Source organism: Eubalaena glacialis, chromosome 19, assembly GCF_028564815.1.
Source record: "Eubalaena glacialis isolate mEubGla1 chromosome 19, mEubGla1.1.hap2.+ XY, whole genome shotgun sequence".
NCBI lineage: Eukaryota > Metazoa > Chordata > Mammalia > Artiodactyla > Balaenidae > Eubalaena > Eubalaena glacialis.
In genome coordinates this window covers 10,278,213-10,413,525 of record NC_083734.1, presented here as the reverse complement: position 1 = coordinate 10,413,525, position 135,313 = coordinate 10,278,213, and the positions used below count along the sequence as shown (strand labels likewise).

The window sequence follows — 135,313 nt, the reverse complement described above, 5'->3', positions numbered from 1 at the left end:
TTTAATATTAATGAGTCAAAATAGACTCTCCGGGGGGGAAAATGCACCTGACACCAAGTAATAATCTAATAATACTAGGTTGACATTTATTGAGAGCTTATTAAGTGCCAGGCTTTGTATGACGTGCTCTACATCCACCATCTCAGTTAAGCCCAATGACAGCCTATGGCAAAGGTACTGCTATGATCCCCATTTTACAGATGAGCAAACTAAGGCTTAGAGAAGTTAAATAACATCCCTAACGTCAGTCACAAACAAGTGGCTGAGCCAGGAGGCACACCCAGGTCCGTCTGACTCCAGAGCCAATGCTCTTGCTATCGTGCACCCCCGGGTGCATCCCTTGCGTCACAGACTTGCATCAGTTTGAGAAGCACAAGTTAAGAAAGGTCCAAGCTCCTTGCCCCCGCCCTCACACATGCTCATCTCCAGTCTCCCACACGCTGACCTCTTAGAAGCTGCAGGAAACTACTTGGAGCCACCAGAACATGACAAGCTGTTCTGTCTCTTTGTTCCTTTTCACAGGCTTCTCGCTTTCCTGGAATCCCAGCCCAGGCATCCATCTGGTGATCTCCCATTCATCCTCCAGGATATGACTTAAGAATCCTCTCTTCCAGGAGGCCTTCCCTGATTCACGGAACGGAGCTCACCACGCCCTCCTCAGCGCCACCTCCACACTGGGCAGATTCCCCTGTCATGGCTCTGGAGCACCATCTGTCTCCCCTGCTGCACCCTGACACCCTCCAGGCAGGAACCCTGGCTTTTCCACCTCTGTGTCCCTAACACCCTGCACAGAACCTGGCACACAGCTCGCCTGGATTCCCCTCCTCCATTTTGCTGTTTAAGATAGAGGAAGGCTAGCATTTTAGTACAAACATTGGGAGAGACTGAGGAAAGAGTTTATCAAAAAGTATGGGAACAGGGGACTTCCCTAGTGGTCCAGTGGGTAAGACTCCATGCTCCCAATGCGGGGGACGCGGGTTTGATCCCTGATTGGGGAACTAGATCCCGCATGCATGCCGCAACTAAGAGTCCGCATACCACAACTAAGAAGTCTGCATGCCGCAGCTAAGATCCCTCATGCCACAACTAAGACCCAGTACAGCCAAAATAAAAACAAATAAATAATTTTTTTTTAAGATGTAGGGGAACAATGGGATTTTGTCTACCAGCTTTACAATCATTTGCATCTTATAACTCACTGGACCTTGCTGGTACTAAGTAGAAGTTGCTGGTGGAGAAGAGGAGGCAGAATTTCAGCCAGAGACCCCCAAGAGCCTCACCTCCCCTGCCTCTCTCTTGCCCTCAGCATCTGCCAAATACGTTCTGTTTACTGGATGACCCCGTAGGGTCCTTGAGATCCCAGGCTACAGGCAAGTCAACCTTTGACAACCTTGCTCAATGCTGTGTCCCCACCACTTAGAAGAGCACTTGGCACATAGTTGGCACTCAAGAAATGTTGATTTAATTGGGCATTACAATGGGCATTTAAATGTTGACTTTCTAATTGGGTTATCATTAACAAAGAATATTATATTCGTTTCAGGTGTACAACTTAGTGATTCGATATTTTTATACATTATGAAATGATCACTGCAGTAAGTAGCTATCATCCATCATCACATAAAGTTGTTACAATATTATTGACTATATTCCCTATGTGTAACCCAGTGACTTATCTATCTCATAGCTGGAAGTTTGTATCTCTTAAACCCCTTCATCTATTGGGATTTAATGACTTTTTTGGACAAAATAACATTTTAAAATTATTGTGGTAGGAAAAATGTTGATGAGGATGTGGAGCAACTGGAACTCACATACACCACTGGTGGGAGCTTAAAATGATGTGATCACTTTGGAAATCTGTTCGGCAGCATGTACTAAATCTGGACACATGACCCAGGAATGCCAGTCTTAGGGGTATACCCAACAGAAGTACACCCATATTTCACTAACACAGCCCCAAGACCGTGCCACAATCCGGATGAATCTCACAATTAATAAGTGAAAGAAGCCAGACCCAAAATAGTGCATAGGGCCTGGTTCCATTTACTTAAGTACAAAAACAAGCATAACTAACCTGTGCTATTAGAAGTCAGAGAGGCAGCCAGGACTGGAAGTGGACACAGGGGCTCTGGGGCGCTGATAATGTTCTTTCGAAATCTGGTTTCTGGTAGCATATGTGTGTTCAATTTGTGAGATCTGACCTATGCATGTTTCTGGAAAACTTCTTTAAATTACTGTAATAGGGGCTTCCCTGGTGGCGCAGTGGTTGAGAATCTGCCTGCCAATGCAGGGGACACGGGTTCGAGCCCTGGTCTGGGAAGATCCCACATGCCGTGGAGCAGCTGGGCCCGTGAGCCACAATTACTGAGCTTGCGCATCTGGAGCCTGTGCTCCGCAACAAGAGAGGCCGCGATAGTGAGAGGCCCGCGCACCGCGATGAAGAGTGGCCCCCGCTTGCCACAACTAGAGAAAACCCTCGCACAGAAACGAAGACCCAACACAGCCATAAATAAATAAATAAATAAATAAAAAATTTTTTAAAAAAAGCAAAAAGAAAACCCATTCATTTAAAAAAAAAATTACTGTAATAGGCATTCAAAGTCATTCCATGTTTTGGGGGGTTTACTCTTTCACCATTTAAGAAGCTGGGTTTTTCTTTCCTTTTTCGCTTACCCTCCCAACATCCAGGATGGCAGCGCCACCGCGTGGTCACACCTGCATGATGCGCCAGTCTGCGAGGACCTAGGCTCTCCCGCTCACCCGCCCCCTAACATTTTAACTTCTTGCCTCTCTCCGAATAGCTGAAGCGAAACATTAAATAGCAAAGGGATCATTCTGATAGCTAAAAGTTTTCCACAAATCAACTCCTGGGGGCAATTTGGCAACTTTTTCCTCTGATCATTTCTCTTTTATTAACTTTTATTACCTTATTCCAGCTTAAATCCTATACACTTACTGGTTACTCTGACTTCTTAGAGTCAGTAAAGTCTTGCAAAGACCCTGAAGGTGTCACGGTGGCATCAGAAGGTGGTAGTTTCTCTGTGTAATGCCCAGGTTTCAAGTTCAGAAACCAGGATGACTGAGTTTATAAGCCCCAGGTTTATAAGAGCTGGGGCGGGGCGGGGAGGCGGGGGAGGGCCTCTTGAATTTTACTTTCCACGAAAGTGCTTAACTGAAAGAAAGTGCACTCTCCTATCAGATCTTTGCTTCCCTTCTCTCTCTTAGTCAACTTGGGAGAGGGGGTGGGGGGATCTACACAGAGCAATGCCATTCTCACCCTATCTGGTTCTTCCCCCAAGAAGGAGAGAGCGTCCCCTTGGCTCCCTCGGAAGAAAGACAGCCCCTCCCGCCAGGCAGGATCACCACCCCCCCCCCACCACGGCCAAGGCGCCTCTGCCAGCATCACCCTGCCGATGTCTCGGCAGCCCGCCTGCTTGACAACCGGCCTCAACGAACCCTCAAACTCTTGCCTTCAAGGTTAGGTGCAAGCATATCTTCACCGATCATGCTTTTAGCATCCCCTTTAGCAAGTTTCTGACACGGAAGTTCCAGCTGGTTTTGCGGTGTGCAAATGGTCCTCAGAGCGCCGGGGAGCCGAGGCCGGGGAGGCCCCAGAGCTGGGAGGCCAGCGGGACCCAGCGGCCTCCGCACACGTCGGGCTCTCCGGCGCTTTCCCAGAGTCTGTGCTTGGCGGGAGATGCCCTTCTCGCCAGCTCCGCCCGGAAAGTGTGATGAACGGCATCTGCCAGGCCGCCGGGGGACCTGCGGCCCACTCCCTCCCCCACTGCCCTCGGCCTCCGCTGGGGACCCTCTGTCACCCCCACCCCCGAGTAAGCCCCGCCCTCTCCAGACTCAGGCTCAGTCCTGGACCTCCGGTCAGGCCCGAGTGAGTCTTCCTCCCGGGCCGGTTCTAAAGGTAATCCGCACCCTGGGTCTTAAACTGTTCGGTCTGCAGTTGACGGCAGGTGAGTTCTACCTCCTGGTTCCGTCTTGGATTCATCCCCCAGGTTGTTCCCACCCCCTCACACCTCACATACCTCTGGTCTCCAACTCCTGACACCCCCAGCCCAGCCTCCTGCCTCCGGACCGGCTCAGGGCCACCTGGCTGCCTGTGACCCATCCAGGCAATAGCTTTTCTTCTAATTAACTTTTAATGATGAAACACTGTGCCTGGTTAAAGGAACATAAGCTTGTTTTGTTTTCCCAAGCTGACAGGTAAAACCTGCTAACAAATTCTCTGTCTGCAAGTGACCTTGCAAGAGAGGATTGCTCTGCTAGAAGCCCTGCAGCCTCTCCTCAGCTGTTTAAGTCGGGAGCCCAGCTGCCCACAGCGGGGGGGGGGGGGGGGGGGCGGGACACACAGGTCCTGTCCCCTGGCTTGGACAAGACTGCTCTTCTCCATAGGTCTTGGTGGGAACTTATCACAGGGGCCAGAGAACTTCTCATTTCACTCATCCCTACTTATACACCACCTCTGGCAACCACCATTCTGTTCTCTGTATTTATGATTTTGGTTTTTTGTTTGGGGAATTTTTCTTTTTTCTTTTTTTGGTAAGATTCCACATATAAGTGAGATCATACAATATTTGTCTTTCTCGGTCTTATTTCACTCAGCAAAATGCCCTCCACGTTGTCAAAAATGGCAAGATCGGGCTTCCCTGGTGGTGCATTGGTTAAGAATCCGCCTGACAACGCAGGAGACACGGGTTGAGCCCTGGTCTGGGAAGATCCCACATGCCGGGGAGCAACTAAGCCCGTGCGCCACAACTACCGAGCCTGCGCTCTAGAGCCCACGTGCCACAACTACTAAAGCCCGCGCGCCTAGAGCCCGTGCTCCGCAACAAGAGAAGCCACTGCAATAAGAAGCCCGTGCACCGCAGCGAAGAGTAGCCCTTGCTCGCGGCAACTAGAGAAAGCCCGCGCGCAGCAACGAAGACCCAAACGCAGCCAAAAATAAATAATTTTTTTTTAAAAAAAGAGAGAGGTTTAATAAAAAAAAAAAGGCAAGATCAAAAGTCTTGCTTTATTTGAGGAAATGACTTTTTTTCTTAAACACACAGCTAAATTACTGAACAAAAAATACAAATTTCTGCATTGGAAACCACAGTAGATTTGTTTTTAATGTCTGTTTGTGTAGGTTGTACCTCCGGTGTGGAATTCATGTTTTAAGTGTTTCTAACAGGTTAACTTACTTTTTAAACGGGCTCCCCACATCCCCAAGCCCAGAAAGGGCTGATAACAAAAGAGTTCATTTGTTCCTAAAACAAACCTAAGTTTTTATTTCCCCAGTGGGAACATGACCCTCTGTTTTTGGAGGTCCTTAAATGTTTGCAATAAAAATACAATTCGTCAGGGTACCTAAATGACACGTTTAAGGATTGAGCCCCTCCCTTGAACCACAAACCTTATTGTTTGAGAACCGTCCTCTTGTTAAGGGAGGTTGGAATGTCTTTATTATGTTTCTAAACAGTATCCAAGACAAAGAACAACAGTTGGACTGTTGTTGTTGAACTGTAGTTGTTAGATCAAAAAATGTTATTATACATTGGATTGAACTTGAAAGAACTAATTTTGTATTTTAGGTTTGTGAGTTGTTCTCTTTTCCTCCCTAAGAGCCGAAAACACAGCCCTGCTGTGGGAGCTGGTGGGAGGGCAGAATGGTCTCCCTAGGTGATAAAGCCGCCAACCTCAGGGGGGGACAAGGAACTGGGAGAGAAGAACTACAAAATCCAAACCAAATTTAAAAGCTTCCTGTTGAACTTTTGCTCCTTTCACCCCAGGAATTTCTCCACAGCAAAACAAACTACTAAAACTACAAGGCAGGCTTGTTTGATAGCAAAGCCCCTCCTCTGCCTTCTGGATGATGGAATGCAGGTCGCTAGGATGATGGGGGTTTAGATTGGAGGAAAGAAGGCATTTCCTCTGCTGTGTGGCCTAGAAACTGCAGGGGTGGCCAGAGGGGTCCCTAAAAGGACACAGGGGGCCAACCTCATTGTCAACGCTCCCAGCGGGTATCTCTGTTCAAAGCAGTGCTATCCTTTTACACCGGCCTTCTTTGCCCACACTGACATCATGCAAAGGAGGAATTTTGGGATTCCAAAACAGGAATTCATTAGTACAAATCTTGCTGGATGCCTTCCTCACTTGTAGGGTTTAATTTCTTAATAATCCTAACTGCTCTGGAGAGAGATTTTTATTGGTGGATTTGGCTCTTTTGTAGCATCACAGATTTTCAGAGGTGGCTCTGAATTTTACATGCATCCACGCAGGAAGGGAGCTGTCTTCGTTTGCTAGGGCTGCTGTGACAAAGTACCGCAGACTGGAGGGCTTAAACAAAAGAAATTCATTTTCTTGTAGTCCTGGAGTTTGGAAGTCGGAGATCAAGGTGTGGGCAGGTTTGGTTCCTTCTGAGGGTCGTGAGGGAAGGATCTGTTCAGGGCCTCTCTCCCTGGTTTGTAGACAGCCGTCTTCTCCTTGTGTCTTCACTATATGTGTTTGTGTCCAAATTTCCCCTTCCCAGTCATATGGATTAGTGCCCACTCTAATTACCTCTCTTTAACTTAATTATCTATTTAAAGTCCCTGTCTCCCAATACAGTCACATTGTGAGGTACCGGAGGTTAGGACTTCAACGTATGAATATTGGGGGGACACAGTGCAGCCCTTAACAAGAGTATAATACAAAGTTTATGCACCTAGGCTCTTATGGCCAACTTGAAGATATGCTTTTTGGACAAAGCCTGCATTTGGGGACTGCTTCTGTATTTGTACACAGGTATAGGCTGCCCTCTCTGAATATATGTCCTTTCTGTGGCTTTACCCCCCACCAAAGAAATTTCCCCCCACAAAAAAAACAGTTGCACTCTCACTGATTGTTGTAACATTGGCATTTGGTCTCTTGGGTTCAGGGAGGCCAGTCCTAATGTCTCTGGTCATAAATGTCCAAAGTGAGACAGGAGAACTCTGCAGTCCACATCTCTTCCTGAGAGATGCATGCCTGCCTTTCCCCTACCCGTCCAGGTCTCTCTTGGTATCCATGCTCTACTCCTCCCACTGTGGACGTCTGCCTGTGACCATCTTGAGGCACCCTGGGGTGACCCACAGCCAGTGCAGGTCTGACTAGGAAGCAGGACCTGGTCTGATCAAGCTTGAGCTTCCATGGTCATGATCTGGCTAGGCTGACCTTGGCAACGCACTTGAGACTTTAACCATTGCCCATTTTGAGCCGTAGGATTAAAGAGACAGGTCTGTGTGACACCTAGTTATTTTATTAATAGGAATGCACTTCCGAGAGATTCTGGATTCACTGAGTTAGTCAAAGGAGCTGAGAGCAGCTCTAACAATTTGGTTGATCGATTGAAATCTGCTCTGTACTGGTAGAGATTGAGATGATACCAAAATGTCCCTGGTATCATGCAGACAAAAGAATACAAAAGCTGGACCTCATGATGGGGGCGAGGGAGGGGAGGTTGGAGACCAGCCAGTCACCCAGCTAGTAGCACTTTATTGGTTAATGGTATTAGACATCATGGAGGTGGCAGCATATATATCTAGTCATTATTCAGCCTATAGATTTGCCTTCACTGCCTGCAGTGCTTCTGCCAGCACCACCACTCATGCCTGGACTTTCAGAAAGCCTTACTCACTGTTGCGGTGTACACAACGTACTCCTGAGCCAGCAACTCATTTTACAACGAAGGAAGTACAGCACTGGGCTCAAGCCCATGGGATTCACCGGTCCTTCCTTGTACCTTGTCGCCCAGAAGCAGCTTATCTGACTTCTGGTGGGATGATTTAGTCAACACTCCATAACTGTGCCAGCTGGGCGACAACACCCTGTAAGACTGGGGTGCTGTCCTACAGGATGCTCTATACACTTTGAATGGTTCCTCCCATAGCCTGGATTCACAGGTCCAGAAATCAAAGGGTTCTTCTCCCTATTCCACTTAATAACTAACTCATATTTAACTTCTGTTCTACCAACTTTAGAGGCATTAATTCCCAAGGGTGAAATGCTTCCATGAGGAAACATGATTGGCTGAACTGAACTGGAAATGGTATCGTCCCCATGACCATTTTGGGCCCCTCCTGCCACTGAACCCCAGAGAGGTTACTATACTGTCTGGAATGATCGATCATGGTTATCAAGATGGAATGGGGTTGCTGCTACACAACAGGGACAGGGAGGAGTATATCTAGAATTCGGGGGATTCACGGGCAGCCCTTGGTCCACCCATGCCTTATAGTAAAACTTAATGTAAGGGCTTCCCTGGTGGTGCAACAGTTAAGAATCTGCCTGCCAATGCAGGGGACACGGGTTCGTGCCCTGGTCTGGGAAGATCCCATATGCCGCGGAGCAACTAAGCCCGTGTGCCACAACTACTGAGCCTGCGTTCTAGAGCCCACGAGCCACAACTACTGAAGCCCTCGTGCCACAACTACTGAAGCTCGTGCGCCTACAGCCCATGCTCCGCAACAAGAAAAGCCACCACAATGAGAAGCCCATGCACCGCAACGAAGAGTAGCGCCCACTCACTGCAACTAGAGAGAGCCCGCACTCAGCAAAGAAGACCCAAAGCAGCCAAAAATAAAAATAAATAAATAGATAAAAAAATAAATTAAAAAAAAAAACTTAATGGAAGACTACAACAACCTAATAAAGGCAGAAAAACCAGCGACTCTTCAGGAATGAAGGTTTGTGTTTCCCACCAGGAAAAGGCACCCTGTCTGCCTACTTTCGTGCATGCTGAGGGCAGAGGGAACAGGGGATGGGTAGTGGAAGAATGACATCATAAAGATGAACTACAGCTCTGTACCCATAACAGAAAGAAGGACTGTAGCAGATATGTATTTCTTCTTCCTTGCTTGTTACAGATTTGAATCCATTAACCAGTTATTTCCTTTTTCCCCTTTTCCTTTCTCCTCCCATATCATATAAAGAGTGGTGGTGGTGGTTAACTTTAAATTTTATTTTTCAGGTCACATAATATCCAGGAGTGGTTGTGACAGAGCTAGAGGAGAAATTAACATCACGCAGAGATGGATAAGGGGAATGATAGGACTTTCTGTCTCCCCTTTTTTGGGCGTCTTTACTGGAATGAATAACAGTTGCCCCATGTTGGGTAGAAGTGTGATATTGTTATTATTATATGAAAATTAAGCATGGGTAGAAGGGTGATAATATTGAACCATCCTTGCATTTCCTAAATAAAGTCCATTTTGTCATAATGGTACCAATTCTTTTTTTAAAACAATTTTTTAAATTGAAGTATAGCTAATTTACAATGTTGTGTTAGTTTCAGGTATACCGCAAAGTGATTCAGTTATATATATATTCTTTTTCAGGTTCTTTTCCATTATAGGTTACTATAAAATAATGAATATAGTTTCCTGTGCTATACAGTAGGTCCTTGTAGTTTATCTATTTTGTATATAGATATTGGGTCCCAATTCTTTTAATGTGTTGCTGGATTCCATTTGCTAATATATTATTTAGTATTTTTGTATCAATATTTATAACTAAAATAGGTAAATTATTTTTTGTGTAATTTTTATTAAGCTTTGGAATTAATGATGTATTGCCTTAATTAAAATAATTTGGAGATTTCTTTCCCTCTTTTTCTGTGCCCTAGAACAGTATCCACATAATCTCTAAAGGTTTGTTAGAATTTTTTGCAAAGCCATCTGAGTCTGATCCTTTAGGGGAAGCTATTGGCTCTTTGAAAACTACTTCTTTTATTAGAAATGTCTGTTTATATTTTCTCTCTTCTGGGATATTTTTGATGAATAATATTTTTTTAGAAAATGATGCAGCTTTTCAAATTTGTTTTTTATGAACAACAAATGAATTAACGTGTATTTTCATCTTCCCTCCTTCCTTCCCTCAACTCTACCACCAAACTTCTGTTTTAGTCTTATTTCTACGCTAAATATATTCAACATTCACTACCTTCCTCTCACTAAAATTTACTCAGTTATCCCTTGGTTGACTCAAGTTCATCCTCTAGTAATTTCTTTAAGAAGAGCTCATGATGGGAATTCCCTGGTGGTCCAGTGGTTAGGACTCTACACTCTCACTACTGAGGGCCCGGGTTCAATCCCTGGTCGGGGAACTGGAATCCCACAAAAAAAAAAAAAAAAAAAAAACCACAAAAGAGCTCGTGAGAACAATATTTCCTGAGATCATACACGTTCAAAACTGTTTTTGGTTTAGAGACTAAAAAGACAAGCCACAGTCTGGGAAAAAAATATTTGCAAAACATATATCTGATAAAGGACTTGTGTCCAAAATTTACAAAGAACTCTTAAAACTCAACAATAAGGGACTTCCCTGGCAGTCCAGTGTTTAAGACTCTGTGATTCCACTGCAGGTCGGGGAACTGAGATTCCACATGCCACACGGTGTGGCAAAAAAAAAAAACACCTCAACAATTAGAAAACAAACAACCCAACTGAAAAATGGAGAAAAGATTTGAACAGCCACCTCACCAAAGAAGACACACGGATGGCAAAGAAGTATCTGCAAAGATGCTCAACATTATTTGTCATTAGGGAATTTTACATTGAAACAACAGTGGGTACCACTACACACTTATTAGATGGCTAAAATCCAAAACACTGGCAACAAATGCTGGCAAAAATGTGGAGCAACAGGAACTCTCCTCATTGCTGGCGAGAATGCAAAATAGCACAGCTACTTTGGAAGACACTTTGGCAGTTTCTTACAAAGCTAAACATAGGCTTACCTTACAATCCAGTAATCACGCACCTAGGTGTTTACCTAAATCAAGAGAAAACTTATGTCCACACAAAAACCTGTACACGAGTGCCCACGGTAGCTTTATTCATAATTGCCAAAAATTGGAAGCAACCAGAATGTCCTTCAATAGGTGAATGGATAAGCAAACTGTGGCACTTCCATGCAATGGAATATTATTCAGTGCTAAGAAGAAATGAGCTATCAAACCAAACAGGAAATTTAAATGCATATTACTAGGTGAAAGAAGCCAGTCTATAAAGGCTACATAGTATATGATTCCAACTCTGTCAAATTCCAGGGAAAGAGAAACTATTGAGACACTAAAAAGATCAATGGTTGACACTAAAAAGATCAATTCCCTAATGACAATGGAGTTGGGGGTGGAGGAGAGAAAACTGTCAGTGACCTTTTTATAAAATCCTAACCCATGTTTTCTTTCCCTGACTATCTTGTGCCATCTCTTCTGGCATTCGATATGGGTCTGCAGACATCCAAGGCTAGCCTGATTTTTATCCCCTTATAAGTGACTTGACTTTTTCCCTGGCTGTTCAAAAAATTCTGTATTTTTTAAAATTCAATAACTTGATCAGTTTTCCCTGGCATAGAGCTTTTTCTTTCCCTGTATAGATTCGTCTCTTTTATCTCAGAAAAACTGTCTTGAAATCATATATTTAAATGTGTGTTCCCCCAATTTCATTTTCATTTCTCTAATGTTTGTGATGTTTTTCTTCCATTGCTTCTTGAAATTCAGCCAGCTCTCATTCCATCTGCCCCTGTTGTCCCGTAATCTCTTTTCTGAGCTCTTGCACCTCTGCCTTCGTATCTTCCTTCATCAGGATGATTGCTTAATTAATTTTTTTTAATCCCTAGGGAAATGTTCAGTGTCTTCAGCTGATCCCTGGCAAAATTTTTTCTGGTGGGTACTCTTCCTCTACTTGTGAATTTTATGGCTGTCTCCCACATTTTTTTCTCTTTGGTATATCTTCTCAGTGCTGTGTTAGTGACTGTCTTGGACTCGTCATTGAATGAGCTGGATTTTCCTCGGTCAATATTTGCACAGTGTCCTTCCCAGCATCACAGCCCAAAGGCTCTCTCCTCAGCTGCTTCCTCTAAATAAGGCCCAACTGTGGGATTCTTTGTGGAGCCCCAACTCCTCTGCTTCACTGAACAGACAGTGAACAGAATAACCTCACTCCCTCCAGTTCTTGCTTCTTGCTCTACCCCGAGGATACACCAGAATGGTCCTCTCACCTTCCCGGAACCATATTTTTGCTCAGACTTTCAGAAAGCTGCAGCCCCTCCATCCTCTTGCCGTGTTCCCACCTTCCCTTTCTCCTAATCACAATCTCTGCCTACTCACAGCTGGAATTTTGCTGTCTGTGGATAGGTCTATTTTCTCATTTTATTGAAAATGGAATTTTCCATTCTCTTTATTGCTTTTATGTGATTTTCAAGCAAAGCATTTAAAGTTGACTTTTCTGCAGACGTGTTTGAATTGGAAGTCCCTTTTGGAGATTTGAGGATGTTAGAACGGCTAACAGCAATGGTTATGGCCTCATGGAGAAGCAGATCTGGGAGAAAGATGCCAACATGCAGAAAAAGACAGAGCATCCTAACAGCATTTGGGTTCCTTCCAGGAGCCTCAAAGATCAGCTCCACCCCTGTCCTTCACAAGGTTGGTTTTATGAGTCAATAAATTCTTCTTTTGGTTTCTGCCACTTCCAAAAAGGGAGTTCTGACTAATACAGGATGTAGCCACACTCCCTGGTAATCTTTTCCTTGTTTGCTTGGTTTCTCCAGGTCCCGCTGCCCCAGCCTGACACATAACACAAGGTGACTCTTGTCCCCCAGGAGGAGCATAAAATAGGTCACCACTATAAACCAGCATCACACATGCCAGGATGCAAGAAATGGTCAACCGTTGGAAGCCTTACATCCTTTTACCTCATCCAGAGGCATACCAAGTCCATCCTCCATGCCACGTTCCCTTTTTCCTCACCATGTTGTCTCTGCCCTGCGTTCCCGTTCCACCTTGGACATCATTTCCAGGCTTGGCTGGTGATCCCAAGGCTGCATCCAAGCTCTCAGAGGGATGTATTGGCTAGTGGTCCTGGACCCACAGAAAAGGCATTTCAGAGATAGAGGGCTTACTATAAAATGATAAAAGATTCAAAGATTCTTTAAAGATATAACAACTGTAGAATTATATGAACTTAATGAAATAACCTCAACAAATATAAAGGGAAAACTTGATAGAACTACAGAGAGAAACTGACAAATCCACCATCATGGTGGAAGATTTCAGCACGCTTCTTGCAATTACTAATAGATCAATGCCTCCCCTCCCAAAATAGCAAAGATATGGAAGATCTGAAAAACCCAATTTTAAAACTTGATTTAATGACACATATAAAACCCTGCTCCAAAGAATTAAAAATTACAGTCTACTCAAGCACACCTGGAATCTATACTAAATTGGCTGAGTAACAGGATGGAGGCAAGTCTCAACAAGTCTCAGGGAAGGAATATCATATAGATCTCTCACCAAACCTCAGTGAGTAAGAAGCCATTAACAAGTAGAGAAATTTAAACATTCTTGTACAGTTGGAAATTTAAAAACCCACTTCGAATGTCTTATAAATAAAAAAAAAGCCAACAAATTTTAAATATTTAGAATTGAGCAATATTACAAATATTACACATCAAAACTTGTAGGATGCAGCAAAAGCAGAACGTAGGAGAAAACTTATATTCTCATGTCTTTTTATTAGAAAGCACAGACTGGACTTCCCTGGTGGTCCAGTGGCTAAGACTCCGCGCTCCCAATGCAGGGGGCCTGGGTTCGATCCCTGGTCAGGGAACAGCTCCAGCCTCATTCCCTTCAGTTTCTGCTTCTTGCTCTACCCTGAGGATACACCAGAATGGTCCTCTCACTTTCCGGAACCATATTTTTGCATGCCGCAACTAAAATCCGGCGCAGCCAAAATAAATAAATAAGAAAAGCATAGACTAAATAGCCTTCTTTAGAAGTTAGGAGTGGGGGCTTCCCTGGTGGCGCAGTGGTTAAGAATCCACCTGCCAATGCAGGGGACACGGGTTCGAGCCCTGGTCCGCGAAGATCCCACATGCCGCAGAGCAACTAAGCCCATGCGCCACAACTACTGAGCCTGCGCTCTAGAGCCCGTGAGCCACAACTACTGAGCCCGTGCGCCTAGAGCCTGTGCTCCGCAACAGGAGAAGCCACCGCAATGAGAAGCCCGCGCACCTCAACGAAAAGTGCCCCCGCTTGCCGCAACTAGAGAAAGCCCGCGCACAGCAATACAAGACCCAATGCAGCCAAAAATAAATAAAAATAAAATAAAATAAATAAATTTATAAAAGTTAGGAAAAGAACAGAATAACTCCAAGAAAGCTGAGAACCAAGATTAATTAAATAGGAAACAGAGACTCACCAGAGATTATCAGCAAGGCCAAAAGGTTGCTTCTTTGAAATTGACTGAGAACACCAATCACGAAAAAAATGGAATTCAAAAGGAAATATAACTCCAGATATAGCAGAGATTAAAAAGAAATAGAATCCTATAAACAATATTGGGACATTTGAAAATAAAAATAGAATGGACAAATTACTAGAATAAGTATAACTTTCCAAAAGTTACTCAAGAAGAAATAGAAATCTGAAAATTTTGTAATAGCAAAGCCTTGAAAACAACCCAACTGTGCATCAAAAGGAAAATTAAAATGGGAGAGAGGGAGATTGCAGTAGTCAAAAAATGGAACCCTTTTGCGGTTTTATATGGACATAAAAATATTTCTACATACACTGACATGGATACATCTCACAAACAAAATGTTGGATGAATAAAAGCAATTTGTAGAATGATTTATAAGTAAGATATTATGTATGTAAAGTCTAGAAACACACAAAATAATGCTTGCCTTTGGTAATGGGCACATACTATGTAAAAAAATTAAAACACAAAAACTTAAGAACCACACTCGTTAACTTCAGGGCGGTTTGTTTACCTAGGAAGAGAAAGGGACAGGATGGGCTTGGAAACAGATATGCTGGTGGCTTTAAATGAGTAGGTATCTCTTTTAAAATATATCAGAAATACATGTGGCCAAATATTAAGAGCTATGAAAGCTAGATGCTGGGTATATGGATTATTTTTCTTCTGTTTTTTTGTAGGTTTGAAATATCTCTTAATATTAATTTTTTTATTAAAAAGAGACTAGGAGGTGAGGAAGTGAAGACAATGAAAAAGCAACTCAAGGAGTTTTGCTCTAAAGAGAAGCAAAGAAGCTGGGAATTCGCTGAAGTGGTCCGTGTTCCAGAGAGTGGGCATCTGAGGTGGGAGTGGGAAGAGCTTGTTTGTAACTTGTGGGAATGGTTCAGCAGGGAGAGAAAACTCATGGGTGCAGAGGGGAGGGAAGCCCTGGAATCAGTGAGGAGGTGTGTCTTTGATAGGAGCAGAGAGGCTCCACTGCTGCTAACAAAAGGGAAGGAGAGGTGTGTGGGTAGAGATGCAGGCGTGGGAGTTGGTACCTGGAGGTGGGAAAGTGAGTGTCTCCTTAGCTGCTGTAACACCGATCTTGGTGGTTTAGCATCATAAGCATGCTTCTCACTCACATCACAGGACAAAGGAGGACAGGTTTCCTCAGTGGGGTGGCTTAGGGGTCCAGGCCCCTCCCATCGTTAGGGCCTCCTTAGGATCCCTTCCATCTGGCCAGCTGAGAAGTAAAGAGACAGAATGAGAAGGACCAAGTAGGACGCATTATGGCCAGGCCTGGACACACACTACAGAAGTAGCACTGGCCAGAAGCCAGTCACATTGACCCAACCTACCTCCAGTGGAGGCTGGGGTGTGAATTCCCCCACGATTGGTGAGAGGAGATGAGATCAGTGCCGATCCAGGTGGTCTCCACCACGGAGTATGGGTCGGTGGGGTGGCGTGGGCTTCTCATCAGACCAGACATTTTCTCAGTGAAGTAAGAAGCAAGGTCATTGACTGAAAGTGAGGAAGGATCAAGAGAGGAAAAATTATGAAACAACGATCTTGGAGAAATGGAGAGCAGATCAATGAATAGAACCTGCAGGAATGCTGGGCAGTGATGAAGAGTCACTTGAAGTTGGTCACAATTTTAAAGTCAGACAGGTCATCATGTGCTGGTGTTTTTGTTGTTATTGGAACTGCTTCATACAGCCACATCCACCTGCCTGGGTGCAGGACCAGAGCAAGAGGAAAAGAATTTAACTGGGGTTGGAGTTTTGCCTGGTGAGAAAGACAGAGGGAAAGAGGAGCAAGGGAATTCAGGGTATGAAAGGATTATAATTATAATTTTAATTATAGTTGCTTCAAGCTCGCAGAGAAGGGCAGTGAACATGACAAGGGAAAGATAATTTGAAGGAGCCACAAGAAGCCCCTGCAGTGTCCTCAGGAGACAAGCTTGCCTACATGGCTGTGTCCAGGCAAGGAAACTCTGAGGAAGGTTTTGAACCACTGGACCTTGCACGATTTGCTTAAGAGCAGTCATGTCCAGGCAGGAGTCTGGGCCCCGTGCAGAAGAGGCTAGTGTGACCACCCCACTGTTGATGGGAGGCATCCTTGGATGGCACATGGGGTTCATTTTCCAAGAGGTTAGAAAGTTGGCTGCAACATCTGTGAGAGGTAGATTCTCTCTTCTCCTTCAATTTGCAAACCATACTGGGTGCATCAAAGTGTAGTGGCAGCTTACTTGAATAAGTAGTTTTCATGTTTTCAATATGCAGTTTTGAAAAATGAAGATTCTCCTACATTTTTTTAGATTTACAACTAGGAAACCTTCCTCATATTAACAATCCATTTATATGTATTTTCCTTAAAGTATTCTAATGCCTATTTTCCAAGCACAGTTCTGCCCTGATTGGCTTTTTATTCTGAGAGGTTATGCAACATTTGCTTCATGATAGAACTTTGAGGTCAGTTCCTATTAAATGAGTCCTTCTGCAGACAGCACATTCAGTAGCCTTATCCTTTCGATGGAATACTGTACCATATGCTCAACTCTGAAAACCTTGAACACGGCCAAAATCCATAAAGATTATAAAAGCAAACTAAGCTGTGAACCTATAGTACATGTAGGCATTTAGCTAAGGATAGCAATTCAAACTGACCGGCATCCATTCAAAACAAGTTCCTCCTTCAACCTTATTTTTACTTGAAAGCTGCTAGAAGAAACAGCAAACTGAAATTTGTTTTATGGACAAGTTAATACCACTGGCTCAGCAAATACAAGTTAGTTTGCTTTGGGCAGGAGACTTTTTTTGTAATGGAAAAAACGCACTACCAAGTAAGAGGACAGATTTTTGCTTAGAGCAGGAGGCCCTTCATTATTGCTGCAGAAAACAAAAGCCTGGCTGCGTTGATGTTTGACACTCACCTTTACTGAAATCTACATGACGCTTCTTGCTGGGTTTTTGTACACGTGAATATTGTCAAGCTGTGAAAGAAAATGGCTGGAGGTGTGTTTTGTGTGAAAGATGAGCAATAAAGTATTTGTACTTTCAAAAAAAAAAAAGTTTACTGGCATCGAGTAGGGAAGGATATGAAGAAAGCCCAGAAATTGCTGAAGATCCCTAAGAGCAACCAGATACCTATTGACCTCAAAAGCAAAACCTAGAAGATGGCATCATTTGTGAGGAAGAATGTTCCAGTGACAGGGGGATTTTTCAGAGGCTTTTGGCTTGGTATGGCATCCTTAGGAGGACAATTCCACTTCCATTGTCCCTGGATGGGTTTTTTCCCCTTCCATCATTCATCAAAATGTGTCAGTTGTGTTTCCCAACCAGCAGCCTCTACACTCCATCAAGAGACACTGAGTAGGAAATGGGGGAGCAGACATATAAAAAAAAGAGAGAGAGAGAGAGAGACACTGTCTCCTCCTCCTCTTCTCCTGGGTCCTCCTCCCTGCCATGGCAAATCCGAATGGCTTTCTACAGACGTCTGTTGGTACAGACTAACTAATATGGCCCTAACATGAACTTGATGACCATGGAAGAGACCCTTCTCCAGCACATGCCTCACTTGGCTAATCTCTAGGTCAGCAAGAATGTTTCTTCTCCCCCCCACACCCCGTAAGATACTTACCAGAATTGTTCCAAGATGTGTCATTTTCCAAGATGTGTCACCTTGGAGGTTGAGTGGATCCTCAAATGCTATTCCAAACTGTTGATTTGGAAAAGAAGTAGCAAGTGCATAGACCTGGTTATTATGTGCTGCGTGGAAATTAACTGAAAGCATTTGCCTTTAAGTATGAAATATTTTGGCATCTAGGTTTCTACTTTCCTTTTTAGTTGGTTTTAGATTACAGAAACAGAACTGTTGGTACCTGCTATTATTATCCTGACAAAAATGGCAACATAAGCACTATAATTGAAAAATCTGAATATGGGCAAATTTATGCTAAATGTATGTGCTGAAGGTATGGTGTTTGGTGGAAGGTCCTTAGGGAAATCAGTTGATTTCCAGACGGTGAGTCATTTAGGGGCATTAAGATATTATCCACAGGAGGACTTCCCTGGTGGCACAGTGGTTAAGAATCCACCTGCCAATGCAGGGGACACGGGTTCGAGCCCTGGTCCGGGAAGATCCCACTTGCCGCGGAGCAACTAAGCCCGTGCGCCACAGCTACTGAGCCTGTGTGCCACAACTACTGAAGCCCGCGTGCCTAGAGCCCGTGCTTCTCAACAAGAGAAGCCACCGCAGTGAGAAGTGCACGCGCCGCAATGAAGAGTATCCCCTGCTCGCCGCAACTAGAGAAAGCCCGCGTGCAGCAACGAAGACCCAACACAGCCAAAAATAAAAATAAATAAATTTATTAAAAAAAAAAACTTGCCTTATGGCCCAGTATTTGCTCAATTTTTTGAAATGTACCAGTACACTTGAAAAGAATGAGTATTCTGTAGCTGTTGAGTGCACTATACTAAATGTGTCCATTGGACCATTATACTTCAACCTGGCATTCAAAACATCTGTATACTTAGTGATTTTTCGGTCTGCTTGATATATCAATTACCAACAGAGGTGCATTACAATCTCCTACTATGAATATAGATTTGTCCATTCTTTTTGTACTTCCAGATTTTTTATTTCATGTATTTTGTGGCCATGTTATTCTGTGGACATATATTTAACACTGGTGTATCTTCCTGTTGAACTAAACCTTTTATCATTAGGAACCGACCCTCTTTATCTCGAATAATAATTTTTGTTATAAAGTGTACTTTATAAGAAAATTATTTGGGGACTTCCCTGGTGGTCCAGTGGTTAAGATTCCACGCTCCCAATGCAGGTGTCCTGGGTTCGATCCCTGGTCAGGGAACTAGATCCCACATGCATGCTGCAACTAGGACCCGGCACAACCAAATTAATTAATTAATTTTTAAAAATAAGATAATTATTTGGTTAGAATTTTCCTAATATATCTTTTTCATACTTTCGCTTTCACACTCTCTCATTAGATGTGTCTCTTGGGCATGTGGTTGGACTTTACCTTTTATTCTGTCTGTAAGTTCATGTCTTTTAAAAACATAATTTAGGGAATTCCCTGGCAGTCCAGTGGTTAGGACTTGGTGCTTTCACTGTAGTGACCCGAGGTTCAATCCCTGGTCAGGGAACTAAGATTCCCGCAAGCCGCACGGTGCAGCCAAAATAAATAAATAAAGAGATAGATAGATAGATAGATAGATGATAGATTATTTAGTCTTTTGTATTTAATATAATCATCAACATATTTGGATTCATAACTCTTTGATTTTTCTTATCTACCTGTTCTGTTTTTCTCTCCTTTCCTGCCACCCTTTAGATTGTTTTTTCTTCATTTTTCCCCTTTATAAATTTGGAAGTTAAAAGCTCTGTTTCTAAGGGATTAACCTAAAAATTACAACAATGGTAGGAGAAACTGTCTGTATTCTGCTGTTTCAGACAGTGTTACATAATTATATCCTCTATATCTGTTCTTCTGTAACCTTTTTCCTTTCTAAAATCATGTACCTGTGTTTCCTTTATTCTCCTTCATATTTGTTTGTTATTTACCTTTTCTAAGAATCAGATTTTGTTTTTACTGATGATATCTACATTTTTATTTTCTAGTGCATTAAGTTTTGCTTTTTTCAAGTGTCTTATGTTAAAAATAAGCTTATTTCCATTCAGCTTTCCCTATTTTTTTAAAAAATTAATTTATTTTTGGTTGTGTCGGGTCTTTGTTGCTGCGCGTGGGCTTTCTCTAGTTGCAGCTAGCGGGGGCTACTCTTCGTTGCGGTGCGCGGGCGTCTCATTGCGGCAGCTTCTCTTGTTTTGGAGCACCAGTTCTAGGCGCGCAGGCTTCAGTAGTTGTGGCACGCGGGCTCAGTAGTTGTGGCTCACGGGCTCTAGAGCGCAGGCTCAGTAGTTGTGGCACACGGGCTTAGTTGCTCCGCGGCATGTGGGATCTTCCAGGACCAGGCATCGAACCCGTGTCCCCTGCATTGGCAGGCGGATTCTTAACCACTGTGCCACCAGGGAAGTCCCTTCCTATTTTTTTAAATAAATGTGCTTAAGGCTATATACTTTTCCTCTGGGGAATTGCTTTATACCATCCCACAATCTCAGTATGTAGTGTTCTTCTTGTTCACTTCTAAACCACTTGACTGTTTGATTTTTATTTTTTTTTAAACCCAAGTTATCTAGAAAGATGGTGAGTCATGTATATGTTGATAGATCTTTTTTGGCTATACTTTTGTGTTTATTTCTAACTTTATTTTGTTGTGGTCAGAGCATTGCTCCTTTTTAGAATTAGTGGAGGTCTTACCTGTGGGTTAATTTGTCCATTTTGGTTGATAAACCCATAAGTGTCCATAAAGTCTTCATCTGTTTGTCCTGTTAACTCCCATCTGGGTTGTGGATTCTATCTGCTGTGGTTTTCTCTTGCATGGTATTGGTTTTCCTCCCATGTTGGTGATTCTGGGTTGTGGGTTCACCTTTGCATTTGTTGTATTTGTTACCTAACTGTGGATGCTGCTTCTGTTCACATTGGGGTGGTTCTGTTCCTGGGGGCATTGCTGGAGGTAGGATGATCCCAGTGAAACCAAGCAGGACCCTGCAGGGACCTCCCAGATACAAAAGCCCCTCCATGTCCCTTGTCTCTTGTTTGTAAAAAAAAAAAAAAAAAAAAAGCTGTACTCTCCCAAGCCTCCCCTGAGTCACAAAAAAACAAGCTTAAGAAGTTAATGATTAGGACAATAGAGTCACAGAATCTTTAGTTCCTCCCTGAAGGACATAGACAATAGTGTCTGCGGCACACTCCTGAGTTGTTTTGCAGATACTAAAACCACCACCAAATGGAAAAAGTTAACTGCACGATGACCAGGCTGTAGTCATGACATAAGCTGCTCCATCTTGTACAATTCAAGAACTGGTCTCAAGGAAATGGGAACAAACCGACCCTGGAACTGAAGATTAACTATACTTGAAACAATCAAGATGATGCTGATCAGACCTCCGCATGACCAATTTCAAGGTGATTATCAGAGCTAACTGTGCTGTTCTGCATGTAGCCCCCTGCCCTGCCTATGTACCCATGAAACTCCCCTTTAAAACCTCGTGCGCCCTGATCAGCAAGGGGAAGTTACTTCTTTGGGACATGAATCCACCTTCTCCCCAGGATTGCCAGCTTCCTCAGTAAAGCTATATTTCCTTTTACCCAGCACTTGTCTCTCAGTATTGGATTCTTGAGAGACAAGCAGCCGAAACTGAGTTCAGTAACACCAGTAACAATGCCGCTTTACAGCTGAGACTCAGGGAGCAGAATAACTTGCCCTAACTCACATACCTGTAAATAAGGAATCCAGGCCACCTGGCCCAAAGCCCAGACAGTTCTCAGGATGACCCGCTGCCTGCCCAAGGCTATCTAGTGCCAACCAGCCCAATCCCAATTCCTAATCCCCAACAACAAGACAACTCAGAATGTTTCATATATTTCTCCTCTTTTTACTCTAAAAAACAAGTTGACAATAATAACCTGCAAACCACAGAAAGTGGCATGGGTTTCAATCTCTTCGCCCCTCCAAACATCAGTCTACATTCCTCAGACACCACCCTTCCCCCTTCCCTCCAAATCTTAGATGAAAATCCAGAAGCCCCCAGATAGGAGGGTCCCCAAACCAGGAGCCCTACGGCAGGTAAAGGCATTGAGGAAATAAATTAGGGGGAGAGGAGGCTGCTAGCTTTCACTGTCCCTGTCCCGCTGTGTCTCGCAGACCCACCGGTAGGGCCTCTGACAGACGTCATCGTTCCAGCGGCCGTCGCCCGTGAAGTGGGCACAGTCTTCACCTCCTCCGAGCCCGTGCCCATACCAGTCGTCCGGCTGCTCTGGTCTCCAGTTCCTAAAGAGACCAGATGGATGCAGGCCCGAGGGGCCCAGACCCTCAGCCAAGCCGAGCAGCCCCCGGCGCGCTGGGACCCGCCAGGCTGGGACGGTGGGGTGCAGGTGGAGGGCAGAGCCGCGGGGCGCACACACTCACTTGAAGCCCGACTCATAGTCTGTCCCGTCTACCCATTTCCAGGGCCCGTTTTGGTCAGTGAGACCCATCCAGGTGTTCACAGGGCCCATGTGATGCTGGATAAATTTCTGGGGAGAGAGGAGGGGCTGGTGATCTCTCCTTAGACCTGCCAGCCTCCCAGCCGAGCCCTGCCAGGCCCTCACCTGCTCCTCCCAGGAGCCCACCACCACCAGGTGGGCGTCCTCCAGCTGGCAGTACTTCTCAGCCTCGGGCCAGGGCTTCCCCGAGCGAGAGAACCAGTAGCAGCTGCCTTCATGCTCCACCCAGTTCACGGGGCAGCACGTCCTTTCAGAGCCTTGGGGGGGGGGGGCGGGGGCAGGCAGAGGGAGGGTGAGGGGCTGAGCGGAAGTGGGCAGGAAAGCGGGGCCGGGCAGCACCCACCCCCTCACCGTTGCCCTGGAGGACGGCCACCTGACAGCTCAGGCTTCGCAGGTCAGACACAAACTGCTGCACGTGGAGCAGCAAGCTGGAGTGATCTGGGGAGACAGAGGGCAGAGGGGGAGGGGAATCAGTGGGGGAGGGCAAGGAAGCCAGGACGAAGACTGGGGCTGGGAAGGCTCTGTCATCTGCGTGCTGGGGCGTGAAGATGGATCACAGATGCTCCTGCCGTAAGGCCCCTTGGTTTGGCCTGAGAGACCCCTGTATCCTGCACGCGGAAGCCTGCGCGCACACAGGCTCCCTCGCTGACCTTCACTCAGGTCCTGCTGCTGTTTCTCCAGTTGGGACTCCAGAGACTTCATCTTTCTGCCCACATTTCCTCCTAGAGGAGAGACTTGCTCAGTGTCCCAGTGTCCCTACGTTCCCAGCCCCCCCAGCCCCAGTCCCAGCCCTCCTCACCCTGGACGCTCAGGGCCTTGACCTTGGCCTCCGTGCTCACTGTGAGGTTGCTGAACGTTTCTCTCAGGGCCCGCAGCTCCTCCTGCAGCTTGGAGTCTGGGCAGAAGTGGGTGTGCATAGGACAAAATTAGGAGGTTGTGTCCACCATCACAGCAGCCAGCACGTCCCCTACCCACCCACCCTCAACATTGCTCCCTTCCCAGCCCACCCCCGGGGAACCCACTCTGGGATCCGATCACACAGACAACCACCAGCAGCAGGAGGCTAAGGCCGATGGAGATCAGGATGAGGCTGGGTCCGGAGCAGAGACGCCGAAAGAGTGAGTGGGGAGGAGGCGGCCCTGCAAGAGGAGAGGGCATCAGGAGCCTGGGGCAGCTCTGGGTTCCTAGAAGGAGAGCAGCCTGAGCCTCCTCTAGCCGACTAGGAGGAACGTTATCGATGAAGAAATTCGGGCGGTGGGTGGCCCGGAGAAGCCAGAGGCAACTGGAGGTGGGGAGGGGCGCGAAGCTTTGACCCGCCGGAGCCCTACCCAGGCCTTGGGCCTTTGCTGACACCTGCTGGCCGGGCTGAGTCACTGCAGCCTCAGAACTCAGCCTGGAGGATGGATGGAGTTTGCGAGCTGGAGGAGACTGGGTGGGGGGGGCCGCCTTGCAGGTGGGGCAAGAGGAGTGGATTTCTTGGTTTCCCCTCGAATCCCACTCCTCTTTGGCTGCGCGCAGGGAAAGAGGCGGAGTAACCAGACTTCAGGTCCCTCAAGTTGCTCCCACCCGGGAGCCCTGTCCCTGTGAGCTGGAATATGGGGGCTTCCCCTCCATTTTTGCCGGCAGTCCCTTCCCCCATCGAAGGTCGCTGCCCACTCCCATCCACCAAGAACTTCATCCTGGCTCAGCCGAAGCAACATCCCTGCTCGCAGGAGAAAGAAAGGGGGCTTGCTTTTTGATGTAAGAGAGCCTCATCCTCCCCCAACCAGAGATCCCTCAGAGCCGTCGCAGAAATCTTCCCCTTGACCAAACTGATCCCTGGCACCAATGCACTCACGCACACTCACACACTCACGCACACTCACACACACTCACACTCACTCACACACACGCACTCACACACACACACAGCACACTCACACACTAACACGCACTCACACACGCACACTTACACGCACACACTCACACACACTCACACAGTTGGCCAAGGCTCACAGGGTGTTGAAAGAGGAAAGAAGAAGGAGGCCTAACTTCTTCCAGTTAGTCCCACGCCCCTGGGCGCCCCCCTCCCCAGGGTCCTGAGAAGTCGGTGACAAGGTGAGGGACAGGAGGGTCACGCAGAAGCCTGGGGGCAGCCGTCACCAAGAAAGGAAATCCAGCCCTACACCCTGCACCTCCCCTAAGAGGGGCAGCTCAGACGCGGTGTCCCTGTGAGTGGGGCAGACCCAGGGAGAGTCGGGGTTACAGAAAGAAGCAGGAGCTGAGTGGAGGGAGCGACAGCCACCTAGTGCTCGCCTTTCAGAAATGGGGGGAGGCCTCCCCTCACTTTTTCTGTGCTGATGGTCATTCTCCTCGTTGTCCAGATGCTGAAGATCTTGATACTCCTTTGTCATGGTAGGGCTGGCTGGACCTGGGACCAGGTCAAGGCTGGGGTTAGGGCTGAGGCTATGGCAGAACAGAGTTGGGGTGTGTGGTCCAGTCCCTTTCTAGGTGATCAGCAGCTGCACGGAGACCTTTCTTCTTGCTCCCATTCCCTCCCAGGCCTGGCATCCAAAATCCATCTTCTACAGTTTTCCCACTCCATCCCCAGCCCTCCTGACATGGGTCCCCTTCATCCCCTCCCCCACCCCACCCCACCCCCCAGTTAGTCCCCTCCCACAGCCTTTCTTCCCCTTTTACTTGCTGAAGGTCTCAAGGTTGACTCCTGGGTCCCTCGATGCTGCGCAGATCCCAGGCTAAGAAACGGGCTGAAGCCTGGCGGATTAGGGTGCGCAGACAGCCCTGGATGGTGGGAGAGGAGGGGGCAGGGTCCATATGAGGGCCCTGAGCCCTGTGCGTCTGCCTGTCTGTGCGTCTGCGTGTCTATGTGTCCAAACACACCAAACTTGGCATCTCCAGTGCCCAGGACTTTGGACGTAAACAGAGGTAGAACTGGATTTGGAACTCTGGGGGTGTGGGGCTGGGAGCGGGGGATGGGTTGCCTCTTCTTTTCTTCCCAGGGATGGGGAGTCTCCCCGGTCTGTCCCCATTCCTTGTATGTAGTCACCTCACTCATGGCACCGTTTGGGAGGGGGCCAGGCCAGGAGGGGCCAGGGTGCAGTTTGCCGTTTCCCCTCTGCCCCTCCCCCATTTCACTTCCTGCCTTTGAATTTCCCAGAATTGGTGGTGTCTCCAAATATCCCTGACCGGGATCAGAGGGGCCGATCTCTGCTCTTGCCCAATCCAGGCCTGTGACCCTGGCATCTGAGCCTGGGCCCGGCTTCCTTGGGGCTCAGCCTCCAGACTCCCCAGCCTGGGGCTGAATGGCTTTGCTCTCCGGGGGAGTAAAGCCCTCCCAGCTGCGTAGGGGGCAGTGCGGGGAGAGGCCGGAGGACAGGCTTTTCCCACTCAGCCGGGATTGGTGCCAACAAACCTCCAGTGACTCCTGTGTGCTTTTCCGTCATTACCTCCTCTCATTAGCCCCCCGAGCACATCCCTATTCGATTCGCAGATGAGGAAACCGAGACCCTGAATGGTAAGAGCTTACCCAGGGTCACACTGCAAGGAACAGCAGAGGGAGGACGGGATGTGGGCAGCTGGACTCCAGGACCTGTGTGCTGCCCCCAGAACCAGGGTCCCATCCCGTCACCATAGCTGGGCCCCGGGGTCCCAGAAATGCTGAAAGTGGTCCCTTACAGCCCCATGGAGAGTTCAGGGAGTGTTGTGTTCAGAGAGGAGTGTCTGGATTGGAATTATGCTAAATTAGAAATTGGGCGATGTTAAAGATGTTAATAAGTCTCGCTTTAGGACCAAATGTGAAGTCACGGGAATCCTAGGTTACAGTTATTTCAGTGAGAAAACTAGACCTGAGTTAGGAGAGTTTACATTACATGAGATATTCAGGAACACATCCCTTGCATAAAATAAGAAGCCCTGGCTGCATGCTCCTTTGTCTGTGTCTTGAAAAGCCCCATGTTGTTTGCATGCACTGGGACTGTGGCCAGTAATTTTGGTGACTGTTGGGCTGTTAATTTGGCTTTCTCTGATATTATCGCTTACGATCTGGTTTATTCAGGCAAACAAACCTACGATGTTTCGGTCAGAATAATGGTCACCCTTACAGGAGTGGTGATTGGAAGGGAGCTCCTGGGCGATGGAAATGTTCTACTTCTTGAACTGGATGCCAGTTGCAAGGCTGTGTTCAGTTTGTAAAACTGCTGAAAGCTGTACACTTAAGATCTGTGCATTCTTCTGTTTGCATCTTATACAGGAATAAGATGTTCCTGCAAGCTGGTTCTACCCTATAACCATATTCCCAACCCATTGCTTAGGGAGCAGTACTTGGACCAGTGCCGAAAAATACGCCAAAGCCAACAACTTTAGGGTAAGAGTCAGAGGTGATAAAACACTGTGAAGAAAGCCAGACAAACAACATGATACACCCAGTGGCTGACTTACAAGCCACCTGTACAATACCAGAGATAATCCTGAGAAACTAAAAAGTAGCTAAAAACAAAACAACGCCACATGGCGGTAGATATATGCACCCTGAGAACTCTTTACATTTATCCCTTTAAGAATGTATACCTTGGGGGTCTTCCCTGGTGGCGCAGTGGTTGAGAATCTGCCTGCCAATGCAGGGGACACGGGTTCGAGCCCTGGTCTGGGAAGATCCCACATGCCGCGGAGCAACTAGGCCCGTGAGCCACAACTACTGAGCCTGCGCGTCTGGAGCCTGTGCTCCGCAACAAGAGAGGCCGCGATAGTGAGAGGCCCGCGCACCGCGATGAAGAGTGGCCCCCGCTTGCCACAACTAGAGAAAGCCCTCGCACAGAAACGAAGACCCGACACAGCCAAAAATAAAAAAAATTAAAAAAGAAGATATACCTTGGGATTTCCCTGGCGGTCCAGTGGTTAGGACTCTGCACTTCCACAGCAGGGGTCCTGGGTTCGATCCCTGGTCAGGGAACCCACAAGCTGCGCAGCGAGGCCAAAAAAACAAAAAAGAATATATACCTTGAATTATGCAAGGTCTTCAGGGACATAGCCTCGTGTATTCATTTTCTATTGCAGAGTAACAATGCACCCCAAACTTAGTGGCTTGAAATGACACCCATTTATTAGCTCATAGCTCCGTAGGGCAGAAGTCCAAGCTGGCTTCTCTGCTCAGGGTCTGACAAAGCTGAGATTAAGGTGCTGGCAGGACTGTATTCATTTTTGGAGGCAAAGGAGAAGAATCTGCTCCCAAGCTCCTTCAGGTTGTTGACAGAATCCAGTTCCTTGCAGCCGTAGGACTGAGACCCCCATCTCCTTGCTGGCTGTCGTCTGGGGGCCACCCTCTCTTCCTCGAGGCCACCTGCCTTCCTCATCGCATGGCCCCTCCATCTGCAAAGTCAGCAACAGTGCCTGGAATCTTCCTCGAGATGCAGATCTCTCTGACTCCCCCTGTGCTTTCAAAGGGGCTCCTGGGATTAGATTAGGCCCACCTGGAGAATCTTCCTGTCCTAAGGTCAGCTGTGTACATGACATACACAACAACTTAAGAACAGGAGTCAGAGGTGATAAGGCACTATGAAGAAAGCCAGACAAACAACACGATACACTGGGTGCTGATTTACAAGCCAGCCGCCGGTACAATGTGTACGGCCATAGGTAATGGTCACTCCCTATAACATAACAATTGTGAGAGAGATATCTCAGCATGTTCTCAGGTGCTGGGGAGGACAGTATGGAATCTTGGGGGCCACTTTTAGAACTCTGCCTCTTCATGCAAGGCGACGCTGTCCCCTCTGAGTACACTTCACCTTGGGATATGGAGCACGTGCAGAGAGCAATTCAGAGAGGCCGGGCTCCAAACCTGGGAATCCCACCACCAGGCTCCCTAGGGGAGGTCTGTGACGGTGGCCTGAAAGAACAGGAAGGATTTTTATCAGTTGTAATAAGCAAGTGACCCTGGAAAGAGTGGGAGAAATGTCCAGAGTTGTAGCTTGGGCCACCCTGAGGAGGGCCTTGAATCTCGGGGTGAGGCATCTTGAATGTCATTCAGAAGCACAGAGGTCTCCAAACTGGGGGGACATGTGCCCCAGGGGGATCACAAGATCATCCATTAAGAGGGTGGCAAGAGGCGGACTCTGGGAGGGCTCACGCCAAGGAGTGCTTCCCAGAACTTCTGCTGCCAGTGTCCTTGTCCCCACGGTGAGCCACGGCCATCCCCCGCCTCTGCAGGAAACCCTCCAACACTAGCAGGTCTCGAGATTCTGCCCTCCAAGAAAATCTTGCCATGATTGGATAGGACCCCCAGATAAACATTCAAACCTTCAACCTGTTCACTTTTACATCCCTGAAAATGAATCACCATTGGAACAAAAGTTAAGAGAATTAAGACAAGAAACACAAGAACGGAACCAACAGTTCTGGGCAAACCAGAATTTGACTTTTCTAAAGGCTTTGAGATGGGCCACTTCTCAGGAAATCCACATCCAGACTTCTCCAGAGCACTGAGAGCTGTGTCCTAGCCAAGGAAAAACAAAAAGACGAAGAAAGGGAGTTCTGATAGCTGTCTTCTTTTAGGAAAAAGAAGAATTTATTGACTCAAGACTAAAAGCCAAAGGCCTGGAACTGAGAGCTGAATCAGGTCAAAAAGCAACACTGAATGCAGAAGAAATGGCTGACTTTTACAAGGAATTTTTAAGTAAAAATTTTCGGAAGCACAGGTATTGTAACAGGGACTGGTATAAGCGTAATTTGGCCATCACCTTCTTCATGGGAAAAGTGGCCCTGGAGAGGATTTGGAACAAGCTTAGACTGAAACAAAAGACCAGCAATTAGGAGCCCATCCTGACCCGCCCACCCTGACCCACCCACCGGCGTCTGAGTTTCCACGAGAAGCAGCTGCTTATAGGAGCTCATTTTAGCAGCTGCTTATAGGAGCTCTACAACCTGTGAGTGCAGGGCAGGCTGGGAGGACGTGGGTCCTGGTGCACTGTGGCCCATGTGGCTCTGTCCTGACTGTGGATTCCAAGCTGGCTCTTGGTCACGGAAGTGATGTTAAATAAAACCCAAGCACTGTGGGGGGAAAAAAAAAAAAAGAGGGTGTGGCAAGAAAACATTAGAACTTTATTTAGGGAATCCCCTGGCGGTCCAGTGGTTAGGACTCTGGGCTTTCACTGCTTAGGGCCCGGGTTCAATCCCTGGTGGGGAACTAAAGTCCCTCAAGCTGTGTGGCGTGGCAAAAAAAAACAAAACCAAAAAACAAAACAAAACACTTTATATATATTTTTATTCCTTTTCTTTAGCTTTCTACTTGGGGATGTGTTTTATCATGTATATAATAGACTTGTACGGTGGTAAATGTGTGTTAGTGATCTATTGCTGTAAAATGATCACTCCAAAACTGAGCAATTTAAAACAAGGAATATTTATCATCTCACTCAGTTTCTGAGGGTCAGGAATCTGGGTGCAGCTTAGCGGGTTTGTTCTGGCTCAGAGTCTCTCATGAGAGTGCAGTCAGGATGTATGTCCATGCTACAGTCATTTGAAGACCTGACTGAGACTGGAGGATCAGCTTCCAAGGTGACTCACTCACAAGACTGGCAAGTTAGTGCTGGCTGTTGGCAGGAGGTCTCAGCTCCTCACCACATGGGCTCCTCCACAGGGCTGCTTGAGTGTCCTTGCAACATGGCAGCTGGCTTCCCCCAGAGCAAATGATCGGAGAGCACAAGTTGAAGGCTGCAATTTCTTTTATGACCTAGCCTCAGAAGTAACACTCCATCATCTCCACAGCATCCTAGTGGCTCGCCAGTGTGGAAAGGAACCACACGAGAGTGTGAATACCAGGGGGTGAGAATAATCAGGGGCCATCTTGAAGGCTGGCTGCCACAAGATGTATAGAATTATTAGATGAGTGAATATGCACTGGGGACACACAACCAAAAACACTGTACTGATGCTGGCACCTGAACAGCCAAGTTAAAGACTGACTACAGGGGCCCATGAAGAGTTGCAGGCAGGGCAGTGGTGAGGTCAGAGCTGTAAGGTGAACAATGGCCTGGCCTCGGGGTGGGTGCTGGGTCAAAGGTGGGTCCCTGAGAGACAGGGAGCTCTGTCAGGAGGTTGCTGAGTTGGTCTCAGTAAGAAAGTGTGAGGCTTGAGGCCAGAGAGGGAAGGTCACAGGGGCAGAACTTTGCAGAAGAATGGAGCTGACCTGGTGGCTGCTGAACACAGAGCGAAGGGGGGATGGGGGCAAGGACAGCAGTGCACCTGACCAGGGTCCAGAAGGCTCCTGGAGACCACAGAGATTTCTGGTTACACTGAAGGCAGGGTCTTGGGTGCTACCCTGTGATGAGGCCACAGTGGAAAGAAAGCAGCCCAGGACGGAGTTCCCCCCTGTGGGGGAAGCAGAAGAGAGAGCCCCAGGAAGGTGGGGTGACCTTCAGGGACAGCTCTGGGGACCCCAAGTGCCAGATTAAAGATGGTCAAGGAGAAAGGGGTCTGGGCCTCCTATCGGGGTGAGTCAGGAAGAGGGAAGTGCTTGTCTGGCAGGTGGAGGCGGGGCCTGGGCAGTTGGGGGATGGAGAAGGGGCTGGTGGGGAAAGGGGGCATGTGGACGCTGAGAAGGAAGGATGCCGACGGCCAGAGGTCCCCAAGAAGGATGTTAAGGGGGTGGAAAACTAGTGAAGCAGAAAGAACCTAAAGGCTGCTATCAGACAGACCTGAGTTCACCTTATCTAGAAAGTGGGTTTAATGCCCATCTCAGAGTTATGTCAAGGTTAAATAAGATAATGAGTGGAAAGCCCTTAGCACAGTGCCTGGCACGTACCAAGTGCTCTGTGCATACTACCTATTTTTATTCTTATTATTATCACTAGCAGCACAGCCAAGAGTTGAGTTACCTCCAGGGCCTCTGCATGAGGGGACAGGGGGAAGGCTGGGTCAGGATAGCAGAGGAGGTCTCTCCCCAGATCCCAGAGGGTGGTGAGCAACTTCCCCGGGGGCAGAACTGGGGCCCTGGGGTGTTGTCTGAGTTAAGACAGCCCCCTCCCCTTCCATGGAGGAGACCTGCGTCCTGAGCCCACACCTGCTCACACCTCTCTCTCAGAGCGCCTTTGACCTCGTGTTTGGAGTGGGCCCCAGACCCAGAGGGTTGGGATTCCACCTCGTGCCTCTCAGCACCCTGTGGGCTGCAGAATCATGTACCCAGCAGACCCAGCAGAAGAGGTGACAACAAATGGGCAGAGGGGCGCAGAAAAGGCTCTGTGCTGACTTTCCAAAGAGGGTGACCTGTGGTTCCCCAAATCTAGCCGAGGCTGACTTGGGCTTGGGTGGAGATGAGACAGGGGAGGTTAGGGAGCTGCACTAGGGCTGGAGGGCTCAGAGCCAGGAACAGCGGCAGAGAAAGAGGGGGCTCTGAGCAGGAAGGGGGAGACAGCCACTGCACGCAAGTTTCAGATGTGAACTGATAAACCCACCCAGGGGCTTCAACATCCCCTCCCTGGGGCTGGGCGAGAACTCGCCTGTGTGGAGGGGCCGCAGCGCCCCGTCTCCCATAGGCGCACCCCGTCCTGGCTCCGTCCTCCCCAACCCCACTGTCTTTTGTGCTGGGACAGCCAGGATCCTGTGACCCAGGACCTTCTCTCCTCCTCTCTCCTACTTTTAGAGGGTGAAAATTTTAGAAAATTGTAAAACTCCAAAGGTTTCCAAGTTTTATTTAACTTTCAAGTTTACCCAGTAACAGAGAACAGATCAAGAGGCCAAAAGCAATAACCATTACCACATCCTAACGTGTGCCAGGCAGTGTGCCAATGGCTTTACGTGTTTTTTCCCTTTATTCCTCACAAGAATCCAACAAAATAGTTACTATTCCCATTTAACAGCCAGGGAAACAGGGTCAGAGGAGTTAAGCTCTTTGGCCAGTTGCAGTGACGCCGCGCCTCTCACCCTGACCTCACGACCACCTCCTCCCTGGCTCTCTACTGCCCCCGACCATACCTTCTTCACCAGGACCCACGGCAGCCAGCCGCGCCCCTCTTACAGCCCTCCCGCAGGACTCTTCCTGGCGTTTATAAAATCCACGTGAAGGCCTCAGGCCTTGCTGACTCCTCTGACCCATATCCTACTTACCTCCCTCCCCTGACCCTGCTCCACTCTGTGACCTCTTTCTGTCCACCAACATTACAAGCTTCTTCCTACTTTGCATCCTCTCTCTACCTGACACACTCCCCCACCCCATGCTTCATCACAGTTCAGGTCTCAACTCAAATGTCGCTCCAAGAAGAAGCCTCCCTGACCACCCTGTCTAAACTAGCAAGGACACACACCCAGTGGTCACTTTCTTTCCTCATTAGCACCATCATTACGTTAAATTCCCTGCATTCCTTTACTTGCTACTCTCTTTCCCCACTGGGTAGACCCCCCAAGTTCCCTGAGGGCAGGGACACTGTGTTCCCAGCATTTCAAACACTGCCTGGCACCAAGGAAGATCCAAATTAGTATTTGCTGAAAAAAATAGAGGGGGGTGAAGAGGAGCCAGGCTTTTTAAAAATAATAATAAATTTAAAAATAAATAAAAGCGGGGACAAAAAAAAAAAAGAGGGTCAGGCTTTGAACTCCAGTCTGTGTGGGAACCCAGCGTGCCTACCACTCAAGCACATGTGGTCTCCCTAAAGGGCCAGGAAACAGCTCTTTATAGATTTGGAAGAATACATCCCAAACTGCTAACATGCTTCCCTCTGAGGAGTACGTGGAATGAGATGGGGAAGGAACTTTTTTTTAACCACGTGTATTTCTATATTTATTTGCAGTTTTGTAAGGTACGTGTATTAGTGTTGTAACCTAAAACATAACGCATGCAGAACTAGGGGATTTTACCCCTTCTCAGTGAACTCTCCTTAACCCCTTAGATGCAGACGGGTTACCTGCACACACCTTCCTCAGCTCACAGCTTTCTCCCTTCAGCCGATGGCAGAGAATGTGAGCACAGCCTCAAACCATTTGCTCCTACGCAGAATCAAGCTAAAAGAAGGGTTATTGGAAAAGGCGGTGCTTCTCCATCCAGCAAGACATCAGAATCACCTGGGACGTTTCCTGAAAGGCAGACCACCCCTCCCCCCGCCGCGCCCCACCCCCAGGACTGGCCTCTGCTGGATAGAGTGCTGCTCAAAAACCAGCAGGGCGATCCAGAGAGGACCCCTGCTTTAAGGGCCACACCTCTGGGGATCTCCGCCTCTAGCCTTGGATCTGGTCAGGCCAGGGCAGCACCCCTCAACGCTGCCCCTGGGGGTTGGTCTTTTCCATCCAACTCTCAACTTTGGCAGGGGTGGCTACAAAATTGCCCTTTTGCACAGTTCAGGACTTAACCACCCCACCTCAGCCTTCCTCCCTGGGGTCCCTGAATGAGAGAGAGAAAGGGGTAGGTGGGATCCCCCAGCTGGTGCCAGCAATGGCTCATCTATGCTGCAGTTGAGGCTGGTGTGAGGGGAGCCTATCAAGCATATGAACAGTGGCAGAAGGGAAGCTGAGAACGAGTATCTACAGAGCAGCATCTGAGAAACTTCAGTTAGGATTTAGGGCCCAGGAAAACCTGACTCCCTAAAAGAGCCAGAAGTTTTTCTCCTTCATAACATACACAACATACATGTATATGTATGTATGTATGTATGTAATGGACCATTTCCCTTTTTGCCCTGTCTACCAGGAAGCTCAGAAATCATATTTACCCTCATAGCTAATACATCTGTTTCTCCTATTTTTACCTTTGGTATCACGTTCTATTTTCCTACCCTTATTATTTGCAAAACTGCTTCAAATATTTCCTATAGAGATGGGGCAGACATAAAGAAATCCAATGAATATTCATTCACACAGCATTTCTTATCGGCAAACCTCTCTGAAGGTCACTGCCAGAGCCCAGTTCTGTCCACAGCTCCATGAACATGAATGAAGTGTCCTCACTATTTTCTTTAGAGACTATTGTGCTGCCCGACAGGACTGAGACAGCCCAGGGGAGTGGTCAGGGCTGGGCTACATTTGCAAGTCCTCTTTCTGGGTCTGTCAGTGACCTTGGACGGAGCTCCAGCCCCGCCCCACCCCACCCCCAGGCCCATTCTTCACTAACGACTCTGGAGCCTTGATTTGAAGGTTCCTCCAAGGCCCCTTTCAGGCCCCTCTATCCTGTGGGGTGGGGGATGCAGGGCGGGGAAGAAGGATCTGACCTTACCAGACCCATCCCTATGCTCCCACCCGGTCTCCCTCCTCACCCGGGTCCCAAATAACCAGGCCACACACCAGGTTTCAAGTATCTGTCTCTTCCTTTCACTCTCTCAAAAGAAAAAATAAATAAATTGCAGAAGGCGGCAGCATTTCCAGTCTTCCCCTGGCTCCCGGACACCCTACCCCCAACCCTGTCCCCCCCTCCCACATTCCCACTCCCTAGACCCATCCCTCCCCATTCCCCCAAAAAAAAATCCCAGAAAAAAAAAAAAAAAAAAAAAGCCACAGTTAGACCTTCCACTCATGCAAACCGGCAAAGAAAAAAGGTGGGGGGCATGTAGAAAGCAGGGGGCTCACAGTGGAGTCCCCCTACTTATCCCCCCAAAAACCACCTTTGAGAAGAAAAAAAATGGAAAAAAATAAATGAGAAATCAAGGGACAGGGGGAGTTATGATGGGGGCAGGGATGACCCCAGACCCTGCCTCGGGAGAGCGCGGAGGCCTGTAGCCCTGCATCCCTGCAGCGGGGTGCTCCTTGAGGGGGGTCCTGACTTCCGGAATGTGTGTGGGAGAAGATGGGGGAAGGCAGGTGGCCCCTGGTGGGTCTGTGTGTGCGTTGGGGGCGGGCAGGGGTGAGGGGTCCTAAGGAGCTAGGGCTCGGGATCAGGAGCCCAGGGCTCCCCCCCCAGACCCCAGGTTCCTGGGGTTCAGGAGTCCAGTTCTGGGGTGTGGGAATACATGCAGAGGAGTGTCCCCCCTCCAATGGGCTGGATCCAGTTAGAAAGGAAATAAATAAGAAGGGGTGGGAGGGAGGCTGGAGGTGCGAAGGGCGTGGGCAATTCAGTCCAGACCAAGGGCCTGGGCGATGGAGGCGGGGCGAGTCCAGGCCAAGCCAGGGCAGGAATCAGAGTCTCTCTCGGGCTGGGACCCAGATGTAGGGGCCTGAGAGGTCCTCGATGACGCGCTTCACCTTGTGGTAGATCTCCTCAAAGCTGTCTCCCTCCACGATGGCTGGGGGTAGGGGGGAGCAGGGAGTCAGGCCCAGAGGGGCACCTTTTTCTAATTCTCCTATCCACGTGCCACGGGGCTGCACCCACCCAAAGGGGACACCTCTCTCTAAACCACCCACCCAGTGGGGGCCCCCTCTTTGAATCTGAGCCAAGGGTGCCTCGTGTGCACCTCACCTGAGAAGCACTCTGTGAATTCCTGCTCCAGCTTGGTGGCTCTGTCGAAGGCTTTGCGGGCTTGCTCCTCTGTGATCCGCTTATTAATCTCTCTGTGGAGGAGAGTGAGAGACACACAGACCTGAGGGTGGGTCCTGCCCCACCTTTTATCTCCTCCATCCAGGGCTGTGAAGTCGCAACCAGTATTTTCTTATCTGGAGCACGAAGCAAAAAATACAATTCCCAATATCCTCTGGGGCCACAGACGGGCCCCCTCCCCATGACCCACCCCAGCCGGGTGTGGCCACTCCAGGGACCTCTCCAGAGCCTCATCCTTCCAGCCGGCAGCCCCAGTGAAGGACTTCAGACCCTAACTCCCGACAGCCCCCAGGCCCTGGTTCGGCCTAGCAGGTGTGTACCCCAGGGGTTGCTGGGAGTTGTAGTCCTGCCTAACCCGGGGCAGGAGAAAAGGAAAGAGGCCTGGGATTCCCTGTATCCTCTGGGTTCCAGCTCTAGGTGCAGATTTCCCTCAAGGGCTGCCGGAGCTGCTGTCCAGGGTTCTGAGGGGACAGTTCAACACAGAGGCCTTCTGAGGCCCAGAGCCACAGGTGTGGGCGAGCAGAGGGGAAGCCCCCTGGGACCATACTCACAGCACATTCTCCAGGGAGCGGGGGCGGATGAAGATGGCGATAGGGTGCAGGTGGGCCGCCTGCAGCCGCCGCACGGCATTGGCCGAGACATCGAGGATGCAGTGCTTCCCCTGGGGGCGGGCAGGGTGGGCGGAGGCGGACCAGCAGGTGGCGGGAAAGGACAGACACAGGTGCCAGGACAGGACACAGTGCATGGAAAGGTGGGGAACGGGGGATTGGCCGAAAGGGGAGTGACATGGATGTCGAAAGACACGTGGACAGAGAGAGTTGAGGCAGGAAGGGTATGGATAGACAGAATGAAAGACAGAAAAAGGCGAGGGGCAGACGGAGAGCAAGGGAAGGGCCAGCACAGGAGGGAGGGAGTGGGGGGAAGGAGGGAGGTGTGAGGAACCAAAAGATGGGGCACAGCAAGAGGCGAGGCGGGGGGAGGTGGGGAGTGGCGAGAAGCAAAGAAAAAGGAGAAAGGAAGTAGGATAGAGGGAGGAGGGAGGGGAGGACGGACAGAGGACAGACAGATGGAAGGAACAAGGAGAGACAGATGGGAGGGAGGAGATGCAGATGGAGAAAGGAGCCATGGAGGGAGAGGGCAGGGTGGGGGCAGCAGGGAGAAGGTGGTGGCAGAGGAGTGGGAGGGGAGAGGGGAGAGGGCCAAAGGGGAGCCGGCAGAAGGCAGGGACCGAGCGGGGGGGAGGCCGAGCCACCAAGGGCAAGGCCACAGGAAGAGAGGTGAAATGGGGCAAGGAGGAGGGCAGGGGAGGAGAGGGGACAGATGGCAGAGCAGAGTTTGGGGTCAGGGACCGAGGGAGGGAGGGAGGCAGGGGGAGCGGGGCACCAGAGAGCAGGCAGTCAGACAGAGTTGCCCAAGAGGAGAAGGAGGCGGAGGAGCGGAGTGGAGACCCAGCAGGGAAGAGACAGAGAGAGAGAGAGTTAGAGAGAGCTGAAGGAAGGCCACGGGGGGGCGGGGAGGAAGAGGACGGTGCCGTGGCTCCTACCTGCTCGGCCACCTCGCGCACGGACTGGACGCTGGTTCCATACAGGTGGCTGTTGTACTGGCCGGCCTCAATGAACTTGTGCGCCTGGATGTCCTTCTCCATTTTCTCCCGGGACGACACAAAGTGGTAATCCCGGCCATCTATCTCATACTCCCGCTTGGGCCGTGTCGTATCTGCCAGGAAGTCACCCCACCACCCAAAGATCTAACCACCATCCCTCTAGCTTAAACCCTGCCTACAGTGACCCCCCCCCCAGAGTGCCCAGCCAGTCCTTCAGGGAAGGGGGCAGCTGGGGAGGCTGAGACCCAGGAGGGGCAGAGCCACCTTCCTCAGCAACCCCGGGTCCTCCGAGTCCCCGGCCTGGAAAGGTCACGTGGAACATGAGGGTGGCTGAGAAGCACCCTTCTCTGAGAACCTCTGTGTCCGGCTGCATCCCAATGCCCGGAAGCAGCTCTGCCTGTGTGACCCCTTGGGCCCCCCCACCCATTCCAAGGCCCCGGCACTCACGGGGAACACAGGATCCAAACTTGTCGGGGAACTCGGAGAGGAGATCATCATTGGCACGGTCCTTGGTGGGCCCGAGGATGATGATGGGGCGAGCGTAGTGCACTGAGGAGAGAGGGCGGGATCAGGCGGGGAGCAGAGCAGGAGCAGGAGTGGCTGGGCCAGGTCGCACAGCCAGACCTCACCTTCCATCTGTGTCACCGTCTCGTAGCTCAGAACCGAGTCTTCTCGACCTAGTGGGAGGCAGGGCGTCGGCAAGGGGCCTCTGAGGCAGAGGACCCGGGGCCCTGTGCTGCCGTCCCGAGGACTCAAGCGAGGCTCAGGGCCCCTCTCGCCTCAGGTCTTCCCAAACTGACCCTACGTACCCTGTGATCCAGAGCTGGAGCCCCAATCCTAGGAAGAAAGAGCAGGCCATGCCATTGGTCAAGAGTCCAGCCCCACGAGCCCCCCACTCTTCCACCCAAGCTCACAGCCTCCTCTACCTACCTTGGCCTTTAACCTTGACCACTCCCGTCGCTCAACCCTGTGGGATACATGGAGGGATGGTGGAAGGGGCGTGTAGGGAAACGCCCAGTGAGGAGCCCGATGGCCCCACCCCGGGCCAGCTGAGAACCCCATCTCTCAGCAGCCCCTGGGCCCCGTGCTCCTAAATGAGGCGTTTGCCAGAAGTGCTCATGTGAGTCAAGGTGCCCGGGAAGGTCCAGCAGACAGATTCCCAAGAAGTCAGTGGGCAGACCCATGTCCTCCCTACTGGCTGCCCACCCTGGGGACCTTGGGAGCGTCAGTGCCTGGGGCAGGAAGGCTCACCGCCGTTTGCTGGGGATAAAGCCGATGTCATCAGTCTCGCTGTCAGAGTGGACCCGCCGCGCCTGCCACCACTCCTCATCACTGGCGTCGATGACATGCAGCACATCCCCAAAGCGGAAGCTCAGGGCCTGGCTCAGGAAGCCACAGTCCTTGGTCTTGTCGTAGTCAAACAGGGCCCTGGAGGGCAGGCGGCCTTTGGTCAGAGCCTGGTGAGGACTCCGTCCCCCAAGACCCAACCTGGAGGTTCTGCCCCGGGGTCTACAGACAAGCACGGCCGCTGATGGCTCTCCCACAGGTGCCGTGGATTCTGAGAAACCCAAGAACTGTGTGGGGACCAAAAGCTCTACCAAAACTCATAATCACCACAACTATGAACTGTCATTCAGTCCACACTGTGTCAAGGATCAGACAGGCTATGGATTCAGTGCAATTTCTAGAGTAAGATCTAGAATGGCACCCTCCCAAGAAAGCAGTTGCAGTATGCACACACGTCACAGTCACAGGGGTAACGGGGGCTCGAACTCGTAGGGAAAGAAAAAAAGATCACTCTTTGCAAACTCTGGTTACGCTCAGCAGTATGAAACTCCTGTAAGTCACAACCCCTGAGGTCAGGACAAGGGAAGGAATGACCGCAGAGATGGCAGAGATGTTGAGCAGAGCACTGGGGCTAGAAAGATGGGAAGGGACCCCAGGATTGCCCGGCATCACCTGGGAGTCAGAACTGACCAGCCCTGGGAGCCAGCTGAACCCTGCAGGGAGGAAAGGGCCAAACGAGGTTCTAGTTTGAGCCGGGCATCTGGGCAGATGGAGGTGCCATTCAGGGAGAGAGAACACTGACTGGGTGGGACAGAGAGCACGAGTGCATGGGAGAAAGAGGTGAGCTCACAGTTTGGGACATGTTGAGTGTGAATGCCTGTGGGACATCCCCATGGACGTGTCCAGAAAGCAGATGGCCAGAACTGCAGGTCTAGACCTCGAGGAAGAGGTCAGGCCAGAGCTGACAGCTCTGAGAGACATCTGCAGAGCGAGTGGCAGGTGAGGCCATGGGAGTGGATGGGTCCCCAAAGGGAGAGAAGGGAAAAAGCATCAGACACAGCGCCTATGCCTGCGGAGAATGAGAAAGAGGAGCCAATGGGAGAAGGAGCCCTAAGAAGGTAGCAAAATGCCACCGGAGAGATGGGGACAGACTGGAGAGAGCGGTGGTCCACCTCCCCTAGACTGCGTTATCCCACGGGGCTGGGCAGCCTGCGGCAATGTATTCCAAAAGCCGAGAGGCCCCCTGCTCTGCCAGGCATTAACCTTTGAGTTACCTGATTGTGGGACAGCTGGGGATCCCAGGGGAGGTGCCAGGGTGACTGGGGCTAGTGGCAGTAGGGATCATGGGGAGTACTTCACAATGCTAACCTGTGCGGAACGCCAGCTGAGTGTCGGGCCGGCAGGGGTGGGGGGAGGGGGGGGCCAGCAGGGTTGAGGGGGAAAGCTGGCTGGGGGACGAGGGGCACAGGGGGACGAGGAGCCCAGCCCGGGAAGCGTCCGACCTGATGTAGAAACCCCTTTTGGGATTGCTTCGCAGGGAGGCAGTCCCTGAGCCCAGGCTGCTGTTCATGAGCTGTTCCCGAAGGTCGTGGATCTTGGCCTCGAACCGGCTGTACTCTGAGGAAGGACAAGAAGGTTCCCGAGCTCGGGCCCCATACTACTGCCACCCCCCTCTCCCCCTGCTGAAGCCAGGAGCCGAGGAGACAGAGACTGAGCCCACGAGAAGGCACGCTTCAGGCCCGATACCTTCCGGTTTATACTGAGCGATGATCGTGACTGTCTGACCCGCGTTCTTCAGGGCAATGGCAGCCTGCTCATGGCTGGCGTTGCGGAGGTCAACACCATTGACCTAGAGAGCAGGAGAGGCTGAGTCACTGGAGATGCGGGCCAGGCTCCAGCCTACAGGACTCTGCCCTCAGGGGAGGGGGTGGTCTGGGCGGGGGCTGGCCTTCCCTCACCGAGAGGATCTGGTCCCCCTTCCGCAGCTCCCCACTGAGGTCCGCAGGGCCCCCGGCCAGGATGAAGGAGATGAAGATGCCTTCACCGTCCTCGCCACCCACGATGTTGAAGCCCAGGCCCGTGGATCCCCGGTGGATCACGATCCGCCTCGGTTCTCGGGGGATGTCTTCCTCCCCGAGCAGGTCCTTGGCCACCGGGGAGTAGCGCCGAGGGGAGGTGGGGGTCATGGCTGTGGGGTAGTCAGTGCCCAGGTAGCTGCTATGACTGATCTCGTTGTCCAGGTGCTGGGAATAGGCTGGGGGAAGACGTGGGCGAAAGGATGAGATGGAAGTGCATGGAAGAGGACAGCGCCCACCACCCCACCTCCTCCCTAGGGAATCAGCAGAGCCAGACTCAGGGGAAGGGGAAGCTACTGTGCCAGAGAAACAAGGCTGGGGTGGTAAAGGGGGCGTCAGGTCACAGCAATGTCAGGGGCAGGAATTCACAGGTGACGTAGGGGTTGGTGCTCCTGGGGGACAGTGGATCTGAAGGGCACGTGACCTCAGTATGGCAGGGATCACGGAGCCAAGGAGAATATTAATACCAGGCTTTGGGGTTTTTCGTTTGGTTGTAGCATCTCTCAAATCCCTTCATCTATGAAATTCCTCTCCCTTTTTTTTTCCCCCTCTTGGCCATTCATTTGTTGAAAAAACTAGGGCACTTGTCTAGCAGAATTTCCCACATTCTACTAGGGAAATTCTAATAGGTAAATCACTGCTTGCATCCTTGTCCCTGGGGTGTTAACCTGCGCCTCTGCCCTGTATCTCCTGTACACGGGTCATCCGAAAAGAGACTCAAGTTCAGTTTTGGCAAGAATATTTCATAGGTGGTGCTGAGTACTTTCTGCATCATGACAGGATGCAATAATGTCCGGTTGCCTTTTCTTAGGTAAGACAAATCTGTAGGTTCAGGTATTGTCAGCCTGATCCATCCATTATAAAGCTCCCCATCAGGCTTTCACCTAAGAGTTTTAGCAGCCACTGATGATCACTGCCTGGTCCTCAGAGTTCACTGGGGACAGCAAAATAGCGTCGATATTCTACGTTTTTTTTTTTTTTTTTGAGGCAGGAACATTTATTAGTGAGAATTCGTCTGTAAAAAAGAACGTTCCCGGGCTTCCCTGGTGGTGCAGTGGTTAAGAATCCGCCTGCCAATGCAGGGGACACAGGTTCGAGCCCTGGTCCGGGAAGATCCCACATGCCACGGAGCAACTAAGCCTGTGCGCCATAACTACTGAGCCTGCGCTCTAGAGCCCGCGAGCCACAACTACGGAGCCCGCATGCCACAACTACTGAAGCCCGTGTGCCTAGAGCCTGTGCTCCGCAACAAAGAGAAGCCACCACAATGAGAAGCCCGCGCACCACAAAGAGTAGCCCCTGCTCGTTGCAACTAGAGAAAGCCCGCGCGCAGCAACGAAGACCCAACGCAGCCAATAAATAAATAAATAAAGAGATAAGATTAAAAAAAAAAAAAGAACGTTCCCATATCAACCATTTGGTTACTCTAAGGTGCAGTTTGTACAGGAAGGGAGAATAAATGCTTGACTCTTTCCCTTTATTCGCCAGTTTTCAGAATGGATGAGTTCCCTAGCATCCTCTAAAGGTACCCAATTGTTTTGAAGTATCATTATAATCCCGTAGATTTTAACATATTTAATGAGTTTTGGTTGAATGGCCAGTTTCAACTTGACTTCTGTGTCTTTGACACGACCCTTTCATATCTTCCTTGCTTTCTAGTATGAAAGATGTTACAAGCTCATCTTGCACATTTCTTGCTCAAGATTTGGAACTGGCCCTTTCTCCAAGGAGCCAAGGTTCCTTTTGGTAGGTTATGGTGTTTAGAAACAAGACCATGTGATTTTTAATATGGTCTTACAGTATGATTTCAGATTTGGTTGGAGCAGTCACATCTCGTTATTCTTTTCCAAAAATTTCTTAGCTATTCTCCCAAATGTATTTTTCCAGTTGGGGGTAGGGGGGACATTAAAATTCTGATGAGGACTGCATAAAATGTAGAGATTTACTTGGAGACGATTGAGATCTTTAGCATATTATGCTTTTTGTGTCAGGAAGCATGATGTGACTCTCCAATTCTTCAGTCTTCTTTTATGTCCTTCAGTAAAGTTTCATCATTTTCTTCATGTAAATCTTAACACACTTCTTGTCAAGCTTATTTTTCTAAGAATTTTATAGAGCTTTTCTCCTATGGCAAAAGGGATCTTTTTACCCATTACATTTTATGGCCACTTTCTTAACCCTACATATTATTTCTAAGTTCTTCGGTTAATTCACTTAGATTTTAATCTAGATGGACAAAAGCATAATTTACAAATAAGGATAAGTTTGTTTCTCCCTTTTCAAATGTAACATCTATTTATTCTTTTTCTCTTGCTACACTGCCTGAAAGCTCTAAAGCAGTGATTCTCAAGCAGGGGAATTTCGCCTCCCAGGGGACATTTGGCAGTGTCTCAAGACATTCTTGGTTGTTCTCACTGGTGGGGAGGGGTACCATTGTCATCTGATAGACAGAGGCCAGGGCTGCTGTTAAACATCCTACAGGGCACAGAACAACCCCCTACAACAAAGAATGTCAACAGTCCCAACATTGAGAAACCCTGCTCTAAAGCAATGTGGAATAACAGCAGCAGGAAGAGGCATCCTTGCCTAGTTCCTAACTTAATGTACACACTGCTAGTATTTTATCATTGCAATGTGTTCATTGTTAGTTTTTGATAACTATTCTTCAATCACGTTAAGGAAAATTCTTCTGTTCCTAGTATACTAAGTTTCCCTCCAAAAATAGGATGATGAATTTCATCAAATGCCTTTTCCACATCTATTTGAAATGAACTTACCCTTTTTCTCCCTTAACTTTTTAATACAATAAATCATACTAAGAGGTTTCATAATATGGAACCATCTTTAATTCCCTGAAACAAACCCTACTTTGTGACAATGTTATTCCCTTAATATGCTGCTGTGTTTGTTGTGCAACTATGTTATTAGATACTTTTACATCTCTGTTCAGAAGCAAAATTGGCCTATACTTTCCTTCTTCTTCTTCTTTTTTTTTTTTTTTTTTGGCCACACCGCGCGGCTTGCAGGATCTTAGTTCTGCGACCAGGCATTGAAGCCAGGCCACGGCAGTGAAAGCCCAGAATCCTAACCATTAGGTCACCAGGGAACTCCCTACTTTCCTTCTTTTATATAATCTTTGTGACCATTTTCAAATGCCCTCATAAAATGAAATGTGAGATTTTATCTTTTCTTATATTCAAAAAGAGCATAAGAATTATCTATTCCATGAGGATTTGATAAAATTAGCCATAAAACCATCTGGGCCTTGTGCCTTCTGGGGGAGGAACTATTGACAATCTTTTCTAGTTCTTTGAGGGTGACCGATTTTCCATCTATTCTCCAACCACAGGAAGTGACAGAGGTTGTGGCCAGTTCAGGGGAAATATCTGAAGAGGAATGGTCACCAGGGATGTCATGGGGTGACTGAGATGGGGCATGGGCAGCTCTGGGGTTTGGAGGGCTCTCACAGGTTGTGATGTCTGGGGGAGCATAGCTGTCACTCAGGTAGGCATTGCTGGGCTTGGCCACCTTTAGGTAGACAACATCATACGTGTTCTTCAGGGCTGCCACGGCATCCTCATGCATGACGTCCTCCAGCCCCACACTGTTGACCTACGGTCAAGGGAAGCAGAGCTCAGACAGAACCAGAAACATCCTCAAGACGGATGCACTGAGGGTGAGCCGATAAAGAAGCCTGGGCCTGCTCAGGACCAGTAGGCAAGACCTAAGTGTGGGCTAGAAAAGTGATGGGGGTCCTCACCGCCAGGATCTTGTCTCCAATCTGCAACCTCCCATCCTTGTGGGCAGCACCCCCTTCGATAATCTTGGTTACATAGATGCTATTATCTCCGGGGATGTGCTGGTTCCCTACACCTCCAGCGATGCTGAAGCCAAGACCTAGATGGAGGCGAAGGCAGAGGTGGGTGCCCAGGTACCTGGGGAGCAGGCCTTGGGGCAGCAGACAGTGGGATGGGGGTGGAGACATAACGGGTTACTACCTTTAGGCCCCTTGATGAGCTTGATCTCCATGAGCTTCTCAGCCGGGGGCTTCCGGCGCATGACGTAGAGGCGGACGATGGAGCCTGCCTCTTTGAGGGCCTCCACCGCGGCTGAGTGGGTCACCTCCCGCACGTCCACTTCATTTACAAACAAGATGCTATCGTTGACCCTGAGGGCAGCAAAGTGGGCCTGAGCCAGGAGCTTCCTGCTGCCCTGGCCCTCCCTTTCAAGGGAACCAGCATCCTAACCCCTGTCTCTTCTCCCCACCTGAGACGGCCATCCTGGGCAGCAGCCCCACCAGGAATGATCTTGGTGATGAAAATGGATGGGTCGTCACCGATGTGTGGGTTATCAGTGCCACCTGCGATGCTGAAGCCCAGACCTGAGTTACCCTGGGCAGAAGGAGGGGAAGAGGGTCAGCTCCCCTCACCGCCCACTCTAGACAGGGCAAGAGGGTAGGGGAGTGGGTCAGGGAGTTGTGACCAGAGCAGGAAGGGGCAGGGTTAAGAGGCTGGCCACACAGAAAACATGGGCACAGAGAGAAGCGAGGCACAGACAGGGAGCGAGGGGGGAGGACCTCGGATGGAGAAGCCTGCTCACCCTTTCCAATGTGATCTCCTCGTATTCCATTTCCCCCTCCGTCCCGTTCACCTGCAACTCCAGCACGGGCCAGAAACACAAGAGCAGTGAGACAGACTTCCTACCTGAGAACCTGGCCCTACCCTGGCTGCTGGGACCCAGGCCCTCCCTGTCTCCCTCCTCTCTTCTGTAATGGCCACAAAATCTAAACAACTCACATATCCCGGGGCTTCTAGGGTATCTGTGTTGACAATCACAGGGGGAGAATTGGCCTGTGAGGGGAAAAAGGAGACGAAAAGCTGCCTGAACCTTGGCTCAAGAGGGAGCCAGTAACCAAGAGTCCCACCGGCCTGGCTACCTTCTCAGCCTCTTAACCCAGCCCGCTCTGCTACCCTTGGCTCCCTGAAGGACCCAGCCTCAGTCCATGTTACATACACACACACATACACATGCTGGACCCAATTCTGCCCAGCCCAGGCCCCCTGCATGTGGAAGGAGGTGTCTGAGAAGGAGGAAGGGAGAGACAGCCAGATGGGGGAGCAGCAGATGGTAAAGGGTTGGGGGGGGGCCGCCTTGAGGGGAGGAAGCGTCTCACCGGATGTAACACCACAGAGTGTTACATGCCTTATGTGCTACACACAGACACCACAGGGCTTATGTCCCCTGGGTCCTGCTCCCCCTTCCTGCCCCCATCCCTGTCCCTATCAGCCCACATACACCCAGATACCTTCATAACCCTCCCTCAGATTTGCCCCTCATTTTCACACACATTTGCCCTAAACCCTGGGCCCCGGGAATCCGGGGTTCCCCCAGATGCAGGCCGCACCCCCCCTCTCGCCCACCCACCATTCAATCTACTCCTTCCTCTAGGGACCCTGTTGCCTAGCAACGGTATCTAAGCCCAGCCAAGGCCTGGGGAGACCCACCTCCTGGAGGCCCCGTCGCCAGGACAACAGGAGGGGGAGATGGGGCGTGGCCTAAGGGCAACCAGATTCCCAAAGGCAGAAGGGATCCTCTAGCCCCGCCTTTCCTGACCTGGGCCCCGCCTCCCCTCCTCCCCCCCCCCCACCGCCCCGTTAGCCCGGCAGAAATAAGTCCAGGCTGAGGAGGATTGAGGGCGCAGCGCACCCTGAATAACTTCCCTTCCTCCCTCCCGCACGCCCCTCACCCTATGCAGTGCAAAGAACATCAGGAAAGGGGAGTGGTGAAAGACATCCGGGTCCTATCCTCTCATCTACTCTCCGCCCGCCCACCACTTCATCCGGGAAAGGGTTAAAGTGGGGTGTGCCCAGGTCCCTGACGTCAGTCGCCTCGACGCAGCAGGGTCTCTAGACTCCAGGGCGGAGCCCGCTTTAGGCCGGTCCTAGGGGCTTCCCCAATTGCCTGGGCAACCGAAGCCACGTTTCCATGGCAATGGGGGAAGGCGGCCAAAAGCCTCCTTCCGGGGTCCCCAACCTGTCTCCTCCTTAAACAAGTACTTATTTGGAGCCTACCAGGCGCGAGGCACTCATCACAGATTCCCCAGACTCCTCGCTCTCTCCTTCCAAAGGGGTCCCTCCTCTCTCCTACTGCTATTTGTCCATACTACACATTTTCAAGCTCTATAGTTGATTTCATATCCATAAATCTATTAACACCATCCTCCGACCCTTCAAATCTCAGCAGATGCTAACTGTCCAACCAATAGGCACTGACTGCCGAACTCTCATCCACACGTCCATCCTCTATCCCACAGCCTATCCTCAATCGCCATCCCCATCCTTATCCTAGAATTTCCTTTCCCAGGCCCCATCTTGTATCCGCAACTACCTTCATCTGTGTCCCCTCCCTCTCTCTACCCCACCCGATATCCTCCATCTACAGCTCTGCCCCACCCTTCAATTCCCATCTTCCATTCTCCATCTGCTTGCTTCCCTGTCCACTTCCCTGTCCGCATCCTCCCATCCGGGTCCATCCCTTATCCGTCTCCTGCTCTCATCCTCCACCTTAATTTCTGATTCCCCAGAGAAATCAGCACCACTCTCCCTTAGTTCATCCTCAAACCCTCAAGATTCTATGACCAAATCACAATCCTTCATTCTCAACCCATTTCCCTTCTCCTCTGAAAATTGAGGCTTCTCCTGTCCCCCAGCTCAGGCCTTGTCGTGGGACCTCCCTCCCACACTCATGGCCTCCAGCACTCTCTCCTTCCACTTCCCTCTGCTTCCTGGGCTCAGATTCCAAATCTCCCTAGTTCTGTACTAACTACCACCTTCTCTCCTCTTCCCCTTCCCCAGGGACTTAATGGCCCCATCTTGGGGGAGAAAAAGCATCTCTAGTCTTCTTCGCTCCTTGCAGCCCCCAGAGTTTCACAGGAATCCTCTGCACCATCTCCTCATCTCCAGAGCCTTCCTTTCCTTCCTCTCAATCAGCTCGACCTGCTGCCCTGATTTCACAGTCTCATCCTTGTCTGTCTCCTGGCCCAGGACCTCTTACCCTTCTGTTGCCTCTCCACTTTGCTACTGCCTGAGAACAGTCTTTTTCTCCCTCTCCAATTCCTCTCCTACCACATCCTTCTCACCCCAGAACCTACTGCTGCCCCCTCTCTGCCTCCTCATCTCCAGGCTCAGAAACCTCCTCACCATCTTCTTGGTGAAATGTCAACAACCCCCCCCTTCCCAGAGCATCCCACAAGATCCTAGAATCTCACCTCTGACCCCACAATGTTCCCCTGAATCTCCCTGCTAGCCTGGTACACTCCATCCTCCCCAGCCTGTGCCCCCAGGAGAGGAGATTGAGGGGGAAGAAGTTGGGAAGTGGCCTGGAGAATGGAAGGTCTCAGAAACAAGGCTTACCCAAGACTGGAGAAGGGAAAACATACTGTGAGCACAGAAGAGAAGGGGAAACAGGTGGTGGTGAATAATAATGGGGGGACACGGGGCGGGGTGGGGGGGCAGAAAGAAATCCGGGTGGAGGTGAGAGCCCAAGAGGAGGGGAGAGGGGAGGCATAGGAGGAAAGGAGAGAAGTGATGAGTAGGGAAGGGGGTAGCTAGGAGAGGGGGAGCCGGCTGCCGAGGCAGAGGACTGATCAGGCCGCAGAGGGCCTGAGATGGGGATCAGGGAGAGGGAGAAAGAGAGTGCGTGGGAGGAAGAGAAAGACAGCATCTAGAACCAGCCTGCCAGCCAACAGGGAGGGAAAGGCAGCGAGGGGGGTGGCGCACAGGAGGGGTGCAAAGGCCGGAGCAGGGGATGGAGGCAGAAAGGCCCGGGCGACTAGTCTCAGGCCAGACAGATGGAAAGGGCTGGAGAGCCAGGCCCAGAGGCCGGAAGTGGTGGGGGGAGGAGGCAGCGAAGGGACAAGAGCAAATGAGGGCAGCGCTCTGGCCGCAGAAAATGGAAATGGAGGTGGAGGGTGTGAAGGAATGAAGAGGGCTGGGGCGCAGAGAGCATCCTGGGGGATGCACACATCTCAACACACGTGCGCACAGACACGCAGACACACACACACACACACACACACACACACTCCTGGCTGTAAGCCCTACACCCACTCCCAATTGCCTGGCCTCCGTTTCTCCTCTTTGGTAACCAGGTGTTTCCAACGCCCCAAATGCCCCCTCCCTCCCCCGGCCCCAGGAGCCCAAGCCCAGCTCCCCAGCCCCGGCCTCCCCCCACCTACGGCTCACGCCCTACCGGGCCTTGGGGGATGTTGTAGCTCCGAGGCTCCGAGGGCCGCACTGGGGAGGGGGCCGCCTGAGTCTCCTACCTTGAGGGGGGAGAAGTGGGCGTGGCCCACGACCCCTTGGACGGCCTCGAGGTGGGACAAGTTCCTCTCCGCCACGTGCACCAGCTCGGGGGCGTTTACCTGGTTGGGGAGGTGGGCCGGGCTGTGCTCCAGAGGGGGCGTGTCTTCATCTTGGTAGCGGTATTTCTGGGGATGGGGACGGAGGCGTCACAGGGGCCGGCCCAGCGCCTCGGGCTCCAGGCTGCCCGCCCCGGCGCGCCTCCTCTTCCCCCCGCCAGTGCAGTGCGGAAGGCCCTGGGGCCTGACCAGCTCCTCCCCCTCCCTGTCCTCCAGCCCATTGGCTCCCCTCTCTCCACCTCCCCACATCCCCCTCTCCCGCCAGGGCCTCGGCACCTCTCCTCTCTTCCCAAAGCCCTGCCCCATCCCCCAACTCCTTCAACTCCCAGCCTAGGACCCCCGCCTTCTACCCAGCACACTCCCTCCTCTGGCGTCCGTTTCCTCACCCCTCTCCCAGAGCTCCAGCCCCTCTGACACGTGCACCCCCGTTCTCTACATCCATCCCCAGCGTCCTTGCTTTCCTCATCAGCTTCCCCCCATTTCCTCTTTACCTCAATCCCACTGCCTCCTTCCAGTTGCTTCTCCCACTCTGTACCCCACCCCACCCCCCTTGCCTCAGTCTCCCCACTGCAGCCTCTACCCCTGGAGTGAGTGGCTCTCCAGCACCTTGCAGGCCCCAGGCAGGGACAGCAGTCAAGCCCTTCAACTAGCCGGTACTTGGAGTCAGCCCCCCCGGCAGGACAAAGCTAAACCCGTCCAGCTGGCCTCGCTGGTTCCCAGGTCATCGGCAAAGGGGCCCCAGGAGTCTACCCCCCCTCTACAAACGCCCACAGCTCAGGCAGCTAATCGGATATACTAGAAGGAGAAGGGGGAGAAAGGGGGAGGAACAGAGACAGTAGGGCTCAGAAGGGGGGCAGGAATGGGTGTCAGCTTCCAGGTTTGCTGACTGCGGAAGGGGGTAGAGCCTCAGAATGAATTCCTGGTCTCCCTCTGGCCTCTTGGAGTGAAAGATCCAACCTGACCCCTGACTCCCTTCCTAACTAACCACGTGCCATCTCAAGGGCCTCCCATACTACCTTAATAGGGACACCAGTAAATGAGATTAACTGGGGACCAGAAAGAGGAAAAGGGCAGCTGGAGATACTGAAGGGCAGCGCCCCTGCCTGGGTCCTCCCACATCTGCCGCTGCTCCCATAGGAGCAAATCCTCCCCAACACCAGGCTCCATGGCGGAGGGGGAGGCTACCATATGCAGGGCTCCCTCAGAGACTGGAGAAGACAGAATACACTCCCCAGTACACGTGGGTGAAAAGAGAAGGCAAGATTTCCCTCTCAAAAAAAGTATCTGAGAAACTGAGAGGACCCCAACATTTGGAGACCAACAGTTACAAGGTGAAACTGGAGGAAACTTATCAAGGTCAATGCCTGATGCTACAGTATGATTCTGAAAGTTCTGAGGATGAGGAACCAAGGCTGAGGATGTAATCCAACTTTGGCCGTGGTTAAGGATGAAGGAAGAGAATAGGAAGAGGAAGATGGTACATGGAGACTCTCAAACCCAGGACACAGAGACAGCTGGGATCAGGAGCACCTGGATACATTTGAAGAGCCTTAAAGAAAGAAAACAGGGGCTCATCAAGGTACACTCTGTTTTCTGGCCTTGGAGAGAGACTTGACTTGGAGACAGAATCCCAGGCTCCCTCCAGGTTTTGATATCATGAACACCAAAAGTGGAGAAGAAGGGAAGCTAGGGGAAGTATAAGCTAAATAATCCTCCTCAAAGCTGGGCCCTCCTGGATAACAGAATTCGATGAAATGAAAGAGGTTGTCATTCCACACCCTGAAAAGGTGGTCTTCAGCCTGGACAGTGCGAGAGCTGAGGGACAGAGCCCTAGAACTGGAGGGGCCAGGGAGAAAGGGAGGAGGCAGCTGTGCCCCCACTTCACAAGGCCCCCAGTTCCCTGCATGATACATGAGGCAGGGCCAAGGGTTGCAGCTTCAAGTTTTGGAGTCAGGGGAAGGGTTTGAGCCCAATGCCCCTCCATCTTCACCCCACCTCACACAGAAAATTCCTGAATCTCGATGAACTGTCAGGGTGCACATAACGAAAATGGAAGTTTGCAAAGGGACATTTCATTGTTTATTCTAGATAGGAGATGAAAGTAAATTTGTAGCACAGTGAGACTGCAGACACCTCTCCCTGCCCCATCCCCATGGGGGGCGGGGGTGTCTAGGACTGAGGAAAAGGCTCCTCCTGATTGGAAGACAAGGTGAGGGAGATGGGGAACAAGGAAAGGGTACCAAAGTTCCCAGAATGTGGCTGGAGGAGGTTAGGGCCTGTGCTCAGTCCCTGGACATTTTCTAAGTAAATGTAGTAAGGAAAAACCTCTGGAGAGGTGGGGTTGGGAGAGAGTCATTCGGAAACTGCAAACTGGTAGGTGGGGGTCAGGGTCAGCACCTCTCATCCCAGATGACAGGACAACTAAAGCAGGACAGGCAAGAAAGGAGGATCCCCTCTTTTACCCTACAGGGACTCAGGGCCGCCGCGGGGCGACAGCTCCAGTGCTATTGGGATCAAGTCTGAACCCCCAATATATTAAGGCACAGGATAAATCAAAAGGCTGGGGGTCACTGTTGTTCTTTCCCCCTTGGCTCCCTCCTCACCGGAGCCCCAGTTACAAGAATGACCTGGAACCCAGCCTTGTACCCCCAGAATAAAGGGGTGTGAGTGAAAGTGGATGATCATAGGAGGGGCGACCCACTGCGCCTGTCCGCGAGACACTGCAACCCAGAGACCCCCGCCAAGCAGAAGGAAGAGCGGAAGCACTTGAAGCTTGCACCCTGAGATTTGGGGGGTCCGGGAAGAGGGGAGCGGGGCCGGAGCCCGTACCGCGGCACGTACCACGCAGAGACACATGGAGGCGAATCTGTTCCGAGCCGACATGGAGAAGGGGAGGGGGACTGAGGGGAAGGGGTGGGTGGGAAAGCAAGGGTCCCGGGGTTGGGGGAGGGGGAGGGGCAGAGGGGCGGGGGCTGCGGCGGCCGAGGCAACTGGAGGCTGCAGCCTGGGGGGTGGGGGGGGGGGAACGGCGCCTGCGCAGTGCGGAAGAGCGTCACGATGGGAGAGAAGGGGTGAGGGGAGACCCTCTTAGCCATCAACTTCCCTGGTTCCAGCTGTTTCTCTGTGCACTTCACCTTCCACAGTATATTCCTATTCCTTTACAAATAGACTCACTCCTAAAATTTACCAATTTATCGCTCTGGTTCTCTGGGACCCCTTATTCTATCTAATCTCCCACCCCTAAAATCACCAGGCCCTAACTATTACAAAACCTCACTGGACTCTTAGGGTGCAGGGAAGGAAGCAGCACTTCTCCCTCACTTCAGAAGGACCCCCAAGGGATCTAAACTGCCTCCCACAATCCCCTCCCCCCAACCTCCCCAAAGATTGTTAATGTAGACAACATCCCCACAGATGCCAAGACACCTCCTATTCTAACCAGCGGGAAAGCCCCACATGATAGCCAGACAACGCTTTCCAAGAGTTGAAGGACCACAGATCCTGTTGTGCCCTCAAATTAATCTACCCTTTAAATCATCCCTATTAAAATTATATCTATTCCCCCAATCCACTGACAGAGACCTTGAAATTAGTGCAACTATTACCCTTGCTCTAATGTAAACACCCAAATAAGCAGTCCTCAAATTTGTTTGGTGTCCCCTGTCCAAATCCTTGAACCTAATGAGATACTCATGAGTTTCTAATATACCATTCCCCAATACCACCAAATCCCATTTCAGGGAATACTTAATGTAATTTAAAGCTGACCTTCTAAATTCAATTGAAACCTCTTCAATTTATTACCAAACCTTTAAATTAAGAGATGTTTCCCTATTCCTTTTCTTTCCCCCTTAAATGCATACATTACTCCCTTTTCTGGCTGCCCTCCCCTACATCTCAACATTCCCCCCACCATGATTCTGAATTTTAACTTTGTTGGAGGATTACTCCCAAATATATCTATCTCCCCCACACCCAAGTCTCAAAAAATTTTTACCAAATTAAGATCTGGCCTGCAACTTGCAGTGACCCACAAATCTCCCATAACACCCCAAAATGACTGCCTCAGATGTCTTGCATTTTGTCCCAAACTGAACCTGAAAGCATCTCTTCCAAATATTCTCCCATTGAACGCCCACCTTTCCAACTCTTAAAGCCCAGTGAGCAGTCTCCTAAAATCTGCTTCTCTGGCTTTTCTAAAATGCCTACATATGGTAGAGAGGACAGACTTCCCTAGAACCTGACCCATGCCCCCTCTCTCCCCGTTGGTTGGAATCTGTTAGATGCGCCCCCGAGATGACCCCCAAGGTCCTAGTTTCATATCTGGATAGAATGCTTGGATCCGGGAGCCAGTGCGGAATGGGCTGAACTCGAAATTCCTTCTACAAAAGAAAATGCACAGGCCCCAGTTCTCCACCAGTGGGCGCTGTGGCCCATTAAGACCCTCCCCCATCCCCCATTTCCTTTTTCCCTCCATTTTCCGTTTCCCCGTTGCCTGGCAACGCAGCAATCCAGGACTTTGCTGTCGCCTAGCAACCGTCTCCCTGGAACATAGAGCTGAGGTAGGAGGTTTTGCTCTGATGAAATCCGAACAGGCCTCCATCTTAGGAAAACTGAGACGTCAGATCGCCCAACCCCCGGATTCTCCTTTCCAAAGACCCCCGCGCCCCGCAGTTTCTTAGACAACAAGCCCCTCAAACCCTGTCTCCTTTCGGCACATGGGACCACGCCACGCCCCTGCCGGGTCAGCCCCGCCCTCATTTCGGGCCGGTTACCCAGGCCTAAGGCCCCGCCCCTTTCGTTGCCCGCCACCCTTGGTAGAGTAAGCCAGACCCCGCCCACCTGCCTCCAGGAGACCGCGCCTCCGTCCACTTCCCGCCCATTCGCTCCCCCGGCCTCGCCCACACTGCCCCTCCGCCACGCCCCAGTCGGCCAATGAATGAGGCCGTTGGCCACACTGCCCCGCCCCCGGCATCTTAGCTTTGCCCAATAAGGACCACCCGGAGGGTTTAACCGCTTCGCCTCCGGGACTCTGGCCAAATACCCCCGGTCTTTCCCCACTTTCCCCCCTCCCCCACTTGTTCTGCTCCGCCCCCCGCCCCCCTCGCCCGGCCCTCAAGTCCGCCACGCAACTTCAGTCGTCGCCGGTTACCATGGCAACGGCGGCAGCAGCGCGGGGAGAAGGGGGAGGGACGGGGGCGGAGTGGGAGAAAGAGATGCTCAGAGACAAGTGATACAGGCAGAGAGCTAGGCACAGAGTAAGACTAAGTGATAGCTATAAAGGCAGAGTTAGCACAAAGCACAGGACCTGGCACATTGTAGGCATTCAATAAATGATCCTTAAATTACTGCGGCAGAAGTCTAAATATAGGCAATGAAAGATGGAGGACTCAGACGGAGCTGGGAAGCTCAACGACCGCAAAGCATGAGCACCCTCTACCCCACCCAGCATTTTGGGGGGGAACAAGTGCCATGTGCCCCCTGCTGGCTCCTCCTAAGCTAACCCTCCGCTGCCCTGGATAGAGATGAACCACAACTCCCAACAGCCCCAGGGGCAGCAACTCGCCAACACTGACGGATCTTGCGCCTCAAGGCCTTATGGGACTTCGAGTCCCCGCCATACCGAGACTGACAAGTTTTCCGGCCAAGGAACGTGGCAAGCCTGGGTCTCCACACCTCTGTAAAACCACAAAATGCATGATCCTCTCTGCGCAAGACTCCTTCCTTTGGGGATGCTCAACCCTGGGCTCCATCGAAGAACCAGGATTCTTGAAGGGAGATGAATAAACCCATCCTCCCAGAATAGCTGCCATTGCAGGCAAGCCCCTCACCCTTGCTCGCGTATGTGTGTTCACATGTTGGAAGCAGAGCCCACACATTCCAACTGGCTTTCTGTGTACACCTGCACATAAGGGACCATAGCCAGGGAGCCTAAGGCTAAGAGGCAGGCTAAGGGCAGGAGACAGGAGGAACTGAGAATCAGACAGACATTAAAGGAGAGCAGGCCAGAGAAACTGAGGCACAAAAATCCACTGAAACTACAGGGATGGGAAGAAGAAGCAGTATGGGAGAAAGCCCAAAGCCCACAAAATGGGGGATAAGCAAGTAGCCCTGGAGAGGCGGTGGGGGCTTGGACTTAAAGGTCCCCAGCCCCCAGTCTCCTCCATCCATGCTCACACATGCATGACGCATGTGTAGATGCATGTGTATACACATATGTCAGTTTGTGGCAGGGAACATGTGTGTCCTCAGCTCCCTCCCCTGAGAATCTGCAGTTCCCACTAAATATAACCCCCTCCCCAGCCTGTGACTCACCCAGACCCCGCCTCCCCGGCCCCCACTTCCTGTCCCACCTCCCAACCCCCAGCTGCCTGCCACCCGCCCAAGCCTCCCTCCACACACCAGGCATCCAGCTTTCCAGTCCCAGAGTCTTACAGCCAGGACCTAGGTATTCTGCATCCCACCAGAAGCTTGCTAGTGCTCCCCATCCAAGATCTCCTGCACTTGTCAGGCTCCAACCACAGGGACACCCTTGTACAGATCTTCACTGCTGCCAGCCCGGCCTTTCTCCTACACCTTCTCACCCCAGTAACCTTAAATCCAGGTGTCTTCCCCCACCTTGATCCCAAGCGTCAGGGGTGACAGGAACATTCCCCTCCATCTGCTCTTCTCCCTCTTTCTCAACCAGGCGTAGATTCAGTGTGGGAGGAAATGGGGATGTTGGGCACCTGCCTGGGCCACCCCCAAATTTTGCACCACGCACCTGGTGCCCCTTCTCAAATCCCCTCTCCCCAAACCTCTCATCCTCCTCCTCAGGAGCTGGCAACCTCAGCTGCTGCAACCTTCTACCTCCCAAGGGAGTACCCCAAATCCTAACCTCACCTGGTCCATTCTCTCAGGTGATCCTATGTCAGGCCCCAGCTCTCTGACAACTCCCAAGTATCCCCATTCCACATGATCGAACCCTAAATTGACAGTTCCCTCCAATTGAGAGCACCCCCAAATGTATCAGCCATGAGACGCTTCTTTTATAGCCTGAAGGCCCACCCCTTCCCTGCCAGCTGACACCCCCAGACCAGTCAGGTACTCACAACCAGTAACCTTCTACCCTCAAGCCAGGAGCCCCGTGAAATTGGGCAAGGCACCTGGAAGCCAGCTTGTCCCCCAAGAGGGAAGAGGTCCCCCCCGTCCACCTTCTAACATACAGCAAGCAGGACTCCCATGTGAGCCAGGCTTCTCCTCAAATAAGTCTCCCTCAAACATCATTGGTGAACCTCAAAATCCACCAGATCCCCCAAGTCACAGAATACCCCCAATTTTCCATTACCCTCAAAGGGCTCACTCCAGGGGGCACCTGTGGCCAAACCCAGCATTTTCTCAGATGTGAACCCCCAAACTAAATTATGACCCCCGCAGATACATCTTCTGATGCTCTCACCCCAGGGCCCCCAGCCGCGGATCAGGCCTGACTAAACCCTCCCCACAAACTCATACCCTCCCCCCAGTTTATAGGTCCCCCCTCATGCTTACCTTGGTTGTCACTATACAGAGACAGTCCATGTTGGGGGGCCTGGCCGCGGCGGCGGGTAAGGGGCTCTGACTTCATCGGAGTTTCGTTCCTCCCCTCCGTGGGTTCTCACCCCTCCCCCCTCCGCACCCCACTTTTGCAGGGGGGGCCAGGATGGGGGGAGGGGTGAGAGGGGAAAGAGGGGATTGGAGAAGGGAAGGGTAGGGGAGCGTGGGAGGGAGGGGAAGGGGGCCCTAAAAAGGGGTCCCCAATGGAGGGGAGGGGGCTTAGGGAGCACACCCCGATTCTCAGGAGGGGCGGGGGCACCGGGGGCTGGCAGCCCCGGAGTTCGGGGGCTGGGGCATGAGCTTAGGTGGGGGAGGGGAACTGGATTTCGGGGAGCCCCGGGGTAGGGGGGGGTCTTGCCTAACGGCCAGGGGCTAGGGGCCGTGGCGGGGGAGTGGGGTGGGGGGGGGTCGGAGGCGGCAGCGGCCGAGGGAGCCGTGGAGCCGAGGAGGGAAGGGGAGAGAGGAGGAGAGAGGAAGCAGGGGGAGGGAGGGAGGGAGCGAGGAGCGAGAATGGGGGGGGGGTGCCTTGGCAGAGTTAACTGCTTCCGCGCTGGCAGGAACCCGGATAATGGGAAAGGAGAAGGAAGCAGGAGCCCAGAGGCCCTGAGACAAACATGGAGTCTCGGCCAGCCACCAGCGATGACAGCAGAGGCAGTGAGGAGGGAGTTCATTTCTCAGACGACGAGGCACACACAGATGGGCTGGGAGCACCCGGGGTTGTTGAGATACTGGAGAAAGGCCATGGTAGGGGGTAGGGAGTGAGGGAGGGGCTGGCAGGAGGGAATCCCTGGGGGCATAGTGCTCCCTCAGGATTCACAGGAGGAAGCCTGAAAAGTGACTGCGTCCTAGACTCTTTAGTGCCTGAAACTGGGGCAGGTAAACAAGAGCGGGAAGCAAGAGGGCGAAGGGGCTACAGGACCGGAAAGAGTGCATTCTCCTTGCCCCTGACTCAGGATGTTGTCCCCAGGGCCCCCAAGTCTCAGGTTCATATTAGCAGTACTTTGGTCCCCCTCCAGCCCTGCCTGCTCCCTCGGGAAGTCAGGCCCCCACCCCTCACCCCTTTACCTGACTCTCTGAGATGGAAGCCTCATAATAGTCCAGGATGTCTGTCACAGGAACAGAGCTGAGTTAGCTCTCCCACCACCCCCCCCCACCCCATCCCCCCCGCCTCCCTGGCTGCCCCTGCCATCACCTCCCCTCCGCCTGCCTGGTAAGGACAGAGGAACTCCTCTAGCCAAGGCTGGTGACCTGCATGCTGATGGATAACCCCTGCCCGGGGCTCCTGCTTGTACCAAATGATCTCCAGGCTCCGAACCAGCCCCCAAGTTCAGTAATTGCCCTCACAGGCACAGGCCAGCCCTTTCCACCACCGCCCCCCAGAAAACTGGGGCTACTCACCCAGCAAGGCCTGGAAGAGGTCACTGTGCAGCACCGTGAGGAGAGGGGGTGCCCATCGCAATAGTGGGGGGGCCAGGAGCCAGAGGGCTGACCTGGGAGCTGGTGAAATGCACGTGAGGGGGGGATTGGGACAAGGAAGAGATAGAGGGACCAACACACTCACCTCCTCTTCCCCAGCCTTTGCCCTCTCACCCCAGACTCTCTGCAAAGGTCCAGGGAGAAGGATCCCTGGGTCCCAGCCCCCCGCCGGCCCCCAGGCCTCTCCTTCACAAGGACTCCTGTTTTTCACCTCTTGGTCCTGGTCCCTCAGACATCTCTGTCTTCTCTCACTTTAATCTCTCTAATCCACCGGGGTCGGAGCTGAGCTGTCTTCTCCCCACCCAGCCTGAGCTGTCAGGTAAAGTAGGCAGGCTTGACCCGCCCACCATCCCATTCTTCCCAGGTCCCCAGGCACCACCGCCACCACCACCTTCCCCCTCACACGCTGGCCCCTCTCCCCAAAGCCAGGCATGACCGCAACATTTTCCTGAGGACCGGGGAAGAGGGTCACCCCCAAGGGGCTCTGCTCTCACAGCTCAAAAGGAAAGGAAGCTGTCACTCTTTCCTCCTGGGCCTGTCCCCAGTGAGAATGGCAAAAAGAGGGGCATAAATTACCTGGGACTTCTTGACCCAGAGCTAGACGCGCGCGCGCGCGTGTGTGTGTGTGTGTGTGTGTGTGTGTGTGTGTGAAGGGGACAGGACATGAGAATTCCTACAGTTCCTCTCGGGAATGGGAAGAATCCATCTGCCCAGAGGTCCAGAGGTCTGCCCTGAGCACATGGTCTCAGGAAAGAACAAGAGGGTGCAGAGAGATGTTCAGGAAGGTCTCAGAGGTCCTAAGGGGGAGGCAGCAAACCTCGGGGTCCTTCCTACTGTGAAAATTTTAGTGTTTCCAGAGTTAGTGACAACTCCGACATCTCAGGATAATATGCCTGAGCCATTCACACCCACCTTGAGTCACCCACCCCACTATTATTTTTTAAATTAAATTAAATTAATTTATTTTTTATACAGCAGGTTCTCATTAGTTATCTATTTTATACACAACAGTGTATACATGTCAATCCCAATCTCCCAATTCATCCCACCACCACCACCCCCGCCCCCCACCCCTTTCCCCCCTTGGTGTCCATACATTTGTTCTCTACATCTGTGTCTCTATTTCTGCCTTGCAAACGGTTCATCTGTACCATTTTTCTAGATTCCACATACATGCGTTAATATACGAAATTTGTTTTTCTCTTTCTGACTTACTTCACTCTGTAAAACAGTCTCTAGATCCATCCATGTCTCTACAAATGACCCAATTTTGTTCCTTTTTATGGCTGAGTAATATTCCATTGTATATATGTACCACATCTTCTTTATCCATTTGTCTGTTGATGGGCATTTAGGTTGTTTCCATGACCTGGCTATTGTAAATAGTGCTGCAATGAACATGGGGGTGCATGTGTCTTTTTCAATTATGGTTTTCTTAGGGTATATGCCCAGTAGTGGGATTGCTGGGTCATAGGGTAATTCTATTTTTAGTTTTTTAAGGAACCTCCATACTGTTCTCCATAGTGGCTGTATCAATTTACATTCTCACCAACAGTGCAAGAGGGTTCCCTTTTCTCCACACCCTCTCCAGCATTTGTTGTTTGTAGATTTTCTGATGATGCCCATTCTAACCCCACCACACTATTTCCCTCTGTTTTGTGTTAGTGGAGATGGATTTCACGAGGGACCCCCAGAGTCCTCTTTCCATGTCTCTGCCTCTGGCATCTACCTTACGCTCCCACCTCTCCCTTCTAATTCCACCTGGGAAGTCCTCCCTTCAGTCTACCCTCCATCCCTCTGGCTGCAGCCGCCTAAGTTCCTCAGTCTTCCGTCTCAGCCTATCTCATCACCCCTTCTGGGGGCTACACTCCAGTTCGGACAGGCGAGATGAAGGAGTTTGGGGGAGACAAGGGACGTTGGGAAATGACCCTAGGTCAACCAGAATGCAGGGGTTCGGTGGCGCTCCGGAACTACAGCCCCCAGCATGCCCCAGCGGCCGGAAGCCCCGCCCACGGCCTCCCGGTGCATTGTGGAGGATGAGGCAAGGCTGGAGGACCAGACTTTGGCTAACCCGGCGAGAGCGCTAAGTCAACGCTCAGGGTAGCAGCGGTCGAAGCGGTTCGGTGATGCAGGCGGCGAGGATGGCGCCGAGCATGGGGCGGCAGCTGCTGAGGTTGGGGAGCGGGAGGTGTGTGTATGACGGGGGGTAAGGGGGCAGTGGGCCCGGACACCGGGCCAGGACTGAACCCCTACTCCCCACAGCTCGCGGCCCAGTGCGCTCCTTGGGCAGTCCCGGCCCGGCCTCGCCTGGCGACCCTATGCCAGTGGGGCCGCCCAGGTAAGTGACGGCCACCTTCGAGGGTGTGAGAGCGGGAAGCCGCCTCGGCTCCCACTTCCCCGCCGCCGGCAGGGGTCTCCCTCTTGGTCCCAGTCACCTGCCGATCGCCCTGGCGCCGAAAGTAGGGGAAAGGGCAGACCAGGGTGCCCTGAAGATGAAACTAGGGGAAAGGTGGCGGATGCGCCCTCCCCTGGCACCCAGCTCTTCCCCTTTGCTTTCCTTGGTACTTTGGAATCCCCTTCCCCGGCCTCACTAACCATCCCTTTCCCCAGGCGGCTGTGGAGAAGTCCGATTCTCTCTCTTCTGAGGCTTCGACCAGGGAAAAACGGGCCAAGCCGGTATGTGACTCGAGCCCGGGAGGAGCTAATCTAGGGACAGACCCACCCCACACTGCTCCCTGAAACTCCCTTTTCCCTGTGCAGGAATCTAAGTCCTTTGCTGTGGGGATGTTCAAAGGCCAGCTCACCACTGATCAGGTGTTCCCGTACCCCTCTGGTAAGGAAACGGATAGGCGGAGCTGGATAGGGATGGGGCGTCTTCCCCTGACCGCCTCGCCTGGCCTGACCTGCTCGTCCCTCTTGTCACTCCAACCCCTGCAGTGCTCAACGAGGACCAGACACAGTTTCTTAAAGAGTTGGTGGGGCCTGTGTCCCGATTCTTTGAGGTGAGCAATGCCAGCCTGAGGAATAGAGCTTGGTCCCTGATGGGGTGGGAAAGAGGATAAGGAGCTTAACAGGAGCCTGGATATGAGATCCTGTGCCTTCCCCAGGAGGTGAACGATCCTGCCAAGAATGACATGCTGGAGCAAGTGGAGGAGACCACTATGCAGGGTCTCAAGGAGCTGGGGGCCTTTGGTCTGCAAGTGCCCAGTGAACTGGGTGGTGTGGGTCTCTGCAACACCCAGGTGAGGGAGCTCCCTCGGTCACCTCCAGTGTCCCAGTCTACTCCTCACTCCTGGAGCTAAGGTCTCTGCCAAGAGCTGCCCTGGGGGCCTGTGGGATGTTGACTCTTAGCACCAAACTACTTGCAGTTCCCAAGGGCCATGGACCTCACCCAGGGTCCCAAGTCCTAATGAATCGCTAAGGTGGGGACTGCCTGAGGATAGTGTAGGGAACCAACCTCCCACCGAGACCTGGAACAGACCTGCCAGTGTCCTCCTCTGCCGTGGCCCTACTTGCTCTGCCCACTCTCTCTGCAGGGATGCCCAGGTCAGCCTCTGCCCTGCTGCCCACACTTTCCTGCTAAGGGCAGGTCCCCACGTAGCCAGTTACAGCCCCAGATGCCTGTTTCCCCTCCAGTATGCCCGCTTGGTGGAGATCGTGGGCATGCATGACCTCGGCCTGGCCATCGTCCTGGGGGCCCATCAGAGCATCGGTTTCAAAGGCATCCTGCTCTTCGGCACAAAGGCCCAGAAAGAAAAATACCTCCCCAAACTGGCATCTGGTGAGGCAGCCCTAGGAGACCCAGAGATCGGGAGTGTCCTGGGCCTGGCACAAATTAGGCTGCGTGGTACTTAGATCACCGCACAGCTGGGTGTGCTGGCTGGGGGAGATTCTGGGTAGACATCAGTGTGCTAGTGGGGAAATACAAAGACACTGAATATCGCCAGAAGCGTTAAGGGGGAATGCCTGTGTGTGTGTGTGGGGGGGCACTAAAGGGCCTTTCATGTCCATCAGAACTCAGTGTAAAGGAGCTCTCTCTCCAACAGGGGAGACTATTGCTGCTTTCTGTCTAACTGAGCCCTCAAGTGGATCAGATGCAGCCTCTATCCGAACCTCAGCTGTGCCTAGCCCCTGTGGAAAATACTATACCCTCAATGGAAGCAAGATTTGGATCAGGCACTCTTCTCCCATTTTTCCCTCCTCTCCACCTCTGCCCATGTCCAGGCCCCACAGCTCCATCCTGACTGCCTCTCATTTTTCCACAGTAATGGAGGCCTAGCGGATATCTTCACGGTCTTTGCCAAGACACCAGTTAAAGACACAGCCACGGGGGCCGTGAAGGAGAAGATCACAGCTTTTGTGGTGGAGAGGAGCTTTGGAGGTGTCACCAAGTGAGTGGGCTTGGGAGAAAGAGGTGGAGCCAGGGAGGGGGCAGTACTGAGTTCCAGGGCAGATGGCTGTCACAGGTCACTCTGGGGATGGGTGCAAAAGCCAGAGCATCTGGACAGCATGTTCCTTTTAGGCCTAGTATGCATGCAACTGACCTAAAGTTTGGCTTCAGCAACCACTGAGCCCATCACACGACAGCAGGATACAGCCCGGCCTCCTCAGCCCTCTGGGCACGCCAGGGACTGGTGCCTGCGCCTCTTACAGGCTGGCTCATAATGAATGAATGGCTCACCCACACACACCCAGTGGCAACTTCTCCACCCTGTCTGTCACAGCGGGCCCCCTGAGAAGAAGATGGGCATCAAGGCCTCAAACACAGCAGAGGTGCACTTTGACAGAGTACAGGTGCCGTCAGAGAACGTACTGGGTGAGGTGGGGGGCGGCTTCAAGGTCGCCATGCACATTCTCAACAACGGAAGGTTTGGCATGGCTGCGGCCATGGCAGGCACCATGAAGGGCATCATTGCTAAGGCGGTGAGTACCCTGCCTGAGTCCCTAGCTAGCCAATCCAAGCCTAAGTCACACTGTCCGCCTTTTCATGTGTCCCTGGTCTCTTGCAAGCCCTCCCTCCATCAGAGGCCCCTCCCCTGCCAACAGCTCCAGACTTGATAGCTTAGGTCTCCACCCAGCCTGGACTGAACTCTTGGCTGTGGCCAAAGCCCACCCATCCCAGCGCAGCCCAGCCCCTCTCCCAGAAAGAGGAGACTAGAGAACCACAGTGGGACACATGTGCCCTCTTCCAGGTGGATCATGCTGCTAATCGTACCCAGTTTGGGGAAAAAATTCACAACTTTGGGATGATCCAGGAGAAGCTGGCCCGGATGGCTATGCTGCAATATGTGACTGAGGTGAGGGCCACCCCCCTCCCCAGAGCCCTGAGGCCTTCTCCCCAGTTGGGTCAGACTACAACCCCCAGCAGCACCTGGGGCAGTGGGTCTCCAGCTTTACACCAATGCCCTAGGGGATGCGGGGAGGCATAGTCAGCTCAGCTTCTGCAGGATGGAGAGAGCCATGCTGTTCTGCCGAAGTGCTTCCAGAGGTCCCTGAAATTTGGTCTACCCCACCCCACCCTTACTCCTCCTTCACCCCTTTCAAGAAGTCAAATGCCTGCAAGCCCCTGACGAACTGACCAGGGAACCAAATATTTGGACGTGCCTGACACATGGCATTGGAAAGTGAAGGCAAGGGCCAGAGGGCGCCAGGGTAGACCCAGTCTTGTAGATGTGGGTGATCAGGTCGAGTCTGATGCAGCCCTTTACCATTTCCCTTCCCGTGTCCCAACCTCAGTCCATGGCGTACATGGTGAGTGCCAACATGGACCAGGGATCCACAGACTTCCAGATAGAGGCTGCCATCAGCAAGATCTTTGGCTCGGTGAGGTCCCAGGTCTGTGGGGAGGGAGAGCCCGGTTTGGGAGCTTGGCTCCAAACCCAATCTTGGGTGTCTTCTTTGTCCCTAGGAGGCAGCCTGGAAGGTGACAGATGAGTGCATCCAAATCATGGGGGGCATGGGCTTCATGAAGGTACAGAACACTTCTCTGCCCAGGCCGGCTGCAGTGGGCCAGGAGGAGGAGGCGGCACGTCCAGCAGGGGCGTATTATCTGTCTTCCCCTGTGGTAGGAGCCTGGGGTAGAGCGTGTGCTCCGAGATCTTCGCATCTTCCGGATCTTTGAAGGGACGAATGACATTCTCCGGCTGTTTGTGGCTCTGCAGGGCTGTATGGTAAGAGGGAGGAGAATTGGGGGGAGGAGCTGGGCAGGACAGCAAGTCCTGACTATTGGACCCTCCTCCCCCCCACAGGACAAAGGAAAGGAACTCTCAGGGCTTGGCAATGCTCTAAAGAATCCTTTTGGGAATGCGGGCCTCCTGCTGGGAGAGGCAAGCAAACAGCTGAGGCGGTAAGCTTAGGGGCCAGGGCAGGGCGGGGTGGGGTAGGGCAGGGTATGGCAACTAACCAGTCACCCTTCCCCTTACTGTAAGGCGGGCAGGGCTGGGCAGTGGCCTGAGTCTCAGCGGCACCATCCACCAGGAACTGAGTCGGAGCGGTGAGCTGGTGAGTAAGTGGTCAAGGTGGGGGGACAGTCTGCGTCGAAGGCTGACGGGGCTGGGCCCCACTTGAGCCCCGGGCACCTTCCCCATCTCTTCAGGCAGTGCAGGCTCTGGAGCAGTTTGCTGCAGTGGTGGAGACCAAGCTGATAAAACACAAGAAGGAGATTGTCAGTGAGTGAGCTCTACCCCATTCCCGCCCCCCCCTCCTTTTCCTTTCCCTCCGACTAACCGCCCCCCAACCGCATCCCATCTACCTGACAGACGAACAGTTTCTGCTGCAGCGTCTGGCAGACAGTGCCATTGACCTCTATGCCATGGTGGTGGTTCTGTCCAGGTGAGGAGGCAGTGGGGGAGGCCTGAGCTGAAGTGGGGGCACTGGGGGTCCTGGGCCAGGCTCACAGCCCAGATTGGTTTCCTCCTGCTTCCCCCCAGGGCCTCAAGGGCCCTGAGTGAGGGCCACCCCACAGCCCAGCATGAGAAAATGCTCTGTGACAGCTGGTGTACTGAGGTGAGATCCAGGGCTACCAAGTACGGGGGGCGGCGGGGGGGCCCTCGGGGCACAGACCTCACCCCTCCTTCCCCTCCCCAGGCTGCAGCCCGGATCCGGGAGAATGTGGCTGCTCTGCAGTCTGACCCCCAGCAGCAGGAGCTCTTCCGCAACTTCAAAAGCATCTCCAAGGCCTTGGTGGAGCGGGGTGGCGTGGTCACCAGCAACCCCCTTGGCTTCTGAATACTCCCAGCTAGGGCCTGGCCCAGAATGTGCCTTCTCCCAATCCAAAGCCCAGGCCCCTTCTGTGCTGATCCTGGTTCTGCCTTGAAGGGGGCCTTGGCCCAGGACGGTGCCTACTCTCAGAGGGAGCGCTTACCGCCTCACAAATAAAGTCTCTAACAAGTCATGCTCTGCTGCCGTACCTCTGTCCTTTCCCTTGCTGCCTGCCTCCCTCCCAAAGAAAGGAGCCAGAGGCACGGGGAGTTTGCCCTTATCGCTTTATTTGGTGTTTTATACAAGTGACTAAAATAAATAGAGTAACAAAAGCAGCTACACAGCCCCCAAATACCAAATACCCCAGCTTTCTTGGACTGCTGTCTAGGGGAACCAACCCCCTTCCACCTCCCAGGGTACCACCGACTGACCACCCTCCCACCCTGCGCAGGACAGAGCCGACTGGGCAAATGGAGTAGGAGGTCACATTTTGGGGTTAGAAAAAGGGGCCCAGGAGACAGGGATTCTTCATACAAAAGAGAAAATGTCTAGTAAAAAAATAGTCCCAAAAATGTAAAAAAGTCTATTTTAACCCCCCAAAAGGCTTATAAAGAACAATAAAGCTAAAAATAACCAAAGGTCCCTTGTTGACCCCTGAGGGAAGGGGCAGGAACCAGGCACTGCTGGAAAGAGTCACAGTGGCAACAACCTCACAGCAGGCAGCAGCCCACAGGACAGGCTGAGTCGAGGCACCAGAGGAGTAATGAGCACGTGACTGACAAGACACCCAATCACAGGACAGGAGCACCACGCACTGACAGGCCGAGGGTGGAGATCCAACATGGCCCCACCACGGGCTCTACATAACATCCACAAAGAACTCACTGGGGTTGCCCATGGCCATGTGGAAGCTTTGGCGGCTGGCTGTCAGCTCTGGGGGCACGGAGCCCAGGTCTCTGACTGGAGGGGCCCCTGGAGGCTGCACTGCTGGAGGGACAGGGGGCGGGGGAGGGGGCATCATGACCACCATCATGGGGTTATACGGGAGGGCCATGCCAGGAGGTGGGCCATAGGGATGGAGCCCTGGGTGGGCTCGGAGATTGGGAGCACCTCCTGATGAGCCCCTGGATGGGGGAGGGCCCCCATCACCAGTCCCACCAGGTTCCCCGCCCCGCCGAAGGCTGCCGCCCCGGCTGGAAGGCTCAGACTCACTGCCGCTGCCAGACTTGGACTCAGGGGCCCGCTCCTCAGGCCTCCCTGTGCACCCCGCCCCCCCATCGCTTCGTGTCGACCCACTGCTCCGGCTCCCTGTGGGGGGAGAGGGGATGGGAGCAACTGAGCCCCAGCCCAGGGTCCCTTGGCCTCCCCAGTCCCCGCTCCAGCCTCTGCTCCCTGGCTTCACCTTGGTGCCCACGTCCAGGCCCCGGCTGTATGGGGATCTGGCGGTGACTTACCCTCACTGTGCTGGCTGCTGGCACTGCCTCCGCCGTAGGTGTAGGACGAGAGCTCGTGGTAGGGTGGGGGCTGGGGACTGTATGGATGCGGGGCTGGATACTGGTAGGAGAAGGTGGGCAGCAGGGGCCAGGGAGTGGCCCCGGGCAAAGGAGCCAAGGTGTCCTGGTCCGAAGCGCCACTGGAGCCATCGTTGTCATTCAGAGACAGGTTGACTAGGTCTGGAAGGCAAGAGAACAGACCAAGGATCACTGCTTTAAGAAGCCAGCACCCCAAGACATCGAATGAAGAGCAACTGGGAACCGTTTCCCCACAACCATCCACGATGGGGGTTAAAACGAAGGCCTCTGACAGGAAATGTCCCACCGGCCACAGCCATCAGGGCAGGAACTCGGCCAGGGCCACAAGTCCCACGCGCTTCTATGTGACTCAGAAAAAGCTGCCCTCCCCACCAGCAGACACAACCGTGCACGTGGCGCACAGCTCGTCCGGCAGAACACCGGGAGACGTCAGCCCCCACGCGCGTCATCAGCCAGCGCAGGGCCCAGTGCAGGACGCACGCTGCTGAGCGTCCACGGTGGCCCTGGCTGGTTTCTGGGCTAGGCCTGGGGTTGGAGAGGCAGGACGAGGCAGCCAGATCCGCTCTCCCTGGGCTGGGACAGGGGCACTCACAACTCTCACAGCCGCCACTGAGGTCTCCAAAGACATAATAGCACTGCTCAGAGAAGGTGATCTTGTTCACAGTGTGCCGGATAAGGCCTGCCTTGAGCAGCCCGCTGGCATACTTTCGGGCCTCCCGCCGCTCAGGAAAGCCCTCCACGTGATGGTAGAGCCAGTCAACCACGTCCGAGCCTGGATCGCCCAGGGCAAAGAAAGGCCTCAGGTTCTTCTCCCCAGCTCCTGCCTCACCCCTGCCTGGACCATTCCCAGCTTTGGCCTCCTCCTCCTCCCCACACCACCTGCCCAGAGCCCAGCCGTACCCAGAAAGGCGTTAGGGATGGTGATCTTGAGCCACATGCGGTCCCGAACTTCCAGTCCAGACTCTGGAGCTGCCATGGCCTTGGTCACAGATGCCATGTCTGTATGGATGGAGAGGCCCCGGCCCTCACAGCCTGACAAAGGAGAAACAGGGAATGACAGGTAGGGCCAAGGAGCGGTGGATTCACACCACACTGGGTGGTCTTCCAGGGAGGCTGGATGAGGTGGGCCTGGGGGCTCACCATCAGGAAGAGAGGACCCAGATGTGATGGTGCTCATGGACGAGGAGCCTGGATAGGCTGGGAAGGTGCCAGTCAGCGCAGCAGAGTGTGAGACCCAGGCAGCAGGGTCAATCGGCTGGATGGGCTCATCTGGGAGAGCGAAGGCCAGCAAGATGGTCACTTGCAGTCCCAGAGAGCCAGCCAGCCCTGTCCCTCCCCGAATCAGACTCCTGTCCCAGCCCCACTTTGACCCTCACCCACCCACTCCCTGTAGCCTGGAGGCCAAGGATATCCACACCCACTCTGCCTTCCCAGCTACAGGCCCCTGAGCATCACTCACTTCGGGGGAGAGTGAAATAGGCCTGGGGAGAGGGATCCCAGCACTTGGCTACAGTCAGCACGATGGGGCTGTGAGGAAGAGGAGGCCAGTCAAGCTGGGGTGAGGGGAGAGGCCTGAGGAGTGGGGAAGCCTGGAATGAGAATGGGTGAGGGACAAAAAAGGGAAAAGAAAAAGGAGCACAGACATGGCTGGGCCAGAGAAGGTGATGGTGGAAGACTCCACAATGCGGGTGACTCACCAACACGGTAACTCTTAAAAACACACTGCTGAGTAATTCAAGTGAGTATACGCTGCATGGTCCCATTCAGATCAAGTCCGAAAACAGGCAAAACTAAACTGTGTTGTTCAAAAACACGTGTATGGCCGGTGAAACAACGACCAAGCAAACCATCGTGATGACCAAAGCATCAGAAGAGTGGTTACTTCTGGGGGAGTGAGGAGGGAGGGAGTGGGAAGGGACACTGTGAGGGGCTCTCCCCGGGTAAGAAATCTTCTAGGTCATGATCTAGGTGGTGGGGACACAAACACCCACACACTCCAGACTCACTCATTACGCGTTCTTGCTTTACGTATTGTTTTTTGGCAGCGCGGTGCGGCATGCGGGATCTTAGTTCCCTGACCAAGGACCGAACCCTCGCCCCCTGCAGTGGAAGCGCGGAGTCCCAACCAGTGGACCGCCAGGGAAGTCCCATATTACGTACTTTCTGATGAGCATTATGTTTCACCACTTTTTAAAATAATAAAACGAAAGATGAAAAGGCAAAGGAAGAGAAACAAGGACCTGAGACCAGCTCAGAGGCTCACCCCGGCTTGTGCACGATATCCCTCAGCACCCGCACCGCATCATCGTTGCTCATGTTCTCAAAGTTCATGTCGTTCACCTGGCAGGAGGGGTGGTGGGTCAAAGGTGGGGGAGAGGGGCTGAGGGCCCCAGCCTGGGTCAGCGGGTGGCCCCGCCCCAGCTCACCTGCAAAAGCATGTCCCCGGGCTCAATGCGCCCATCGGCCGCCACAGCCCCACCCTTCATGATGGAGCCGATGTAGATGCCTCCATCTCCCCGCTCGTTGCTCTGACCCACGATGGAGATGCCCAGAAAGTTGTACTTCTCTGTGGAGGGAGGCCAGGTGACGAGGGGAAGGGCCAGCCTCATGCCTCCCAGGGACCCTGGAGACCAGGTCCTCCCAGCCCCCAGGGCCTGGGCGCCCTCCATACCCATGTTGAGCGTGACTGTGATGATGTTGAGAGACATAGTGGAATCGGTGACGCTGCTGAAGGATGAGGCCTGTGGTGGGTAAAGGGGAAGGAGCCGGACTGCCTCCAACAAACCGGGACAAGCCCCAGGATTTTCCCTGTCTGGGCCTTGTACCCCCGAAACCAAGGCCCGCGCCCCCAACTCCCCTGAGGTCCAGCTGCCCCACAAGAAGCCCCTCACCCTCTCCAGGCGGGGTGGCCGCTGCTTCCTCCGCCGCCGGTGGCGCTTGAGGAGGCGGGAGGCGCTGCTCTGCTCCGTGGAGCTGCTGAACCTGCCGGGAGGTCGGGCGGGGAGCTGGCCGGGCGGTGGTCGCGGGGCCAAAGGAGAGGACGGGGTGGCGGCGGGGGCGGGGGGGCGCCCCGGGGAGGCCTACGGAGCCCCACCTGCTCATGGTGTCCTCCTCGTCCGAGTCCCCCAGGCTGGTGCTCTCCAGCTCGCTGGTCATGAGGGTGGAGGAGCTCTCGTACCCTGCCAGGTGGCGCTCCAGCCTCGAGGGGCCACTGGGCCGGTGGCCCCCCGCTGAGGGGGAACAGGAACCTCAGGAACCAGGCCTCGGGCTCCTCAGCCTCGTCAGGGCTTTGGGTCGGAGCCAACCCCTCCCCAGCTCCCGGTCTAGCCGGCCTCCAGGCCTGGCCCCCCTCACCGCCGCGCTCACTGCTGTCTCGCCTGCGAGGTCGCTCCCGCCTCAGAGACACCACTGACTCTGTTTCTGTCTCGGGCTCCAGATTTTCCCGGCTGCTGGACACGTTAGGGCTAGATGGGCAGAGAGGGTTTCCCAACTGCGTCAGTGGGACAAGGCTCCTAATCCTCGGCTTCCCCTCCCAAGGGGCTTGGATTCCCTCCTCAACTCCCTCCCCTGGACTCAAGAATCCCAAGGACTCACTGGAAGGATGGAGGCCTGGAGTCTCCAATGCCACTGGTCCTCTCCGGTGGCAGAGGGGGTACAGGTGGCGGTGGAGGCGCCGGGTCTGTCCGAGGCTCGTGGGCTGGGGGGGCCATCTCAGGTTGGGGGTTATCTGATGACACTAACTAGAAGGATGCAAGTGGTTTAAAAAGAACAACAACAAAAGAAAACGGCTCAATGGGGAAGTGAGGCATACGAGATGAGAGTAAGAGGAAAGAATAGAAAAGGGGACAGCGCCTGAGAGAGCCTGGAGAAAAGCACAAAAAAGGCAGCAGCAAGCGTTAGAGGCTCCAGGAGAAGGCTGAGGAGCTCCAGCTGGCTGGCTCTCCAAACAGGTAAGGAGGATGGGAGTTCCCTGGCAGTACAGCAGTTAGGACTTGGCGCTTTCACAGGCAGGCCCAGGTTCAATCCCCGTCGGGGAACTAAGATCCCCGAGGGCCGCACAGGGCATGGCCAAAAACAAACAAAGAAACAAACAGGTAAGGAGGCAAAGAGCCAGAGCTTCCAGCAACTGAGAGGGGGCGGGCACAGGCTGAGGCTTGGAGGAGCTTGGCAATGCCAGAGGGACTCTCTGGCAGGGCCTCTTACCCAGGATACCACCCTTCCGTTGAAGCAGGGAAGGCGAGCATTGTCATCTGAAATCTCTTCCTTCACCACCCTGCCGAGAGACAAGATAAAGTTCAGTGAGACTGGACTGGCTTCCCCCATTCCCACCCGCATTCGAAGTTTCTCCCAATCTTCATCCAGCTCAAGGATGTTGCTTTTCTCCCACCTTGTCCAAGTCCCCTTCTCTGACGCTGAAACACTTACACCTAAGAAATCGCCAAACTCAATTCCCTTTCCTTATTTCTCCTTCTCTCCCCAGCTCATCCTCAGGGGCTCAGCGCTGTTCCAGAGATTTCCTAGAGTCTGATTCAAACCTCTCAGTCCAATTTCAAAGGCTTCCCCTCAGGTTGCCCCAGCTGCCCCAAATATCTAACCTTAGGAGACTTGCAGGCAGCCTCCCTCCAACTTTCACCCTATTCCTCACATGACTTCCCCCAAAGGCTTTGGTCCTCATCTACATCTCTACTTTTATACTTTCCTTAGTTTTCTCTAACTCACTTCCAGAAAGATGTCAAAATGTGCTGTCTTCCCCTAGATAAAAATACCCATTAGACCAAAGAATAGTACCTCCTCACTAGACTGAGCTCCCAAGCAGAGGTGAAACCCAGATCCCCATTCTCCTGTGCCTCACCTGGCACAAACTCTGCACTAAGCAATCTGCTCCTCCTGACAGACCTTAAACCCCAGCCCTGGGGGTCACCTCTCCCATGGGTTCCTTCAACGGACCTTCTTTTCAATCACCAAGTGAAATCATTAATGCTTCTTTTGTTCAACACCATGTCCCCGGCCACAGACCAAAGTACCTGACACTTCGTAAGCATTAACAAATACCTGTTGGCTAAACTAATAAACGTATAAACTATGACACACGCTGCCCTGAACAGACTCTCACACACACTCACCCCCAAACTGGGATAGCTAGTCAGATTAACTCTTTAGCCTAATACGGTTCTAAGAGCCTGGATATATGTCAACTCAATCCCACCTATCATCAATGTGACAACACAGCCCAGTCACTGCCAGTCTGTCTCAGCATAACGTTGTATTCTTCACAACATAATCCAGTCTCAGCATAATCCAGCCTGCCAAGTGACTCTATCCTGTATCATCATAACCTAGTTTAAGAATTAGACTCAATGCTAATAAGGGCAATGACCACACACCAAGAATGTACCATGCACCTGTACTAAGCATTTTACTCTGGTTAACTCCATTTCACAGACGAAATCAAGGCACAAAAGTTAAATAAATTGCCCCAGATTATAGTGCTGACAAATAGAACATTGAAATCCAAGGTAACTCCCAAGACAGTACCACCTTCCCAACGTCCAACAGTCTTTCTAGGTAGAACCCAGTCTGTTCAGCTTTCCTATAACCCAGGCTATCCCAGCCTGATCCAGCCTCCCTTCAAGAGCTGAGACTGAGGACCAAGAGAGCACAGTCCCAAAGACTATAAACACAAAAGGGCCTACTCTGCATTATTTAAAGTCCCAGTCTAGCCCAGACTGTCCCAAATTACCCCAGGGTAGCCCAATCTATTCTACCACGTGCAGCTGTCTACACCAATATAGACTAGAATATCCCAATACAGCTGACTGTACCAGCTGTATTGGTACAGACCCCATCAGCCCCGTCTGCCCTTGTATTGAATGTCCCAATAAAAACTAGGCCCCCAAAGAAACTAAGATCAATCAATAGAACCCGCTGGAAACCAGAATGGCATCCCAACAGAACACTCTGCATTAGTACGGACTAGACTGTCCCCAAACTATCCTGTCTGCCTTAGTATAGGACAGAACATCCCAAGCCTGACCAGTATAGCCCAATCTACATCAGAAGAGTCCACAATATCCCTACATAGCCTGTGTGCTACAAGACTACTCACAATGTAGTTACCAGCGGAGAGATCGATCTACCTCAGCACAGACCAGAACACCCAAAAATAAACCAGTGTGCCCCACTCTATTCCAGTATAGCCTAATCTTCTCTAATCTGGTTTAGTATAGCCCAGTCTGTCCTCCTACAGTTCCGCGCGCCTCAATCTGTCTAAGCATAACCTTGTCCGTCCTGGGACAGCCAATCTACACGAGTATAGTAAAGATGTGCTCCACTATAGCCCAGAAGATCCCAGCATGTCCCAAAGTAGACCAGTGCCCCTCAATATTACCCAATCCACAAAAGCACAGCCCCCGTCGTTCCTAGTCTAGGCCTCGCGCTCACCCGAAATCCTGATCCATAGACTTGAAAAAGTACTTAGCGCCCGCGGGCCGCTGCAAGACGCTCTTGAAATCGCCGAGGGTGATGCGCTCGGCGGGGACGGGGATCTTCACCAGGTAGGGAGTCTCTTCTTCATCCAGGTGGTAAATCACCTTCGTCTCCCCGGCACCACCGCCCCCAGCGCCGCTGCCCGCCATGGTCTCGCCCGCGCGCTCCCGGGCTCCGCCGCCCACCCAACGGGGCTGAACGCCCCCGCCGCGCCTGCGCACTCCCGCGAACCGACGCGCAAGCAACGCGGCCGACCCAGCGCAAGAAAGGTGCAAAAGCGAAAAAGACAAGGCTCAGCGGGGTGACGGCGGGGGGGCTGGGGACGCGCCGTGGGGTGCAACCCAAAGCCGCGGGCTCCGCCGCCACCGCCACCGCCACCGCAGACGTCGCGAGCGCTCTCCAGCGCCCCGCCCATCTCTCCCCATGTCACGTGACCAGATCTAGCCCACCCCCGCTCTCCCCGTAACGCCCCACCACGTGACCCTCACTGGTCACGTGACTCTCAGCTCCGCCTAGCGCCCTCGTCACATTATTGCCACTTTCAGCAACGGTCTCCCAATCCTCTACGGCTCCGCCCCCAAGTGTGTCCCCACCCGCGTCCTCCGACTACCCTGGCTCTGCTGGCCTCTGCCCTCAGCGGGCAAGCAACCGACTCCCACCCCGCTTTACCCCCTCAGAGAGCGAGCTCCAAGCAACTCTGATCCGCTGGAGCGTGCATGTGGGAGGTGAGGGTGGGAATTGTGGGGGGTCCTTGACTGGGGTGGGGGTGAGGTGGGGCAAAGCCAATCGAGGTCCTAGGGTTGGTGGGAAAGGCGCAGAGCCAGGCCATTTTCAGCTTGGACTTTTAAGAGAGGTGAGTTTCAGCCCCTCCTCCAGCCAGCTTTTCCAAAGCCTCCCTCCCAAGCAGGACAGTCAGTGAGGGCTATAAACACAAAAGAGCCCACTCTGCTTTATTTACAACACGAAGGCTGTCTGTACAAATAGCTGGCCAATATTATTAAAAACAAAAGAGGTGAGAGAATCGTCACCTTTCTGTTTTCCTTCCTCCCTCGGCCAAGGCCTGGTTGGTACTCCACCTCTGAGCTGCCATACTCAAAAGGAGAAGTCCAAAATTAAAAATACAACCGGTGTAGAATAAATGGGGAGTGAGATAAAAGAAGAGGGAGGGGAGTGCTATATTTACACTAGAGTTTTATAGACAACTGTCCCACTCCATCCCAATTCCAACCCTGGCCCAGAAAGTGAGCGGTGGCAGGTCCAAGGGACAGAGCTTAAGTGTCTAGGGACCCAGACAGCTTCCCACCCCCAACTGCAATAGGTCCGAGTTCAAGTCCACAAGATGGGAAGGAAGGGTAGGGTAGGAACATCACTCATTTCCAAACCAGTCTCCCTTGGGAATTTCTGCCTTGAAGTGGGACAACATCCCAGCTCCGGGGGACAGGCTGATGACCCTGAGGCTCAGTTCCCAAGTCATGTTGCCATTCGAAGTTCCAGCCTAGAGATGGCATATGTCAGGGCTCTCCAGATTTCGGAGGCCCCCCTAACCGCCGGGCCTCTGGCCGCAGTTCCTTGCATTTCTGGCAGTAAAAGAAATCAGGGACATTGGTCTTCTTAATCTTAGCACAGGAGAGGTGGATCCACGTCCCACACAGGCTGCACTCAATCATGGGCCGGCCTGCAAAGGGCTTTCGGCAGTAACACGTGATCAGATCCCATGAGTCATCACCTGGGGAAAAGAAGGTTTGTTTGGTGTTCTGCTGGAGCTCTTGGATCCACAGTACCCCCAAACCCATCAACCCAGCTACCCCTGGGCAGCCCCAAACTTCTCACCTGATTCTACCATGATGTCCTCATCCATGACCCGCATCTCGCCTTCACTGGAGCTGGCATCTCCATCTTGGCTTGTTTCAGTGCTGCCCACGTCCTTGCTTTCACTGTCAGTGGGAGGGACTCCTTCAGGGTGCACTGTGGCAGGGGGCCTAGGAGCCTCAGGAGGTGTTGGCAGCACAGGGGCTGGGGCTTCCCCTCCTACCACTGCTGCCATCTCTTCCTCCTCCTCTTCTTCCTCTTCTTCCTCCTCCTCTTCAGAGTCTGTATCGCTGGGGGGTGCCCGGGGAGGCCCAGGAGGTGGGAGTCTATCCCCCCGCTCTGCCTTTTTCAACTTCCGCTTCTTGCTCTTCTTGATTCGAGACCTCTTTTCCCCATCCCCAGGGGCTGGCCTAGGCCTCCGAAGCACCCCAAAGCCTGTCCCCCCTCCTGGCCCCAACTTTCGGTTCTTTCGGTCCTTCTTTCGAGGAGGCTGGGAGAGGTCCCCCTGGGAAAGGGGCACTGGGGTGAGAGCAGCAGGGGGCCGGGAGGCATGTGTCAGGGATGTGGGGGACAGTGGAGATGCCATTTTGGGCCCATCTAGATCAAAGAGAGAGTCCTTGAGTTTCATCTTCTCAAGCAGGGTGGCACTGTCAGGGGCCTGCAGACGAGGGAAAGTGGACCTCGGGGGTCCTGGCTGGGTGGGACCTGCTTGAGCTGCCCTTCTCTTGGATGACTTTGCTTTCTTAACAAAGGTCTGGATGGTTCTGAGATCTGAGGGGGCTGAGTCCCAGCCATCGCTGTCTGCTGCACTCTCACCTCGCAATGGAGAGCTAGAGCCGGAGGCTGGCCAGTCATTTTCCTTAAAGGGGAGAAGAGACCAGGATCAGCAAGGGACCCAGTGTCATCTCAGCCCCTATACAAACCCAACTTAAAAGACCAAAATATCCGGCCAAAACCACCAAATCTTACTGTATTCAGAAAACTTATCCCCACCCCAATTCCCATCAGCATCTCCTCTTGAACACTTCCATGTTACCCCTGACCTCAAATTCTAGCCATCTCCCCAATGCCCACTGCCTTCACAACACAGCATCCCCCAGACCAGAGCCACATTCCTCTTGCTCTTTCTGAACAGCCTCATTTGTTACCATTTTCAGCTTCCTAAAGTTTTTATCCAAAAGCACCTTCCATTTAGAGCACCCCAAAACCATTCACTGCACTCAAACCACCTATCTATTAATCCCACCCCCACTCCAGATCCTAGTTTTCCCACCAAAATTTCCATTTCCCTAGTCTTACATATAATTTCCAGGCTTTGCCTACAAAGTAATACAGTCTCATAAGCTCAAGAGCCCCTCTACAGCCCTAGGACACCACCCTCCAGTCAGTTGTCCTCCTGTCCCTACCTCCTTGCTAGGGGGGATGTAACCAGCATAGGCCAAAACAAAACTGCAGAATTTGTTGAAATCCTCAATTGTTCTCCGTCGTTTCTCTGGTGGCTGAAAGGAAAAAAATATGTAGCACAGAGTTTACAAGGGACATTCCCAAAAGCATAGTCCCTGGAGTGAGAAATCTGGAAAAAGCGGGAGAGAGAGAAAGAAGGAGCAGGGGATCCTGCAGTAATACTGGGCTGCAAAAGAATGGGAAACCTCACCTGAGTCTCTGGCTTAAGGGTCGGAGGTGGATCTGTGAAAGCAATAAAAGCTGAGTCAAGGCACTAGGAAAGAGTCGGTGTAAAACCCCACCTCTCAACCTCCGAGGTCCCAAGTGAACCCCCTCCTCTCCCAGGTCCCTCAGCCAGGCGAGCAGGCCCCCAGCGGTGCTGGACCCGCCCCTGCTCCCCCTTCCGCCCCGCGAGGGGCGGAGCCTGGGCGCGGCGCCCTCTCAGGCCTCGCTATAGCGCTCCCCTTCCCCCCACCGGAGGCTTGGCGCTCCGCCCCCCCCCCCCAACTCACGGTTTCTCTAGACTCCGGGTTCCTCGGCTCTCTCGGCGCCCCACCCGCCATACCGCTCCCCGGACCGAGCCCGGGCTGCCGCCTGCCCCTGTCCTTCACACGCGCCCAGTGCCCGGAGTTCCCACCCCGCCGCGCTCTACCGCCCCGGGCCCTCCGCGACCGCACACGCCGCCCGCCGGCCCCCAGGGTCTAGGATGACCACGCCGAACCGCTCCCCGCCCTCCGGCCCCTTCTACTCGAGCACGAGGCCCGGCGCGCCCCTCACCCCCACCAAACACACACGGGCTCACACATCCAACGCCACTTCGCGGCCGGGACAGACCTGAGAGCTCTCACCCGGACGCGGCCCCACCTGCCCCCCCCTTACCGCGCTCCCCACAATTTCGCCGTCCCCCCGCCCCCATCCGGGGCTTTGGCCCCTCCCCGTCTCGAGCTTCTCGGGCTCCCCGCCGGGCCCCCGGGCCCAGTTCCGAGCTCTCTCCGGCCGCCGCCCCCCCCTGCCCCCGGACTCGCCAGCAAGTCACTAGGCTACGGACCCCTAAACTCGAGCCCCCCCAAGCAGCTACTCTCTTCCTCCCCAGCAACCCCCGCTGCTGCCGCCGCTGCCCCCTCACCCTCCGCAACTCCCAGGCTCTAACCCTCGCCGACCGACCAACCCCCCCCTCCCCAACTCGCCGGCCTTAAACCCCCACCCCGCCCCACCGCCCCCAAAACTAGCCAGCTCTCGTCGCTTCCCGGCTCCCTCTCCCCACAACTACCCCCCCGCATAGGTCTCTCTATCGCAGACAATACCCAGACCCTCTCTTTTCCCCACAACTATCTGCCCACCCCTCCAACAATCACCGGGCTAGCTCCGGCGGCAACTACCGGGAGCTCCGGCACCACCGCCACAAACTCCCCCACCTCGGCGAACTACCGAGCTCCTCACTCAATCCTTTTCTACATCCTTCCTCCCCAACAACTCTCCGGCCCACAGATTCCCCCAACCTCCCAGTTCTAGGGCCCCAACCTGCCGGAGGCCCTTTCGGCCCCTAACCCCCGAAGCTCTAGGTTTCTAGCTCCCGCTCCCCCATCCCACCCCACCCGCCCTACACACACACAGCGCCTGATCTCCAACTACCCCCAACCCAGTCTCCCACTCCTCTTTCTCCAAGGTCTCTCAACTCGTCACTCTCCCACCTCCAGGGGCAGGCCCCCGACCCCCTCCCCGCCCTCCCCCGCTGGGCTCCGGGGCTCGACCTCCAAGTTTGCCAATAGATTCCTCGCCCGCCCCCCGCCGGCTAAGCGCTCTGTGCCGGTCGAGAGCTCACCTTCGGGACTGGGCTCCGCCATGGCTTCCAGCATCGCCCCCTCCCCTCCTCCCGGTCCGGCGCCCCCCTCCCCTGAGCCGGGGATACCGGTGCCGCCTCCGGTGCTCGGTGCTCCTACTGCCTCGCTCCACGGAGGTGTCTGCTTCGACTCGGTTGTGACTCGAGTCCGCTAGCCGCTGCCGCCACCTCCCTCTACCACTGCCTCCCGCACTCCCGGACCGGGCCCCCTCCCCCCGCGCCGCCGGCCGCCTGCTCCCTCCTCCTCCTTCTCTCCTCCCTCCCTCCTTCTCTCTCCCCCCTCCCTTCGCGGGCGCTAACGCGCAATGCATCAAGGGAATTATAGTCCGTCCGGGGGCAGCAAAAAGGACACTACATAAGCCTCCGGAACTTCAGTTCCCAGCAAGCCACGGATTGGCGCAGGCGCACTAAACCGCTCTCCTCCCCCGGGGAGTGGCGGGGAGATTGGGAGCAGAGGGGAGAAGGGAAGAGTGCGCTCAGGCTCCTGGGAAATGTAGGCTGGGCGGGGCTAAGAAAGAAGGGGATGAAGGGAAAGAAGGGATTAGAACTTTCGGCCACCATACTGCCTCATTCTGCGGCTTCTTTCTACCCCCGGGGGACCGCCCCACTTCCGGCCAGACAGAGAGAAGGCTGCTGGGAGATGAAGTTCTCCCGGTGATAATGGCTCCCTCCTCCCAGTGTTCTCCCTCTCCTGGATTACACTCCACTGGATCCCTCACGCCGGCACAAAGTCTGTCTAAGCGACATGCATCTGAGGACAGAGTCCTTTTACTAGCTCCCACACTCGAAAATCTCCTTAACCCAAAAGGTTATGACAAACTTGGATGGTTTATCTAAAGCAGGTGCTTTCAAACTTTCACAGGAACCCACAGTAAAAAAACAATTTTTTTTTTTATAACCTCAGGACCCAATCCATACACACGTATATAAAACTGAACTTTCATGAAATGATACTCAGTATTCCATCCATCACAACAAAAGCACACTTTTTATGCACAAGGAAAAGCCCAACATAAAAACAAACCAAAATATACTAGTATCCCTCCAACCTCCTCTTTCCCCACCACTGACGAGGGAGAACAAAAGGGAGAGGGGAGCAACACAAAGAAAAATCCAGTTCAGCTTGGTGGTTTTCTCTTTATTGATGTGCCTCCTACCTTCCCCCCACAATTTCAGTCCCTTCCATCTACCCCCAAAAAAGAAGGTAGTGAAAAGAAGGGATTGTTGGGGTTCTGAGCCCCTTGGGCAGTTAGAAAGGGAACAGAAACCAAAACAATCACCAGATGTGACAGAGATTGACCGTCAAGAAGTCTAAAGCAGAATGGGAAAGGTGGTAAAGGGGAAGAATGGAGAAAGAGTAGGTACTAGAGGCCATCTCCCCCATTAACCCTTGTGTTTAAAGGAGCTGGAAGAGAGTCTCAAACATTAGGAAGTGCAGGTCCTGAAAAAGGGAGGTGGTGTTTCACCCTCAAGGAGGAGCAGGTCAAGGAAGGGGGGCCACCTCTCTCTTTGTAGAATGGGACCCCCCACCTTAGGGACAGCAGCTTCACAGACCATAGACACTCTCGTCACTGTAGGCAATGTATAGAAAGAAGTCTTCTTCATGGTGTTCCTGGGGTGAAAGCAGAAAGTAACAGTGTTCAGGCAACTGGGCTTTAGTTATTTGAACCACCCACCACCGGGACAGATTCTTCCAAAACCATTCTTTTTGACTCTCCCTCTCACTTGCTCCAGGCCCTGGACGCTGAACAGTATTATTCTAGCCAACAGTCTTGGGCAAAAAGACCTCAAACTGTTCTCTGCTGCCTTGGAACAGGGAGGGGCCTGGGGAGAGTCTGGATCACAACAGTTGCTCCAGCTCACTATTCTCTCTTCTTTCTACTCCCACGGCCCTGTCCAAATCCCCAACCCAGGACTATGTGGAAATTTTAAGAGCAAATATAAAATTGAGAGCTAAGCAAGCCAGTTGGTCCAAGAATTGCTGACTTAAAACTTTTTGCCTCTCAAGCGCTTCCAACTCCCCTCCAAAGCCTCCACTACTTCCCAGGCACCATACCTGGTATAGCTGACCCATCGTGGCACTGGTGGGTGGAATGACATTGTTGACAAAGAAAAACAAGGCATCCTCAGCTCGGAGATGAATTCGCTTCCGGATCAAGAAGTAAAACTGACCAACTGCCAAAGATACAAGGCCTGATAAAGTCAGAGATCACAAATGCCCTCAAAAGAACACCTTCTATGTGGAGCCTTCTCCCACAGAGACTGCACTCCCACCCCCAGGAAGCAAACCCGTGTATTGGGTCAGGTTCCCACCTGTAAGATCAGAAGGCACCAGATATTTCTTTTTGTCCAGGTCTCCTATCCGAGCTTTGGGAGCCTTTTCTACTATCACCTGTTAAAGAAAAGGTGAAAATTAGGAGACATTACGTATATAGTCCGACAGCTCCACCTGTCAAGAACTCAAACAACAACATTCCTAGCACCCACACCTACCCCAGACTCATTTCTCTTTGTCTCTGAACACGCGGCGCAGCCCTGAGTAGGGATTCTGACCCCACTGACTCAAATTCACCTAAACATCCAGGATCCCTAAACAGGGCGTCATAACAAACCGTTACTTTAATCAGAAGGGGATGACTTGTCTGGGCCGACAGCTTCAATTTCAAAAACCCCATGTGAAGCTCAGACTGTCAAACGCCCCACAGCCTCCCACATGAATCTCAAGGTCTGTCTCTCGCGTCTACATCCTCTCACCCCCAGATCTACCGCTACCCCACTCCTTTCACCTCCGGTCCCAGGGACAGCAGTTTCGGACTCGTTCCCAACCCCGCCACAGCCGGCAGCCTGATGCCCGCGCTGCGGGTCCCGGACTCACGCCCGGGCTGTGGCGTCAGCGCCAGCGTCCCGCGCCCTCGGCCCTGGCTACTGTCCTCACCGGGACCCGGTCCGGGTATTTCTTTCGGATCTTCTCGCCCTCAGAGCGGCGCTTCTCGAACGGATGCTCCTCTTTATACACGAACTTCATCCTCCCGGGAACCGGGCTGGACCAGGCTGGGCTGAGGGAACCCGGGGGGGCCGGGACGGGGGGCGGTGGCGACGGCGGCGACGCGCGGGCGGATTCGGCGGAGCGATCCCGGGACTTGGGCCACTTCCCTATTCACCAACCCCCGCCCCCGCCCATCAGGAGCCTCCCCGCCTGCTATGTTACGCCACTAGCGCAACGGCCCTAACGCCACTAGCGTAGCACCACCTACTGCCCGCCACCCTCACGCCGTCAGCGCAATCGCTTTGGAATCAACTTGGAGGCTACGCAGGCGGCGTAGGAAAGATTGCTGGCTTTTGCTATCGTCGAAAATAACTGAAAACCCATTTCCCGAGTTTCCCCCAGGAAGGTAACGATGGAAATGGCTGGAAGATGGTAATCGTAATTTGAGACTTGGCTCTCCAAAAGTTCTTTTCGGAAATAACGTACAGGAAAAAGAGCAGATAATTACAAGGAGAGCTATTCACGAAACGTGTTGGTACGCTGAAGGCGGCCGTTGATACCAAAACAAAGTAGTACCCAAACGGAGGAAGTGGTCTCCGGAAATAGAGGGCAGAAACGAAACGTATGTTTGGAGAGACGCACGGAACGCTTAGGATCCAGGGATGAGTGGACCAATAGGAACTGGAAAGGAGGTCCGAAAGGTAAGGACTACGTCAGCGCGGAAGAATACTGCACTGTGTGTATCCGAGAATCATGTGATATCGGAGAAGGGCGGAGCGTCACGTGGCGGGTGCGAGGAAGTAGAGCCGGCTTAGGCTTCGGGGAGGAAAGCGCTGGGGAGGTGGAGCCCCGGGGCTCGGCCGGCCGGCCAGCCGGTGGCGTGGAGCACCACTCCCCGCCCTCTCCCACCGCCGCTCAGGGGCAGCGTCTGCTTAGCTTGTTCACGTCAGCCACCCAAACGAAATGCGGGCTTTGCCGGCGCCCAGGTCTCTCCTCCTTTCATATTTCTCTGTCCTGCCGCACTGAAGCTCACGTTCCCTCAGGACACACAGCTGTCCTTTCACTCCCCGCCAGGGCGCCCATCCTGTCATCACTAAGACCCTTCCCACCAGGGAAAGCCAACACCACCGTTCCCCCTACCCCTCGGGTCTACAGCAGCCTCTTTTCCTTCTGCCTAGGGGACAGGGTGGGTGTGAACAAAGACCCCTCCCTTCATTTCCCAAAACCCCAGAGAAGGACCTAGGGCAGCCTTGGTTTTAAAGTTATAATGCATGGTTTAAAAGAGAGGAAAGAAAAAAAAAGAGAGAAAGCTGGTTACAGGTCTGAGGGAATCTAGGAAGAAGGGAAAATAGAAAGGGAAGGGACAAGTTTGGGGAAAATCCAGTGGCCCAAAATCCCAGTTTCCCACCCACAACCCAGCCCTTGGAGTGAAGAATTAGATCACTTTTGTACAAGAGTTTTTAAAAAAACAAATCACAACAAAGCTGGCTTGGCTTCTCTTTGAGCCTCCCGGATTACCGAATGTCTGTCTCCCACTCTGGCCAGTCCTGTCTCTCCACCAGACACTGTTGCGGCTCTCCTAGGCCTCCGCTTATGTCCCAGTCTGGGGTTTCCAGGGAGTGCGAACACGAAGTTAGAGTGAGGCTGCTTGAGAATCTGGCCCTTGTGTCCATCCAGACTCCATATGGAGTGCAGGGCTCCCAGGGCAGAGAGGGGTGGGAGGGGCAGACCCTGCCCAGGCAGTCCTCACCAGTGGACAGGGCACCAGACGGCATCCCGAGGGCTCACCCTCCCTTTCCCCCCCACCCCAACTCAGGTGGAGGGGGAGCAGCTGTCACCAGAGCCTATGTTGGTGAAGGTTTCGGCTCAGCACAGAACGAACATCAGCGGTGAACCTGGGACAACAATAACTTGCATTGGTAGAGTCCTTATGTTGATATCCTCACACTAGTGTAAGGCAGCCTCACGGAAGACGTGGGGTGGAAAGGATCACCGTTTTCACAGTTTGCCCAAAACCCAATGGCTACAAGTGATGAGTTTTAAGAAGACCTTGGTTCAAAAGTAATATTCTTAAGGGAAAAGAGATAAGTAAGTAAAACAGGACAAACTTTTATTCCTTCTTGGGATCCCCCACCCGCTCCTCTCCTCAGAAATCTAAGTGTCTAGCTTCCCTTACCTGAGGGCATCCAGCATCGGAAGCAGGTTGAGAAGGGCGGTATCGCTGGGGTCACTGAACCAGGATTTGATGGGGATGGCATTGTCTAGGGTGGGTGAAAAGGCACATGAGAAGAAACAAAGGATTCAAGAGAGACGGGGTGTTTTTCCTTTTATTTGGGGGTGGGGTTCATTACTTTAAAATACATACCCCCCCAAACTCAATGACCTAAGTAAAACCTTCCTGATTTATTCAAAATAAAATAAAATTTTAATCACCGTATCTCATACTAGCGTGAGACTTCTAGTCAAACTTACTGCCTTGTGTCTTACCTGAAGCAATTTGATATGAGAAATCTGATTTATGAAATGGATATGGGGGGGCGGGGAACATCTCATTTAAAAGAGAAACAACTTGCATCCTGACCTACTGTAAACCAGGGAATCCCAGCTCCATGCATTCAAAATACCTCCTCAGAACCACTTCCTAGTCCTGCCAGACTCACCACCGTCCCCTGTACCTGGATGGCTCCTGTAAGCCCCTGGGGAGTTATCCAGGATCACAATGCTGGAGAGGTCACTGTGGACCACAGAGAGGTCCTTGATGTAGCTGCCCAATTCCAAAGTGCAGTGCTGGAAGGCAGGGTGAGCTGGGCATCAAAAGGAGACTCGCCCTCTGTGATTGCTCCCCCAATCCGAACAATGCCCACAGGCAGCCAGTTCTCACAAAAGGGATTATACAGTATGCCTCCCCCACACCCTCAGAAGGTCCCATTCCAGGGCAGTTGCCTCAAACTCAGGTCCCTCCCTGATGGCCTGCCTCCCAAGCCTCACTCTTAGACCTGGACTCTAGCCCCTTACCTGTCTGTAGTATCTCCTCTTGAGAATGCTTCTGCTATTATCCAGTTTATCTGCCACAGCAGAGCCGTAAATTTCCATGCTTGCTGTGAACACCACCAGCTCGTACCACTGGCTCACCTGAAAGAGATTGGAGAAGAGGAAAGTGTCAGAAGAGATGATCATTCAGACATATAGTTCCCTTTTACTAAGACTCTAGCAGAGTCCTTCAGGACTTCCAACAACATTGAATGTCTCTGAGGACACAGAATTCTGAAACTGTCCTCAAACTCAGAGTCTTAGGCACCATACACCCTTAAGATTCACAGATGCAAGAACAAAAGAGCGGGAAGGCCGTGGAAGAATAGAATTGCATCAGCACAACAAATGAACCCAAACTATCGAAAGCCATTCTCTGAGCATCCTACAACCTCCCCTCTCCAAAACTGCCCTTACCCATTTCTCCTGATCCCTTACTTCCTCCAAATCCTCTAAATTCCCAGAGCCCTAAAACCATTCCTTCATCACAGAGCTGCCTTCAGCTTCTGCAAACTCACCACTTCCAAGAAGAAATCCACATGGGGCCTCTTATGTACAAAAAACCGGACGGGATGTTTGTCTATTACCACCTGTAGAGGAACACAGCAGGGCTGGGAGAAGTCCTGAGCACCACAACACAGGCCTAAAGGACACCCCCCCACCCTCCCACTGCCTGCTTCCCTCCTTCAGGCTGCCAGAGGACACACCCAGGGATGAGATGCTCTGGGACTGGCAAAGAATCTGAGCAGAATAACAGACGTAACCATTCCATCACTTCCCAGCCCCACACACCTTGAGAATGAAGTCAGGAGGCGTTCCAGGCCGGACTGTAGGCCTCAGGACCCCATCGTGATGGGAGTGAATAAGTGTCTCATCCAGATCCAGCACCAGGATCTTCCTCTTCACCTGGCCTGAACCACAACGGGAAGGGGTAACACCAACCAACCTCCAGCCAAGACCTTGAACCCTACCTCACCTAGGGTTCCTCCCAGTCAGCATACTCACTTAGCCGATTCCGGGACACAGGAGATAAGGGAAGGATGTCATATCGAACAGTTTGGTACTGAATTACCTAGGAATAGCAAGAGAGAGGGTTAGAACCCTTGACAAGGAAATCTTCCCCACTAATAAGAAGCAGCACATGTTGAACATTTACCATACATTGGGCATAGTGTAATTTAGGGTTGTTTCTTTAATCCTCAGAACCCCAATAATAACAACAACGATACCATCTACGTCTTAAGGATGAAGAATCCAAGGCCTGGAGAAGTTAAATACTTTGCCTAAGACCCCACAGCTAGGAATTGTCTTATTTAGCAGTTTGCCCCTCCAGTTAGAATAAAAGCAAGGATTTTGTCTTGATCGTGGCTGTATTCCTAGAACACTATAGCAGGGGTGGTCACTTACATTAGAATCAATGAAATGGTGGAGCCAGGATTGTACCTGTGCAGTCCGATCCGAGAACGTGCCCTCATAACCATGATGTTATCCTGCTACGTGGAATAAAGAAATGCGTGGCCCTCCCCACCTCCACCTCAAGAATTCTTTGTGACAGCTCTCATCACCTCCTGTTGGGAGCTGAGAGCCTCAGATTCCTTAGTGGACAGAGCGTAGGCGTCAGGAGGGGAGGTCCTTGGGTCACTAAGGGGAACAGAGAATGAGGGAATCCAGGGGTTGTCAGGTCAGCTAAGTTCCTCTGGCTGGGGGCCACCAGGCCTATTTTAACCAGCCACCTGTCCACTTCTGTCTCTACTAGCCAAGTCACAAGTTGTAGAGAACCTCAGCCCTCTGAACAGCCTCCTTATCCTGGTACCCAGGGCAAGGCAGAGAACACTGGAAAGCCCCACTCACCAGGCAGACTGATAGAGTACCAAGAAGGCCAGAGTGAAGTAAGGGCTGTGAGTGGGAGGTGAGGAAGGGACAAGGACATCACCATCCCGGCCTTCCAGTTTCTCCAAGCCTTCTCTAGAGGCTCCTGTTTCCAGCACTCAAATCTCTCCCATGCAAAGCTTGGCAATTCCCTCCTCTGCTCTTTTCTTCTAAGCACAGTCCGTCCCTAGGCCCCAAGCCTCACCAGAACCAGGCTCTCCACTTGCAAACCAAAGGGCCTTCTCCCCCTAATCCCAAGGCATGTGCCCTTCTTTTCTCTCGGGGCTGCGATGAATGCCGCAACAGCTCGGGTGTCCTGCCCTATCTCGGGTTGCACATGCTGGGCATGTAGGGAATGCTCTAAGCATCTGCCAGAAAGGGGGTGGGGGGAGAAACCAGATTGGAAAGGAAGGAAGGGAAGACAAAAGGCTGTGGGGTCAGTGCTGCCCAGAGGGGAGCAATTTTGCAAGGAACCAGTCTCTGCATGGGCTGGAGCCCATCCCTGCACCCAGAACAGAAAACTGCTATGTTAGGGGGAGAAGGGGAGATGCTCGGAGCAAGGCCAGGAAGAGAAGACAGCAGCTAACACGTAAGGAAAATCCCAAGAGCTAGTCCCCCACACATCTCAGTATCTCTGACCTGATTCTTCTTGGTTCCTAACCCTTATCTCAGGGAAATAGCCCTGCCTACAACCATGACCACCCAGAAACAATCCTCACCCTAAACCCTAAATCAGGAAGTGGAAGGAGTGGAGTGGTAAAGGAGACACTGAATCCAAGGCCAGGCCCATTCCCCAAATCAGTAAGTCAACCACCACTACCACTCAGGGCTTTCTGGAAGTTCCTTGACCTAGGCAGCCCCTACCTGGTTTTATTCCTTCATGTTTTATTGAGGTATGCCAGAGTACAGACTGGAGACCCTCTGCACCCCAGCTCACTGAATCCTCCCCAGACTCCTTCAGAGGATTCTCCCCCGTGATGGTGAGAACACAGAGTACATTAAATGATGTTAGCCTAAGGAGGTTTGACCTTGGTGAAAAGCTATGGGGGAGGAAACCCAGAGATACACTCCCCACAGTATCCCTCACAATGCTGGGGTCTCCTGGAGAAACAATCTGAGAAGCGTGCCCTCAGATTCAAACCTTAAACTGACAAGCACCGTCTTCTGATAGGGACACCCAAACTTTAATGTGCTCCCTTCCACGACTAAAGATGCCAATCATAAATGCATCTTTTTTAGTCCCAAAGTCTTAATAAACCCAAATATTCACACTCACACTATGAAATGAGTTTTCAGGACCTTTTTGGAAGAGTTCCCTTAATTTGAACCGCAGGGGTTTCTCCTTCACACCCAGGGCTTTTCCCACGTTCCCATCCTTGTTGGTGACATACGCCTTCCCACCCACCGCCACCCTTGGCACATGAGCCTGTCTCTCCCTTGTTATGAGACCAAACACACACGGAGGTTCCAAATAATAGGAGGGTCTTTCACAAGCCCACATCAACAGACCTGCTGCCATCAAACAGGTGTTCCCCGCCCCTCGGCTTCTTTAGCAACAACTCTAGCTTTCTTAAAGAGCACCCCACCCATCACCCTGGCCCCCAAGAGTTGCCAAATCCTTTTCCCATCTAGCCCCCCTCCACCATCTCGGTTCTACTACAAGGGTCTTCCTCTTCCCCGTCCCACCCCATGCCCAGCGACGGGTGCTCTAATTCTCTAGCGGTAAAAGCTGCCGCCGGGGCTGTTTCTAGGCCCAAACAGAGGCCCGAGACTTTCCAAAAACCCTCGAGCACCGCTGACAGAGGTCCCCACCACCACCACCAGCGCCCACCCAGGCTCACCGTGCGGATCTGCCTCCGCAAAAGGTAAATGAAGAAGCTCCAGAGCTTGGCGGCGAAGGCCACGAACGTGCGCAGCCCCAGCAGACACTGCGTCCGCATCATCCCGATGACCCCGGCACCGCCGGCCCCGGGGCCCCCGCGGCCCAGCTCCGCCAGCCCCCCGGGGGCAGCCCCCCGCCACCGGGAGGGGGAACGGGGGCCCCGAGTGGCAGGAGAGGCTGCAGAGAGGGGCACGGAGCGGGCGGCTCAGAAAGCCACCCACGACGAGGGGAAAGCCCAGCGGAACGGGGAGCTGGGGGACAGGCGTGGGCAGCCCGCGGGGGCCCACATGGGCGGGGAGTGGCACCGACGGATTCGCGGAGGTTGCGGGCCGAGACAAATCGGGCTACGATGGGGTCCTCCGAGACCAGGAGGGAAGGGGATGGAGAATTGGGGGAGGGGGCTGTGGGGGAGGGGGCTAGGGAGAAGGGAGGGAGGGAGAAGGAAGGGGGAGGGGAAGGGGGAAGCTGAGGGTGGCCCGCTGCGCAGGCGCGCTAGGGGGCTGCCCGCGGGAAAGGGGCGGGCAGGGGTAGCGGCGCGCGCAGGGCCGCGGTGGCGGCGAACAGACCAGCTGAGCCAAGGAGCCGGGAAGGAGGGGAGGGGGAGCCGAAGGGCGCGGATGGCTGGACTGGAGCGGCCTCCCCCTCCCCGAGGTCGGGGGGGGTGCCTCAGCCGCTAGGGAGCGGGGCTGCAGCCTCTGCAGCTGGATTTCCCACTCTGACAGGCGCCATTTTACCGCCCAAAGGCCTCCCTCCTTCTTTCTTCCCCCCTCCTCTTCCCCTCTGACACTACTTCCGGTGGTGACGTGTATTCGCTTCACCGGGGCTGAAGTTCCCCCAACTCTGTCTTCGGGGGTGGGGATAAGGAAAGTGGAGCGTGCTCCGAACAAGGCCCCAGTATCGCGCATGCGCGGAGGGTGGCGATGGGACGGGGCCTGAGGCAAAGCAGGCCCGCCTCGAATTGCATGGGCGGGGCGGAGTGACGTCACTTGCGCCAGAGGCTCCGACAGTAGGGCGGGATTGCGCGGCCACTTCCCCCTCCCACAGACAACTGCCCCAACGGCTCTTCCCGCCCTAGTCACGGTAAAAATGTAGAGAGGGGCGTCTTCCCTGCGTCTGTGCACCAGGGCTCAGGAGGGGTCGCTCCGCGTGAGCCTTCCTGGGATAGTGAACCTAAGCACCACTCACTCCAGGTTACGCCAGGTCTTAGTGGTGGGAGAGATCGTGGATGCCCCGCCCCTTCCATGTGGAGGGGCGGGGCAATGGGCAGTGACGCCATCAGAGGGCGTCCGAAGAGGGACGCGACGCATTTTGGAGATGCTGGAGTCGCTGTTGGCTCTTGGTGGCCTGGTGCTGCTGCGGGGTGAGGGTCACAGGCAGAGGGGCTTAGGAGCAGGGCCCAAGGGGCGGAAGTGGAGAGGAAGGGCCGTGGGTAAGAGGCCAGGGGTGGAGATCGCTACCGGTTCGCGAATGCGAAAACCTCAGTGTTCTCAGGCTGTTTATCCGTCCCTCGCTCTCCCCAGACTCCGTGGAGTGGGAGGGGCGCAGCCTCTTGAAGGCGCTTATCAAGAAATCTGCACTGTGGTGAGTATCCTGCAGCGTCTCGCTGTCCTACCCGAGAAGGGAGCCTGGGCCCCACTCTTTGACACTCTCCCTTATCTCTGCCTCAGGGGGGAGCAAGTCCACATCCTGGGCTGTGAAGTGAGCGAAGAAGAGTTTCGTGAAGGTTTTGACTCCAATATCAACAGCCGGTAAGTACAAATTGGAAGAGATTTAATTGGATTTGGGACCTCTGTTGCTGAGGAACTCCCCTTCCAGCAACAGGGGCAAACCTGATATGTAGTAGCAGCTACTTATTCATTGAATGGATATGGGTTTTTCAAGAGGTAGGAATTAGTCAGAGGAATGATGAAGAGTGGTATCTGGAGAATCCAAAGCAGGGACCATAGAAGATGAGAGGAACAGAGTAATAAAAGGCCGACAGTACAGGTTAGCACTAGAGGCTGGACTGGAGGACAAGAATAAACGTGTTCTGCCTTTTGAGTTATTCAGAATCTGGTGATCAACATACATCAGCACTAACTGCAGGGTACATAGGGACTTGTCCTACAGGCAGAAGGAACAGTTTATGCAAAATTAGAGAGGTATGGAAGGCATACCTGTTCATGGGAGATGGAAGAGCTTCCTGAGGTCAGACAGAGAGGTACCTGATAGTAAAAGTTCTTACAGAGCACGAAAAGGAAAATTTGGGAGGAGAGTGATAACGTCATACCTGTTAGAAAGACTCGTCCAGTGACCACAGTGTGGAGAATGGGTTAGGAGGGGGCAGCCTGGAGATAGGGAGACCAGGTGGGAAGGCTATTGCAGTAATGCAGGTTCACTCAGATGTATAAGTACCGGTTAAGAACTAGTTGTGAACCAGGAACTGAGCTAGACTAGAGCAGTGAATGAAGCCGACATGATTCCTGTTCCAGTGAGTCTTAGAGAATAATGGTAGGAGGTGACAGAGGCCTAGCTAAAGACAGTGGCAGTAGGGATGGAGAGTTTAGGACAAATGTAAAAGGACTTTAGCAGGTAGAATTTCCAGGACTTAACAGACTGATGTGGGGTAGAGGAAAGCAGCCAGATCAGGAGGTACCTGAATCCACCTTTGTTGGGTGGTTAAGAAAGATTACTTCCTGGTCTGGTTAGCTAAGTGGATAATAATAGTTTACACTTGTCGGTTGAGCCCTAATTTTGTATCAGCTGTTATAGTAGAGGTGATGCTGTAAAGATGGCATTCATAAGAGAAGCAGAAGATAGAAAGGAGATGTCTGGGAACAAGTTCTGCCACTGTGAAGCTTTCCCAGGACTTCTAGTCCATGCCAGTCTCTTTTCCTGAATCGCTATGTTATCTGTAGTTAGTACCTCAGGACTTGATTCTTGACCTTCTCTAAGCTGTCCTACAGGCAGGAACCATGTCTCAGGTCCTCTCTTTTCTCTTTATCCATTCGAGAATGATACACTTTAGGCATCACTTAGTACTGTGCTGTCAGGAGGTTGGTATTCCTATTTTATAAATGAAGAAACCGAGTCTTACAGAGATGAAGTAACGTATCAGTTAGGTGACCTTGGAGAAGTAGAAACAAGCTTGGCGCTCAGGGCTGTCTGATGCCAAAGTCTGTGCTCTCAATTACTATATTCTACTTCTCAGTAAAAACTTTTCACTAATATTTAGGATATTAGTGAAAATCGAGAAACAGCCACAAAAATCAGAAGCTGAATTTGGAGATTAGGGGGAGGGGCAGTAGAATCATGCCTTTCCGTTTCCCTTTGCAGGCTGGTGTACCATGACCTCTTTAGAGACCCTCTCAACTGGTCAAAGACTGGGGAAGCCCTTCCTGGGGGTCCCCTGGAAGCCTTGAGGGCCCTGTGCAGGAGGACAGATCCTGGCCCTGTCACCATTGCTCTTGATTCCCTCAGCTGGCTGCTGCTTCACCTTCCCTGCACCACACTCTGCCAGACTCTGCACGCTCTGAGCCATCAGGACTCCTGCCATGGTGAGACTCCTCCTTCGTTTCTTCCCACCATACATTCCCCCTGCCAAGGGATGTGCCCCTTTCCACCCTAACAAGAAACATATCAGGGATCTCCAATTGGACTTTCTTCCATCTCTTTAGCCTTTATTCTAGTTCTTGGTTTCTTCATAGTGCTCTCTACTAATTACTCTTTTTTTTCTTTTCTAAGTTTTTTTTTCCCTCATTCATTTCATTCATTCATTCAACAAACATACGCATACATACACTGTGTCAGGCACAGTTCTAGATAATGGAAAAATAAAGGCTAACTGTAGTCAGGTCCTTGCCTTCCAGGAGCTCAAAGTCCCGTAAAGGTATAGACAAGTAAACCACCAATTACTAGACAGTCTGATAAGGACCATGATGATAAAGGAACATGCACCGAGTACCTTAAGGAAGGAATGTCTTGAAGAGCAAGGGCCAGTTTGTCCAGCTGGGGGCACTGGGACTAGCCCTAAAGTACAGTGGGTACTAGAATGGGCTTTAGAGTCAGATACCCAGCTCGGTATACAGGTGCTTGGTCTCACAGTGCTTCCGTTTCCTCAGTAAAAGCTGAGGAAGGAGGGAGTTTATAGGATGAAGATGAACCACTTGGAATTGCTTTTTTTGTAGATCAGATATGATCAAATGTCAGCAATTTCATACGGTCCAACCTAAAAATGCAAGTATTTAGTGCAGTGCCTGATGCTTTGTAAATGCTGCTAAAAAGGGAGGGAAGGAAAGAGGGGATCTTAGGCACTGACTGGGATCTTGGCAAGTTCCTGACACTGCAGATGGTTCAGTGTGTAAGAGATGAGGCTGGAAAACAAGCGGAGAACAGATGCTAAAAGTGTGGATTCCATCCTGAAGGCCTTGAGGCGCTCCTGAGGATTGAGGTCAGAGTGGTGCCTTGATTCGATGTGCATTGGAATAAGAAAGTGTTTTAAAGGTGAGGGCTGAAAGAGGTCAGAGCAGGGCAGTGACACTGGCCGAGGTCAGTCAGGATCCTGGCAGAGCTCTGAGGGAACGTGGCCCTCTCCTTCCTTTTTTCCTCTTCACTATTTGATCCCAGGCCTCCCCCAAATGCTCCCTACTGCCCTTCGTGCACCACCTTTCTTGTCCCTCTCCAGGTGACAGCTCCCCAGGAGAGCAGGTGCATGTGCTGGGCCTGCTGCATGAAGAGCTTCACGGCCCAGGCCCCTTGGGAGCACTGAGCAGCCTTGCTCAGACCGAGGTGACCCTGAGCGGTGTGATGGGCCAGGCCTCAGCCCGCGTCCTCTATCGGAGGCCCCAACAGCGCCCGACCCACCAGGTCAGAAGCACAGGAGAACTGGAGGTTGGGGTCAGAGAGGAAGAGCAGTAAAATGGCTGATGCGATGGAGCACTTCCCTGGGCTCTCATGGTTTCAGCATTGTCCTCATTGTATCTCCACAGCTGCCCTGTGAGGTAGATTGTTTTATTATCCCCATTCTGTAGCCTGGAAAGCTCGGATCCTGTGAGTTTAACCAATGAAAGACACTGCCTTCCAGGAGATGAAAAAGGAGTGCAAGAGCTGGAAGCAGCCAGTTACATAAGTGGTTGGGAGCTGGGGCGGCAGGTCCTGGTTCTCTGGTTTGTTCAGTAAGATGAAAAAAACCTTCTTAATACTCTTGTTTCTTCTCCCCAGACTCAGTGGTTCTCCATCCTTCCTGACTTCAGCCTGGAGCTCCAAGGGGGGCCGCCCCTAGAGTCCCAGCCTTACCCAGATCCTCATACTCCCTCGGTATCTAAGAGAGCCAGGGCCGGAACAAGGGGATGCAGTTTGGAGTCTGGAAAAAGGAGAGAGGGGGATAAAGACTGCAGGGGTTGGGGCTGGGGTCAGGGATTTCAGTGATGGGGCAGAGTGGCAGCATCCTTTGTCTCTACAGATGGACCCCACGACTCATTTGACTTTTAACCTTCACCTGTCCAAGAAAGAGAGAGAAGCCAAAGATAGCCTGACCCTGCCCTTCCAGTTCAGCTCGGAAAAGTAAGGTTGGGGCCTCGGTGCCCGGGTCCCTGAGCTGAGCCCAGCATCTGGGCCTAAGAGGTGGGGCAACAGCAGGTTGTTGATTAATCTCTTAGACTTTATAGGGGCTGAAGTCCACTTCCAGAGGCACGTCTGGGGAGGGGTTCTCTACCCACCCAAACCCCAACAATGGCAAAGGTCCTTTATGTCTTTTTTCTCTCCATTAGAGCCTTGGGTCCCAGCTCCACAGATGTCCCCAAAGTAATCTGGGCCTGGGTTGAGCCAGACCAGACCCTAGGGAAGCGGCCCTGTCTCCAGGCAGCGGTGCTAAGAGGACAGGAAGCTAGATGGGTATGGCAGAGGCAGGTTAATAAAGGCTTAGTAGATGCTTGTTGTCCTGTGCCCAGTGTGTGGGCAGGTGAAGCAAGACTACGGCAGGATCCTTGCCCTCAAGCTGCTAAGAACTTAGACAATTATGAGAGCGGTATAAGAGTATCTACCCTGTACCAGGTGGTGCTTCCGTGCTAACTAAACAAGGTCACACAAAGGGACTTAGACCAAGAAAACATGGAGGCCAAAGAGGGAGTCACTGTCACAAGGAAAGAGGGTATCCAGACATGACCCATTACCCACCCTCACCAGCACCAATCTCCCTTTATGTCTTCTCAGACAGCAGGCTCTACTGCGCCCTGGGCTGAGCCAGGCTACCAGCCACATTTTCTATGAGCCAGATGCTTATGATGACCTGGACCAAGAAGACCCAGATGATGACCTAGATGTTTAACTGGCCAGGAGATGTGACTAGACTGTAATTGGAGGAAGAGGGAGACCTTGGGCCCATAACCATCCTTCCATTGTTTGCATTGGCCTTAGCCTGTCTCTGCCCCATCTTTGTTCCCTGTGTCTGTGGAGGCCCTGCCCTGTGACCCATGAGCCAGGGAGCAGCTTCCAGTGAGGAGAGAAAGTGGAATGGGGGCATAAGGGAAGGTGACACCACCACCCCCCAAGCCTAATAAAATCTTAATTTTTTTATTAAAAACAAAAGCTCTTTGGTCACTATTTAAGCAAGAGTTGTGAGTGGACAGGACTGGAGGCTGGGAGGAGATGAGGGAAGCCAAGAACATGAGTCGTTTAGAGTCAATAGTCAAAAGTGTTGGGGACTGAATGACTGAAATGGTGGAGCTGGGACAGCCTTGCACACCATTGGTGCTCAATAAATGTTTTTTTAACTGAAGTAGGTACACTTTAGGTTCTAGGTTCCCTGCAAGGATCTGGGTTGGAAGAAAGCAGATGCCCCGAAGGGAAGAAAAGTCTACTTTCCAAAACATATTTTTATTACTGTACAAAAAGCACACCCTCCCCCTTTTTGTCTCCCCACCACCCAACACCCCAGGGAACTGTACATGGTGTGCTGGGGTAGAGTGACCGCAGGCTTCTGCTCGGCACCCTGCCCACGGGTTGAGCTCTCTGCCCCAGGTCCTTTCAGATGTCTGGGGGGCATCTCTAGGCTGCCAGGCTGGGGTAAGGGCATCCCAGCTTACACGTACTCCTTGGCAGAGTTGGGCTTAGGGTAGGAGCGGGGTGCACGGTACCCAACTTTGCTTTCACTCCCAGGACAGGAGCAAGAGAGCAGTGCACCTCCCAGGAGGACCAGAGCGGACCCTGCCCAGCCAATGAAGATGGCAGGACCAAACTCATACCTGTGGAGAGAGGATTGGGGTCAGAAACCCTGGCCTGCCTCTCCCAACCCCAGACCCCTTAGGAGGCAGGGCTCTCTTACTTACTTAACATTCATGGGGACCAACGGGTTGTAAAAGTCTGTGACAATCTGGTGGCCATACCAGGAGCAAGCTATCAAGGCAGCAAGACCTGGAGAAAGAATGAGGATTCAGATATTGTGAGCCCCCCGCAAACCAGCACCGTGCCCACCCTTACCCCTCCAGGACGGGCAAGAAGAGAGTCCTTGGGCCCACCTTGGACTTGTTGCTCACCTGCCAAGATGAAAATGATGCCTCCGGCCATGGCTGTACGGGCCTTCTTCACTTTGTCGTCCCCCCCACAGTTTGTACACTTCATGCCCATTGTGGCCACGAACGTGGCCAGGAAGCCCAGCACCAGGGAGACCACCATTAGGGCTCGGGTGGCCTGCAAGGCCGCTGCGGGAAAGGGGGAAGCATGCTGTCCTTCATGGAAATGCCAGCGGCCCTCGGACGGCTTCAGCCTCTGAGTCGCCGGCTGCGCCCACTAGGCGCAGGCCTGGGGCCCCCTCGACGCCCAAGTACCGGGCCAGAGCGCGTGGATCCCGCCCCCTCCCGACTCCGCGGGCCTTCCCGCTCCGCCCCGCCCTCTCGGCTCTAGGATCCGCCCGGGGCGCCAGGGTTTCGACGAAACTGCCCCGGGGAGGGGGAAGGGTGAAAGGGTACATCGAAGAGGAACCGAGGTGGTGGCCTGAGCCCCGGAAGCGGTGGTCGGAGCCCCGACGCCGCCCGCAGATGCCGGCCCTCGTCCCAGCTCTGACCCCACTATCGAGGCCACGGTTTGTGGCTTCGGCTAATCTGCCGATAAGATTAGAAGCCGCAGGCGGCGCCTCAGGACTGACGGTGCACGGCTCCTCGGCCCTCGGTCCGACCCCGCGGCCCCCAACCCAACTCCGAGGCCTCCAGCCCGCGCCGCCTTTTGTCAGAGAAAAGGGCGGGAGATGGCGGAGGCCGTGGCCTCCTCGGGGTGGGGGGAGGGGGAAGGCCCCGCCCCAGGATTCGGCTTCCCGGGAGGTGCTTGGGCCGCCGGCCGCCAAGCCCGAAGACTAGGCGGGTCCTAGGGCGAAGAGGGGCGCAGCCGGCCCCGGAGGCGCGAACGTGCAGCCCCAGAATCTCGGCCCGCGGCGTCCCCAGCCCGACCGCTTCCGCTTCCTCCTCTCCGCCCGTGCTCGCCGGCAACCCAGGGCGTCGGGCCGTGGGGCCTGGGGCCGGGCCCCGCGCCCACCCCGCGACCTCGGCCCTGGACGCGTCCGCCCTGTCGGTCCCGCGGCCTTACCGGGCAGGGCGAGCACCGAGTCGTACATTTTGCAGCTCATCATGCCCGTGGTCTGTGTGACGCAGTCCATCCACAGCCCCTTGTACATGGCCTGGGCGGTGATGATGTTGTCGCCGGCGTACGAGCTCATCTGCCACTGAGGGATGGCGGTGCACGCCACCAGGCCCACCCAGCCCAGCAGAGCCATGGAAAAGCCCAGTAGCTGCAGGCCCGAATTGGCCATTTCCGCCCGCAGAAAAGACGGGAGGCGCCGGGCTGGCGAGTTTTGTCACCCAAAGAGGCAAAAAAGTTTTTGGTCGAGTGCTTGCAAATCTTGTCACCGAAGTAAACACAAATCTACCCCTCCGGCGGGGCGAGGGTCTCACAGCAAAGGGAACAGGACTGGTGGCCAACAAAAGCAATCCGCGAAGACCCGGCAGTTCCCTCCGGCGCTCGGCGACCCTTCCCAAACAAAAGGTGGAGGGGCCGTGTGGGCGCGGTCCCGGGTGCTGGAAGTCCCCAGAGTATCCTGGGCTGTCGGCCCGAGGCTGCTGTGCGAAGAGAGGTCGCTCAGCGGTGAGCGGGCAGGTGCAGGCGGACAGGTGCGGCGCACCTGAGTATATGTAGGTCGTCGGGGGCGCGCCCCCGCGGGCACCGGGAGCGCGAGGCGGGGAGGGACCGGAGGGGCGGCCGAGGATGACCTGACGTCACCGAAGGGACACTCACCTGAGCCGGAAGTCCTGGCCCCCACCCCTCCCGGCCCAGGTGAGGAGGAAGAAACCTGAGCACCAGGGTCACGCCCCTTCACTTGCGGGGCTTGGACCGCCGGAGAGGAGGAGGCGGAGTCTTCTCGGGAGTCCCAAGCTCCGAGTAAGCCCCTCTGGACTGGAGGTCCCTCGGGCACCAGGATGTCCCTTCCCCTCTCCCCGACAGGTGCGCTAAGAGCGCGGCGGAGCCGGAGCGGGGGGGGGATGCCCCAGGCCAGCCTTGGCTCCACCTTTCCCCCACGCAGGGACTCTCGAGTTCTACTCTGGGCGCTCTTTGTCCCGCCCTACTTTCGCCCCAACCCTCTGCTCTTTTTCTCCTTTCCTAGCCGATCCCACCTTCAAGGGCTCTGGCTCCAATCCCGCAGAACTCCCCACTTCAGCAGCCTCATTGGAGTCTCCACCGCCAAAGCCACCTCCTAGCACCCACCCACCCCTCGCCGCTGTCGCCCTCCAACAGACACACGGCTTCCAGGCATGGCGCCCCAACACCCCCCATCTCCTTGGCCCCCTATTCCGATCCCTGCTTGACATGACTTAATGGCGGGGCCGTTGGCACCCCACCTCCCAGCGTTCACTATCCCATCCCGCCTCAAGGGTCCTTGCAGCAGAAGGAAGAAACCGCTGAGGCCAGAAGCCAGCAGAGGGTGGGAGCAAGGTAAGGCCAGGGTCAGAGTCTTGGCCACACCCATCATTCCCCTCCCTTGGAGTCTTTCCAACTCGTCCTCCACCTTTCCCTCTTCCTCCTCCCCCAGCCCTGTACACATTTCTCTCCCTCATTCTGAGCCTGGACCTGCCCCTTTATGTACCCTCTCCCACCCTCTCACCATTCTGTCCTCCAGAACACCTGGCTCTAATGTGGCCTTTGATTCAGCCCTCAGATTGCCACCTCACTCTCAGGTTTCTTCTCTCACTCTCCCGGAGCTATGTATGGCCCCATCCTTTCTCTGCACATCTCCTCCAAGCATCCCCCATTAATTCATTCCTCCCTCATCTGTTATCATCTCCCCTTCCTGTCTTTTCCGCTTCCTATTTTACTCCCCACTCTTTTGGTCTACCTTTGTACCCTATCTCCAGCCCCCTTGGAGCCCAGCATCACCAAATAGCCTTTCTTTGCATCTTCCTGAGTGCACATTGCTGCCACCCCCTTGTCTAGTTTCCTCCCAATCTTCCTCTCCTCCAACCTCCTGACACCGCTCAGGCTCACACACCTTTCTTACTCTGTCTCTCTCATTTAATTTTTCTCTCTCCTTTTTTTACCTCAACTCTCTCACATTTCCCGTCTTTGCTCCTCTCAAACATTTCTCTGTATAAGTCTTTCTTTCTTTTATTCAATAAAAATATTAAAGGGCCCTTCATGCTCAGCTAATTAACCTGCTTTTCTATAAAATGCAGACTTTAATGAACTCTTTATTATTCATTTTAATTTTTCTACCTTTTGATTAATGGTGAGGTTTTGTTTTGGTTTTTTTTCATGTGCTTTCCAGCTCTGAAATTCCATGTTTCTCATTAGGTAAGTATATCAAGCTCCTCTCCAAGTTGAGACCATCTCAGGCCAAGTCACCATCACCTCTTGCCTGGACACTGCAACTGCCTCCAAACCAATCTCCCTGCTTCCCTGCTTGTCCTTCTAAAATCTGTTCTCCGGAAGTGACTTTTTTTTTCCCCAAATAAACTTAAATCTTGTCACTTCCTCTTTAAAATCCTTAAAACTTCCAATGGCACACTTTTGCTCCTATTGCTGCACTGGATTTGGCAAATAAATGCCACACTGTGGCTTACCAGACTCTGTGCGTCAGCCACACTTCCTGAACCGTGCTATGTGCCTTCCCATAACAGTGCCTTTGCACTCTGTTCTCTATGCCTGGGTGCTCGTCTCCATCTACCCCACCCAACCTCCCTCTACCTTGCTAACCGACTCATCCTTCAGCTCTCAGCTCAAATATTACTTCTCCTGGGAAGCCTGGCCTGACTACCCCATCCCAGGCTGAGTCAGATCACCTGCTGAATGCTCTCACCGCTACATGTACTTTACTTTCAAAGCTCTTATCATGGTTAGAAACTATTTACCTTGTGTGATTATTTACTCAGTGTCAGTCTCCCCACTCTACTATAGGTTCCAAGAGGGCAGAGATGTGTCTGAATTTTATCACCAATAAATAGTTGATGAATGAATGACTAAATTGCAAATTAACAAGATTTTCATCCACTTGTTTGACAAATAGAAATTTTCTGAGTCCCTATGTAATGTACCAGGCACCATGCTTGACACGGGGGCTACAGCTATAAACAAGAGGACACTGCGGACTTCCCTGGTGGTCCAGTGGTTAAGACTCCGCACTTCCACTACAGGGGGCACGAGTTCAATCCCTCGTCAGGGAAGTTCTGAATGCCAGGCAGTGCAGCCAAAGAGAAGAAAAACAAAAAACAAGAGGACACTGCACTCAGGTAACTTAGATTCTAGAGGGAGGAAGCCGGCAATAAAGACATAAAAATGGTGCATGTTTTGAAGGCAATAAAATAGGGTAATGTGATGGATGAGGTTGGGTCCACTCCAGAGTGAGGTCAGGGAGACCTTTCTAGGAAGGGACTGTTAAATAATGAGCCAGCCAGGGGAGAACCATATTATAGGCAGAGGGAACAGCAAGTGCTAAGACCCTGTGTCGATTGTCCCTTTGAGACTTGTTGTATTAACTTAAAGCAGGATCTCTCAGCCTCAGCACTATTGATACTTGGGGCCAGATAATTCTTTATTATGGGTGACTGTCCTGTGCATCATAGGATATTTAACAGCACCCTTGACTTCCACTGATTTGATGCCAGTAGAACCCTCCCCAGCACCCCAGTGTGACAATCAAAAATGTCTCCAGAATAAACAACAAGGTCCTGCTGTATACCACAGGGAACCATATCCAATATCCTGCAATAAGCCATAATGGAAAAGAATATGTGCGTGTGTGTGTGTGTATTTGAATCACTTTGCTGTACAGCAGAAATTAACACAACATTGTAAATCAACTATACTTCAATAAAATAAAATTTTTAAAAATGTCTTCGGACATTGCCAGATGTCCCAGTGAGGAGATGAGCAAAATTGGTCCCAGTTAAGAACCACTGATTTAAAGCGTGACCAGTCAGCATCATTGTGGATTTTTTGCTCTAGTAGCCTTCAAGTAAAGAGTTGGGTGCAAGGAGCAAGTGGATGGATGGTTGAAATTAACCAGGATTGGGATTTTGCTAAAAAGAGAGAGAAGGGGGAGTTCCCTGGTGGACTAGTGGTTAGGATTCTGGGCTTTCACTGCTGTGGCCCGGGTTCAATCCCTCGTCAGGGAACTGAGAATCCAAAAGAAAAGAAAAAAAAAACAGAGAGAAGGGATTTTAAGGTATTTGCATGAGAGTGATTATGTGCTAGATCATGGATACAAATTGGGTATAAAAGAGAGTAAACATAAAAAGGAGTCGGTGTCGGTGGATAGTGAAAAACTGATTGGATCAATGGTTTCAAGGTCTCCATGAAGTGAAAGGAGTAGGGATACATGAGTAGATGACCCGGAAGGCTAGGAGGTGATCATAAGAGGTGCGAGGCTTGAATTCAATAAACTGGAAGAGGGTGTTTTAGGAGATGACAAAGCCATGAGTAGGGGCCTGAGGGTGGGCTGAAGAGAAAGGTCACTGGAGAGGAGACTGAGGGCTGAGAGACTAAGTCGGTGGAGTACCCAGGTGGGCTTTGAAGTCAACAGCAATGATGATGAGAACATAGGTGTAAAGAGGAAGACGATGAGCGAGGTGCTAAAGTTGTCAGTGAATGTGGGTGAAGGATCAGGCTGGAAGACCCCAGCAACAATTAGAGGTAGTGGGTGTTATACTTCCAGAGATGAACATCATAGGAGCAGAGGATTTTGAAGGATGAAGGAAGAATAATGGTCTAAAGTAGCATTGAGGATCAATACTCCCAGCTCCAGACCCTGAGGTATATGAAGTAGGACCAAAAATAGGCCTTTATTAAAAGGGCTGCTGGGACTTCTCTGGCGCTCCAGTGGTTAAGACTCCGTGCTTCCACTGCAAGGGATGCAGGTTTGATCCCTGGTTGGGGAACTAAGATCCCACATGCCATGCAGCGTGGCAAAAAATAAATTAATTTAATTTAATTTTAAAAAAGGGCTGCCGAGGAAGTGTGTTCTCCAAGACAGCCAGGTTTCAGAAAGGAACATTCAGAGAAGAGGCTGGCATATAAGGATGATGACAGATGTTGAGTCCAGCAGTCACAGTGGAAGAATTTGAAAGATCAAATTTGGTTGGAATATTGGATCAGGTTAGGGGATCTACACCATATGAGGTAGGCAACCTGATATGGAAACCCTACCAACTTGTTTATTTCTATGGGAAAATATGTTTTGAGTTCTGAAAAAAACTGATAAATAAGTGAACTCTGGAAACTTACAATGTTATTTTAATATTATGTATTATAACTCAAAAACTCATTATTATACAGGTCACTGGTGATTATTTTACTGGTCAGACCAAGAAGTTATACACCCAAGGCAGTTAAAATATTCCAGGTTCTAATTCCACCCCATTCAGGAATTTAGTCTTGGGCCTCAATTGCCTCATCTATAAAATAGGAATGATAATATTTTGCCTGCTTAGGAAACAGGATGCTGGTCCAGATAATCTCCTGTGGTTCAGCCTGGAGTGCATTTTGAGATACAGATCTGGAGAAGGAGTGAAAAAGTGACCAACTCATTTTCTGAGGCTACGTTACTCTTGCCTCTGAAATCAGTTAAGGGTAATATAAGTATTATAGGCCCATTTCATTTATAAATACAGATGCAAACATCATTAATAAAATATTATTTAACCAAATGTAAAAAATGTATTTAAAGAGTAATACATTACAAACAAGAACAGTTTATCCCAGGAATGCAAGTGTCTCAATATTAGAAAATCCATCAATGTAATTTACCACATTAATAGATTAGAGAAAAAATATATATGGTTACCTCAATCAATAATTTTAAAAAGAATTTGATAAGGTCCAACACCTACTTATGATAAGAATTTTTAGCAAACAAAGATTACAGAGGAAATTCTTATACTTAATGAAGAAATTTTAGACTCATGTTTTTTGTGATTGGGAAAAGGACAAAGATGTCCACTGTTACCCTTTTTGCCTGACAAAGTCCTGGAAGTCTTGATCAATACTACAAGGAAGTGAAAGAAATACATAGTGCAAAGATTGAAAGGGACGAAATAAAACTGATTTGTAGGGACTTCCCTGGTGGTGCAGTGGTTAAAACTCCGTGCTCCCAATGCAGGGGGCCTGGGTTTGATCCCTGGTCAGGGAAATAGATCCCATATGCATGCCACAACTAAGGAGCCAGCGAGCCGCAACTAAGGAGCCCGCCTGCCACAAATAAGACCCAGTGCAACTAACTAACTAAATAAATATTTTTAAAAAACTTATTTGCAGATGATATTATCATCTACTTAGAAAATGGGATAGAATCAACAGACAGTCTATTAGAACCATCAGTGATGTTCAGCAAGGTCGCTGCATACAAGATGAACCTACAAAAAGAGTCACTAGTATTTTACTACACGAGCAATAACTGATTAGAAAATGTCATTTAAAAAATAACACTCAGTTTGCATCACTGACAAAAATTATGAAGCATCTAGGGAACCAAGTATTCATAAGACCTCAGTGGAAGAAAAAATTTAATTCTACTAAAAAACATAGAAGATGACTTGAATAAACAGAGAGATAGTCCATGCTCTTAAATGGGATGACTTAACATTATGAAGATATCAGTTGTCCCCAGAATAACTTACAATTTGATATATTACCCATAAAAATTCATCTGGTGGTTGTTTTTTGTTTTGGGGGGGTTTTTTTGGAAAGATCTTGATAAGTTTACCCTCAAATTTGTTTGGAGCAATAAGAAAAAAAACAAAAAACAAAAAAACCACAAATGGTTAAGTTGACACTGAGAGGGAGGATTTCTCCGGTGGTCCAGTGGGTAGGACTCCACGCTCCCAAGTTCGATCCCTGCTCGGGGAACTAGATCCCACATGCACGCTGCAACTAAGAGTTCACATGCCACAACTAAGAAGTGCGCATGCTGCAACTAAGGATCCCTCACTAAACATGCCACAATGAAGATCCCGCGTGCTGCAACTAAGACCCAGCACAGCCTAAATAAATTAATTAATTAATTTTTAAAAAAGTTGACACTGAGTGGTAAGAGTAACAAGAGGGATCTTGCCCTTCCAGAAATTTAAACTTGCTACAAAGCATCCAGCAACAATAACAGTGTAGTATTAGTGCAAGGACAGATACACCAATGGAACATAATACCAGAGACAGACACTTGTATATATCAGAATCGGACATGTGGTAAATGTGGCTCAATGTGAGAAAAATAAATTGGATCCCTAACACCCAAAACAAGGATGAACTCTAGATGGATTAAAACGACCTAAATATGAAGAGTAAAACTATAAAGTTATTGGAAGAAAAGATGAATTTGTGATGCAGAAATAGAAAAGAACATATGCAAAATTTCAAAATCACAAACCCTAAAGGGAAAATTGGTCATTTTGATTACACCAAATTTAAGGATTTCTATTAAATGAAGTTCACCGAAGAAAAATTAATAGGCAGCCGATACAAGAGAAAATATTTGCAATGTCCAAATCTGACAAAGAACTGATATTATTTGTTTAAATGTCTTGCCCATCAACAAGAAAAATATTCCAAGAGAAAATGGGCAGAGAATACAAGGAGGGAATCTGCAGAAAAAAGACAGCCAAAGTGCTAACAAGTGTTTAAAGGGATGCTCCAAGCCGTAAGTAATCAGAGAAAGCTGCAGTAAGATATCACCTTTCACCTACTGAACTGACAAATATTAGAAATCAAAGCAAATTCTCATTTGATTAAAATCTCATATAGCCCATTCTGAATTTTAAAAGACTGACCATTTCAAGTGTTGCTGAGGGTGTGGAAGAACTGGAACTTTCAGACATTGCTGGTGGGAATGTAAAATGGGACAACCACTTTGGAAAACAGTTTGGCCGATTCATAAAAAATTACACACTACTGTCTGCTGCTAAGGTTTCCACTACAGATGCAAGAAAAAAGTGTCCTGGCACTTTCTGTCTGTCTGATTGTGGCAGCCCAGATTGAGTGGGGGAAATATAGGGAAAAATTGTTTGCAACTCATAAGAAATGACCTTGTGAGCAGTAAAAGCCTGGTTTACTAAAAAAAAAAAAAAAAAAAAAAAAAGTTACACATACACCTATCATATAATCCAGCTGTTCTACTCCTAGGTATTTTCCAAGAGAAATGAAAGCATATATGTCCTTAAAAAGACTTGTGGGGCTTCCCTGGTGGCGCAGTGGTTGCAAGTCTGCCTGCCAGTGCAGGGGACACGGGTTCGAGCCCTGGTCTGGGAGGATCCCACGTGCCGCGGAGCGGCTGGGCCCCGTGAGCCATAACTGCTGAGCCTGCGCGTGTGGAGCCTGTGCTCCGCAACAGGAGAGGCCGCGATAGTTGAGAGGCCCGCGCACCGCGATGAAGAGTGGCCCCCACTTGCCGCAACTGGAGAAAGCCCTCACACAGAAACGAAGACCCAACACAGCCATAAATAAATAAATAAATAAGTAAAAATTAAAAAGACTTGTGTGTGAATGTTCCTGGCAGCTTTATTTGTAATGGCCCCAAACTGGAAATAACCCAGATATCCATCAACAGGTGAATGGATAATCAAACTAATTACTATTGATAATCAAATCAATGATATTTCCCAACAAAAAGGAATGAACTCGTAATACACGCAACAACATACATGAATCTCAAAATAATTACAGTAAGTAAAAGAAACCCAGACAAAAAGAGTACGCTCTGTATGATTCCATTTGCATAAAATTCTAAAAAATGCAAACTGGCCTATAAGGACCGAAATCAGATCAGTGGTTGCCTAGAGGCTGAAGAGAGGAATTACAAAGAGGTACAAGGAAACACTGCGGGTGATGGACGTGTTCATTATTTTGATTCTGGGGAGAGTTTCATGGGTGTATACATATGTCAAAACTTATCAAATTATGGATGTTAACCTGACTTACTGTGGTAATCATTTCGCAATATATACAAACATAGAATCATTATGTTATACACCAGAAATTAATGTTACATGTCAGTTATACGTCAATTAAAAAAATCTTTTGACTTACCAAATGGTACATTTTATTTAATTGAAAAAATTTTTTTCTTTTTTCTTTTTCTTTATTTTTTTTGCTGTGTTGGGTCTTCGTTGCTGCGTGTGGGCTTTCTCTAGTTGTGGTGAGCAGGAGCTACTCTTCGTGGCGGTTCGTGGGCTTCTCCTTGCAGTGAGCGGGCTTCTCATTGCGGTGGCTTCTCTTGTTGCAGAACATGGGCTCCAGGCGCTCAGGCTTCAGTAGCTGTGGCTCGCAGCCTCAGTAGTTGTGGCGCACAGGTCTAGTTGCTCCACGGCATGTGGGATCTTCCCAGACCAGGGCTCGAACGCGTGTCCCCTGCATTGGCAGGCGGATTCTTAACCACTGAGCCACCAGGGAAGTCCCCAAATTGTACATTTTAAATATGTGCAGTTTATTGTTTGTCGATTATATCTCAATAGAACTGTTTTAAAAAACAAAAACAATTAACCGTATTCAATTCTATTTTAAGCACTATGTGACTATTACGTTATTCATCTTCATTAAAACCCTAAGATGTAGATACTATTATTATCTCCCTTCTCGTTTTACAGATGCGGTAAACAAGGCACAAAGAGCTTAGGTAACTTTCCCAAGGGCACGAAGTTAGTAAATATCAGATCTGGGACTCAAACTCAGGCAGTTTGGGCTCTTACCTATGCATACTCTTGACTATGCTGCTCTGGGTGGATGCTGCCTGAGAGGTTGTGGTGGTAGTGAAACCCTCCCAAACTGCTGATGGAAGTGGAGACTGTGATTGTCATTCTTATGAGCAAACTGGTAGCTCTTAGTCAAAGTAGGTGTAAGTATACCCTATGACTCAGCAATTCTGCTCGGTGGAGATAGATATAAATAAAGATAAAGACCTAGGCAGAGGCAGAGACATATCCCCCATAAAGAGCCTTGTATGAAAATGTTCACTGCCATGTTATTTGTTGTCGTTGGGAAGTGGAGGTGACATGGGTGCTTATCAATGGGATGACTGACATTGTGGAGTATAATGCAACAATAAATTATGCAATAAATAAATAAATAATGCAATAAATTAATTATACAACAATAACTTTGATAATTATAGAACATGAATGGGTTTTTTATTTTTTTGGCTGCGCCCTGCGGCTTGTGGGATCTTAGTTCCCTGACCAGGAATCGAACGCATGCCCCCTGCAATGGAAGCTTGGAGTCCTGACAACTGGACCGCCAGGGAATTCCCTGAATGGGTTTTTAAAACATAGTGCTTACTGAAAATAAGTAAGATCAGATTGAAATATATAACCAGATGCTATTTACATAAATTAAAAATGTGTGCACGCAAAACAATTCATGTTTTGCAGGTGAGCATTAAATACATTGGAATGGTTGTCTTTTGAGGGAGGACAAATGAGAAATGGGTGTGGAAATAAAAGAGGATAACTTTTTAAATAAAAACAAGATAAGACATAGATCAGTGAGGATAATGTACCAAGAACTGTGTCATTAATTCAATCCTCTGTACCTGAGACCCTCATATATTGACAAAAACAGTGACGGGACAAAGGGAGGAGATGGCATTGCTGGAGCTCAGCGGTCCAAGGTTTCCCTCCAGAAGCTGGAAGCAAAGTGGGCCTGTAGAGTAGTAGGAGCTGGACGCAGAGAGAGGGAAGAAATATCCTGGCTTTCTCCTGCCCTCCAATCTCTTACCTACTGTGGGCTGCACCAGGCCAGAAGGCAGTGAACACAGGAGCTTGAAAACAAAAGCCCACAGGGATCAGCTCCCCATGACATAGGGCAGAGCTTAGGAAGGGCTACAACTGGTTCTGAGATCAAACGGGCCAAAGATTAATTTCTAGGCAAATCAACACACACAGGCTCCAGTGAGAAGTGCCCACTTGTATCCTGTGTCTCTCTCCTTCCTTTTCCATCCTCTCTCAATCGACCTCTTTCTCCCACCGTCCCAGCCATTTTTCTTCCTCCCTCCCAACTGTCTCTCCTTACTCCTGTTGTCTCTTCTACTCCTCCATCACTCTCTCCATACTCTTTACTCTGTCTCCTGTATCTAACTCTGACTTGCTTTCCTTGATTCCACTTTCTCTGTGGTTTAAACTCCTGGAAGCGTCAGAACACAGCATCTGAATGAGATCAGGAATGTGCTGTGCCCTGAGTGCCAGGACAGACCCCAGCCCTGCACTCCACCTGCTACACTGACTTATCATCTGCCCCCAATCTGTGCCTCCCCCTAACTCCCTTTTTTCCTCTTGGCACCCTTCTTGGCTTTTCCTCTCTCCCTGTCCTCCTCCCTTTGTGGTATTCCAGCATCCCTGGCTTTCCTTTTACCTTCCTGACCGGTCCCTCTCCGCTTCCATCAATCGCTTCTGCTCCTTTCTGCTCATAAATGATTGGTTCTCCTCAACCAGCAGACCTTAGTTCTTCATCTACATCCCCTTGGTCAGATATGTGGAGCCATTCACCAAAGGTTTCCCCGCTTTGTGATTGCTCCCTAATCCGCATTCTTGGCCATCAGGAGCAGACCCTCATTCCATTCGTTCAACAAACATTTACTGAGTGCCCACCCCTAGGCTGGGTGCTGGGGATACAGAGGTAAACAAGATGATCATCTGTCCTCAAGGTTAAGATGCAGAGAAGAAATGATGACAATACACTATATTGGGGACACATGGACTTTTTTTTTTTTAATTATTTATTTATTTTTGGCTGTGTTGGGTCTTCATTGTGTTGCACGCAGGCTTTCTCTAGTTGTGGTGAGCGGGAGCTTCTCTTGTTGCAGAGCATGGGCTCTAGGCGTGCAGGCTTCAGTAGTTGTGGCACGCAGGCTCAGCAGTTGTGGCTCGCGGGCTATAGAGCGCGGGCTTAGTAGTTGTGGCACACGGACTTAGTTGCTCCGTGGCATGTGGGATCTTTCCGGACCAGGGCTCGAACCCATGTCCCCTGCATTGGCAGGCAGATTCTTAACCACTGTGCCACCAGGGAAGTCCTGGGGACACATGGATTTCTGGAGGAAGGCCAAGGAAGGTATCACAGAGAGGGTGAGCTTTTTTTGGAGGATGAATAGGAGTCCTCTGGTATTGCAGACTGAGGGATTAGCATGGCAAAGGCACCAAGGAGTGAAACAGCAGTGTGTTCTAGGTACAAGAAGTAGTTAGGAATTGACTAAAACTCGAGGGGAGAGGACAGAACGTGAGGCAGAGATAGAAGAGGAAAGGCAGGAGGTTTTGTTCACTCTGAAAAGGGGTTTGAACTTGACAGTAGGCAACAGAGACTTTTGGGGGGAGCGTGAGTGAGAGGTTGGACTGTTTTGTATGGTACTCTGCCCTCCCTGTTGGGGAAGAGGAGGAGCAGGGAGACCAGTCAGGGTGATGGTGGTCCGGACCAAAGTGGCAACAGTACAGGTGGAGAAAATCAGATGAATATGAGAGTTTAGGAGGTCAAAACACCAACGCTGATAACTAACTGGATAAAGGGGGGGGGGCGGGTGCAGGAGAGGAGAAATCAAGCATGACTTCCTCCTTCTGATAGGAGTGACAGGATGGCTAATAGGACCATTCACTGGGATGAGGAAGTTAGCAGGAGGAGCAGGTTTGGACACGCTGATCATGTGAGCTGCCCGCCCACGCGGCAGCTGAACAGTCGGATCTGGAGCTCCAGAAAGAGGCCTGGGCTGGAAGTAATGGAAGCCTTAGAGAGGTAGAATGACGGGGACAGTGGGCCGGAGACCACCCTGGCCCGATCCGCTGCGGATCCGCGTTCTCCCTCCAGGTGGCACTAAAGCCCCGCGCTTCCGAGTCCCGTTTTCCCAGGCGCGCGATCTCTGTACTCGGAGTGTTCCGCTGCTCTGGGGACTCGCCACCTCTAGGTCGCGCCCTCCTCGCTGGGCAGGATTTAGCTGGGGATTCAAACCCGGAGCGACCTCTAGAGAGCGTGTCCAAGTCGTCCACGCGGCCAGCACATTCTTGGCGGCTCAGGGGCCTCAGGACTGGTGACGTGGTTGGTGTGACCACCTGTCCCTCGGGCCGCCTCCAGGAACCAACGTGGGGAACCGGTGTAGGGGAAGGGCCAGATAGACAGTGCCCAGAGCAGGGATGCATGGAAAGAGAACCACCAAGGCCAGACACCCGACCCGCTAGGAACGGAATTTCCTGTGCTCAAGGCCATCTCCGCGTGGGAAGCGTGTCACGGATCCTTTAAGGCTCCGTCTCCCTGCCCTCCCCCGCCCGGGACCGGCCGGGACACCCGGGACCTGACATTTGGCGTCTCCCAATGTGGGAGCTAAAAATAACCACTGTGGGTTACTCCAGGCCATTGCTCCGCACCCACCCCGCGCGCCGGCTCGCGCAGTTTCGGGCCCGAGTTCTCTCCCGGGCAAGTGTACCTGGTCCGTCCCTTCCTCTCGGACCCCGCCGCCTCGAGCCGCCGCGCAGGACTTTGAAGTCGCTTCTTCAGCCCCGAACCTTGGGCGGTGGGCGGAGTCCTCACACTGAGGGGAACTTGGCCTCCAAGGGTCCCAGGACCCCCTTTTCAAAACATCCGGGCCGGAGGCCGGCGGGAACCCGAGGGGCGTGTCTCGCCGGGCACGCTGACGGGCGTGGCTTCGCTGGCCTACCCTACAGCAGGTGCCAAACTCTCAGCCTCAAGGAGGGGCGTGGCCTTCTGGGGTGTGCGGGCTCCTGGCCAATGGGTGCTGTGAAAGGCGTGGCCCTGGGGACCGCCGGGGCTGCTCTTCGGGTCTTTCCCCAGCCGGCCAGGCTCAGCCAGATCCCCGGGAGCTGCTCTCTGGCTCCTCGGCTTGTGGCTGTGGGTCCCGCCAGGCTCACCATCCGCACAAAGCTCCGCGACCCCCATCGCCCCCGCTCCCTCTGCCCGCCAAGGCTAGGGCCGCAGACCCCTAGTCGCCTCCCTCTCATCTACGGCAGCTCGTGCGTCTCCAGTTCCTAAGACAAGATGCCGTCGGGCTTCCAACAGATCGGCTCCGAAGTAGGGTTTGGCATGCGGGGGCGGGACGCGGACACGGGTCCCGCTTTTCTCGGGCTGGGGTCGCGGTTGGGGTCAGCTAGGGGGCGGTCCTTGCGCAGACGCAGGGGGTGGGGGACTGGCTATTTATAGCCGGGCTGGACAACCCGTGACGGTCGGATTCCAGTCCCTCCAAGAGGCATAGCGGGTCTGGGGGATTATTCGGGAGCTAGGACCACGGCTGGATTCTGCGAGTCCAGGGTTCGCTCCCTTCTCTAGTTGGCAGCGAGTTGCGCCGGGATCGTGGACACTCTGCCCTCAAGAAAGCAGATCCAGGCGGGTCTTGCCCTCCAGCAGCTGTCCGTCTGTCTCGGCTCGCCCGCAATTTTTCGAGGACCGGAGGTTCTCCGTAGCCCCCCCCCCACTCTTGGCAGTCCTCCAGGACGCTGAACTTTCCCTCGCCCCACGGTTGGTGGAGGGGTAGAGGGGAGTGTCAGCCCTTCCTCCCCCAGCTCAGGTTTCCGTTTGGAGACAGTCTGTGCCGCCAGCGATGAGCCACCACCGCTACCGCACCTCATACCACCTTCCTGCCCCCATCCCCTGGGCAAGGCTCTCCCAGGCAAAAGCCAGCATGGCCCCCTGCCCTTCGTCGCAGCTTAGAGGGGGAAGGGAAGCCGGGGCAGAGACAGAGAAGGCCATAGGCCAGGAGGAATGACCTCGATGTCCTTTTGGGAATTGCCTTTCTTGAGCCTGTTGGGGGCTTCCGGGAGCCCGCGGAGAGAACCCCCAGATGGGAGAGGAGAGGACACAGGCTGATGACGATAATGCACTTGTCACTTTATAAAACCAGCACTGTTGGGGACACTGTTAACGTTTGATTTTGATTTTCACACTTTCACTGACAGGTAGGCAAATTAGGCAACATCACCCCTATCTCCCCAGTTCAGAGTGGGGCAGTGACTTACCCAAGGTCACACAAATCTGAACTCAGGTCTTGTAAGGCCAAGCCTGTCCCAAGGTCACAGAGGAATTGTGAGCCCCAGGTCCTCAAACATTTCTCTGCCTACTGGACTCAAACATCAGTTTCTCCTCCATGCCCTGGTACTCTCGGGTTCTTCCTGCTCTTGTTTACGTTGAGATCTTCAAGCAATTCCTAATATGGCCCACTTTCCCTCGCCCAACATGTTGGATGGAACCTAGCATCTCAAGGCTCCTGCTGGGCCTGGGCCCCTGGAGGAAGAAAAGATGCCATGATTCCATGTGATATGCCTCCTCTCTGCTTCCGCCTGCCCAGGATGGGGAGCCCCCCCAGCAACGAGTCACTGGGACCCTGGTCCTCGCCGTATTCTCCGCTGTGCTCGGCTCCCTGCAGTTTGGCTACAACATCGGGGTCATCAATGCCCCTCAGAAGGTGAGGGGCTACAGCCAGCAGAGTGGGGTGCCCAGACAAGGCAGGGGGTGTTGGGGGTGAGCAGAGAGGAAGGAGTCTGCAGGGAATAACTCCTGTGCTGTCCCCCAGGTGATTGAACAGAGCTACAATGAGACGTGGCTGGGGAGGCAGGGGCCTGAGGGACCCGGCTCCATCCCACCAGGCACCCTCACCATGCTCTGGGCTCTCTCCGTGGCCGTCTTCTCTGTGGGTGGCATGATCTCCTCCTTCCTGATTGGCGTCATCTCTCAGTGGCTGGGAAGGTATGGGGCTGGAGGGCAAGGGAGAACAGGAAGGGAGCCAGAGTACCAGTGCCCTAACTCTCACAGCCCCACTCTTTGCCTGCCAGGAAGAGGGCAATGCTGTTCAACAACGCCCTGGCAGTGCTAGGGGGCGCCCTCATGGGCCTGGCCAAGGCGGCTGCCTCCTACGAGTTGCTCATTCTTGGACGGTTCCTCATTGGCGCCTACTCAGGTACCCGCGGGCACTGTGGTCGCGCCCAGTGCCTTGCTCTCCTTCACTCTCCCTGGGCTTGGGGGTCAGAGTGGGCAGCTGCCCTCAGAAGCTCTCTCCTTCCCTCTGCCCAGGGCTGACGTCGGGGCTGGTGCCCATGTACGTGGGGGAGATCGCCCCCACTCACCTGCGGGGCGCCTTGGGGACACTCAACCAACTGGCCATTGTCATTGGCATCCTGATCGCCCAGGTGACTGGACCTGGCCTCACGGGAGGCTGGGCAGGGGGTTGGGGTGGGGCTCTGGGGACAGGCTGAACGGCCTGCCCTCCCTCCCACCCTTCTGCCACAGGTGCTGGGCTTGGAGTCCATACTGGGCACTGCTACCCTATGGCCACTACTCCTGGGCATCACTACGCTGCCTGCCCTCCTGCAGCTGGTCCTGCTGCCCTTCTGCCCAGAAAGCCCCCGCTACCTCTACATTATCCGGAACCTGGAGGGGCCCGCCAGAAAGAGTGAGCTCCCGCGCCATCTTGCTGGAGCCTGTCCTCCTCCCAGGCCCCCTCCCTGCCCTCTCAGACCTGACCCTCCTCACCTCCAGGTTTGAAGCGCCTGACAGGCCGGGCCGACGTGTCTGAAGCGCTGGCTGGGCTGAAGGAGGAGAAGCGGAAGCTGGAGCGTGAGCGGCCACTGTCCCTGCTCCAGCTCCTGGGCAGCCACATCCACCGGCAACCCCTCGTCATTGCAATTGTGCTGCAGCTGAGCCAGCAACTGTCGGGCATCAACGCAGTACGTATGCAGCAGCCTCCAGGAAGGGCAAGGGTCAGGGAAGAGCCTGAGAGGAGGGAAGGAGGGAGCAAGCCCCCTCCATTAAAATTCAGGGTCAGTCCAGCTTGGAGTGGCTGCAAGGGAGGAAGGGACCCATCCCTGCCATCCCTGCCATCCCTGCCATCCCTGCCATCCCCTTTTCTTCTCGCCCACCTCTAGGTTTTCTATTATTCAACCAGCATCTTTGAGACGGCGGGGGTAGGGCAACCAGCCTACGCCACCATCGGAGCCGGTGTGGTCAACACGGTCTTCACCTTGGTCTCGGTAACTGCTGGCCTCTGGAAGGGCCCCCACCATTGGTTTCACAGCCCTGGGATTCCTGGAGGTCCAGCTCTTGGTTGGCCCCACCCACCTAACCCCTCCCACTTCCCAAGCCTTAAAGGCCCCTTGCAAGCCCTGACTCTCCCCTCAGGTGTTCTTGGTGGAACGGGCTGGGCGCCGGACCCTCCAACTCCTGGGCCTAGCAGGCATGTGTGGCTGTGCCATCTTGATGACCGTGGCTCTGCTTCTGCTGGTGAGGCCTAGGGAGAGGGAAGGGGACCCGCGGCCCAACCCAGGGGAACTGCCCCAAGGGGCTCTGTGGGCAGCCAGGGCCATGCCTCAACATACATGCCTTTGATCCTGAGGCCAGGCTGTATGCCAGGACCGTGCTACCAAGGGACCCAGGCTGCACTTCCTCCTCTGGGTGGAAGCTGTAGCACAATCCTGGCAGCCAGGGAGGAGAGCCCCTGTCAAGCCCCAGGACCAATAATAATTCCTAAGGACCCCGCTCTAGAACCAAGTGGGAATCCAGAGTCATAAGAGCTGGGAGACCACATGTTCCCTCTGCCCTGAATTGGCAAAGGGTGGCCAGCTGAATGTCAAATGCTCAAGGACCTATTCTAACCAAGGGTGGCCGGCCCCCCGTGAGCGGCTGGGAGGGGTAGATGCCAGTTTGCTGGGTTGAGGGCAAAGGAAGATCCAGAAAGACCTGACCTGAATTCTCCACCCTCCCTGCCTGGCCCCCAGGAGCAGGTTCCAGCCATGAGCTATGTCTCCATCGTGGCCATCTTTGGCTTTGTGGCCTTCTTTGAGATTGGCCCTGGCCCCATCCCCTGGTTCATCGTGGCCGAGCTCTTCAGCCAGGGACCCCGCCCAGCAGCCATGGCTGTGGCTGGTTTCTCCAACTGGACATGCAACTTCATCATTGGCATGGGTTTCCAGTATGTTGCGGTAGGTCCCCTGCCCTGTCTCCATCTCCCACATGGTCAGCCAGAGGACGGCAACTCACACTCACAACTAGCCCAGTTGCTTTCCAGTCAGCATTTCCCCCTTTCTCCTGCCCATAGCGTGCTGGTCTGGGGATCACTTTGGTGGACCACGTGGGTCCTGAAGACCACCTGTTCCACCAGAATCAAAGAAGGGAACTGACCTAGATTGGATAACAACAGAGGTTTCTTAACAAACTAGTGGCATAACTTACTTAGACTAGGAGTAATATTACAAACTTCATATTAATACTGCAAATGGCCGGGAATCCACTCTGACTTCAGTGACTCAGGATGGTAAGAGAGGGAAAAACCAGGAGAGTTGGGGTTCAGATAATTCTTTTCTCACTAAATTCTGGTAATTTCCATTGACCCGCAAAGGAGCCACCTGCTTTGTGCAGTATCCCTGTGAAGGCCTTAGTCCCTGGCTTGCCTGAGGCCACCCGTTCCCTCCCCTCTGTCAACACCTCTTTCTCCACTTGTCCCAGGATGCTATGGGTCCCTACGTCTTCCTTCTATTCGCGGTCCTCCTGCTTGGCTTCTTCGTCTTCACCTTCTTAAAAGTGCCTGAAACCCGCGGACGGACGTTTGACCAGATCTCAGCCGCCTTCCGCCGGACACCCTCTCTTTTAGAGCAGGAGGTGAAACCCAGCACAGAGCTTGAGTACTTAGGGCCAGATGAGAATGACTGAGGGGCCAAGCAGGGGCGGGAGAGCCAGTTCTTCAACCCGCCCAGAGACCCCCTCCTTTTCTCTGCAGCACTTTAACCCTCTCTTCCCCATTACTTCCAGGGTGGAGAAACCCCCTGCAGCCTGGTGGAATTGGGAAGCTGGAGGGAAGGGTGGTCTGAGCACCCCCCTCATTCCCCTCGTGTGACTCTTGGATTATTTGTGTTGTGGTTAGGCTGTGGCCGTGGGGTGGGCCATTCTCCCTTCTCGTCCCCTCCTTCCTCTGTAGCCCACCCGCACCCCACCCCAGCTCCAGGATACTTCCGCCCCCGGCCAGAGTAGGGGGATTATAGGGAGGAGAGGCTCTAAGACTGACTTTCCGGTGGGCGTGAACTGAAGCCAAGAGCAGGACAGGAGAAGAGATATCCAGTTCCTGCCACCTTGGACTCCTCCCACTCTGGCACTTTCTCTGAATTCTTGCCACAGACTCTGGGTGAAAGCGGGGGGGGGGGGGGGTCTGTCTTGTCCCCTCCAGGGCAAAGGACGCACCCCTCCCAAGGTCTAACCTCACCTCTCTCACTGCAGGCTCAGTCCTCTTGCTCGGCCTTCCGGGGTGAGAGGGAAGACACATCCACATGTGGGGAGAGGAAGGGACAGCAGGCGCCTCTCTAGACTCAGGGTTCCGGGCCCCACCCCAGCTGCTCCCCAAGGCTGCCAGATGGGGGCCCCAGCTCTCTTCTCCTCTCCCATCCCGGGAGGGTGTTGTACCCAAAGGCTTTTGACCAACTAAGGGAAAGAGGGATTTGAAAGGCTGCCTGTGAACGCTGGGCTGGGAGGAGCCTTCAGATATTTTTGTATATGTTTGAAAAAGAAGGGGCAGGGAGAAAAAACTGAAGGTCTGTTGTACTAAATGTATATATATATAGATCCGTATATAAAGTTACTGTATGAGATGAGCATCCTGTCATGTGAAGACACTCCGGGATGGGCTGAGGCAGGGACCATAGCCACCCCAACCCCCGTCTCCTCTCCATCCTGCCTCAGCTCGAGGCCGCAGAACCCTCTGGATGCTGTCACTCACTCACCCCCCCACCTAAAGAGTTGTAGTCACTGCTTTCCTTAACGGTAGTAAACGCTCGGTAAGGTGACGCTGCAGGTGCCAGACGCTGCTCTCGGCACTTCAGGAAACACTCATTCTGCCAGGGAGGCATTAGCCCCGTTTCACAGATGGGAAAAGTCAACTTCACAGGGATGAAGGCACTTCTGCAGAGCCGTACAGCTAGAAACGTGGGCACAAGGATCCGAGCGCAGGCCCTGCCGCCGCCCCCCTCTACAGGGAGTTACCAGCGAGGCTCTGAACAGAAAAGAGGCAGAGACCAAGACAACAGGAAAGCCTGTTTTTGTTTTTACTGGAGGCTCAGGTGGCACATGACAGTTCATAAAATGGCTTCAGAGGTAGGGGGTAGTGGGGAAACAAAAAATAAACTGGGAGGGGAAAGAAAAACAACCAGGAAGAGGTAAAAGCTGGCTGGTTCCTTCTCAGCCTGATTTAGGGGAGGGAGTTGGTGCCTCTGAACAATAAGGATGGATCCCTTTCTTTAACCCTTGGTCAGGGAGAGAGAGGAAAAAAAGCCAAAGGCTGTTGCTTTGGCCCTCCTGAGTCTCCAGGAAAAAGGGGAAAAGCTGGTGTTTTGATGTCATGAACTGTGGGAAAGCGGGGAGGGAGGTGCTGGGTAGGATACAGGTCAGTTGGAAAAACTGGCAGATACCTGAGAGGAAGAGAGAAAAATCACGACCGGCAGCTTATCACCGCCCAGCCCCAACCCCACCCTCTTGGTACCCGCCCTGGGCTTGCCACTCACCAGATGGTGGCTCTGGGTGTCCTTTGAGTTGGAATCACTCCGGTATGGCGGTTGGGGGGTCCCCACTGTTGATGGGGGCCGAGGTCTAGAGAGAACAAGGGTGGTCGACTGAGACCCTCTTGTCCTTTGGAGCCCCCAACTTCAACCTCCTCCCACCTTTTCTCTTCCCGTTCCTCCCCCAGTTCACATCCACAGGCTGGTGCTGGGGCTCCCAGCAGAGCTGAGAGGGAGTCTGCAGGGGGTGACGTGGGCTCGACCGCCTCTGCTGGGGTTTCCTGGTGGGTTGGGGTGCCCGCCAGGCATACTGTCTCTTGGGTTCAGGCTGCGTGAAACAGGGTGGGTGGGAGCAAGGTCAGGAGAAGGGGGACAAAGAGTGGGAAAGGAAAGGAAAAGAAGACAGAAGTGGGGGAAGAAGGGAGACAGGCAAGTTGGCCCCAGCCTTTTCTTTCATTCTCCCCCGCCACACACTGACAGTCCAAGGTCCTCACCTCCGGGGCTGTGGGCTGCCCGGGTCCAGGGGGCTGCTGCCGTCTCCGCTGGAAGTAGGGGCGGTTCCGTGGGCGCTGAGGCTCAGGCCGGGAACCGTCAGTGGGGCCTTGGCTGGGCTTGGTCTCGCCATCCCCACCTTCTGTGGTGGGCTGCTGGGGTGGCCTGAGGTGGAAAGGCCTGGGGAGAGAAGCAGGGACCCTGAAGGGACAGGAGCCCAGTGCGGACCACGTCCCTCCCTCCCAGGGCCACCCAGCAGAGGTGGACCAGCCTGCCTCTCCATCCCCACCCCACGCCAGCAGTGCCTGCTAACCCCTGGGCACCTCAGCAGTAATCGCTCAGCTACCCAGCTCTCGTGACCACTGGCTTCAGGGCCATCCCCCTCCCATCCTCTTGTCCCCATACTGGCTGGCGAAGGGGAAGACAGAGCCCGAGACAGGGAGTCTTACCTTCGGTACCTGGGCCGGAATCTGGGTGGGGGGACCCGCTCATCTCCCTGCTGTTGGTCCCTCTCCAATGGGGCTGTCTCTTTGGGTTCTGCCCCGTCAGTGCCCTGAGAACACACAAAGGCCCGGGTGAGCCGGGTGGCACCAGCTGTCCAGGCGTCTGCAGGTCTTCCCAGGCCACCATTCTGCTTCGTCTGGGGACTCTGGTCTCCAGCCTCACCAACTCTCGCAGCTGGTTCCCACGTTCCCAGTTCCCCTCACCTCTATGGGCTGCTGCTGGTTGGGGGGCCGAGGGCCTCGCACAAAGCGCCGTCGGTAGAAGAAGGGTGGTGGGCGCCGTCGTCTGGGCCGCTGCCCGGAGTCTTCAGCACGCTCCCCTTCGCGGCCTGGTTCTGTCCCGCCCGACGGAGCCTCTGCCACCATGGGTGGCGGGGCAGCTGGGCGGGGCCGGGGGATGAATCGGCGGAACCTACGTCGGTTGGGGGCATAGCGGCTGCCCTTCACTGGCACCCCTCCGGGCCCAGTTACATTAGCAGCTTCTGCGCCCTGCGCGGGGAGGTGGGGAGGAACGGGTGAGAACCTGCTCCAAAAACAGGTGCGCAACCTTCCCAGTCTTGCCTGAATCATTGTCTTCCCGTCCTTCCAGCTAAACGCCCCTCTCCAGCTTTCCTCCAGTTCCTCTAACTTCTACTTCTTTCCACCCTCCCCAGAGAAGGAGTGGCAGGTGTTCGGACCCTTCTAGGAGGGCCACATCTGCAACTGGTCCTTTTCAAATAGCTGCCACTGGACCCTCTTGAGGTTTAGCCTGGAGGTGGGGTGGGGGTGGGGAGGGAGAAAGAGGGCTGGCAGTAGGTGTCCATCTCCGGGAGGGCTGATTCTGAGAGGAGAATGTGGGCACGGGCCCCCCGCGGAGAACAGGCATGGGAGTATCTGGTGAACTACACAGAAACCCAGATACTGCTGACTGGTGACAGGGACACGTTCTTTAGAACATCCCTTGGAGCGGCCAGAGCGTTAAGGACGACAAGGTCTGCGTGAGGACACAGTCCTGGTCCTACAGCCTGGGCTCCTCGGCCAGAGCCTCAGGGGACTTCCAGGCCACCCTCCCACGGCTTGGTGGTTTCTCCATCCCACCGCAGCCCCCGAACCTTCTCTCCTTCCACGACATCGAACTCCACAGTCTCCCCATCTCCAACGCTGCGCAGAAACTTCCTTGGGTTGTTTCTTTTAATAGCTGTCTGGTTAGGGAAAGGCCAGGAGAAAGGTGAGGACAGCCAGCCGGGAGTCTCTCGCACCCCTGCTGGGTCCACCACCCAATTTCATTCTTTTCAAAATTTTATTGAATACTTGTGGGTTGGGGCTGGAGGGTGGAGCAAGGAGAAGGCAGTCAAAGTTTAGCAAGGGAAAAGCCACAAACTAGGGGCTTTCAAACAACTGTGCATTTCACCATGGTCCCCAGGACACACTCCCTCCTCCCCGACCTCTCAAGGATTTCAAGAAGGGAAGCAAGAAACATGAACTCAAAAGCAAAACAAAAAGCCGAGAGAGTCTTAAGTTGCAAAGTGGGTAAAACGTACTGTGCTTCTTACCTCAATCCCACTGAGAGCGCTTTCCACCAAAGCAGTGGTTCTCAAACTGTGCGTGCATCACAAACACCTGGAGAGCTTGTAAAAACAGGCTGCTGGTCCCTCCCCCAAGCCTGATTGATTCGCTAGGTCTGAGGTGGGCCTGAGAATTTGGATGTCAGGTGATGCTGCTGTTGCAGGGACCACACTTTGAGAACCACTGCACCCAAGTAGCGCAAGCCTGTGTCCTTTCCCTTGGACACTGCCTGTGATTCATTCCGAGGGTGTTCACAGGTCCCAGTAGGTAGTGAGCGTGCCATGCCCAGAGAGCAACAGGTACGTTTCTTACAGAGACAACCCAACACAAGTGGGGCCAATGCAGTTAATACAGGCACCTGAGGCGGGTGGATGGGGGAACTATTTCCAGGTAGGAGGTGAAAGCTGGAGAAACATGATCTGTGCTGCTAAGGATAAGGGCAAAGGCCATCAGAGAGGGCGGGTTCCTCCCCTCAGAAAGCCAACCTAGCTCTTACCTGGTGAACAAAGACATCCTCCTTGGTGTCATTCCTGCAGGACAGGATGGGTTGTTAGGGGGTGACTTTGGTAAGGCGCTCACCTCCACTGAAGCCTCCCTAGCTGCCATTCCTAAGACTTGTGGCCCCATCCTCTCCACCTTCCATGGCAGCTTGGGGTGAAACAGGGCCCAGGGAGTGAGACAAGAGCCAGCGGGGGCCCCCTGAAGCTGGTATGAAGCAAATATCCCTAAAACCTCCATGAAAAACCTGGGCTTCACGAGGAAAGGGCTGTGGGGGGAGGCAAAGGCACCTTGAAGGAGCTGGGCCAGCTTTCACCTGCTGAGCACTCCACCCTCTACCCCGGGGCACCTTAGAACCTGGTGGTGCTGGGTATAACTGTCCCCAGCCAACACCCCTCTTCCCCAACCCATATCACGGGTGGAAAATTCCACTCGGTTTCCTTCCTTCTATAGTCAAGGAGGGAGAAAGTGCGGACGGGAGTTGAGGTGCAGAACACGTTTGAGGAGGGGAAAATGGGTCAAGAACTTGCTCCAAACAGCCACAAAACTGTATTCTCAGCCTGGAGGTGAACCCCAGGCCCCCTCTCAACACACCAAGAGATCAAGGATGAGAGAGAATATTCGATCTGTCACGACCTTGCCTATCACCCCAGTTTATCCTAGCACCCCAGTTTATCCTAGCACCCCAGTGGGGGAGGGGAGAGGTTTTCCCTCAGAACCTCCCAGGAGTCCTCATTTCCAGAATTAGAAAGGGACCCTTCCCTAGAACAAGTGTTCTAGCTTTAAAGCACTTAGATCTGCACAAAGGTCAGCCTGCTAAGAGGGAACTGGGACCTCCCAGGAGGTCTGGGCTCGGCAGGGTGCCTGGGCTGGGGAAGGGCCCTCTGGGAGAGACCTGGCTCCGCTCAGAATCCGCCACTACGGCCCCGCCCAGTGCGGGGGCGGCGGGTGGGAGGGGCTGCGGAACTGAAGGAAAGCAGCAGCCTCAGGCTGTGCTGGCGCCTCCCTTCCCCAACCCCCACCGGACGCAGTCCCATCAGGTGGGGGATTGATTCAACGAGCTAACAGCTCCGTAAGGGAGATGAGTTATGAGAGTGCTAAGTGTGCTGCCCTAAACAGGAAATGAATGAGGATTCCAGCCCGGAGGCACAGAGAGCAGGTACATTCTGCCACAAAGGCGGCGGCAAACTAAACCAGAAGGTGACCCAGACAGGCTTGGGAGGGTCAGAGCCAGGTTTGCCAACTTCCTAGATCATTAACCCTCTGCTGCCCTTGAAGATGTGGAGGCGGCTTCGTCTTGCTCACATCTGTGCTGTGGTTAAAGACTTTTAATCAGCGTCAGCTGGACATTGCAACCATGTGCCTTGGTAGGGGTAGGGATGAGGCTGGAAAGGTGTCCAGTCCCACAGGCCAGTTTGGAAGGTACCCATTCCACCCCCTCCCTGGGTTCCTCAGATACCTGTTGATGAATCCGTAACCATTCCGCACGTTGAACCATTTGACAGTGCCCAGGACTTGGATTGCTGCCAGGCAGGGATGCAGTGGGGACAGTAAGATGGGGGAAGAGATGGGAGTTTGACTCAGTTTTGAGACACTCCAAAATCTAGTCTACCTCCCTATTACCTATTAAGCTTAACTTCACGCCAACCAAGTTTCACCCAGTAGCTTCAAGGCATTCTTACCCCAGTTCCACTACGTAAATGGAAGCGCCCATACAGGGGGGCTCAGGCTTTCAAAACTCTTCCGATTCTAAGGCACGTTCCTCACATCCTACAAATCAAGGCCCTTCACCTAGAACCGGGTACTCACCTGGTCCACGAAGTTCCGCCCTCAGGTCATAACTGAGGGTCTCTCTAGCCCTCCCAGTGTAAGGATCACTAGTGCACTTGCTTCCTGGTCTCAGAGATTTACCTAATACTAACCCGAGTCATCAAGGCCAAAGTCTCCCGCCCCGGGGGCGTGGCCAGACCCTACCAGACCAACCACACCCTCCCGCCCAAGAACTGCAGGATTTCCCACCAGGGGAACCCACTTCGGTCCGCTGGCCTCAACCTAGTTAGTCCTTTGAGTCTCGAGCCAAACCGGCCTTCGGCTTTCCGGACCCCGCCGGGCTCCACGATGCCCCTCCCCCAGCCCGCCGACCCCCTTAGAGCAGCCCTGGCGCGCGCCCCGCCCCTCACCCAGCACCGGCTTGTCCGCCTGACTCCGGGCCGGGGGCGCGGGGGTCCCCGAGGCCGCCGTCGCTGGGTTGCCAGGGGTGCGGGGGCCCGGCGCCGAGGGGGTCCCAGCAGCGGGGCCCGAGGCGGCTGCGGCTCCGACTCCGCCGCCGCCCGCCCCGCTGCCTGCTTTCTGTGACTCCACTGCGGGCACCGGAACCACCACCGCTACCACCCCTGCCGCCGTCGCGGGCACCGTGGCCGCGGGGGCCGCTGTCGCCACCACTGCCGCCTCCGCCTCGCTCATCCCGCCGGGCCCAGTACTGGCCCCCGCCGCCACCTCCTCCTCCTCCTCCGCCGCCGCCACCGGCCCGGCCCCTCCCCCTGGCTCGCGAACCCACCGCCCCGCTTGGTCCTCGCGCCCCGAGCCTCGCCTGCACGCCGGCAGCGGGCCCTGAGCCGAGGCCAATCGCAGCCCGCAGCCGCGGCGCGCGCAGGCCCCGCCTTCCGGCCACAGGCCAATCCTAGCGGAGCTACCCCCCTGGCCAGCAAGCCTGCCCCGCCTCCTGGACTTCGCGCGGAGGCCGAGGCCCCCGCCCGCAGCCTCGTAAGTACACCTGGGCCCCGCCCCGTTGCCATCACGTGACGGGCCCCAGCCCAACCCATTGGCCGACGGCCTCTTTCCCCTCCTCCCCCGCCCCTTTCCACCGGCCGCGGGAAATCAAACGGGCTGGTCGCGCCCCAACCGCCACCTGGTCTCGGTACGAAGGGCGGGGCGGGGGGCGCAGCTCCAAGGTTGCCTCTGACGACCCGGGCGGGGGGCCTGAGCCCGCAGCCTCGGTCCCGGCTGTGAGCGGCACCGCTCGCCTCCACTCTCGAGGCCACCCTTGCCCGCACAGCGCCAGGTGTGGTTGCTTTCTCCCAGCCCGCCCGACCCTCTCCCTAGAGGATGACCCGCACACCCTGGCCTGCGGGATCAGCCCGCGCGGCCAGCCAGACTTTGCCAGCTCACGGTTGCTCTCACAAGCCGAGGACTCTCACTTTTTAGTTTGTTTTTGAGGTATAATTTACATACAGCAAAATGCACAACTCTTCGCTGAGTTTTGATAAACGTGTTCATCCGTGTAATCAACACCTTAATCAAGGTGTTTTTCCCTCGCTCTGGGAGGTTCCCTCGAGCCCCTTCCGGGCAGGTCCAACCTCCGCACAAACCACCGCTGTTCTGATGTTTTCCACCGGAGATCAGTTTCAGGGTCCACAGTGCTGGGCGCTTTGGTCTCCGGCTGGGTGGGGCCTCCGTCTCCAGCTCCTCGCCCTCTCCCTGGCCGCTCCCTCCGCCTTCTTTCTTTTATCCAACTGGCCAGGCTCTTCGGACTCACGGCAGTTTCCTCTGTCTCCATGTCTCTCAGGGTGACTTGGCTTCAAGTACCAGCTTACATATCACTCCTCACTATCACTTCTTTACTTTTCTCATGGCATTTTTGGAAATATGAAATTGCTTATTTATACTATTCCTGCCCGCTCCGAAACTCTTAAACCGTGAACTCCACAGCAAAAACCGTGTAGTTATGCCTGACGCCTGGAAGAGTGCCTGGCACAACACTGGCACGCAATATTGCTTGAGCAAATGAATGGTCCCCATTCCACAGAGGAAAAAGCTGAGGCCCTGTGCGAGGCTTGCCCCGGGTTTCTCGGGAGTCCGGGTGTCCGGCCCGGGAGACGCTATCTCCCTCCCAGAAAGATGCGGCTCCAGAAGCCGCTCCCGCCGAGGGCCGTCTCCCCGACCCGGGCAGGACGTGTATTTTTAGCAGGGACAGCACGCCCCCGGGCAGCACACGTGCCCCCAGGCTCTGCCCGGCCCCACGTGCGCTTCCGCAGCCCCGGAGTCCCCCGCCAGGCCAGCGTCCGCTTTCCAGACCGCGGCCGCTGCCAATCCCGGTGCCGGCGCGCCCTCTGCCGGCCGCTTCGGGAGGCCGCCCGCCCCTGCTTCCTCTGTCCTTCCACCCGCTACCCCGCCAGCCCCACCGCTCCCACCCTTTCGCAGTTGAAGATTCTGTTTCCCAGGGCACCGGGCACCGGAAAAAGAGAAAAGATGCGAAAACAACTAAATCAAGGCGAGGCCGTGAAGGATAAAGAAATGACCACCCTCTTTTAGACTATTAAGGACCGACTTACCTGTATCCAGCCCTGAGCTCAAAGAATTCGAGAAGCATGAGACCAAGGCTGCGGGGAGGCAAGCAAGGTAACTCACAGTGTGACCCCGGAAACCAAAGAATCGCGTGGAAGGTACAGAGGGAGCTCAGGTTTGGACTGGTTAACTGTAAGGTTAGAGGGTGAGAGAGAGGAAGCTCACAGAAAGGGTGAGCCCTGTTTGTAGTAAAATTTAAAATATGTCAGGAGATCAAGGGTGCTGCAGGAAAAGTACATTCGGCCGACAGCACCGAGACATGAAACAATACTTAGGCATGCAACAGTTACATACTCTCCATCCCCATGTATAAGAAGTAGCAGATGCCACAAAGATTTGCAATTAATATCCCTGTTCAGTTGAAGGGTTTGTGCATGTAATTTTCTGGTTATTTAATTTCACACACACACACACACACACCCCCCACAAGGCATGCGGGATCTTAGTTCTCCCACCAGGGATAGAACCCGTGTCCCCTGCAGTGGAAGCCCAGATTCTTAACCACTGGACTGCCAGGGAAGTCCCTATTTAAATATTTTTAAGTACTATAGATAGCAAGGGCTCCAGGCATTCTTGTGAAAAGGCTTCCTCCTCTTACTGTCCCTCTCTTTCTGTCATTTCCTGCCCACCTGCAATCTGGCCTATCTTGTTCACTGTTAAAAATAAATAAATAAATAAAACAAAACCCCTACCTCCTTAACTCTTGCTCTACATCTCTCCATCAATTTAACACAAAACTTCCTGAAGAAAGTCTCTATTGTCTCTACTTCCTCATCCTTCTTTCACACCCCACCAACCCAAACCCGGTTTCTGTCCCCACCACTCCACTGAGATGGCTTCACCAATGGTCCACACCCTCTTCTTAACTGAGACATTTGGGGCCTGGTTTTGGGTTCTCTTTCAACTCCATCTGCAGAAGTGGTCCTGCCAAAGCTTCCACAGCTTAACCTTCCCCCATGCCCTGATACCTCTCCTTCTGTGGCTTGTTCTCCACCAGCCTCAATCTTTCCTGGACTGTCTTCTCCTGTCACCCCCTTCTATAGTTAATTTTATCCATTCCCCTGGTTTTGGTGACCATCTGCTACTGATGGCTCTTAAACCCGTGTGTCTCCAGCCCTGAGTCTTTCCCACCTTCTAGCAGACTCTGAGCCAGGCATCCTCTAGCCAATGGCTTCTCAGGCTTCTGAAACATAAGTCCTCATCCAGGCTCCTCTTTTTCCCCCTCCCATGCTGAGTTATGTCACCACTTACCCACAATCATTCCTTAGTGCCCATTCCTCCTTTGTAGAACAGTTTCCCCTGGATGCCCAGGCTCAGCACAGCAAAGGTGAAGATTTATGGTATCAAACTGAGATATGTGAAAGATTTACAAGATGCTGTTGCCTCGCTCTAGCCCTTAGTACCAAACACTACCAGCGACTTTCGCCTCTAACTTTCTCCTTGCTGCCCAAATCAAGGTCTATTTCTTCTTCTCTCTGCTAATACCTGCTCTCTTATTTCTCAGCTGCTACCAAGAGAGTGTTCCATACCTACAGCCCCTCCCTCTCTTGCCCCATTTGCTCTTTAACTACTGTTAGCTCTGCCCTCTCCTTTTCCAGGCTCTGCTAGCACTCCGCCAAATCCTTGACCTTTTCTCTGCCCTCTACATCTTGTCCTAGCTCCTATATCTGATATTACTTACTGCCTCCTTTTTGAAACCTCCTTGTATTTTGGGTTTTTTTTTTTTAACCTAATTGCAGTAAGAGTCAATATTTATTGAGCACTAAGTATGTGCCACATGCTGTGTTAAACACTTTAAATGTCTTCAGTCATTTACTCCTTCCAGCAGCACCGAGAAGTGGATACTAGTATAATTATCCCCATTTTCCAGATAACGAAACAGAGGAATAGCGAAGTTAAGCAACCAGCCTAAAATCACACAGCTCTTGAACAAGCCAAGCTGAGAATCCAGTGCAGACCAGCCCAACTCCAGAGCCCATCTTCTTTCTTTTTTAATATTTACTTATTTATTTATTTTGGCTGCGCCAGCTCTTCGTTGTGGCACGCGGGATCTTCGTTGCAGCATGTGGACTCTTAGTTGCGGCATGTGGGATCTAGTTCCCTGACCAGGGATCGAACCCGGGCCCCCTGCGTTGGGAGCTCAGAGTCTTAGCCACTGGACCACCAGGGACGTCCCCCAGAGCCCATCTTCTAAGTCGCCAACCTCCTTCCACTGTGCTGGGACTATACTTTCCCATCTTCCCCAACAATCCTTTGACCCCCACATTCCCTCTAGTCCTTTCCATAAGTCAGGCTTTTCCTTCGAAACTAATTTTTTTTTAAATTTATTTTTTATTGAAGTATAGTTGAATTACGATGTTGTGTTAATTACTGCTGTACAGCAAAGTGACTCATATACATTCTTTTCCATATTCTTTTCCATTATGGTTTATCACAGGATGTTGAATATAGTTCCTTGTGCTCTACAGTAGGACCTTGTTGTTTATCCATCCTATATATACCAGCCTTCGAAACTACATTTCTTAAAAGACTGTTTCCATCACCCAGGCTCTGCTTCTTCCCTTGGGAGGGGGGAGGGGCATGAGGAAAGACACTGACATCTGCCCTGTCACTTAGTTCAATGGACCCTTTTTTTGCCCTTGTTCCTCCACCTCTGTCTATGTGACGGATGTAACTGGAGACCATCTCCTTCTCAGACTTCTTCGTGGGCTCCTCAAGCTTTTATGTGCCAGAGTCCCCAGTTCTTCTGTTCTGACTCTATCACCTTTGGGGAACTCGTCCACTTCCACTGCTTCAGCTATGACCTGTTACGGGTAGAATTGTGTCCCCCAAAAGATACGTTGAAACCCCAACCCCTGGTACCTGTGAATGTGACCTTATTTGGAAATAAGGTCTTTGCAGATGAAATGAAATCAAGATGAAGTCATTGGGCTAGGCCCTAATCCATATGACTGGTGTCCTTATAAGAGGAAACTACCACGTAAAGACAGACACATAGGGACAATGCCATGCGATGACAGAGCAGAGACGGAAGTGCTACAGCTGCAATCCAAGGAGTGCCTGGGCTACCAGAAGCTGAAAGAGGCAAGGAAGGATTCTCTTTTCAAGACTTGGAAGAGAGGGTAGTCCTGCCAACATCTTGATTTCAGACTTCTATCCTATAGAACTGTAAGAATAAGTTCCTGTAGTTTTCAGCACCAAGTTTGTGACACTTTGTTACAGCAGCCCTAGGAAACCAATAAACAACCCAAACACAGATGACTATGCATGCCGCCAGTCTATGCCGCTAGCCCAGACCACCCTCCTGAGCTCCAGATCTGTGATGCCCAGCTGCCAACTGGAACTCTCCAGGGTCCCCTGTCTCGGGAAAGGGCTCCAGCATATCTGGCTGTGGTGATATGCACTCTGCTGTGCTTACCTGTTTCACGCCCTCAGCATTTCTCACCTGCATCCTCCAGAATTGCCCCCCTCCCATCCACTTTTCACGAAGTACCGCACAAGCAGAATAGCCTCCCAGTCATTCTGTCCTAACCCTGGCTTTATTTTCACTATAGTATTTATCAGTACCTGATATTTTCTTGTTTTTAATGTATATAAGCTTGGGTTCTTGGCTGTCTTCTTCACTGCTGTATTCTAAGCATCTAAAACTGTACCTGGCATCTGGTAAGTGGCCAATAAAGAGTTGACTGAATGAAAGAAGAAAGCCAGAAAGATCTTTCTAAAATGCTTTTTTTTTTCCTCAGTACAGATCTGTCATCACAGAAAGTTCTAGCAGACAGCACTGTTACACAACCCTCTCTTTCAACCTCAACTTCCATGATACTAAGTCTGTTCTCAAAGTTCCAGGGATTCCCCATTTGAATTAACTTCACTGACATTTATTGAGTACCTTCCTCCGACCATGTGGTGGGGAAGGCAGGGTGGATGGAATGATCACCACAGTGCTCCTTAGCAACTCTGTGTGTCTTCTAAAAATAGTTCAGGTGGGGAATTCCCTGGCGGTCCAGTGCTTAGGACTCTGGACTTTCACTAAGGGGAGACTGGGTTCGATCCCTGGTCAGGAAACTAAGATCTCATGAGCCAGGCGGCGCAGCCAATAAATAAATAAATAAATACATAAACAAATAAAAATAGTTCAGGTAGTTTACAATAAAATATGCCTGTTCATTTATTTCTTCAACAAGCATTTAGTGAGCACTTTCTGTGTGCCAAGGTGCTATAAAAGGTGCTGGGAAGACACTTATTCAGTGCTGAATAAGATACTCCCTGCCCTCACACCACTTACAGTCTAGTAAAGGAGGTGATGAAATAAGTCAACAGATATACATGATAATAACAGATGTAATCAAAGCCATGAAGGAAATGCACAGATTGATATGATGAAGAATAGGAGGCTGTAAGGGGATAATCTAGAATTAGGCCATCAGGAAGACACTGCTAGGAGGTGTGTCACAGTTTATGCTGTGACCTGAAGGATGAGAAGAAGACAACCAAATGTTGGGATTAGAGAAGAGAGTTCCAGGCACCTGAAGAAAAAAATTAGTGCAAAGGCTCCGACGCAGAAAAGACATGAGCCTATCAGAGGAAAATGTTTAGTGAACAAGGTGGAGGATGAGATTGGGCCAGATTAGCGAACGCTTTGGAACCTGGATTTTATCCTAAGAGTGATGGGAAGTCTTTGAAGGGTTTTATTTTTATTTATTTATTTAAAATTTAAAATAAATAAATAAATTTATTTGGCTGCATTGGGTCTTCGTTGCGGTGCGCGGGCTTCTCATTGCAGTGGCTTCTCATTGCAGTGGCTTCTCTTGTTTCAGAGCATGGGCTCTAGGCATGCGGGCTTCAGTAGTGGCAGCACGCAGGCTCAGTAGTTGTGGCTCACGGGCTCTAGAGCATAGGCTCGGTAGTTGTGGCGCACGGGCTTAGTTGCTCCACGGCATGTGGGATCTTCGCGGACCAGGGCTCGAACCCCTGTCCCCTGCATTGGCAGGTGGATTGTTAACCACTGCGCCAGCAGGGAAGTCCCCTTTCAAGGGTTTTAAAAGGGGGAATGAGTGATATGGTCTAATTTATTATTTTTTAATAAACTTTATTTTTTTAATTAAAAAAATTTTTTTTGGCCACACTGCATGGCTTGTGGGATCTTAGTTCCCTGACCAGGGGTCCAACCTGCGCCCTCGGCAGTGAAAGCACCGAGTCCTAACCCCTGGACCACCAGGGAATTCCCAAAACTTTATTTTTTAAAGCAGTTTTAGGTTCACAGCAAAATTAAGTGGATGATACAGAGATTTCTCGTATACCCTCTGCCCCCATGCACGCACAGCCTGCCCTACTTGACTTATGTTTTAAAAGTATTACTTGGCTGCTCTGGGGAAAATAAACTGGAGGGAGGCAGAGGTGATGGGGCCGCGGATTAGTGAGGATGGAGAGAAGTGGACGAGTTTGAAGTACGTTTTGGAAGTAGTGTCTGCAGGGCTTGGTGGTGGACTGGACGTGGCGGTGAGAGAAAAGGAATCACGGAATCTAGGTTTTTAGCTTGAACGTGGGCAGATGCTGATGCTATTTATTTCCACGAGAAACCCTAGAAGAGGAACATAGTCAGGAGCTTGGTTTGGGGCTTGTTTGAAACATCCAAGAAGAGGGCTCAGGCAGGCAGTTGGAGGGATCAGTCTGTGGCTCAGGAGAAAGTTGAGGCTGGAGCCCCACGCAGATGGGATTTACAGCCCTAGGTCAGGCTGAGCTCCCTATGAAGTAAGTGTTGAGCTCTCTATTGTCAGAGATGAGGAGATAGTCCCAGAGAGGCTAAGTGACTGGGCCAGAGTGATGCTGAGAACTTGGCCTCTGTACACGGGTACCGAATTGAATCTCGGAGACAGGGTTTTGGGTGAAGTAGAAAAGCATAGCCTTATTGCTTTGCCGGGCAAAGGGGGACACAGTGGGCTCATGTCTCTCAGAATTGTGTGTCCCAACCCATGAGGAATTGGTGAGGAGTTTTTATAGCAATGGTTCAAGTGTAGGGTTGCTGATAAGATTAGAGTGTGTGCAGGGCCTGCACTCCTTTAATCTTGTCTCAGGTGGTCTCCTAATTTTTTTTTTTTTTTTTTTTGGCCTGGCCTGTGGGATCTTAGTTCCCCGACCAGGGATTGAACCTGCACCCCCTGCAGGAGTCTTAACCACTGGACCAGGGAAGTCCCTGGTTTCCTAATCCTGATGAACTTCTCTGGTTCCTTTAATGCTGCCTCAGGTGGTTTCTTGGCTGGTCCTCCCTTGTCTCTGTCTGCATCCCCTCCCTTCCCAACTAGCAACTGTTTGAATCTGCCCTTTGGAACCCAGGGAAGGTCATGGAGGCCAGAGTCTGTTCCCTGCAAACAAGAAACAGGGGACAGAAAGGCTTCCGTGCCCAGGAGCCCCACAGGGTCCTGCTCGGTTTCAAAAGCTACACAATGTGAGTGGCCCAGGAGTGGGAAGGGCATGACTGTGTTGGGAGGTGCAGGAGGCCTGCAGAGGCTCTGGCGAGGAACAGCTGGGATGCGGAGGTTGGAACCTAAATCCGGCAGGCCTCGAATCCAGGCAAAAATCCTGTCCTGAATCCAGAGGCGCCTGAATGATGTCTAAAGTGCTTTACTGGGTTCTTCTCAGTGGAATTGACTCTTCCCAGAGGACTAACCCCTTTGGTGAGGATTTAGTCCTCCCTGGCAGGCTGCAGAAGACAGTGAGGGTAGTTTGGCCAGATCAAACTCTGACATTACAGCTCAGTCTGTAATGAGCCCAAGCAGCCCCTAAGATGGGCTACGCAGATGAACTGCAGGGCAGACTTGAGGAACTTCCTCTTCAGGGTTGGCAGGATGGGAGTCTCCCTCCTCTCTAAACAGGCAGGAGATGGGCCTCAAGCAGGGGGAATCCTCTTTCTTTCTTTTTTTTTTAAATTAAAATTAATTAATTAATTAATTAATTAAGGCTGCATTGGGTCTTAGTTGAGGCACGCGGGATTTTCATTGTGGCACGCCGGATCTTTCATTGTGGCACGCGGGCTTCTCTCTAGTCGTGGCGTGCGGGTTTTCTCTTCTTTAGCTGTGGCACACGGGTTCCAGAGCGCATGGGCTCTGTAGTTTGCGGCACGCGGGCTCTAGTTGAGGCGTGCGAGCTCAGTAGTTGTGGCGCGAGGGCTTAGTCGTGCCTCTGGCATGTGGAATCTTACTTCCCCGACCAAGGATCCAACCCACGTCCCCTGCATTGCAAGGCGGGGAATCCTCTTTCTTGTCCAAGTTCCATCTCTAAAGCTGGTTTCCCCTTTGTGAAACTAGGAGTTCGTGAGTCCCACTCATCTCTGAGTTGCCCAGTCCCCTTTTCCTTCAAAGAACAAATTGGGGGCACCAGTGCCAAGAAGAGTCAGTTATTTTACGCTGAACCGAACATTGTAAAGAGGAGGAGAGGCGAACACAGGAGAGAGAAGGGCATGCAGGTCTTGGGCCTGTTTCCTGGCAGGTCAGGACAAGGTGGCTCTGATGTGTGCCCTGAGTAGACTCTTTAATCTCTAACTCACATCTCACTGTTTTTGATTTTGTTTTGTTTTTGAGATATAATTGACATATAATATTATATTTGTTTCAGATGTACAACATAGAGATTTGCTATATGTATAGATTGCAAAATGATTATCACGCTCTATCTAGTTAACATCCATCACCACACATAGTTACAATTTTTTCTTCTTCCTGTGATGAGAACTTTGAAGCTCTACTCTCTTAGCAACTTTCAAGTATACAATACAGTGTAATCAGCTATAGTCACCATGCTGTACATTACATCCTCAGGACTTTTTACTTTATAATTGGAAGTTTGTACCTTTGACCCCCTTCACCCATTTCACCCACCTGCCACATCTCACTGGTCTTTTTTTTCCATGCCACATGGCATGCAGGATCTTAGTTCCCCCGCCAGGGATTGAATGCATGCCCCCTGCAGTGGAAGTCTTTTTTTTTTTTCCACATTCTCAACTTTATTTCCCATCCTAGTGATGGCTCCTCTGTACAGTGTAGGAAAGGGACCCCCACCAGGGGTGCGGAGAGACAGTGTAGGCTGGACTTGACCGTCAGTGAAGGTAACAAGGATGACCAGAGACTGGCAACCACACAACAGGAAGCCAGGGGTGGCCCTTCCAAGTCTCATCAAGGACCCAGAGTGGGTTTCAGAGCCCCAAGGGCCTAACGGTGCGATCCCCAGAAGCCAAGGTCCACAAGCCATCAAGGAGTGCCCAAGGCCCCAGCGAGGCCTAGAGGGCCAGGGTGTCTTTGATGAGCCTGCGCCTGGTGGTGGTGACAGAGGAGCCCAGGGTGTCGGTGACTTGGAAGGAGATCTTGTAGAGGTAGGGCTGCACGTCCTGCAAGCCCGTGTCAAACACGTTGTCCACCTCCGACTGCGAGGGCATCTTGGGCATGTACTCGTGCCAGTTAATCACCTCTACAATGTTGATGATCTTCTCGCAGAGCTTCTCACCCACCTTCTCCCGGCAGATCTGCCGCTCCCTGCAGTGGAAGTCTTAACTACTGAACCGCCAGGGAAGTCCCCTCACTGGTCTTAAAACCCTCTTTCTTCTTGATTCCCGCTGAGCATCTGGCAGTTTCTCAGGCTCAGATTGCTGCCCCTCCTCATTCATTCATTCATTTATTTATTCATTCTATAAACATTCAGAGCTAGCCACGTGTCAGGCTCTGTGGTGGGTGTGGGGACTACCCTGCTCACACGGAGCTCAGCGTCTGGAGAGGGAGACGGACATATTGTCTGCAGGACAGGTGATGGGTAGGAGTGAGCACAGGGGCCGTGAGGCAGAGAAGATGCCATTCAAGTTAGCCTGGGAGTGTCAGGATGGCATGGGCTGGAGGTGAAGCCAGATCTCAGTGCTGAAAGGCACACGAGAAGTGGCCAGGTGGAGAGAGGGGAGGCAGGAATGGGATTTGGAGTGACCAAGTGACTGTGGGCAGGTGCACGGGCCCTGGACCCAGGATGCAGCAAGGGTAGCCCTGTTTGAGGATTGAGGCCCTAACCTGCCCCTTGGATCTTTCTTCTCTCAACACAGAGGCCATCTGCCCTTCACTTCCTCTCTTATACCTTGAGGTATTCTTTTTGTTTTTTTTGGCCTCTCGGCTTGCGTTCCCAACCAGGGATTGAACCCAGGGCTCCTGCAGTGGGAGCGCAGATTCCTAACCACTGGACCGCCAGGGAATTCCCCTTTGAGGTGTTCTTTTCATGGGTCTAGACCAGCCAAGAAGGGTTGATACCCAGCTAATTTTGCTTTATCCCTTGCCCACCGAGTTCCCAGACCCTCCCTCACCCTGTTGAGGGCCGATCTTTCTCCAGGTTCCTCAGCTCGGGTGTCTCCCTGCCAAAAGAACTGCCGGGCTTCCAGGCTGGGTTTGGCCCCTCTGGGTGCTCACTCAGCCCCCACGTGCCCTGCCGTCGGCCGCATGGCTCTGCTCTGCAGTTGCCTGGCTACCTTTTTTAAAAAAAATATTTATTTATTTATTTATTTGGTTGCACGGGGTCTTAGTTGCGGAAGGTGGGCTCCTTAGTTGTGGCATGAAAACTTTTAGTTGCGGCATGCATGTGGGATCTAGTTCCCTGACCAGGGATTGAACCTGGGCCCCCTGCATTGGGGGCGCGGAGTCTTAGCCACTGTGCCACCAAGGAAGTCCCCTGGCTACCTCTTCAGTCTGACCACAGGGCTTGGCCCAGAGCGAGCCTCAGTATCTACCTGGAGAGTGAATGACTGAGCAAATGAATGATCTAATGCTCTAGAGTCATTTGTGATGGGCTCATTGAGTTTCCTTCCTCTGTGAGCTGGGTCCCTATTCCGTCCTCAGACCTATTCCCTACTTGCTTGGTCCAGTTTCTAAGAAACTTTCTGGCTTCTCTCCCTAGCACCTGGGTTCCGCAAGGCCTCTGGGAATGGGGGTTGGGGAGAACTTCTGGGCCTTTCCTCCAGGCCCAGAACCACTCCAGTCTCATTCTTCTCCATCTCCACCCTCTTTTTCTTAACTTCCACAGAAGCAAGGTCAAAATCACGGAAGATCCCTCAGGCATTTTCTCAGGGCTTCTCCTCCTACTCTCATACCAATTGTCGTTCATAAACCCATCAGTCATTGGTGGTAGACAGGTACTGGCCTGAGCACACGGGCTAATGTTATACATTTGTTTATTATCTGATAATCTCCTCCTCCCAACTGTGGGTCAGGGACCATAGTGCTAATCTCATCACTCTTGTATCCCAAGTATCTGGCACTTAATGGACTCAGTAAATATGAACTGAATGAATGGATGACTGAGTGAATGCAGTCAAGGTTTCTGCTCTGATCCCAGCAGCTGAGTGCTGTAAGAGCGGGTCCAAGAACGCCCCGCCCCCTCACCCACACCTAAGCGTTACCCATTTTCTCATCCTCAAGCTTCACTTCGTCTGTTTGACTTTTTTTTTTTTAACTTTGTTTTGTTTTGGCCGCACCACGCGGCATGTGGGAGCTTAGTTCCTCCCTCCACCAGGAATCGAACCCACGCCCTCGACAGTGAAAGCACAGAGTCCTAACTCCTGGACCGCCAGGGAATTCCCAACAACACATTTGTAAAGTAACAGCTTTATCAAGATA

The 135,313-nt window shown here is 52.4% G+C and overlaps 12 protein-coding genes and 1 pseudogene across 26 annotated transcripts; 5 read left to right on the top strand and 8 right to left on the bottom strand.

The window, feature by feature from the left end:
* Positions 1-3,700: 3,700 nt before the first annotated feature.
* LOC133080745 (FUN14 domain-containing protein 2-like) lies at positions 3,701-17,882 on the top strand (annotated as a pseudogene).
* Positions 17,883-21,900: 4,018 nt separating this feature from the next.
* Positions 21,901-25,100, bottom strand: LOC133080744 (asialoglycoprotein receptor 1-like). The gene is given in 9 exon segments (XM_061176862.1): positions 21,901-22,165; positions 22,304-22,410; positions 22,486-22,637; positions 22,732-22,818; positions 23,031-23,102; positions 23,180-23,275; positions 23,403-23,519; positions 24,707-24,790; positions 25,060-25,100. Coding segments are annotated over 8 exon segments (963 nt in total). The 5' UTR covers positions 24,774-24,790; positions 25,060-25,100.
* A 1,786-nt stretch (positions 25,101-26,886) lies between these two features.
* Positions 26,887-29,187, top strand: LOC133080743 (cytochrome c oxidase assembly factor 8-like). The gene is made up of 3 exons (XM_061176861.1): positions 26,887-26,892; positions 28,606-28,803; positions 28,930-29,187. Exons 1-3 carry the CDS (start codon positions 26,887-26,889, stop codon positions 29,185-29,187), a joined length of 462 nt encoding a protein of 153 aa, XP_061032844.1.
* A 5,640-nt stretch (positions 29,188-34,827) lies between these two features.
* On the bottom strand, positions 34,828-57,245 carry DLG4 (discs large MAGUK scaffold protein 4). Of its 6 annotated transcripts, none has more exons than XM_061176793.1 (20): positions 56,742-57,245; positions 49,116-49,280; positions 45,589-45,642; positions 45,392-45,451; positions 45,059-45,183; positions 44,791-44,960; positions 44,553-44,689; positions 44,260-44,404; positions 40,676-40,971; positions 40,464-40,566; positions 40,220-40,334; positions 38,682-38,858; positions 38,361-38,397; positions 38,240-38,267; positions 38,060-38,107; positions 37,878-37,979; positions 37,371-37,543; positions 36,379-36,488; positions 35,750-35,841; positions 34,828-35,576 (listed from the first exon to the last, which is right to left on the bottom strand). In XM_061176793.1, the coding sequence occupies exons 1-20, from the start codon at positions 56,769-56,771 to the stop codon at positions 35,470-35,472; spliced, it is 2,274 nt and encodes a 757-aa protein (XP_061032776.1). In that variant the 5' UTR covers positions 56,772-57,245; the 3' UTR covers positions 34,828-35,469. The 6 variants fall into 6 exon arrangements, with proteins under 6 accessions (XP_061032776.1, XP_061032777.1, XP_061032778.1 ...); XM_061176794.1 differs by having other exon boundaries at positions 45,392-45,442; XM_061176795.1 differs by having other exon boundaries at positions 49,215-49,280.
* A 3,052-nt stretch (positions 57,246-60,297) lies between these two features.
* Positions 60,298-65,655, top strand: ACADVL (acyl-CoA dehydrogenase very long chain). Of its 2 annotated transcripts, none has more exons than XM_061176800.1 (20): positions 60,298-60,435; positions 60,525-60,600; positions 60,873-60,938; positions 61,023-61,095; positions 61,200-61,264; positions 61,370-61,504; positions 61,899-62,043; positions 62,309-62,438; positions 62,528-62,653; positions 62,987-63,185; positions 63,455-63,559; positions 63,999-64,085; positions 64,171-64,233; positions 64,331-64,432; positions 64,511-64,608; positions 64,691-64,763; positions 64,858-64,930; positions 65,021-65,093; positions 65,192-65,267; positions 65,349-65,655. In XM_061176800.1, the coding sequence occupies exons 1-20, from the start codon at positions 60,389-60,391 to the stop codon at positions 65,487-65,489; spliced, it is 1,953 nt and encodes a 650-aa protein (XP_061032783.1). In that variant the 5' UTR covers positions 60,298-60,388; the 3' UTR covers positions 65,490-65,655. The 2 variants fall into 2 exon arrangements, with proteins under 2 accessions (XP_061032783.1, XP_061032782.1); XM_061176799.1 differs by having other exon boundaries at positions 60,298-60,450.
* A 74-nt stretch (positions 65,656-65,729) lies between these two features.
* Positions 65,730-73,887, bottom strand: DVL2 (dishevelled segment polarity protein 2). Of its 5 annotated transcripts, none has more exons than XM_061176789.1 (15): positions 73,436-73,887; positions 71,198-71,267; positions 70,589-70,734; positions 70,349-70,458; positions 70,089-70,224; positions 69,886-69,976; positions 69,666-69,735; positions 69,421-69,560; positions 69,258-69,334; positions 68,454-68,566; positions 68,135-68,263; positions 67,895-68,026; positions 67,587-67,766; positions 66,917-67,135; positions 65,730-66,770 (listed from the first exon to the last, which is right to left on the bottom strand). In XM_061176789.1, the coding sequence occupies exons 1-15, from the start codon at positions 73,627-73,629 to the stop codon at positions 66,322-66,324; spliced, it is 2,256 nt and encodes a 751-aa protein (XP_061032772.1). In that variant the 5' UTR covers positions 73,630-73,887; the 3' UTR covers positions 65,730-66,321. The 5 variants fall into 5 exon arrangements, with proteins under 5 accessions (XP_061032772.1, XP_061032774.1, XP_061032773.1 ...); XM_061176791.1 differs by having other exon boundaries at positions 68,454-68,521; XM_061176790.1 differs by having other exon boundaries at positions 70,361-70,458.
* A 534-nt stretch (positions 73,888-74,421) lies between these two features.
* On the bottom strand, positions 74,422-78,775 carry PHF23 (PHD finger protein 23). Its single transcript, XM_061175167.1, has 5 exons — positions 78,555-78,775; positions 76,944-76,975; positions 76,696-76,788; positions 75,311-76,148; positions 74,422-75,206 (listed from the first exon to the last, which is right to left on the bottom strand). Exons 1-5 carry the CDS (start codon positions 78,586-78,588, stop codon positions 74,992-74,994), a joined length of 1,212 nt encoding a protein of 403 aa, XP_061031150.1. The 5' UTR covers positions 78,589-78,775; the 3' UTR covers positions 74,422-74,991.
* A 920-nt stretch (positions 78,776-79,695) lies between these two features.
* On the bottom strand, positions 79,696-81,731 carry GABARAP (GABA type A receptor-associated protein). The gene is made up of 4 exons (XM_061174955.1): positions 81,508-81,731; positions 80,886-80,964; positions 80,629-80,747; positions 79,696-80,184 (listed from the first exon to the last, which is right to left on the bottom strand). Exons 1-4 carry the CDS (start codon positions 81,595-81,597, stop codon positions 80,119-80,121), a joined length of 354 nt encoding a protein of 117 aa, XP_061030938.1. The 5' UTR covers positions 81,598-81,731; the 3' UTR covers positions 79,696-80,118.
* Positions 81,732-83,002: 1,271 nt separating this feature from the next.
* On the bottom strand, positions 83,003-89,122 carry CTDNEP1 (CTD nuclear envelope phosphatase 1). Of its 3 annotated transcripts, XM_061175005.1 has the most exons (9): positions 88,299-89,122; positions 85,594-85,660; positions 85,381-85,499; positions 85,107-85,178; positions 84,574-84,690; positions 84,219-84,345; positions 83,735-83,819; positions 83,397-83,453; positions 83,003-83,161 (listed from the first exon to the last, which is right to left on the bottom strand). In XM_061175005.1, coding segments are annotated over exons 1-9 (747 nt in total). In that variant the 5' UTR covers positions 88,401-89,122; the 3' UTR covers positions 83,003-83,160. The 3 variants fall into 3 exon arrangements, with proteins under 3 accessions (XP_061030988.1, XP_061030987.1, XP_061030989.1); XM_061175004.1 differs by having other exon boundaries at positions 83,003-83,453; positions 88,299-89,121; XM_061175006.1 differs by having other exon boundaries at positions 83,003-83,453; positions 84,234-84,345; positions 88,299-89,119.
* Positions 89,123-89,593: 471 nt separating this feature from the next.
* ELP5 (elongator acetyltransferase complex subunit 5) lies at positions 89,594-94,903 on the top strand. 2 transcript variants are annotated; one of them, XM_061175003.1, is made up of 8 exons: positions 89,594-89,699; positions 89,860-89,920; positions 90,007-90,087; positions 91,655-91,875; positions 93,003-93,184; positions 93,539-93,634; positions 93,780-93,880; positions 94,529-94,903. In XM_061175003.1, exons 1-8 carry the CDS (start codon positions 89,654-89,656, stop codon positions 94,641-94,643), a joined length of 903 nt encoding a protein of 300 aa, XP_061030986.1. In that variant the 5' UTR covers positions 89,594-89,653; the 3' UTR covers positions 94,644-94,903. The 2 variants fall into 2 exon arrangements, with proteins under 2 accessions (XP_061030986.1, XP_061030985.1); XM_061175002.1 differs by lacking the exon at positions 93,539-93,634 and having other exon boundaries at positions 89,595-89,699.
* Positions 94,904-95,170: 267 nt separating this feature from the next.
* CLDN7 (claudin 7) lies at positions 95,171-97,604 on the bottom strand. The gene is made up of 4 exons (XM_061174740.1): positions 96,893-97,604; positions 95,851-96,015; positions 95,644-95,728; positions 95,171-95,559 (listed from the first exon to the last, which is right to left on the bottom strand). Exons 1-4 carry the CDS (start codon positions 97,113-97,115, stop codon positions 95,397-95,399), a joined length of 636 nt encoding a protein of 211 aa, XP_061030723.1. The 5' UTR covers positions 97,116-97,604; the 3' UTR covers positions 95,171-95,396.
* A 13,010-nt stretch (positions 97,605-110,614) lies between these two features.
* Positions 110,615-115,618, top strand: SLC2A4 (solute carrier family 2 member 4). Of its 2 annotated transcripts, XM_061177054.1 has the most exons (12): positions 110,615-110,839; positions 111,095-111,217; positions 112,110-112,226; positions 112,335-112,507; positions 112,594-112,718; positions 112,832-112,947; positions 113,048-113,210; positions 113,297-113,484; positions 113,683-113,787; positions 113,936-114,037; positions 114,532-114,735; positions 115,259-115,618. In XM_061177054.1, exons 1-12 carry the CDS (start codon positions 110,807-110,809, stop codon positions 115,460-115,462), a joined length of 1,653 nt encoding a protein of 550 aa, XP_061033037.1. In that variant the 5' UTR covers positions 110,615-110,806; the 3' UTR covers positions 115,463-115,618. The 2 variants fall into 2 exon arrangements, with proteins under 2 accessions (XP_061033037.1, XP_061033038.1); XM_061177055.1 differs by lacking the exon at positions 111,095-111,217.
* Positions 115,619-116,838: 1,220 nt separating this feature from the next.
* On the bottom strand, positions 116,839-122,804 carry YBX2 (Y-box binding protein 2). The gene is made up of 9 exons (XM_061175519.1): positions 122,513-122,804; positions 121,792-121,855; positions 120,331-120,364; positions 119,381-119,470; positions 118,494-118,778; positions 118,236-118,339; positions 117,789-117,966; positions 117,301-117,385; positions 116,839-117,207 (listed from the first exon to the last, which is right to left on the bottom strand). The coding sequence occupies exons 1-8, from the start codon at positions 122,793-122,795 to the stop codon at positions 117,335-117,337; spliced, it is 1,089 nt and encodes a 362-aa protein (XP_061031502.1). The 5' UTR covers positions 122,796-122,804; the 3' UTR covers positions 116,839-117,207; positions 117,301-117,334.
* Between the last annotated feature and the right edge of the window lie 12,509 nt (positions 122,805-135,313).

Coding starts and splice junctions, on each gene's coding strand:
- GABARAP (XM_061174955.1), bottom strand. CDS start 81,597: ATGAAGTTCGTGTATAAAGAGGAGCATCCGTTCGAGAAGCGCCGCTCT. Junction 80,748..80,885: donor GGTGCCTTCTGATCTTACAG/GTGGGAACCTGA, acceptor TATCTTTGGCAG/TTGGTCAGTTTTACTTCTTG. Junction 80,185..80,628: donor CGATGGGTCAGCTATACCAG/GTATGGTGCCTG, acceptor CTTTCACCCCAG/GAACACCATGAAGAAGACTT.
- ELP5 (XM_061175003.1), top strand. CDS start 89,654: ATGCTGGAGTCGCTGTTGGCTCTTGGTGGCCTGGTGCTGCTGCGGG. Junction 89,921..90,006: donor ATCAAGAAATCTGCACTGTG/GTGAGTATCCTG, acceptor TCTCTGCCTCAG/GGGGGAGCAAGTCCACATCC. Junction 90,088..91,654: donor GACTCCAATATCAACAGCCG/GTAAGTACAAAT, acceptor TTCCCTTTGCAG/GCTGGTGTACCATGACCTCT.
- CLDN7 (XM_061174740.1), bottom strand. CDS start 97,115: ATGGCCAATTCGGGCCTGCAGCTACTGGGCTTTTCCATGGCTCTGCTG. Junction 95,729..95,850: donor CATCATTTTCATCTTGGCAG/GTGAGCAACAAG, acceptor TTCTTTCTCCAG/GTCTTGCTGCCTTGATAGCT. Junction 95,560..95,643: donor TTGGTCCCCATGAATGTTAA/GTAAGTAAGAGA, acceptor CTCTCTCCACAG/GTATGAGTTTGGTCCTGCCA.
- DVL2 (XM_061176788.1), bottom strand. CDS start 73,629: ATGGCGGGCAGCGGCGCTGGGGGCGGTGGTGCCGGGGAGACGAAGGTG. Junction 70,225..70,348: donor AGACAGCAGTGAGCGCGGCG/GTGAGGGGGGCC, acceptor GTTCCCCCTCAG/CGGGGGGCCACCGGCCCAGT. Junction 66,771..66,916: donor CAGCAGCCAGCACAGTGAGG/GTAAGTCACCGC, acceptor CTCCCCCCACAG/GGAGCCGGAGCAGTGGGTCG.
- CTDNEP1 (XM_061175004.1), bottom strand. CDS start 88,400: ATGATGCGGACGCAGTGTCTGCTGGGGCTGCGCACGTTCGTGGCCTTC. Junction 84,346..84,573: donor AGAGGAGATACTACAGACAG/GTAAGGGGCTAG, acceptor CCTGCCTTCCAG/CACTGCACTTTGGAATTGGG. Junction 83,820..84,218: donor TCCAGGTACAGGGGACGGTG/GTGAGTCTGGCA, acceptor CACCCACCCTAG/ACAATGCCATCCCCATCAAA.
- ACADVL (XM_061176799.1), top strand. CDS start 60,389: ATGCAGGCGGCGAGGATGGCGCCGAGCATGGGGCGGCAGCTGCTGAGG. Junction 60,601..60,872: donor ATGCCAGTGGGGCCGCCCAG/GTAAGTGACGGC, acceptor CCCTTTCCCCAG/GCGGCTGTGGAGAAGTCCGA. Junction 65,268..65,348: donor GTGACAGCTGGTGTACTGAG/GTGAGATCCAGG, acceptor TCCCCTCCCCAG/GCTGCAGCCCGGATCCGGGA.
- SLC2A4 (XM_061177054.1), top strand. CDS start 110,807: ATGCCGTCGGGCTTCCAACAGATCGGCTCCGAA. Junction 111,218..112,109: donor CAATTTTTCGAGGACCGGAG/GTTCTCCGTAGC, acceptor CCGCCTGCCCAG/GATGGGGAGCCCCCCCAGCA. Junction 113,788..113,935: donor CGGTCTTCACCTTGGTCTCG/GTAACTGCTGGC, acceptor CTCTCCCCTCAG/GTGTTCTTGGTGGAACGGGC.
- YBX2 (XM_061175519.1), bottom strand. CDS start 122,795: ATGAGCGAGGCGGAGGCGGCAGTGGTGGCGACAGCGGCCCCCGCGGCC. Junction 118,779..119,380: donor ATGTCGTGGAAGGAGAGAAG/GTTCGGGGGCTG, acceptor CTCCCCGCGCAG/GGCGCAGAAGCTGCTAATGT. Junction 117,967..118,235: donor TTCCGGCCCAGGTACCGAAG/GTAAGACTCCCT, acceptor TTCTCTCCCCAG/GCCTTTCCACCTCAGGCCAC.
- DLG4 (XM_061176793.1), bottom strand. CDS start 56,771: ATGGACTGTCTCTGTATAGTGACAACCAAG. Junction 44,690..44,790: donor GCTCATCAAGGGGCCTAAAG/GTAGTAACCCGT, acceptor GCCTCCATCTAG/GTCTTGGCTTCAGCATCGCT. Junction 36,489..37,370: donor TGCGCGAGGTGGCCGAGCAG/GTAGGAGCCACG, acceptor GCCCGCCCCCAG/GGGAAGCACTGCATCCTCGA.
- LOC133080743 (XM_061176861.1), top strand. Junction 28,804..28,929: donor AGAATTTGACTTTTCTAAAG/GCTTTGAGATGG, acceptor GTCTTCTTTTAG/GAAAAAGAAGAATTTATTGA.
- PHF23 (XM_061175167.1), bottom strand. CDS start 78,588: ATGCTGGAAGCCATGGCGGAGCCCAGTCCCGAAG. Junction 76,976..78,554: donor GGCGGAGCCCAGTCCCGAAG/GTGAGCTCTCGA, acceptor TTGCTTTCACAG/ATCCACCTCCGACCCTTAAG. Junction 76,789..76,943: donor CCCTTAAGCCAGAGACTCAG/GTGAGGTTTCCC, acceptor TTTTCCTTTCAG/CCACCAGAGAAACGACGGAG.